This window comes from Cinclus cinclus, chromosome 1, assembly GCF_963662255.1.
Source record: "Cinclus cinclus chromosome 1, bCinCin1.1, whole genome shotgun sequence".
NCBI classification, from domain to species: Eukaryota; Metazoa; Chordata; class Aves; order Passeriformes; family Cinclidae; genus Cinclus; species Cinclus cinclus.
This window is the reverse complement of record NC_085046.1, coordinates 23,350,155-23,494,333: the sequence shown is the minus strand read 5'-3', so window position 1 is coordinate 23,494,333 and position 144,179 is coordinate 23,350,155. Positions and strand designations below refer to the sequence as shown.

At 38.9% G+C, this 144,179-nt stretch overlaps 1 protein-coding gene across 1 annotated transcript; it reads left to right on the top strand.

The window, feature by feature from the left end:
• The first annotated feature begins 66,309 nt into the window (after positions 1-66,309).
• Positions 66,310-132,895, top strand: CALCR (calcitonin receptor). The gene is made up of 12 exons (XM_062494938.1): positions 66,310-66,390; positions 75,922-76,075; positions 79,293-79,403; positions 87,340-87,452; positions 91,592-91,683; positions 96,577-96,703; positions 110,648-110,801; positions 115,830-115,890; positions 115,989-116,055; positions 118,403-118,621; positions 127,107-127,148; positions 132,674-132,895. The coding sequence occupies exons 1-12, from the start codon at positions 66,343-66,345 to the stop codon at positions 132,893-132,895; spliced, it is 1,410 nt and encodes a 469-aa protein (XP_062350922.1). The 5' UTR covers positions 66,310-66,342.
• Positions 132,896-144,179: the final 11,284 nt, after the last annotated feature.

Below are 144,179 nucleotides of genomic sequence, written 5' to 3'. Positions count from 1 at the left end.
ACTCGTAGTGAAGTGAAGGTGAACTCAAAAGCTCACCAATGAACTTCACTATATTTATAGTATAAAAATAAGCAAGTATAAGGAGGCAGGGAATTTTGTTTTAATCTGATGTACTGCTCAAAGGTCTGCAAAGCACAACACTCCCTGCGCTGTGAGTCAGTGGCACAGCTCAGCTGTTCAGAGTGCTTTGCTTTCTCACGGTGCTGCAGGTACCCCAGCTAATGAGGAAACACACTTAGCTTATATGATGGAAATCTCATTGCTGTTCCTGTTGGGTTTGATGGATGCTTTTCTCCCTGGTGTGGAAAGGGACTTGTTGGCTAGCAGTGACCTGTATTAGCAGGAAAATGGATAATTTCAAAACGGTAATCAACCAGAATGACTTTTCTGTTGTGCTCATTTCTAGCAGCTGGCAAGTATTTTTAAACTTACACTGATGAATTTACTGAATGTCAGAAAAATGGGATAAAAAATGTCAACATTTTTAGGGCATGGAGCTGGAATTCTTGCCCCTTTCAGACTATGACTAATGTGAGGAATTTTCCAAATCATAGAAATTAAAAAAACCTCAGTAGAAACACCAAAGAAAAAGATCCTTCCTACGTGATTGTTTTATTATGCTTTGGCTTTTTTTGGCTTCTCAAATTGACATCAGGAGTCGTCTGCAAAGGCCTCACTTCAATGGTGTTGATAGCTTGTTAGTAGTTTGCATGTTGTTTATTGCTATGGAACATTGTGAAGGTTATTTTGTAGGCTTATAATTGTTTATGTGTTTGTTAAGTCAATTGAAGCCTATGGCTTACAGTTCCTCAAAGTCTTAAAAAAACACTTAACACTATACCAGAGTCTCACATATGTAGAGGAAACCAACTGGGAAAAATGCATGAACATGCAAATTTCCAGGTTTTTTTCACAGGAGAATGAAAGAATATCAAGATGATCTGCAGGTATTTTTCCAAAGAGTAAAGTGGTCCTTTGTGTAACGTAGGTTGAGAAATGCTGCTATAAATTCCACAAATTTGTTTCTTGGACTAAGTGAAAAGGATCTTACAGTCTGGAGACTTATAGAATCATAGAATCACAGAAAGATTTGGGTTGGGAGGGACCTTAAAGATCATCTAGTTCCAAAACCAGTACCATGGGCAGGGACACCTTTCACTAGACCAAGTTGCTTAGAGCTCTATCCAACCTGGTCTTGAACACTTCCAGGGATGCGGCATCCACAACTTCTCTGGAAAACTTGCTCCAGTTCCTCACTCCCTTATCATTAATACAACTGCACAATGAAAATATTATATGTACTTCTGGTTGTGAACAACTGTAAACAGATTATTTTTATTCTCTTTAGAGAATGATTAAGTGCATGACTCCTATTACATTTTCTTGTTTTCTGCATCTCTTTGCATTACTACAGTGGATAGCCTGCAGCACCTCCCACTGCTTCTGCTGGCTGGGGTTGTCCCCCTTTTTGATGTGGGAGCTTCTTCTTGCTGACAGCTCAGATCTGAGTGTGAGGCATCTGTTACAATCAAAATTACATGGTGGTGAAGGCTGAGTGGAGCTCTGAACATGGCAAAGGTTCCTGGAAAACATGTCTAGCTGGACAAGGTTATTTAAAGGTATACCAATACTTTCCAAACTGTTGTCCATGGAGTACTGTGTGGCATTCTCATGGAACAAGCTGTCCTTGTTTCCAGCTGCTAAGTCACACTAAAATCACCCAAAAATATGTTAGTTTCCTGGTATTAGTTCTTTTCATGTAAGCAACTGATGTGGGGTAAAATGGGATTCTGAGAAGGAGCAGAAGTGGGTTTTGATATGGGAAACAGTGTTGTAATATAGATCTTGGATGTAAGAAATGAAGGAAAATGAGGTCTCTGAAGTCCTGTAGAAGAAGATAGTTTTTATTTCAGATTATACAGGGAAAGGGAAGATGTGTGCAGATTCTCTTTTAGTTAAAATTCTTTCATGGAAAATGTAGTAATTATTGTGGCATAAAAACCTGAAATCAAAAGTGCCTGCTTAATTTTGAAATCAAAAGTGCCTATGTGCAGAAGGAAGGCCTTGTTCAGCATACAAGCAGTAGCTGTTGTGGCTGCACTGCAGGAAGGGGAGTTCTTCCCCTGTTCTGCTGCAGTTTTGAGTTGTGTCAAGAGACCTGCTTGTATGCCACCATATTAATGCATGCAAATCTTGATTAATCAGTCACTGCAGCAATAAAAGTCAGACTGGTTCCTGATCAGAAGGGAAGTTCTGCTGTATTTCTGGCATCTGTTTTGGGCGTTGGGTTGTAATTGAGTCTTAATTAATAACAAGCTGTTCACATCAAAATCTCCATTAGAAACAATGTGGATATTATTGCATCACTTTGCAGTTGTGTTCAAATGATACACAGCAGTACAAAAAGTACTCCTTTAGTAAAACTTGTAGAAATTATAACTATCCTCTTGAAGTCAGCCTTTCTGAAAACTTCTGTCAGTCGAAGTTTGGACCTTCCTGCTTATGTGAAAGGGGCTACATTTTCTTATGTACCCAAGGGAACTGCTCTGTGTCTTGTCATAAAGGTGTTTTTAAATTGGCTGGTAAGTCTTGAACCCTAGTGCTCCTTTGCTGACCAAGAGTGCGGACCAGTTCAGGTCTTGCACCAGATCATCCTGACTAGAGGCTCTGGTGCAACTCAAACAAAACCAGCTTTCTTTCCATTTCAAAAAGACAATGTTTTCAGAAAGGAAGGGATGTGTGAAAACACGCTGCCTTCCATATGACCAATTGGTCCCTAATTTGAGGGTCAGTCTGTGTAACACTATCCCTTTCTAGCCTGTCATGCCTGCCTATATATTCATGTAGATGCCTACACAAATAGTTCCTCTTCATTCTATGGACTCCTAATCTCCATGTGTAGTTCATATTTTGTGGACTCCAGTCTCTCCCTTCTAGCCTGCTTTTCCTTTATTCTTTTATTTATTAGCTCCATTGTAAAGCATTGTGTTGCATCTATACTGCATTCTATTCCTGTGATAGTAAGCATTTCAACTCCACAATATTTGTTGGTTACAGCAGTCTAATTACAGATTAAATTGACATGAACTTCTTAGGATAAATTTTAATAAAATCACAAAAATATGCTTAGAATGTTTCAGTGGTGCTTTTTTGTAACCTGTGCCCTCACACTTACTCATGTCACGACTCTGATGATAATTTTTACCAAAAAACACAAACCAAAACAATAAAATCAGACAAAAATTTTGTGGTGACTATTTTCACACATGGATTTTTGAGTGACTTCTTTTCTGAAAATGTTACTGCAAAGTTATTCATTAACCATATTTCTGCACTTTACTTACACAGGATGTCCTTGGCCTTGAAAAATATGATTTTGTTATTAATGTAAGGTGGTAAGTGGAAGCCTGATCATATCCTAGCTTACAATAAGTACAATTAGAATGAGAACAATTCATATCACCCAAAACTTCATTTTGATGGTGTATTAAAACCTAGTCTTAAATACAATTTATTGAAAATTTATTGAATTAATATTATGCAGTAAAATAATTAGGTGATAAGTAGTTCAGAATTTCAGATCAAGACTATATAAGCATGTTTAATGTTGAGATATAATGTTAGTTGTTAGTGTAATGGCTGTATAGAAAAACATCTCAAAATTCTCAATTTTATCTCAATATTTATGACACAGAGGAGCAGTGGTGTAGTTTGAGCAGTGGTGTAGTTTAAGCAGTTCTGTCTACAGCTATCTGAAGAAGCAATCATCACATTTAGGATTATAGCTTTACTTCCTGCTAGCTTGACAGAATTCCTCATTTTCAGTTTGATAATGAGAACAACTTTTTCCTTGGCAAACTCTGCTGGTTAAATTTATTTTGACTGTGATAGAGATTTCTCAGTAGTAGCATTTACACTCAGGTTTGGCTGAGTGTTTGACTGCAAACTAATTTTTTGAAAGTACATTAACAGAATATATTAATAGTTTCCTAAAATCCTATTACAGGATGAAAAGGAAAAATATAAGGAGAAAATAATACACAGGAGGTCAGAATTAATAAATTCAGAATACCTAATGCAGTCTGCTTTTAAGAAGATTCTCTAGAGACTGGTTAGCAAAATGTTTGACATTTTGTACTGAGGATAATACTATTGGAGTGTTAAGATGCCCTATAGCTTGTATTTCTCTAATGATTATTACTACTAGTATAAAGCTTGTGTCCCTTATAATTATCTTGGTGTTTATTATGTAAGTATATATGTTGCTCTGGCAAGAATACTAGAAGAGTCTGCAGGCATTGTGGAAGATTTGTATTGTACATAGTGGTAGCAATGAAATGAACGTATCTTCATAGTAAGAAGTACAAGACTTTAAATTTACCACAGTGAAAGAATTTTCTTTCCATTTTTTAAATGCATGGGTCATGAGCAGCACAGACAAAAAGGCTTCTGTGCAAGTTTTTGCTCATGTCCTTGTGAAACTGCAGAGCAAAAAAGTTACTTTGATGAATTTCATATGTCATAGAGTCCAATAAAAGTTGTTAATGACTGGCTAAATGTGTGTAGCTGTTTGTCTTCCTTATGACCTTTGTGTGCTTACATAGGCAGTGAATATACTGGATGCCAGCATATGTGATTGGGATTAAGAGTAACATGATTTAGATTTGACTTGCTTTATCACTTTACACAAATAATTTCATTACCTCAAGCCTGTCAGTTATTCCTTGTGGTGAAAGAAGACTTGTGACCATGTATTTAAAAGACTGTTGGAAGTTCTATGAGTAAAATTTCATCACCTCTGTCAATTTTGATGTCTTCTTGTCTGTCCTCCAAATGATCTGTTCATCTTTTTGTGGGAAAACTTTGCAGTACTCTTTCTGTACTACTTAATTATTTAATACTGGTATTGATATTATTAAAAAAGAAAAATAATTTGGTCTGAAAATATGAACCTTATTTGACTTTTCTGAACTGTCATAGGTATAATAGAAATAATAATTTTAAACAATGTATAGTATTACAATAGAATCAATCATTTTGAGGTGTGTTAATTTCCATTTTTTGTTTCATCTGAGGAAGAAGAAAAATGGGGTTATAAAGATGTTCAACAAGTGATTCCTGCTGTGGAAATTTTTGTTCATTTAAAATACAACCAGAAGTTTATAGAGAATAAAAAGTTCAAAAGCATCCAAAATAAGAAATATTAGGCAGATACAAGGCATCTTAATTGAATCTGTAATGATTTTTAATCATTTGTTGAATGGTATTAATTAGCTGACAGAGGAAAATGTGGATGGGGAAATGCAGACTCATCTCACATGAGACTATAGGCAGCTACAGAAAATCATCTAAGGAATCAGACAAAAGTATGTTGTCTCAGTTTAACAGCAGAAATAATAAGATGATTCCTTTCCCCCATGTGTTCCCACAAAAAAATACCAACAGAAAACAAACAAACAAACAAACAAAACAAACAAAACAAAAAAAAAGGCAAAAAACCCCTTTTCCTAACACTTCAATGAAATAAGTATTTTCCTTTGGCTACAAATTTGAATACAGATTCAAGACTTGTCATTCTAGCATACATCTAGTCTTTTGTGGGTAACTGCCTTTACATGGCAGAAGAATCCTGAAAGATTGGAATTAAGGCTCCTAGTCAACATGCTGTACTTAAACAAGCCGCTCATTTGGCTTTACCCTCATTAGTGACTGACCCAGGTTATACATACCACACTCCAGTGGCTTTCTGACACCATGACAACATTGCAAACTTGAATGGTATTTATACAGTTCTCTCCAATAAGTAACTCAGAGTTTTAAGGCTTTGTAAGAGTGTGTGTATCTCAGGCCACATTCCCAACCACAGCAATATCACCGTAATTCAAAACTCTTGGAGGAGCCTCTGGCACACTCTTCTCCTCAGCTGATTTAGAGCTCTCCCAAGGATTGCTGGACAAAGTTTGGGAGCTGGCATGGGCCTGGGATGTGAACAACAGTCAGCTGGGATGTGGATACCCTGTTTTCAAAGAGAAGACAGTTGAATTGCATGTTTGGGGGTTATTGCATGCCTTACTGCCAGAGAACAGTTTGGGCATGTTTGGATGGGTACTATAAATGCAGTCTCAGTGTCTTGAATGTGCTACATTTTTTATTGTGCTCATTCCAAAGTTTTGGTAATAATTTTCTATTTCTATAAGCTGTATTTTAGAAAATAACAACTAATATTGTTTTACAACATGTGTGCGTAAATTCATCATTTAAATGCATCTTGCTAATATTAATCTGAAGTCAGTCTTAAGCATCCCATGAAATATGGCAGTTTATGATTCCAAATCAAGGACTACACTGAAAGTATTTTTGTCATAAGCTTAGGAAAGGCAGACTTTTCCATGCTGGAATAATTCATACTCTGGAATCTTACAAAAAACATTGCATTTAGTGGGAATCCATTTCACTCATAAGGCAATGATAATGAGGATCCATTTATCTTCTCTGTGTCCATATAGATGCCTGCCTTCAGAGAGAATGAGGGCATGGTGTGACAGGGAGCCTGACCTGCCACTTATGGTTTCTCATGTGTAGACTCCAATCCTTCCCAGCCTGGCTATTAGGCCCAGAGGCTACACAGAACTCAGCGATTTTATGCAGAAAGAAAATCTGACCCGATTGTTCAGGAACTAAAAACCTTTAATAACAAACAGCAAGCCAAACAGTTTGTACTGAATGAACCAGGAAAGATGGAACAGGAAGGCTCGATCCATGCACCAGGCCAAATGGGCAAAAACACATGTTAGGGCATGGCAGGGGTATTCATAAACTTGGAGGAGAGGAGGAATTAAGGAGGAGTTTAGGGAGGGGTCCAATAAAGATGGGCGATTAGGAATATTAAAATTATTGCAGAAAAAAGGAACCAATGATAACAAGGGAAGCAGAGAACTTTCTGGCAATGATCAACATACTGGAACTGGAGGATTCTGGGGGTCATTTTTTACTCACTACTACTGAAGGCTTTTCTCCGTGGCATTAAGCCATGATCCTCTGCACTTTTATTGGAGCTAAATCCAGCACTCATGTTCTGTATTCTAAAGAGGAATGACTTGTGCACACCAGAGACATGAGAACAAAGAATTTTTCCCTAAATCAAAATGGTTTTCTGCAAATATTTATGCTAAATAAACATTCGGTCAGGCATACTGGTGGACCAGGGTGGACCAGGACTCCCAATAGCCAAGACCCTAAGAAAGCCACATGCTCCAGGGCTTTCCCAACCTCCTGCTGCAGAACTCAGAGGCTTGACAGGTTCTGTCTCCATAGGCTGGAACCTGAAAGGCGTAGAAATGAGGGATCTGTGGCCAGTTGTGGAGGAATGGCTGGGAGTAGCCACAGGGCTGTGAGTGGGGAGCCAGGGTGGCCGTGCGGGTGCCCTGGCAGCTGCTGGGGAAAGCAAGGTGGGAGATCAGCAAGCGTGAAAGTACCAGGAATGTTCATTTCACTGAGCAGCTGCTGCACGCAGTGAGGTTATTTCCTGGAGGAAGTTTCTTGTGCTGGGATTGTCAGAACGAAATATTTTCTCAGTTTCCAGTTCGTGGGAAATTAAAAAAGGGATTTGTTGTTTGATTCGGAGTAAAATCAAATAACCTTTCCTGCTTCCCACCAAAATTTTTTCACAAATCAGAAATGCTACTCTTCAGCCAACTTCAGTCGACAAACAGAGCACCGGGAGAATGTGCTTTATTCATGCTATTACTGAGATCTGATTTTGCAGACCAATGCAAGATTGTAAAAGTAAATTTGTTCATAGATAAGCTACCCATTGTAATACTAACCTTCTAAATCAGCTGGTAGTTCCTACATTTAATCAGTTTTTTCATCTTTACATACAGTTATAAAACTCAACTCTGAAGCTAATGCAGAAGTACTGGTCAGAATTCATCCTGAAGTTTTTAGAATGCCAAATTAACATTTGGATTACAGAGCCCAACACTTTTCCTTGAATGTTTAGAACATTAAAACACAACTCAAGCTGTAGATTTTAAATGTCAGTACTCAGAATAATATCTAAATCACACAAAACCCAAGCAAAGGAAACATCTAGATAATGGAGGCTTGCTTTCATCTTGTGACAGAAAACATAATAATGTTTTTTTTTTAGGGAGAAACTGTAGGTGTGGAACAAGTTCCCTCAATCTATGTGGCATCTAAGTAGGATCCTCTTCAGAGTTCCTGAAATGCTTTTCTGACAACATTTGCAGAACTCACCTGTGCCAGTTATAAATTTTTATAGTTTACTACTCAGAAATAATTTTTAAACTTGTGCTCATTTCCTTGGCCTTCACCATCCCTGGTTCAATGTGTTGGCCAGGAAAACAGCCATTCCCAGTAGTGGGGACTTACTGGGTATTTATCAGTTTGCTGTAGATACTTGAGACAAGGGATCTTTTAAAATAGGAAGGTGTGTCACCATCTGCTGAATTTATGGTCTAGTTTACAGAGATTATGAGCCAATATAGTCCCTTGTAGGGAATTTTTCATTTATTTCTTGAGGTCCTGTGTCAGGACAGTACTGTCACAGTTGCAAGACAAACAGCTCTTGGCAAGAGGCATTTTCTGCTTACAGTGGACTGCACAATTGTACGTTAGTGTGGAGAAACCAGCCAGCACAGCCCTGTCTCTGCCAGAAACTGGATGGTAAATAAAGCTCACCTGTGTGAATGTTCAGCTGTAGTGAGATGGGTAGTTTGTCAGCAGACTTTTTAATTCATTCTGACTGGGTTGTGGGGGATGCCAGCACACTTAGGAAAGGCAAATTCATGTCCTTAGTGCTGCAGTTCACTCTGCCTGCACTCCCTGGGGGCATGGCTGCAGGCAGATGAGCTCTAGTTGGTGTTGGCACTTCTGAGAGAGCTTAGTTCTGGTTTTCCTAGATCCCAAAGTTCTTACTGAGCAGGGTCTCTTTGTGCAAGTGCCACTGGTTTCAGACAGAATGTGGTGCTATTAGTTTAACCAGGGAAACTGGTAAAATCTGGCTTGAAGTTGTTACTGAAGCCAGCCTTTGGTCCTTTGCTTGTTTTACTTGGGTGTAGTCTCTGATCTGTTAGGGAAAAGAGCATAAAACTTAATCCCTTTCTTCCAAAAGTAAAGAGACAAAAGATTTTTCTGTGTGTGTGTGTCACTTGGTAGCAGGAAGCAGTCAATCATCACCATCCAGAGGGAGGTAATTAAAGATTCTTACACATCCTCAGAGTCATGCCTCCCAAAATGACAGTAATAACACAAAACTGAGACATTTGTGAACTCATCTTTGCAGTTTCCTGGTATATTTCAGAAGATTTTCTCAATTATATTTTTTATGTGATATAGAATTGATTTTATCAGAGAATATGAGAATACATCTTTAAATACACTACTGGGTTTGAGACTGAAGCATTGTCAGAAAATTATTACCTCAGCAGTGCTTGCACAGCTATCTACTACCATGTGATATATGAATGTTTCCACAGAAATGAATGACTGGATTTTTCTAAAAACAATGTAAAATTCCTGGTTACATAATGAACAACAGGAAAAATGTTAATTCTCCATAGAAGATTCTTTTTTTACACAAAACACTGACATGGACAGTTCAGAAAATTACTTTTTTCCAGTTTCAGGTGCTTTCCTCATTCCTTCCTTCTCCATAGGGATATTCCTCTCTTTCCTAATTTGGTTTTCAAGGTCACTATTGAAAACAGTTGTTTTCTTCAGGGAACTAGTAGATATTCCATCTTTTCCTAAAACTCTTTGACTTGCCTTTAAGAAATGTTAGAGAAAACCCTGTCTCTCTCCTGGCAATATCCTATGAAAGCTGAAATCTCTTTAGGCTTTTGAACTCATATCGAAGTTATGTTCAGACATAAGGGGTCATTCTTAGTCTATTGAACCTCAGCCCTGACAGGACAGAGGCTTCATGGCTGATTCAACTCTCACTGATGCCAGCAGAAAAAAGTCCATTCAAATTCTTACATAGCAACTCCATGACATCAGGAGATGACAGGTGCTACAACTCATGTGCAGATTTAATACAACAGCTGCTTCAAAAATGAATGTGTACTAATATCTAATAAACTGCCTTTTAAATTTTTTTTTCTCAAGTTGTAATGCTAGAAGTGCGGGCACTTTTGTTTAGGAGATTTTTCATCGAAAATATTTGCCAACTGCTTTAAAAATCAATGTGCAATTATCTCAACAAAATGGTTCTAAAATGTGTTCATTTTTGAGAGACTTGCTTCTTGACACAAGTCTATAAAGAAGATGATTTTGAAAGGCCAACATCTTGATTTTAAAAAATAAGAAAAAAGAAAAAAAAACCCCAAAATATTTCATTGCAACACAAAACTGAAGTTTTTTAAATTGTTTGTTGGGAAAAAATAGCATTTGTGCACTTGGTCAAGAAGAAACAAATAGTTTTATTTAATAATGAGAAACATTCATTAAAAAAATACCAAAACACTGCATTTGTGTGTCTTTTAATCCCTTCCTAGACTTCCAAATAAAGTCAGCTTCCTAATTTTGTTTGTGAAAGGTCATTGAGAAATCACAAGAAAAAGATAAAGAGGAATGATTATTATGGAAGAAACTTAATTGCAGGTGCATAGTGTATCCAAAGTTGTTTTGGTGGAGAACACTTTAGGAGTATACCACCCAAGTACTTCCAACTCAGGTTTCTGTGTTTATTATACTAGCAAAATACTGTAGTCATGGAAAGACATAAAACCCTTGGGATAATTCCATGTACACATTAGAAATTCTGGTGTAATTCTTAGCAAAATTTATTTTGGGGATTATAACTCTGGAGTGTTTTTAATTGCAGTCCTAAGAGTGGCTCAAAAGCTAGAGCTAGTTATAACTTCTACATCGTAAGGGCAGATCCTTCAATGCTCATTGAGAAAAATTGCTTGTTGGTTTCAATGGGAATTTAGCCTCATCTATAAGCACTGCAAAGTCAGGCCCTAGAGAGCCCCACTTCATAAATCAATTATAATTAATTCATCAAAAACAAAAAGCTAATTCTGATTCAGTTTAGAACACTCAATCTCATTTCAAATCATTGGTTACCTAATCATGAAGGAAATTAAAATATTGTTAGAATTAATCATGTGTGACTCAGCAGTCCAAAAGACCTTCAGCTAACAGATCGAGTTAAAACTTTCCACTGATGCAATGTATTAAACAAACATAACTGGGGATTTTGTTAGATCAGAGAATTGTTTGTGTATAAGGTGTTTTGAGGTAAGTCTAGTTTGAGATTATTGATTATGCATGATGAAGGGAAAGCATTTCTGATAAAGAATGTGGTTATCTGAGGAAAGAAAATGCAACTTAAGGTGAAAATCCTACGTTTCCACTTGGAAGCTGTATTGACAGCAGAAGTAAAAACAACAGTATGTGTCACACCAGTACTATTATAAAAGTGATGGAGAAGCTGACTTTGCTTTGTAAATGAACTTTGCTAATTAAAAAAAAAAAAAAAAAAAAGATTTTTAGATGATGTTTAACACAGGAGCTTTATTTATTCCGGAGAGGGAACTGGTTATACTGCTTTGGGTCATAGTACCTGGGGACTTTAAAGCAGTGGTTGGTGCAGATGTGCTCAGATAGGAGCCTGTTGGGCTGCTTGTCCTTAAATAGCTTTGGCCTCATTCCAGAAAAAAATAGACAGAAGCACTATTTTGTGGTCCTATCTGTAAACATGGCAAGAATTCAAACACATGGGAGCTTGTGTCAGCTTTTCTTTTTTTCCCCTGCAATAATTCTCCATGAGCTTTCAGAAGTCAGAATCAACCTGTTTACAAAACACATCACAGCTGTGTAAATAAAATATCTTCCTCTACCAATTATATAGGCGTCAGGACAAAATGCAGTGCTGCTGAATTCCAGTTATACTACTGCTGAACCTCTGATTGCAGCATAACTGTAAACAAGAAAATAAAATACCTAATGGGAAATGGGGGACAAAGAAGGTTTGGAATGGTAATTTTTGCTTTTCCTCTTTTAAGTATGCAGCCATTCTAATGCACTGGGAATGAATCTTATGTCTAATCTTTAGAATTCCTTTAGAATTCCTTTAGAATTCCTTTAGAATTAATTCAGGAGATAATGCTTTAATCATATTTTGATGTTCATATCTCACTGAAGAGAGTAGTATTTGTTCTTCCTTTCACACTGATGCTGAATTGCATAGCTCGCTAAAAGAGAAGCAAGATAGTGACATCATGTCTAAACTCCAAATTTACTGCACAGTAGTTTGGGTATTCAAACATAATAAGAAAGAAATGTGCTTCAAATTTGCAATTACTAAAACTACTGCCCTTGTGGGTTGCTCTGTTTTCTTTCATTGCTCATTATGGTTACATTCTATTGACTGCACATAATTAATTTTCTAGGATAAATAAGATAATAAAGCCTTCCTATGAGTGTATATTTTCTTAATTAATTAAGTTGATTTGACTAGTTGGCTTTAGTTTCTTTGGTATCAGTAAAAAACAGAAACCTCAAAAAGTGTCCAGGCAATAAAGGTTCTGTGCATTTCTGTATGTCCATTATTAAATAGTTTTCATGGGTAGTATCAGAAGCCTCTGATATTTTTCTTTTCCCACACCTGGGAAGTACCAGTCAGCTAAACACTCTTTCTGAGAGCTGTGGTAGATTTCTTAGCATAATTTGATACCTGTCTAGAACTATGATCTTCATCCTTCAGCTGGTGAGGTCTCATTTCTTTTTGAGGTTGAGTGGTCCCATTATTCCTGAAGAAGTACCAGCTGTAATCTGAAAGCTACTGAAGTTAGAGAAAAGATTCCTGCTGACATCAGTAGACTTTGAATCAGGTTTGAGCAGCTCCAGCATAAAGCCAAAGAACAACTTTCCATATATGTTAGAAAACTGCTTACAAAGCATAAAAACCCGTTTTGCAATTGTTAAAATGCCCATGATTTGGTGAACTTTTGTTGTTCATGACTTCGGATTGCAAGCTGGCTGTTTAGTTTAAAAGGACACTGAAGGTTTTCCTGAATTAATTGCGAGCTTTAAAGTCGCTGAAACAAGTAATTTGTCCATGATTACTTTAATGCAAAGTAGTGATTTTACCCAAAATAACTATGTGGTTGGGGAAAAAAAAAAAAAAGAGATTGATCCTCTGCCACAACTTGTTTTTAGAAAAATTTATCATAAAACTTGAATTACTCTGATAAGTTGTGTTACACTCCAGCGAATGCTGTGGGCCACCTTGTGTGAGCAAATATTATTTCTGTGAGTAATGGCTGCAAAGACCAAGCCATCTGTCAACAACTGACTTCTTTGTACTTCTTACTGCTTCAGTTGCCTTACTCTGGTAGCTAAATGAGATGCTATAATTAGGAGCCCACCAACACTGTATTCATTTTAGAGGTCGAGTTCTGAACACACTTTTCTGACAAATCTCCCAGTACTGTCTGTAGGAATGTTATTTATGTCAGGATTATGTTCCTTACTTGACTGTTAATTTCTTGGCTGTGCTGCACAGCTTGATAATAGGGGAAATCATAAAATAAAGATGTACTAGTTCTGTGACTAAACTCTGTAATGCATGTGAAAATTGTTTTTATGTTTCTTTTTATAATTACATCTGGTATTTCAGTTTTCTCTTCCAGCCTCCACATTCCTCCATCCACAGCCTCCTTTATTTCTTCCTGATACTGGCACAAATATTGATTTGATCACTTTCCAACATATTTCTAGAAAAGTTCTCTGTAATTTATAGCTGACCCTGACAGGATTGCTGAAAATAGACAACTGATGTATATCTATATCGCTGTGTTGACATTCATTCTCGTTTATGTTTGCAGAGGATACAGGTGTAGATCTGTGTTTTCTTTTTGTCTAAACAAACAGATAAGTAAGGTATCTTTTAAATACCTTAAGAAGAACAGCAATTACAGCTGTTTTTTGCACCAGTTATGTTTGGCAGCTATAGGAATTGTTAGCTTCTCTAAAAAGCCTCAATTTTTTATCTTTGCTTCTGACACACAACAAACCTATACTTCCATTTCCTGCATCTATTGCAGCAACAGACCTGTCAGTTCTTGTACTGCTATCTGTGTCTATCTTAGTGCATAATAGGGTACAACAGGAGCAAAGCAGCGCAAAGCAGCTTATGCTTATGTTTATCACATATTCATTATGCACATGTGAATATTTTACTCCAGCCTAGGATTACTGTGGTTCCTCAACCAAAACTTGATCACCAAGTCTGGCAGCAGGCAGAGAACAGCAAGATAGAGAGGTGGCATTAAACAGTGGGACTGGGAGGAGAAGGCTCCTAGAGGGAAATTGCTCCCTCATGTAGTTTTGTTGTTTGTTTGTTTGTTTTGGGATGTTATTTTGCACTGAATGGAGAGTGGGCCAGAGCTTCTTGCTGTTCCAAGAGCCCCTGGGGTAGCAGACAAGGCCTGAGCACAGTAGAGGTGTCCCGACAAGTGTTTGCTGTGACTCCACTCCTACCCCTGACTGCCTGTCTGCACTGAGGAACAGCAGAGGTCATGTTCTGTAGAGACTCTGCATCAGCCTGGGCTGGCTCTCCCTGGTCCCCAGGCAATCAGCTGTCTGATATTCTCCCAGTGCACAAGCTTTCCTCCATTCCCATACCTATGAGTGCTGAGTGGCACAAGGCTCTGTCTGGGACTCAAGCTGAGCTGTGGTAGGGCATTGCTGCTTGCACAGCTGGACAGTCACTGGCACACAGCTTGACACTTGTACAGGCTGGGACTAGGAGGGGAGCTTCTGATGTGGTTGGCTGTCACATCAAGGAGTTCACCCACAACTCATAACCACAGGCATTTATTAAAGTACAACAGCCTTTGTAACAATCATCTCCTCTCAGTCATGATCCAAGTGTCAGAAACATCATGTTACTCTCATTCCACTACAATGACCTGCACAGAAACAGAGTACTGGCCTGAACTGGACTCTGGAACACTGACACAGATTTGCTTTGCGAAAGCACTATAAGCAAGCCAGAGAGATGCTCCTGTTTCTGATTTTGAAGTGTTCTGTGGGATGCATGGACAGGATCCCAGAAAGGCTGAAGAGTGTGCTTGGAGATAGGTTATCCTGTATCCCAGAGCAGAGACAGCCAAATGGACAGCACAATCCATGACACCAGGACACCAATCCAAGCTCTCCAGAGCGTGCATACTCCTGCTGTGCTGCCCCAAAAGGGTGGTTGTTGCCCTTACTCTTCAAGAATGATTTTCATGCTTTCTCATCAGTCCTCTTCACTCATCAGTCATGATGCAGCCCTCTCGTGATGAGACTGCCAGTGCTAGGCTGCTCCTGAGGAAACCTTCAGTTCTTTCATGACTCAGTATAATTTGCACCTTCTGGAATTTTGCACCTCACCATTGCAAAACAGATAAAAGTCAGTAGTAAAAGACCAGAAAGGGTGGATAGACAACTGACATAGGGAAGTTAAATAAGGGTTCCAAGCTAGGATTAGAGAAGATGAAGGGGGAAGGAGTGCAAGAGAATCAAAGAGTCAAGGGCTGACTATTGATGATAAATATGGCAGCAGATACATAGCATTAGGTTCATTTTATAGGTCCCAAAAAACCTCGGATTGTGACAGAAACACTTTGGGGTTTAGGAATTTTTTCATGTTCATGCATGTGGGGTAGAACTTCATGACAATATAGCCCACTTTGGACTGGCCCTTTAGTTCTTCTTTTGAGCAGGCATGCTTTTCATTTACACTTCAGAGCACAACCTCTGGAATAGTTTTCTCCCAGATGTAGAAGCCAAACATCTCCACTGGCAAAACTGACATGCACAAAATAGAAATATTGAAGTCATCTCTTTCAGAGCTCCTTTGCTCTAAACCAAGATATTATACAGATAGGGCCAGTAAGTCCCTTTGAAAATTGCTTTTTCATGCTGTTGCAGTGGATATCTTTTTTTTTTTCTCTTTTTTAAAAATACTTTTTTCAATTCTCCTATGGATTCTTCAATGTATTTTTCTATATATTTTCCCAGTCACCCAGTATCCCTGCCTGCTCTTCTTTACACACTAGCTCTCCCTCTCCTTCTCCCTTCTGTTTTTTCTTTTTATAAACTTTGTCTTCCAGAGCAACAAACCCATTCTGGAAGTTTTAATTCTTTTTCATTCCTTCTCCACGCCTTCCTCATGATGGTGTTCAGACATTCTCATCAAGTATTCTTTGCTGAACCTCCTTCCCTTCGTCCATCCTGTCCTCAGGTCTTGCCTGAATTCCATCCTGATTTCCAGCTGCATCTCTAGCGCTCAGGAACTTTTTTCCCTGTGGGTCCTCTCATGCAACACTTGATACATAAATAGCTTCTAACAAGTACCCACTTGATAGCAAAGTACATCCTGCAGCTTCTGCATTCAACCATTTGCAATTCTTTGGTCTCATCTGCTGTTACCTTAACTGACATTATCTTTTCTTCCCTGTCTCTGTCTTTGAAAGAAAAGAACATAAGTCAGAGACAAGTCTTTACTGTCCTCTGTTTAAGGGATTCCTATGTTCAGTATCTGCTTGCTGTTGTAAAACTTTTGTGTAGAATAGCCTAGCTCCCTCGGTTAGAACCATTAACTAACTGCTTGCTGGCTGTGTTCAGATAGTGCAACATTTTAGTCTTGTTTTTTAAATAATTTACCTGTAAGGTCTTGTTTGTGCTTGCAACACACAACTCTCAGAGTGCTCTGCAAACTGGATCCATAGCATGCACCCTGCAGTCTGCAGCTGAACAAGCCATGAGGACGGTTCTTTCACCACAAACAAGTCCAGTGCAGACTCTCCTGATGACGCTGTTGTGTCATGTGGATATTTTTATTGAATCCTTGTGTGGTTGTAATACTGGTTGAAGGAGCTGTCTCAGGGCAAAATTGTGAAGATGCTATTTTGGATTGCTGGTCTTACTTCTTTTTCATAGATAAATAATAGAAGTAACATCACACTAAAGAAAGTACCAATTCTGTTCATGTGGTCAACAGTGGATTTTTTTCATTTTGAAGGGAGTAACAAAAAACTTGAAATTTTTTTTTACTTTTATTTCCTGGATGTCATTATAACTAACAGATTTGCATTGAGAAAAAGACTTGGTTTTTCTTTTTCCCAGATACTGATTTTTAGGTGACACAAATGTTCTACATAAATACATGTGCTAATATTAGCAAGTTTTATTACTTAAAGAAATGCCAGGATTACTACAAAAACACACTTCGGTTCTTCCAAACCACCCTCGACATATTTAAGTTTGATAAATTGTGTTAGTGGTTTAAAATTCATGTTTTGTGGTATGGGAATACAACTAATTTTCTTCAGGAAAATGAGAAAATTAAGTCTTCTCCTCTGAGACTTCCTTAGTTATAACATGGTTGTGATGATATTCACCCTTTAATAATGCATATAATTTATTTCAACATAACTGTGATGGCTGAGAGATCCAAGCTGACAATTCACAACTCATCAACTTAATTAGCACTTCTAGTCATCTTTGTGACAATGAATAGTTCAGATGAGTCTTGGAACAATAAGGTAATTTTAATTCAAAGTGCATGACCCAAAAGAAACCAGAAGAATGCTGATTTTTTTCAGTAAGGCTTGAAAAATTATTTTGTAAAACTTTTGCTTTACAGGAACCAGGAGTTGTTGAACCACAGAATCACAGCTGAGTTGAGGTTGGAGATATAAGAAGGTCTCCAGTCCAACATATTTAAACTTGAAGTCATATCAGCTAGGAGAACAAACCAGTTTTCTTGTGGCTTTCTTCAGCTGAGTCTTGAAAATTTGGAAGGATGGAAGCTGTAAAACCTCTCTAGAAAACCATGAGTGACTGTCCTTATAGTGAAAAAGTTTTTCTTATATCCTGTCAGAAATTTTTAGTTTCAGTTTATGTTCATTGTCTCTTGTCCTCCTACAGTCTTGGGGGCTCTCTGCTGAACTCACTTCATTTTATTAACACTGCATTTTTTTGGAGAACCCGAAACTGTAGGCAGTGTTCCAGATGTGACCTAACAAGTGCCAAGTAGACAGTGATAGTCAGGTCCCTTGAATCTTCTGCCAGTGCTTAGCACAGCCCAGGATCCTGTTGTCCATCTTGGCTGCCAGAGCATGCTGCTGGTTCATGCTGGCTCATCTTGCTGTCTGTCAAGATTCCCAGGTGTAGAACTTTGCACAGATTATCGTAAGATTTCATAATGTTCCTTTGTCAGCCTGTTCCTCCAGCCTGTCTGTGTCCCTCTGCATGACAGGCCTGCCCTTAAGTCTGTTCTTGCCAATTTGGTATCATCTGCAAGTTTGATGGAACTGTACTCAATCACCTCCTCCAGGTCACTGGGCAAGGTGTTGGACAGGCCAGCTCCTGGTCGAGAGCCATGCCCCAGTGCACTTGTTGCAGCCTTCTAGTAGCCTGTGAGCCATTGACTGCCAACCTCCAAGCCTGGCTGTCCCAGCAGGCTTTTACCCATCCATCTGTCCCCTTATCCAGGCTATAAAGTTCCAGTTTGGTTACTAGAGACAGCATGGAAAAAGGATTGATTATGAAAAGCTGCACTTAAAAATAATGTTGTAGGATGAGCAGTCTTCTTAGGGCTAGGTTCAGTCAAACCACTGAATGTGAGAATGTGCAGGCAGGAATTGCTTCCCAGTGGGCATATAGAATTGGGATGCTTTCTTTAGGTTTAGATTCCAGTTCTCTCTTTTTTTCTCGCCTGTCATTCAAGAATTGATTGTGGCTACTCTTTAAAATGCTAGAATTCCTCAAAATTTCTGTATCATTACTGCATTGCAAAGGGTCCAGGCTTTTTGCTGTCCTCTCCTTGTAAAGGTTTGTGGTTGTGGTATTGCAATATGTGTGTCATATCACGCATTTGGGGTTGGTGGTAACAGTAAAGGTGCACTCCAGGTCTGATTCTGAGACTGGATTCTCATGCAGAGAAGAACACAAGAATCAAAGGTGAACTTCCATGCCTACAACATGGGGGACAGTGAAAAAAAGTCATAATTTTTAATCTGTGCATATTTTCTGTTTTACACTTTTGGGCGGTCCATATAAATTAGGATTGTATAGAAGGTAGAAACATAGCAACTATGTAGGATTCTAGAATAGCCAAATAGGTGACCTCACTACTAAGCACTCCACACAGTGGCATACTCCTATAGGATGAATATAGAGTATGCCACTCCAAAACAGTCTACAGGCTAAGCAAATGGGTATTTAGATTTCCCTATGGAAAAAAAAGGGGGATTGAATAGTTTTTTTCCTGTTTCTCTTTCCCATAAAATTACATATTTATTCCTGCCCTGCCTACTGAAAATTGCTTTGGGCCTGAACTGCAATGTCATCTGCACCAAAACAGTCTCAAAGATAGCATTAGTTGGTGTGGGTCAAAATCATGCCAGAGCACATTCAAACAGATAAAAGGAAGGATAGTTGCAAACTTGTTGCTTGCACCATGCCCTGGTATTATTTTAATTGAAAATGTAGATATGTTTGCAGTGGATTCTGACAGAGGAATTGTTAATTTTTAAGGTTTAGCCCTGAGAAAGTTTTAGGTATGTCGGAATTTGTAATGCACATATAAATATGAAATTTAGGTACTTCTTGGAAAGGCCATTTTTTATGTGCCTCCCAAAAAAAGTATTTAAATTACAACTGGATCCTTATTTGTTTATCTAAATCCTTTTCTGACACTTCCCTTACTGTCTAGTTCTTTTTCCCCAGTATGAGTAGCAGTAGAGACAGGGAAAGGGTGCTTGTTAACAGCATCAGATTTAAAATCAGAGGAAGTTTTTCACCTCAGCTGGATGAGCTTTTGATAAGGACCTTGCTCGCAGTTTATTTTTCCCACTGCTTCAGTCTTTTGTGGTAGTGGATCTTTATGAACCTGAGCATGGAAAAGCATTTACAGGTCTCAGCAAATAACAGATATATTTCTAAATTGCCAGTTGTCATTGATGAAACAAGATGACAAGACTTTGTATACAACAAACCTTACTGGGTAAAGGAAAATTAGATAAACATTTAAACCAACTGCCACAGAATAAAAGCCTCTGCCAGACAGGACTCTGGAAACCACAAAATCTGGCAAATGTCCACTTACCAAGCCTTGGATTAGGCTGCCCAGAGTGGAATCTCCATCCCTGGAAGTGCTCATTTGCCACGTGGATGTGGCACTTGGTGACATCTTTAATGGTGAACACAGCAGTGGTGGGTTAATGGTTGGACTCAGTCTTCTTAGATATCATTTCCAGCCTTAATGATTACATTATTCTACCTTTGTAAATGTGTTGTTTGTTTATTATATGTTTTGGGTTTTTTGACAAGTGTGTGTCTTTCCATCAGTTATAGGTTAAAGATACACATATCTCAAAGAATATGCATAGTGGCTAAAATGTGATTTTGTGAAGATTGATGAAAGATGTGAAGTGCTAAACCATAAGATGAAACAAAACTTGATTCGTGTTTTCTGTGCTTCCAAAGCCAAACATTTTATCATTACAAAATTCCATAAAACATTGCCAATAAGAATAATGCTCATAGAAGATTAGGACAGCAGGACAACAGATTGTTTTTCTGTATTTCATCCTTCCTAAATTTTGTTAGATTAAATAGTTGCCAATAATAATTACAGATTGTTTTTGTGGATACAACAAATTACTTATTTTTAAGAGTTTTAATACTGTTCAAAATGCTGCAGTTACTGTGAAGCATCATTGGGCTTCTTTCTACCTGCCTGCCCCTCAGGATTTTAAGAAATGACAATTAAGTACATTATGCCTAGAAGAACAAAATTTTTCTTTCTTTCAAAAAAATCTTTAATTGACCCTTTCTATGATCTTTTGGTGCCAGACATTCCCTAATGCCTGATCACTGAGAATTAATTAACACCACAAAAAAATCTCCCTGTATATGCTAGCCAGTGGCAAACATTCTATTATTCATCTGGTTTATTCTAGCTCAGATATTGTGTATAACCTTCTAAAGCATCCACACAACTGAAGAACTTGGTAACTGTCTGCCACCTCTGGAGACAGAAAATTATTTCTCATTTATTTTAGAACAGTATAAGTCATCATGTTTTAGTCCTTGTCAGTCCATTTGAGTCCTTTGCTCGATCACTCACCTTCATGATTGTAGGTATAGGTTCATCATGAGAACAGGATTCAAATGCTTTCAACCCTTAGGAACTGGCACAAAATAGTGCCATACTTGTGTTATTGGGAATTTAAAATAATAAAACAAATGCAGATACTTAAAAGAAACAGTCCTGTAAATTAGGAGTAAAACTGCCATGTGTGTATGTACTAGCTTATCCTAAGTATAACAGAGTTAGTTAATTGCATTCTGCTTACTGATTTTGAGAGGTAGAAACTTGATATTTTGGTAGACATAATGTAAGATGCTACTGCTACTAAGGGAAAGTCTCACAATCTGTTGCATTTATCCATCATTTACCAAAGGACAATGAAGATAAACAAAAGATTATGTCATCTCTGTGCATTCAGCCATCACAAAGATGCTCTGCTACAGTTGTCATCCCAATAAGGAAGAGAAAGAAAATGCACAGCACCACTGGTAGTGCAACTACCTGCTCCTGAAAGGGACTTGCACAGCAGTGCCATCTCCTCCTTCCAACATGTGGGATGGAGCTGACTGTGACGTTGATCCGGAAAACTAGAACCCGGTCAGTTGTCTGAGCTGCCTCTCCCAACAGACCTGTGCTTTTATGGGACCCTCTATAACCATAGTGATACATCCACTTTCTTTAACTATTTACTTTTCTCTTATTAAACTTTTAGAGATGATATTTTAAACTTCCAGTTTTGTTTCTCCATGGAGTTGTCAGCATTATCCCAATATATTATTGTAACAATATTTCCTTTCATTGTCAGACCCTTTGTATAACAGAGTGAATATTTCAGTAATTTTGTAAGATATTTTCTAATGAAGTTGCTTGTTATTCTAGTGATTTTATCTCATATCAATTTTGGGATTTGCTTTTCATTAAGGATAAAGTCTCCTAAATTTTAAGATAACTGATGTCATCCCTTAGTCACCACCTAAAGGCACCTTTCATGTAATATCTGAACTGCTTACCAAAGAACTGAAAATATGCAGTGTATGAAGCTGAATGTAAAACTACAATGAAAATGGAAGTTATGAACAGAACCACATTAAATATCCAGTGAATGTAGGAAAACAGCCATTTCCTTGTCTGAATCAGAAGTATTGATGGGGGAGGGATGTTGTGGTGCCCATTAGCCTCATTCCTATTGTCCAGGTGTAATTCTACATCTGGTTACAATACTGCAGTGGCCTCTCCTACCATATCTTAGTGAAGAGACACAAATGGCCATTTCTTCTTTAGGAAGATGGCTCAATTGGTATTGCATACAATCGGCCAAAAGCAAATGACTTTCAGCTTGCAGCCACAAAGGTGTCCATTTAAATGGGTTATATGCAGCTACAAGGCAAGAGCGTGGTTGAACAGAAGATAAATTTAAAACCAGCATTTTTTTAAATAAAACCAGTAGGTACTAGATAAGCCAGTGGATAGATTTGCATATGTTGGCATTATAAGTGGGGGTGTGGCACCATTTTTTCTTATTAGGTTTTACCTGATGTGTAAAATTACATGGTAAATGTAAAACCTGAAAGGGTGATCTGTGTTCCCTTACTGCCTGTCATAAAAATCTTCTACCCCACAGAAGCTAGTCTAAGACCTAAATGGCTGAAGTAGCCTCCTTTTATGAAGAAGCAGAAGTGGCAACAACTCTGCAGTTTGGAGAGGAGAAAGCCATGGGGATGTGCTTCAGGTTTACAAAATCATGAAGGTGGTAATGAGATAAATGCATGCCAGAGTCTTATTCACCATGTCCCACCAGACTGGAAATAGGGAGCTGTAGTTTTGAACAGATAAAAGCAACTGATGGACCAGTGCAAGTTCACTGTTGCCACAGGAGTCTGTGAAGAGCAGAGTATTGGAGGGTTTTCCAAAAGGGCTGGACAAATGAACAGACTTCAAGATGATAGACACTGTTGGGAAATCAGACAGGGATGAGGAGATCTGCTTGAAACAGCCCTACTGAAGTAACTATGGACTGGGTGGAAGGGAGAAAGAAATAAGTTAGAGCTGAGCTAAATGGACTGTCACTGTGACCCCAGAGGCCATTTCTTGTGGTCTAATGTCCACTTCCAGGTTTTTACCTATGTCTTATTTCATGATATCTGTGAGTAATGAGTTTCCCTATCCAGTCAGAAATACCTCTTACACAGTCTGTCACTGACTCACCTCTCAGATACTGTCATCATCTCTTCTCTCATGAGCAAATACCTCTCTCTTCCTATTACTGCAGAATAGTAAAAGATTTTCTATAAAGACACCAGGGTACCTATGTGAGTGCTTTCTAAATGTGCAGGTGGATTGCTTTTTCTAGTGCAACCAGATCTTCCCATTGGAAGGCTATGCAGATTGTTTCTTTTCCTGTAATTTGTGGACTACAGAAATCTAATCTATTTCCCATATTTCAAAACACTGATGAATCTTTCCTATATGCCGACATCTTTTTCCATATCTCTTGAGACAGCTTTCTCAGATTTTATGTTACTCTCTTCTGGACATTAAATTGTCCCCAACTTTATTAAAAAGCTGATTTCAAACGTGTTCAAAATGGGACATTATACTCCATAGACAACCTCAAATGAGGTTGAAGGAGGTGAGGAGGAAGTTTGAATTTTAAAAAGTGAGACAATATTATGCTCTGGAGAGAGCCACACAATATTGATATGCCTCACTTTGCTGACAGGAAACATTTTGTACCAAGTCCTTAAATCTTATTTTTCAGCTGTGTCTGCATCCATCTTATAGTGCTGTCATATAGACCATGTTTCCCAGCTTTTTTTTGTGAGAAAGTTCTGGGGAGTGTGTTAGAAAAATCATGTTCGAATCACACCAATGGCAGTCTCCATGGTTAGATAACCTGGCATGAAATTAGTCTGGCTTGATACAATTTCTTCTTGGCATCTCACAAGGATTGTTTCTTAGCAGTGTATTATTTACTAATAGTCATAAATTGTTTGTCTTCTATCACAGCTCAGTATCATTTTGTATATTGAAGTTAGGCTGAGTTGTTTAATTTCTCCAATATAATCTCATTTCCCTTTATTATGACTGGCTCATCCATCATCTTCAGGGGTATCAGCCATGTGCCTGTATCCCTCTGGAAGCTCAGCCTCCTCAGGCTCACAGTCTTTTTTCCTTCACTCATGGGATTCTTCTCACCTGCACTTTGCTAAAAGTTGTTTGACAATCCCATATCTCGGGCATTATCGGTTAGTCAGCCTCTCTTTCTACTTCTAAATTACCCTGGTGTATCTCACTAATGCAGCAGCCACTTGTTGTTAGGGAAAACCCTTAATTCTCTTTGCGGGACCACCTCACATCGTTGGGAGTAGCCCCTGGTGAATAACCACTCCCAGTTGTTCTATGATTTTTATTGACCTCAGCAGTGGTCAGTGTTGAGACAGATGGCTGGAGATCTTCCTTTTACTCCATTCTCCCTCTGTATTGACTCATTTCTCTTATCATATAGCTAAGTTTCCTTGCACAGATATATTTTCCTTTGCATGTTTTCTTACTTTGCTGGAAAAAAGGTCTCTGGAATATTATCATAGTACACATAATGGTTAATGACAGAGGATTTAACGAATCAGTCTACAAGGTAAAAACAAAATATGGTTGTGGTAACTTTCTTAATATTTTAGTTCTGATTGTTTCATAGTGAAAAAAAACCAAAATACAAATAAAATGCAAATTCAAAACAGACATATTGATTAATTGCTCCAGAGTGTGTTAAAAAAAACCACCGCTAACTGTAATACATCTCTCTTTCCTGAAAATAATATATACCTTGAGTTTTTTCAGAATTCTTCTAGATTCCAATACCTAGTTGCTCTGAATAAAGCAAACTATCCTCCTAACATAGGACCGTAGGTCTATAAATCAGTTCAGTGAGCTATGACATGACATTGCAAAGTTTGTATATAATTTAAGAAAATCAGCTCCTAACAGTAATAAAATATCTCACTGAAATACACAAATTTAGTAATATTCCTCAGAAAAAAAATATTTTCTTATTGTTTTTCCTTCTTGTGGCATTTATGCTTAATCTTGTTTCCTATCTATACTTTTGCTTCCGATAATTATTGTGACAATCATTAAAGTAAACTTTCCTTTTAAAATCTATCAATCACTGCTAACATTTTTTCTATGTTTATGGCACTTTGCAGTTCTGGAAGCACAATCTTTCCATCCTCTGCTAAATGGAACAAAGATGGCAAAAAATATTGTGCTTCACTGTTCTAAATAAAATAGTTGTTTACTTTTTTTTTAAAAGAGCAAATTCATCTCCCACAAAGAGATAAAATAAATGATGATTCTGTATCTTTTCAAGTGTTGCAAAAATCAGAATATGATATTGGTTAGATTTGTTTCTATCACAGCTGTCTCTTCTAACAGTCATTTAGACATAGAACAAATTTCCAATTATTTACTATTGCAGGCTATTCTAAATTCATTTATTTTGAGTTAAAAGCACAGCAGACAGAACTGAAATGGTGATGGTAGTTTGAACAATTAATTTTCTGCAGTGGAACAGTGTTTTCATTCTTCAGTATCCCTTCTCTGCTTTTCAATACTAATATTAAAAAGTAAAGCCGCTCATTTACTCCTCAAGAGTTTTTTTATTCCCTTAAAAGTTATTTTAAAAATTTTCAAACCTCTAATAACACTGTTCTAGTTTGCTTTAAAAAAAAGTTATTATTCATGTGATCTAAGAAACAGTTGGATGAAACGTCTTTGTAGGCATGTCTTAAACATTTTTCATGAAGCATTTCTCTGTTAAGAAAATTTTACATCATTGGAATCAATATATTAATGGAAATATATTTTCTTGATAGACTTATTTGGGAGTTTTCAAGCATGCCAAAGTTTCAATCACTCTCATTCTTTAAATTTGTGGGTGTGTGTGGACAATGACAGGTTTGGGTTGGCCAATCCAAATTTCAGTATTATCTTTTGTGAAAAATTATTTCTCTTTATGGAAATTGAGAAGAACACTATTTGTGTAATTAAAAAAAAATACCGAGCTGGAAAGATCCTTGAACACTTGAATTTATTACTCATCTCAGAGTTTTGCAGTTCAAAAGCAAATCTATTCCAGAAGTTTTTGCTTTGTTTATTTTGGTTTTATCTGAGAAATATATTCCTTTTTTCCTGGTAATAGAGAAGCATAGAGTAGTTTTTAAATTCCTATATATAGAGCAATTGCAAATGGCATGCAAATTTGCTACAGAATAAAAGTGGCATTGTTGACAAATTATTTTAATGCACTGTCATGGCAGTACTAAGAAGGCTTCTTTCAGACTCCACAACAAATTAATGAGGAAAAATGTGGAATGCCTCTGACTCACTAATACGGGGAATTTTTCAAAATTAGCTAAGGCAATTCTTGCTGGTTTTAAGACAGTGCTTTTGTCAGGATTTCCATTTTCAATCAGATATGTGTTTCTGAGTTCTACATACATGACTGATATTCATCAGCTGCCTACATTTGTAGTCCAAAGACTGAATCACTCCGAATCAGAAATAAACCCTGATCTAAGTTGTAATTATTTGCATGGAGAGACTTTTGGATTCTCACTTCTGCTTCCCTGGGGGTGCCTGCCAAAAGAGAACAGTTCTCATTCCCAGTCAATTCTCTGTGGAGGGCATCAGGAATGGCTGCAATGAGTCATTCACCAGTGTCACTACCAAGAACAGCAGTGGAAATTATCAGTGCTGGTTCGGTCTGTGCTCCTGTTGTGCCGTACCTAGCACTAAGCTCCCCTGCCTGACTGCAGGTGAAATGCTAGTCTAGTCTGACTCTTCATTTATCTTGTCTTTCCAGCAGAGGAGTTGAAACAGAACATTCCATGGCATGTGCTGAAGCAGCAGCCACATTTCTGGAGGATGGGGTTTTTAGTAAAAGTAGAGACTGGAAATGTGAAAAGGGTTTCTACTGCTGCAAGCCAGACAGAGGTAATGGAAACTGAGTTGTGCCTGTGTCTACTTGATGAGCCATTCTTTTCCAGCTTTCTTCTGAGGCAGACTCTCAGCAGTGATGGAACTGTTAGGAATTGAGAGCTACATCCCCAGGCCAGCTGAGAAGGGCACCAGACAGGATTCAAAATAGATCTTCCAGGCTCTTTGTAGTTCCTGTTACAGAAGGGTTATATCTGTCATATCTGGGGTCCAGTCTGTAGAACACTTCAGCTAGGCAGTGTAGTTAGTATCTTTCCCACATTTCCTGAAATACAGGCCAGTCATTTAAAAATTCTTTTCTTTTGTCAGTGTAATAAAAATCTGTGTTACCTGAAGACATATATGATTTTATCCTAAATGTTAGCACACAGAAAATCAGGGTATGAGGTCATAGTCCATAGAAAATAAGACTTTAAAAAATATTTGAAGCTGACCTGAGGAAAAAAAAGGGACATCAAAAGAGCTAACCCCTTGTAGTGGAATGATGAAAACTTTTTTTCCTGGGTTTTGTGGGTTTTTTGGAGGAACAGTGGCTTACTATCATGATCTCTTAGCAAATGGTGGAGAAAAACCATGATTTTTTATAAAAGAGGACAAAATCTCTCATTTCCCATTTTATTCAGCCCAAACTAATTAGCAGTTTTGCATGAAGTTTCGGAGAACCAAAATTCATATTAGTGAATTTTTGATTTGTGATTGATATTGTGCAATTTTAGCAAATTTATTTTCAGCTAAAATTCACTTTCTATTCTCCACCCAAATCCTTTGGCCATGAACTCAGTATTTATCACAAGAGAAGTAAATTACAGTGCTTTCCGCTCACACTAATGAACAAATTCTAAATCAGTGTTCTATTTCAGAAATGTAAAAGATTCATAATATTTTATTTTAGCAGAGTCTTTGGCCAGTCCACTCAGCAGCATTCCTCCCTTTTCCTGTATGTCATGCTGTTGAGCAGCATTCTGGTCTCAGTTTCCCATGCTAAAATGAGAAGTTTAAAATTCTTTTAAATTTTTTCCATTCCTTTCTACTGAAAACAGGAAATATGTTTTGGATTGCTTGGGGGGGAATGCCAAGGACTTAGTGCAATTTGTCAATTTCAAGATGGTCATGTTAGTCCTGAGAAGCAGAAATGTTTACAAGAACTGCAAAATTTCAATAGGAAGATACCAGTGAATAACTAAACAGCAAGTGTGTGGGCCAGGTTTGTTTTTCTCTTTGGCTGCGTGAGCAGTGATGCACTCCTCACTGCTGGAGATGGGATGTGTGCCACAGCTTGTGAGCCCTTCCCTTCCCTTCCCTTCCCCTTCCCTTCCCTTCCCTTCCCTTCCCTTCCCTTCCCTTCCCTTCCCTTCCCTTCCCTTCCCTTCCCTTCCCTTCCCTTCCCTTCCCTTCCCTTCCCTTCCCTTCCCTTCCCTTCCCTTCCCTTCCCTTCCCTTCCCTTCCCTTCCCTTCCCTTCCCTTCCCTTCCCTTCCCTTCCCTTCCCTTCCCTTCCCTTCCCTTCCCACCTGGACTGGAGGTCAGCTGGCACCTGTGGAGGTGCAAGTCTTGAAAGCAAAGCATGCGAGGAGAGGAGAGGAGAGGAGAGGAGAGGAGAGGAGAGGAGAGGAGAGGAGAGGAGAGGAGAGGAGAGGAGAGGAGAGGAGAGGAGAGGAGAGGAGAGGAGAGGAGAGGAGAGGAGAGGAGAGGAGAGGAGAGGAGAGGAGAGGAGAGGAGAGGAGAGGAGAGGAGAGGAGAGGAGAGGAGAGGAGAGGAGAGGAGAGGAGAGGAGAGGAGAGGAGAGGAGAGGAGAGGAGAGGAGAGGAAAATGAAATTTGGCTAAAAAGAGCTCCTTGAGCTCTCTAGTGGTGTAATCATTTGTGCTCCTCCAAATTCTGCATGTGATAGAAATTACAGTTTTCTCCTTGAGAATTCACTCTTGTGATCTGCAAGTAGAAGATATTAAGTCCATTTCCTTTACTTTTGTCCTCTCTTCCATGTGTGATCTCACTAATTTAGTATCAATATTTGCTTCAGTTTAAGTAAGTTTGAAGTTTAATGGACTTCATGGCTCTCCTTTCCCTTTAAGTGCTCTCACAGCAACATAGAATCATGCAAATCTGTGCAAGTATCTTGTCAACAACCATTCAGCCTCCTGAAGTGTGTTAGCCATTTCCAAATTTACATTTATTACAGTGATATGGGCACTAAGGATATCAAACTACAAATAAAATTGGTGTGAGAAATCTAGTTAAAAGGAAGGTTTCTTCTTCAGTTAGTTTTAGTACAAAAAAAAGGAAATACTTGTATCTAGGCATAAAGTGACCTGAAACCTGCCGATTTCCTTTTTAATACATACTCCTTTCCATATAAATGTGTAATTGTGATTACAAGTCCCGTAGTCAGGCCTCTGTGCAGAACTTTATCATTTGGTAATAGAAATAAAAAGAAAGCAATATTAAAACAGAAATAAAAAATATTCTATAGCATGCAGCATTTACTGAACACTTCCTAATTCCTTGTCTGTCTCAGTAATCAGCTTTCCATCAAATCCTGAGGAAATATCTAAGGTGAAGTAGTGTATAGAAGACTCTTGGTTTCAGTAGTTTGATAAAAAGAGTATACCAGAAAATAGGTGGATTATTTTCTCTGTAGGAGAAGAACTAGATGTTAATGTATTATAGGATTGCTCTACAAACTGAAACTCAGAGCTTGCCTCTCCTTAATAAGAGGATATGAAAAACCTGAATCAAGATTTGTACTTAAATGATGTGCATAGAGCTTTTTCTGTTTTGTTGTGTTTCATCACAAATTGAAAATGCAAATATTTAGTTTGAAACTTTAAATATGGAAGATGAAGGTCAAGTGCTCATCTTATGCCATGGTTCATATTTGAAAGGAAATTAGAGCTTAAGTGACTTGCTTATAATTTCAGCAGAAACTTGCTACACTTTGAGCATCAAATTCTAACTTTTTATTAATGCTTCTCTGATAATTTTTGAAAAAAAATGATTTTATCTGATTTTATCTATCATTTTATTGATTTTATCTATCATTTAGCTATTGTCCACAAATGTGATATTTTAAACTGTTGATAAGGACTAAAGAGAGGCGTTTGGAGAAAAACTATTCTCTGTCTGTGCACACCTGCACCCCAGAGCTGCAGCTGGCATCTCCACAGGCTCACCATTGCTTTGTGCACTATGTGCTTCTATCTAGAAAATAAGGGTTTGAGGTGAAATGAAACTGTGAAAGCAAAATGGTTGCCAGTATTCTTCTGAGAAAGTGATAAAGGATCTGAGGGATCAATTAAAGATCAGTATGAAGGTATTCTCTTGAAGCTGCAGTTGTTGCCACTTTTCATGCTAGTTACTACCACTGCTGTCAGGTGAATGAGTAACTACCTAACACAGAGAAATCCTGCCTTGAATTTCAAACCTCTGACAGGAATCTAGGAGTCTATGAGAGACAATGCTGAGTTTCCACTAGTTTAAAAGCTGGCTTACATTTAGGTAATATCAACAGTGTGCATGTCTGCTAGTTAAGCAGGTATAATATGTAACTGTAATACTTAAGATGCATGCAGAGAGGAGTGATGAAGAGTGATGACAGCTGAGCAGAATGCTGCTTTATGTGGATATTAAATATTTCCTATTTCTAAATTAAGTCATCTGTCATCTCCTCTACTTATCTATTAATTGGTGCTTAAAAGTCCTCATGTTGTATGTGCAAAGAAAAGTATGCAGAGTAAATGTCATAAGAACCTAAAGTGCACAGCAGATAATGAAGAGTTCCAAAATATGTAACAATGGCCCAATTCATGGTCAATGGTCCTGTTAAAATTTGTCTCTCATTGGCTTCAGTTTAGGAAAACATGAAAAATGCAGGCCTAAATCTGACTTCCTTAAATTATCTCTGGCTTCACTGATTATGATGAGACTTCAGTGCACACTCAGATTTACATATGTATATATTCTTCTGAATAGTTTTCCTGAAAAGGACTATTGGTCACAGTACGTAGAAACTGACTTTGTGAAACCAGCATCTATAATCCATTATTTCCTATAAATTATGCCAATTCATAAAAGACTTTATCTTGCAATGAGAAATGTTTGCAGATAGATTTCTTTGTAGCCAATAGTTGGTGAATTAACAAGGTAAGAAGAAGACTTGAGCTCACATTTTGACTGCAAGTGTGGTGTGGCTGCTGGAATATGTAAATGGCTTCATATATCTGCTTTTACATTAGTCAGTAGTCAACAAGGGGCTCTATCTGCTTCATGGCTGTTGTCACACTGTGAAGACGTGTTCACTTCCCCAAACTGCATTTCAATCTGTGGCATAACTGCTTTGAATCAGTTACACAGGGATGGATGCTGGCCTCAGAATGAGTGAGCATGAAAACTGGGGCCTATTATAATTTGCAGGCTTTCACTGACTTCATTGGATATAGAAAAATGACCATAGTGCAAAAAACACCAAGGTTTAGGACTTTAGGACAGTCTGTCTTTTCACAGCCTTCCTGTGTGATATCTGACAGATAAAAAGAGAAAGTTGTGTTCTTGAAGATGAAACATTACACCATATTTTTGGGCTGAAATAACAGATGTGCTGGCTATGGAGAGTTTGAAGATGACTTTGGCAGGGAGCATAGCACAAAGGGCTGATGACATGACACAACATACAGTTCTACTTCAGACCCTGTCTTGCCACATGAACATCCAGAGAAACAAGCAGTTTCTCAGGGTTTCTTCAGAGTGTTGAGCACATAGAATGTCACAAACAGCACTCTTGGAAAGTGACAGGTTGCCTGTCTTTAGCCTGTGACTGAATATGGCCAGAAAAGTTGCAGTCTTGTTCCAGAGGCTTCCTCACCTATGCCCATAATCCCAGGAATCTTTCTTGGCAAGGAATAGTCATGGCAGTGGAGCTGGGGTTTCATAGGAGGGCAATTATCACCTTTTCTCTGCAGAGCAGGGGATGAAGACAAACTGTTGTCTGGGTTGGTGTACCCACCAAACTGTGGGTGATCCCAGTGTTGTGCAGAGCCTGTGCAGCTCAGGAACTCAGTTTTTGCCCAATTTGAACAGGCAGCCAAGGGTGAGAGCACTGCCATGGAACCTACAGGGACATGTCTGCTGTGCTCAGGCCTCATAGCTGCCCCAGGGCTCTTGGAGCAGCAGGAAGCTCTGGCAACTCTTCATTCAATGCACACAAAAATTCAACAAGTGGGAACAACTTCCCTCTAGGAGCCTGTTCCTTCCACTCTCACTGTTTAGCATGAACTTTTTACCCTTCTGGTTTTTACCACTCCAATGCCTGAGGCTGCTCTTTCTCTCCTGGCTGCCACAGAGACAGCAGCTCACAACATACAGAGTCCCTGGGGCACAGCAAGCTGCTGGTAGCTGCCCATTGCCCACTCCTGCTGTGGGGATGAGGGAGAGAAAGTTGCCCTCCTGGAGCCCAGCTCCTCCTGCCCTTCATACCAGCTGGCTCTGGCAAGAGCAGTGGACCCCACCCTGCCTGAGCTGCATCCTGGATAACCTGGGGTCTGTTCAGCAATGGCTGCAAACAACCAGTGGAGGAATGCAGTGTCGTCCATCAGACGCTCAAGGATACATCGGGTTCCTTTTCTCTCTTTCTGATGGACAGTTGGGTCAAAGGAGCTGCACTTCCCCTTTTCCTTGCTTCAGCATGTTGTGTCCATGATGCTGCAGGTATTCAAAAGGGTATGGACCAGGAAGCCATGCTGGAGCCTCACAGCTGAGGACGTGCTACAGAGGGAAGAGAAGAGGGGAACAGAACATGAAAGTTGTGCTTGAGAAGCACCCAAACACAGCAGGCAGCAGCCCTGTCTGCCTCAGAAGATCTTCAAAGGTGGTGGAAATGACAACTTTCTGTGAATGCCCTTTGGCCTTGGTGTTGGGACAGTAGTAAGTGGTTTCCAGGAGGAAGAAGCTTGGCAGGGTGCCGAGGGGAGCTGCAGTAAGCTTTGGTGATGGCTCTGGGCCCACACCAAGCTGTTGTTCATCCTCAAGTCAGTGCAGGAGGACAACAGAGGACAGGCAGTGGCTTTGAGTCCTCCACTGCTTGCTGCAGACCTCCAGGTGTTGTGACTGCTCTTTGTGACAGCCCATGGTGGTCAGGTTGCTTTGGTGTGACCTTTAGTATGTCCTGTTTTTACTGTTGGGCTATGTTACTTCCTACAATGCATACACTTGGACTTCTTACCTAATCGTCTTTCACTTTTGATTTTAATATCTCTAACACTCATCTCTTCCATTTCATAAGTTACAGGCACATTCCTTTCCTCTTCCATCCAACTTCTCTTCTTTAATCAAGTTTTCCTATTGGCTTCAACAGTTTTGCAATAAACATCCACAGTTGGAGAGGGAGCAACCTTGCTTTCAGAACACACTGATTTTTATCTCCAGTTGTGCTATAAGATCCCATTCTTGGCCTCTGTCTGTACCTTCTCCTGTGCAGTGTGGGGCACTGGTGCCTGTAGAACCCATTAATCTCTGGTGCAAACTCACTGGTGCCACACATTCTGTTCACCTGCTGCAGCAGGGCTTGAGCTTCCTACTGCTAAGGCCATTCCTCCAGTCTCAGGCTCAGGGACACCCTGGGCTTTCTGTGTAGCTGGAGAAGTGGAATGGTGTGTCTGCTTTGAGGAGCTGAATCCTGCTCCTAGGACTCCAACTTAACAGAAGTATCCTTCTGCTGCTTCCAGCTCTGCAGATGGTATGCACTCCATAGCTTCTGATTATACTGTCAGTAATATATGCATAACTGATAGAAAAATAGATTCTGGAGGATGGTAGGTCTTATTATTCTTTGGATTTGTTTATAGTAAATACCTCTCTCATTCCTAGAATAATTTCTGTCATATTTAGTACTAAAATTACAGACTAAGTGGTGCAGCAAAGTATTTCTATGACATTCAAAAATAACAGGGTAATAGACTCAAAAGTCTAAATATACTGAGCTGCAATATGTTCCAGCAATTCAGTCCTTTAAATATGCCTATTGCAGTAGGACCGAATTGGGCTGTGATGGGAGTAGAAAAAGGATGAATGTTGTATCAGTGTATGGTGAAAGATAGACTCGTAGCAGAGGGGTTGATTTGACCCGTGAAGATGAAGACCTATTTCCCTGCTCTGCTACAGATTACAAGTGCAAACTCAGACAAAGCAATGTAAAATACCATTGACTTTAGTGGCCTAAGTTAGAAGGGCTAGTTCTGGAAAAAAAAGAATGTAGCACTTCAAAGCAGGAACAGCCAGATACATTGCTTCTACTTCACCTATTTGTAACTATTCTGAGGGCTCTCATCCACCCCTTTTCCCGTGAAACCTCATCTTAACCTGCTGCTGAGACACTTCTCTTCCTTTTTTCAGGGGTCTTTAGGTGCAGGGAAAGAGGTCTCAAGAGGCAGGATGTTTTCAAAATAGGGACCTTAGTGCTGAACTCGAAGGCACAGATCAATAGCTGTTGAAAACTCAGCTTACTGCTATATTGTGCTGCTATTATCCCTCTTCACAGATTGCCACTAAGTCCCCAAGAGTGTCAAAAGAAGGATAACATACTAAGCAAACCTCATTTTAGTTCTTTTACATCATTCCCCTATCTGCTCTAATACTCTTCTTGGGAGTAGGCTTAGTCATATTAACCTGGACTTTTTTTGGAAACCAACCTCAAAGAAAATGTTTGCAGGTCTTTGCAGGCACAAGGAAATGTTTGTAATGCTGTTAGCGATTACTTTTTATGAGATTATTCTCTGAAATAGGTGACTCAGAACTTGTGTTGTCCATAGTTTTGGGACAAGACATGAATTCTAATTTCTTATGAGTTAGCCTGAATTCATGAAGGGAAGAAAACTCTTGTCTGGCAGAGTTACAAAGAGACACACACACACACACGCACACACACACGCACACACGCACACACACACTCATACTCTCTCAGGAGCTGGTCTTCAGAGTGGAAAAAGTCTCTCAAACTGTGTTCACAGGCATTGTCAGGGAGGGCTCTCTCTCTGTGAACCACTCTGTCTTTCTCTGCGTTTGGAGGGAGGTACTCTTTCTGTCAAATACATATCAGCTAGCTAAATTTACTCTGATGCTGTGTCTCAGTATGAAATCCTCTGTAAAGGCTATGATTTCTTCTTCAAAATGAGACCTGCCACACTTCCATTTTCTGTATACCTTTTGATTACAAATGAAAGGAAGTTAAGGAAAATAATCCAAGCAAATTTGTCAGCTCTGTAGCTTGAAATAATTCTATGCACACCCAGACTGATAAAAGTTGTAACTAAACATTTAATTTCATTCCATCTAGCCTCTCCATCCTTCAAGCCTCCCAAGGCAGCAGAGTAAATACAAAGGCAGCATGGATAACACTGTTCCAAGCAGCTGTGAAATGAGTCTGGTGTGTATAGTATTAAACAATTCAAATGACCAGAACTGAATATTCCTGTTGTGTTGCAAGCATCCAGTGGGCTGTGAGCTGTGGTGGTTTTATCATGCTCTTCATTTATTTCCACTTGTGTAACCTGAGGCCTGTGCAAGCCTTGGCATTCTCTTGAAAAAGGTTCTGTACCAGTTTGCATTGCAGTTATCATGGTGAGGCTGTGGCCCTAATTTTGAAACCCCATGCCATTAAAGCAGTGAAGATTAATAAGCCAGTAGTATTCCTGTCCTGCTCCTGTTTCTTTACTTCCTGAACCAAAAGCAGTCATGAGCTAAATGTCTTTATCATTCAGGCAGATAAAAAAAATGGAAATTTAATAGAATTATAAGCTATTTCCAGAAATAGAGCAATTAATTTATGTTTTGATTATTTTTCTGTTCTGTAGACACATGAAGCTCATAAAATCAGAAAAGTGGAGTCAATCTTTGGGGATAAGGCAGGCTCTATTTAATTTTGCTTTATAGTCAAATATTTCAAGGTTCTCAAGGGATTGCTAGTTCACATTCTTATTGTGCTTGTTTCTGAGGGTACAATAAGAGGATTGGGGAAGCAAAGTCAGCTTTAGAGGCAGCAAAAAAATTGAATGCCTCCTTCCCTTCACTGATTACCTTACCTTGATGGGCAAGTCCAGCTATCCAGGTCTCTGCCTGGGAGGAACAGCCCCAGAGACCCTGGAAAAGCCCAGTGGCAAGGATGAGTGAAGGAGACAGTCCTGGTCATAGGCTAGAGTGAAAAAGAGCTGTTTGACTGAGGAAGAGTTCATGTAAAATTACCTTCTCACATAATGGGATACAAATATTTCAATGGCTGCTTTTATCCCTCTGAGCTGTACTCCTAGGAATTAAACAATTCCTCCATTTTTCAGAGATGACTGGTGGGCATCACCACCATCACCATTTCAAAGATACATGTGGACACACCAGGCCCAAGTTCAGTATTTTCCTAACTAGATGATTAGTAGCCAAGACTGCATGAAATAAGTAGGTGTGTAATCATGCAGTTTATGCACAGAAATATACAATCCATTTTTCTGGAAGTGCTTAGGTTTTTAAATTTTTTTTTGACATTTCATGGGATTGTCAGTAGTCATCGCCTTCACGTGATTAGTCCAACAACAGATTAATTATTCCCTGCCAAAACAACACAAAAATACTACTTATGCATTCTTAGGAGCACTCTGAATATCCATGTGAAAAATCTTGTACTTCTTTGGGCCCTCTTATTTCTCATGCTTTCCCTTTTTAGATTTTGCTTATGGATATAATTATTAAAATTGGCTCTGAAAAACCAGCAGGAGATTAGCTGCATATTTGAGTGGTATTATTCAATGAAGATCAATTTACTAATTTTTAAATTAATTTTCTTTAGTGCTTCCAACCATTTGGAGAGGATCCATTATTATAAATGATTTAATCAAAGTACTGTATTATGAATGCCATATTTAATTAGCAAAGATATCAGGTAAACTTTTATAGTATTTCATTATAATTATAAATCTACATATAGTTATATTAAAACTAGGAAGTCAGTAATCAGTACAGTGCTGCAGCAATCCACGATGTGTATCTGTTCTTATAAAAGATGTAATTTGAATTTATTTACGGTTTGAAGTTCTCAGATAACATAGATTAGTGAGGAACTGCAGGCATTTGGACCAACAAAAATTTTTGCATGTTATATGTTAAGGATTGAAATATTGGGGAAAAAAGAAATGGAAACAAGATTCTTTAAAATAAAATTTAAATTTAATTTGATTACGTTCACCAGTAGTAATTAATAATGACCAATGTCATGGTGACAAAGATTTCAACTACAAAGCAGTACTAACCACAGCTCAGAAACAGTCATGAGAAAGGTGAAACCCACAACTGAAAACACCACTCCAACTAACTTTTGCAATCTCCACAACTGTTCATGTTCATAATATGAAGTAGATTGAAAAATGCTTGCAGCTTTGAGGCCTAAAAACACTCTTGGTTAAATTTTATTCATCCTTTATGAATTTTGTGGAACTACTTCTGTGTTCTACTTCATTGAATAAAGATTGGACTTTGTCACACAGTCTTCTTCATCAGAGTACAAAGTGGCACATGAACAACTATTTGCAAGTAATCAAAATGCAAAAGCCAGACTAGGACCTCATTATAGAATTTGTTCTGCTCAAAAGAGAAGCCCAGCATATTCCTGAAGAACTGATATGACTAAGAAGTTTTACCTTCCAGGCTCCAGTTCGGGCACAGGTTAGTCTATGATTTCAAGAACTCAGAAATAGAGATGGTGTTGCCCACCACAGCTCAGTCCCACATGCAAATGAATGAGTACAAGGGTTTTCTGTTACTGTCTGTTCAGTTAGGAAGTGCTGCTGTTGAGTAGCATAACATATGTTCTTTTGTTTACATCAAAACAAATATACCCAAAGCTAGACTGAACCAGGGGCTCCTGGGAGAAAACTTGACTGAATCTTGAAATGTAGTGACTGATTCCAGAATGGATATTGCAGTTCTCTGGAGTACAGCTGTCAGTTAGTTGTGTTTGCCTTTCACTCTTTGCAACTTCTTGACATAAATGAAATTTCTGAAAGGTAAAGGTTGAACTTCAAAAGAAAACTAAAGACTAAGAAAAATGAAAGAGGGTGAGAACTGACTTACTGATTCTTGGTATGGTAGCTCAGCTTCACACATTCTTATTAGCAAACAAGAAACGAATTGATGTGTATCTTATTGGGTTCCTGTAATTCTCCTGAGATAAGGCCAGTTACAGATGAAAATATACTGGTGAGTTTATGTGCTAGAGAGTTTTAGTCTAATGTTTCACCTAATTAAATCCTAACAGGATAAAAGAAAAGCACTGCTCCCTAGAGATAGAGGTGGGTGCATACTGCTAATATCTATGTATACTACACACCACTGACTGCAAGACAAGGCTCAAAGTAGCTGGGTGGAAGTTCTGATAAAGCTGCCTTCTCTCTGGATATTTGAAAAGACTTTCATATATCTATGATCAAATGATTGTCTCACATTGCTTGTCATAACCTCCACCATCCCAAACTCAGTGAAGAAGGACTGATTGAAGGGATTAAATAATTCTTTGAAATTAAGTAAAGGATATATGTAGATGCCACACAAATATTCTCCAGATGACAACAATTAAAATGAGCAAGACATTTATTGTGAGCCTACTTTTGGGTATTCCTTCTCAAGACGTATCTTGAGAGATTTTCACTTGAACTCCTGAAAGACATCATGTTGTTCTGTGTCATGCATGGCTCCCCATGCATCTGTGGGGAAAACTGGGAATGCAGAACCAGATTTCACTGAAGAATACTAAGGTGATTTCCATATCTTGAGGGCAAATATCAAGTATTGGAGCCTAATTCTGTGGCAAGAGAGGAACTAAGACTGTTGATGGCTTGAGTCACTGTCGTGTCTGCTCCCTGCTAACAGGGGCTCACACCAGGTCTGCCTTGCAAAATCTTGTTCTGTGAAGCCTTGCACATTCATCCATACACATTCTTCACATAACAGGCAACCCTTCCACGTGGATTATGAGTAATACCTGTGTAAAAATGATGTCCTTGAAATTGTAATGATGTTAGAGCAACACAGTACTCTGGTCATACTCATTTGCCAGTGAGGGCAAGCATCAGTTATAAACACATAAAACAAGAATTTGAGGTTTGCCCTGCATTTTGTAGCAGTTTTTAACACAATGCATATCTGTATATCACAGAATCCTATCTGTGACTCAAATTTTAGAGGTATGTAATTATAGAGATGAGCAGCATGCTGCAAATCAATACAGATACATGTCAAGCAGTACATAAATGTTACCATACAGTACATAGATTTTTACCACAAGTTAGCAGCACAGTCTTTACTTCTGCTCTTGATCTGATCTGACAGAGTGAAAAGAGCTGTTCGCAAACCATTCACATATTCACAGATAGATCTCACAAGTGTAATTGAAAGAATGTGCTATAATCAATGCCATGCACTTGCACCTGTCAACCATGAGATGAAAGTAAATTTGAAGGCTGCCAATATTTTTATGTACAACTATTTGCCCAGACACCGTGATATGTTTTGCTGTCTTATATCCTCTTCATCTGCAGCAAAGAGAGCTAGAAACCACTATTTTCATTAAAACAGAACATTCAGGCAAGGCTGCCTACATGTTCAGGCTGACTAAAGAATGAGTTCATTGGTCACAGTTTATTGTGAAACACAGAGAGGGGCCACTTGAGTCTCAAGTAAAAATAGCGGTATTAAAAGGCAATTTATGTCTTAGATTTTTTTTCTTTAATGTTTAGCTTTCTAAATTTCATGAAATATAATCAGAAATAGCTTGCTTATTTTTTTTATGTTACATCAACTGTGATCTCAGTTGACTGAGATGGAGTTGGAAATTAACAGAAGGTAATGGCAATTTATTTTTTCAGGTGTTTTCAGGATCTGTTGAAGTTCAACATTACTGTTATGCTTTTCAAAGCTTCCATTCTTACAAGGCAGTTTAAGAAGGGAACAACAGCAAGAAAGGTTCATAAGAAAGCATGTTTTTCTAATATATATTTTTAAATTGTTTGTCAAACTTTGCTTTTCTGTCCTTGAAAATTCAGACAGCATCTTTCTAGTATTCAAGTGCCATATTCTAGAAACTGAATCATATCCAAAGCCCATACTTCCATAATGGAGCTGTCTGTAATAAACTGTTTCCTCAAAAATTGCTAGCAAACCTTTCCAAGCTGTAAGCCTTTCCCAATAAAGACTGTCACAAGAAGGAAGTGTATAGGAACAAAACACCAGTCCTGGAGTCAGTCTTGAAAGCAGTTCTCTCTTGCACTTGATGCTGGTTTAGTATATCAAGTCGCTCTGTTGTTGGACCTCACATTCCACACCTGAAAAATTGATGTAGAATGTTTTGCTGCTTTGTCCAAAACTAAAATGTGAACCATGCCTAGAAAAGTAACACTAAATTTTATGGCTTATGATATGCACCTTAGTCTCATGTGAGTGTAGCAGCTTCTGTGTGCCATGAGAAGGCTGGTGCCATGGGGCCCCCACTGAAACTCCTTCAGCTCCCATTTCCACCCTAGGAATGACTGGAGAGACCTCAGGCAAATGGCTCCAAAATTTCCTCACAAATGGAGAGCTGTAAATTGTTCCTGTATTTATCCCAGAGGAAGGCAGAGATGTCTTTGAAATTGACTTTGATCAGCCATTTTCACCCTTTTGCACATCTTGACCTTCTTGAGAAACGTAATGCCATCAATACCATGGTGCCCCTTTTCCATGTTGCACATCCCAGGGTGTTGCTAATGCATTGTTGCTGAAAACAGACATATCTCTGAAAAGAGGGATAAACTGTCACGAAACATACAACATATAACTGCTATGTAATGAGTCTCTCACCATTAAATAATAAAGAAGTACATTGACAAGTCATGCATTTTTTTATATTTATGTGAATTAGCTGTAAAATACTGGCATAATAGACCTTGCTAATGAATACTGAGAAATTTGGGCTGCTGCTTGTTTATTAGACCTTCCTTCCTGCAACACTCCTAAAAATGTACTTGTAATAGAATTTGTTTCCACTAAGAAGATAGTAGGCCAGGTAAAAGGAATGAATAATATCTCAGCTCAAAATTCTTCACAAGGATTTTGGACACCTTTGCTAGAAAAGCAGCTTCTGTGCTGTAGAGTCTTAAAAAAAACAAACTGGAATTTTTACTGTAAATAAGAAATTTTTTGCTAAACCCTTTGAAAACAGTCTGAAGGCACAGTGAAATTTTTTTTCACATGTGATCTACAGGGAGATCATTTGAGGGATTTAATATTAAACTGCTACAATTTATTTTTTGTTTTCTGAAAAACTGTGTATACATAAGGATGTGAATGTATTTCTAGTCTGAATCAGACGTAACTGGCAATAACCCATTCTGTTATTTCTAATGTTGCTTGGGGTTTTTGTATCAAACTGTTTTTTCTGATTCATAATTTTGAGGGACTGTGCCAATTATTGAAATAAAAGCATGCAGCAAAGTATACATTTCAATGCTGTTCTTATATGGATAACTTAATCAGGTTCAGAACAGACTATTTGCAAAAAAAAAAGAAAAGGGTAGAAAGACTGCACATCTTTGCTAAGCATAGGAGATTTTAAGGTTCTAATTTAAGTCAGGGTAGAATGAGCATAAGTCTCTTACTGAACATGTACTAAACACAGGTCTTTGCCAGTCCTCATTGCTGCAGCTCTCACTGTTTCTGTGAGTTATAAAGTATTATTGAACTAATTTAGAGAGTTTGATTCTCATGACTGTAGGACTGTAGCATAGAAAGGCCAAATATGAGCCCCCAAATGAGGGTAATGTGATTCTCTTTTCAAACAAAATCTGTTCCACTCATTCACACTGGTGTAGCACATATTCACAAAGACACCAGATATGCATACCTGAGTCATGTCTTCAGCACACAGACACCACATTGTGCCCAGTTTGTCTGTCCAGGCTTTCCTGATGTTGCTTGAAGGATAAGGGATGGAAGTTATTGATCCTTCTCCTTTCTGATTCTTAGCTTGGAAATCCTCAGCACTATGTGTACACTGCTTTTCGTACAATTATATGGGTCTCTTGTGGCTCCTACTGTGTCACTGTCTTCTCACTGCCATCTCCAAATGCACCGAGTCTTTGCTTCAGACTGCTTGTGGGCTGCCTTTGTTTTAGTACATCCCTTCTGTCTGTCCTTTGTTTCCTTGGTGTTGAGTACCCTGAGAAAATTCACATAAATGACTTGGAACCTTGGTGACTGCTGCACCTCTCCTGGAAGTGCTTCTATGCCTAGATATTCCCAATCATTCTCCATTCAAGAGACCTTACTATTTCTATGACAGATGATTCTTCAGTCCATCCTGAAAGGTTCTCAGGCTGCATTGCTGTGCAGTGGAGAACAATGAGCTGTAGGCAGGTTGCTGGCTCTGGAGCTCACATTCAATGTAGCAACAACATTTAAATTCAAAAGAACAATAATGATTCAAATTAAGAGAAAGAAAAATTAAGTAATCAGATGCCTTGCCTTCCCCAGTTGCCCATGATAAGGATTTTCTCTTTCTGATTCATCTAACAGTATCACAGTCCCAGGAGACAGCAATTAAGGACGGCAGGTAGTAGGAAGTAAACACCACTGGAGTGACCTGCTGAATTTGTCTCTGTTGCATTAATAGGGAAATTATATATAACCTCACATGACTGTATTTCTAACCGTGCAGGTGACACCAGTTTTTGGGCTATTCTGTTGGGGCTTTTTTTTAATACTTATGGCACGAGACTCGAGGGCAGTCTCCCCGACCAACCTCTAAAGGTCCCCTGATATCAGGGCTAAGGTGGCAAAATGAAGAACGGGTCCACACCACAACTCTGCAACTAAATACTTTAATAACCATAAAAGAAAATGCGGGACGAGGCCCAAAACACGTGCACACACTATAAGAGCTAAGGGTAGAAGACAAGGCTGAGGGAAAAATCCACGGTATTTATAAGGGATGATGAGAGGTGGGTCCAGGGTGAGAATCCAATGGGTAAAGGGAAAAGTGGAGCAAGGGAAGAGTAATACAGGGCAGGAGCCAACAAGGTAGGATGGGTGGAACAATGCGGTGAACATAAACCAATGGGGGAACAAGGATACAAGAACTTTCCAGAACTGGGAGGAGAAAAGGGATGACATAACTGGGAACAGAGGAACCAATAGGAAATGACGGTTATAAAGCTTTACCATGAACAGTTTTAAAACCTTTGACAACTTTCTTAGGAACTGTTATAAACTTAAACAAATGCCCTCCAAGGTCTGGGGCCAAGGGGCAACACGCCAAAAACACTGGTCTGGCTTTGGATGTCAGCCAGCTCGATTCCCACACTATTCTTTTGGACTGAGTCTTGGACAAGCTCTAGTGTGATGTCATCATAATTTTTGATTTGCAAATATTGGTGTGGAATGTACTAAAGTACCCTAAAGTATCAAGGAAGGGCAATACTTGCAGTGCTTGTTTCTTTTGTTCCTCAGTAGAAGATGTCTTGCAGTTTCACATAAAGCATGATATAATGTTCATGGAACCAATGGAGAAATGCATTGATTATGTAAAAACCAGGCATTCAAATGTATTAACTTTTATCACCCTAAAATAAAGATTTAAAAGGGAATGTGAATGAATCATGTACTACAAGTACCTGTTGGACTTGTTGAGTATGAAATTGAGGATGAGTGTACAGCCCAGATACCACCTGAAAGCTATAATGTTATGAAAAGACCAGACTTGTCCAGTGTCATTCAGAGAGGGACATTCAATATTCCTTGGCCCATCTCTGCTATCAGGCATCCTTTGCAGAGTGAAGATGCTGAGGAGGAAAGTACATGTTCTCATCATATTCTAAAAAGATTGGGCACAAACTTATTAGCATAATAATCTCAGCATAGTTTTTTGTGTTCTAAATCTTAAATTGCTAGTAAGTATCAACATACGAGAACATAACAGATAGCAAAACAAAAGAATACTTTCCTTTTTTTTACAATACTTTGCTTTTCCTCAGGGAGAAATGTATGCCTTGCCACCTGCACTTCAGATAAAGCAGCAGCTTTCTTTATTTGCTTACTACTGCAATTTGAATCACTAGTGATATCAGGCTAGTTCTAAGAAGGGCTTTTATTGAAGGGAATTGTGCTCCTTCTAATATCTGATTAGTCTGAATTTCTGAAGCACCGAAAGAAAAGGAATGCTGCCGTGATGCTACTTGTTTTCATGCTGAGCTGACCTTTATCTCTTAAATGGTGGCATTGAAGACAATGTGTCTTCTTGGCAAGTAAAAGCCTCTTTAATATGAGTCACAGTGACACAATTCAGCCTGAGGGTCAGGTTTATTATGCTGATTAATCATCTTCATTAAGAATTAGGTTACATCTGCACACATTTCTGGGCAAGGACAAAATCAGTGGTCTCACAGAGGGAGAACCTTCGGGATGCAGTAGTGACTCAGACAAACCATACCTGCCAGTCTAATTTTCTTGCTCTTGAGAAGGAATTTTTTGCAGCCCTGAACATGAGTGGGTTTTTTCCCTCATCTTGGTCAGGACATTGCTGCTGAAAATCTCTAGCTGGGTCTCCAAGTTCCACACTCACCTCTTTTAAAAGGAAAATATTTAAATGTGCATTTTCTGCCTGTGTCTGAGCAATGATGTACCAACACCACCAGCACGACAAAAGTAGAGCTCTAGATTTTCAGAGGTAGCATTAAAAATTAAAGCAAATGAAAAAAAACCAAACATTTTAAACAGCATGGGATATAAGAATCATAGTCATATTAGAGCCTCATACGTCTGCCAAAATCAAGCGGTGCCACGTAGATTTTCCTGCCACTGAGATAATGGAGCCTGTTGTGAGAGCCAACTAATTTGCATTGAACTGCTGCTACTAATTTCTCGGGTATTCTATTTGCCAAGGTTTTGCTTGCTATGAAACCAGTGTACTGACCTCCTGTTAGGAATTCCAGTGCCAATTGTATCCCTGTCTACTGTGCAATATAGCAGTAAGGAATGGGTAAAATAAAATCACCATTATTTTATGAGTAGGTAAATTCCTGGGCACTTGACATCAAAATTATTTGGAATAGGATACACACCATAGCTATAATACAAGATGTTTAACTAGCATGATTTATGTTTTTATTCTGAGAAAAAATTGGTTAAGCCACTTCCTTTCTTGGCCAGAAAAATCCTCCAGTGTATAATGAGTGGGTTACAAATGCTTAACATTTCCAGGGGAATGCAGAAACTGGTCTGGGAAATAGCAGCTCCATGTACAGTTTTGTTTCAGAGTTTGTATTTAAACCCCAAGGAAGATTTCTGATGACTACTCATTGTAAGTTCATTAATCATAGAATTGTAAAATAGTTTTGTTTGGAATGGACCTTAAAGATCACCCAGTTCCACCGTCCCTTTAGTCAGGGATATGACTAAACCAGGTTGCTCAGAGCCCCATCTAACCCAGCCTTGAACACTTCCAGGGATGGGTCAACCTGAACATGTATATTCTTAGTGAAATTAGGGTTTAATTAAGAGACCGTAAATTGTGTACCTTATCCTGGCTGTTTTTCTCTTGAGTTTATAAAGTGGATGTCTGCAGTTACGCTTACTTATAGTAAAGGATGAGGATCTGTCCTGTTGAATTTTAAATTGTTCATGTTCTGTGTCTCCAAGGCAAGGATTTCATGTGGAACTGAAGGACTGACTCTTTGTTAAAGGTTATGGCATTGATTTGTTTAGAAAGGCTTTGGCATTGAACTGTGTAGTTTCTGAAGAGTATAATTTGGTTGGACAGATATACTGACACAAAACTGAATAAAGCACATTAGTGTATTTCATAAACCCACTGAAGCAAGATTTCTGTGGTGGTGATTCACTTTAGCCTGGACGTACAGAAAATACAGTTCTCTGATTGACTACTGAATAATTACATTTATAAATAAATTGAGATCCTGACAGATGAATTAGAAAACAATGTTCGTAAGAAAGAGCCTAAGAAAACCATAATGTTTTTAGTAACTCTCTTCAGGTCTCTTTGATCTGCTGCCAGAAGGAAGTCTTCTCTGTCTCGGTCTGGGTCCTATGGGTGTGAGAGGCACACCATCCCAGTTGCAGTGGCACCAATCCACATGGTGATCAGCCCAGAGTTGCCTCTCTGTTTGCATTCACTTTCATGGCATGGGCAGCACACTTTTGCTCTCTTTATACAGCTCTTTTCTGGGACTGCTTGTTATGGGAAGAAGCACTGGTAAGCTGCTTCCATACAGGCATGTATTAATACCATACACAGCTGCTCAGCCCCAGTGCTGGCTCCTGACTTCTCCATCACATGATGCAGCAAGAAACCAGATCAGGAGGCAATTTTCTAGATGAGGAAGAGAAGATATTTTGGGTTGGTCCATAAAAGTACTGGATTATCCTCTTGTCCTCGAGGCCCCTTACAAGGTGTGTCCTGTTTTCCTCCATGTATAAAGTGATGTAGGTGACCTGGGCCATTATTTCTCTTTCCAGAAGTAGGAAGGACTGCACATTAGGAATTGAGTCATTCTCATATAGTCCACACAAGGAGACAAAACAATTTGTATCAGCACTAGTAATTCATATTTTGCTGCACTGGCTCAGATCTGTTTCCACTACTCTGGTGGCTTGTCTGCACCTTTTACCAGCAGTAGTCATTTCAGAGGAAGCAGTGGTTACTATCCTCTAGGAAAACAGTTGAATTGGAACAGAGGCATGCAGAAAGATATGTGCTGACTTTGTTCATATTGTGTCCAGAAAGACAAGAGTCTTGCTGATGCCTGTGCCTTGCTCTGCAACTTGTACCAGAACCTCTGTATGCACAATGAAAACTGGATCCTTTCCTCTAGGATTAGCCCCCAAATCTCTTTTCAGAGTCATTCCCTGTGCCTTTCTTAGTCTTATCAAACAAAAATAGGGGTTTTTTATCGTGTGAGACTAAATCAAATAAGACCAGAATATTCACCACTTCTAAAGAGTATACTGGAATATTATTTCAAGGAGGGATAGAAAACAGGTTTTGCAACTCCTTATGTTGCATAAAATATAGAAATGTTACTTGTAACAAATGTCTAGTTAATTAAAATATTATTATTTAATGATAATTTTAATATTCTTTTGTCTTAGTTTTAGGTTTATTGTCAAAATTCATGATTGTACCCGGTCCCTTATTTCTGAACAAATGTCCTTGTAAACATACAAAAATTACCACCTTTCCCAATATAATTCCTTTCTCAGTCAAAACCTCCAGCTAGCACTGTGCCCCAATATCCTACCCTGAAGTAGCCTATTACTTTCCACCTGTAGAGAGAATTGTGAAAACTTTAAGGCTGTTGCATTATGAAGGCTATGCATGGTTTGCATGCTCCATCGCAAGACTGCAAATTCCTTTCAATTTTCATTGTAGCTCAGATAATGAAGGAGATACTGTTCTCGATTTTTTTAATGAAAAATCTATTAACACTTCTCCACAGAGTACAGAAAGCTGCAATTTGAGTCTTACGCTGACAAATATTACCTTGCTTCTGTTCTGTGCACACTTACAAAGGGGGTTACACTTGTCTTGACAATAATTTCTAAATCTGTAGATGTCAAAGACACTGGAGACCTTAACTGTTTCCCCTCATTCTGACAAAATAAATGAGAATTAAATGTTTGAGTGTTAATTTGCACAGTACTAGCCAAGAACATTTGCTGTGCTTGAGAAAGTATGAAGTTGCCCACGTAGCTCTTTCCAGAACACAGAAAATTTTACACCAAGGATCTAGTTCCTTCTTTATACCTTTTGTTCTCTAAGCATATAAAGGATGGTATACAGATATACAGATATACAGGATATACAGATCTTACACGACACATATAGACAGAAGGAAAGGTGAGAAAACACTGTAGAAAACATGAATTGACAAGGAAGTCCGCAGATACCATTATGACTTTCGTTTTTTAAGTTTACTTTCCTTGGGTGTACATGTTCATGATACCAGTATGGCACACTACTGGAGTAGCCTATTTTTAGATTTTTTTTAAAAAATGTGTGCATAACTTGATCTTTGGGGAAGAGAGGATGGCATATTCTTTGGTGTGAAATATCTGTCAACCACAGTGGAGAAGGCATTCTCCTGTCAGCATTCAGAACTTCAAAGAACTATTTTGTGCTTGAATCCTGTGTATTTTCTGCAAGAATGCAATTTTTGTAATAATTGCACAAGAGCTGCCTGAAGTATTTTTGTGCATCACAAAGCAAATGTTTATCTCTGGAAGTCCCTAAATAGTATTATAAAGATGCAAATTTCAATGATTTAATTCCTCAAATCTGTTTAGTGACCAGAGTCTCTAGGCAGACTGCTGTACATAACCAAGGTGTAGATCTCTGTCTGACTGTCTTTGCCAGGCTTTTTTTTTTTTTTTTGAAAGTGAAGTTGCTGTCAGGTTCACTTCAAGTATTAAAACAATACTTTGCTTCTATTTTCAATGGAATATAAAATTCTTGCATAGTTTCAATAAAAAATAAAAATAAAAAAATTTCTGACAGAAGGTAGAAATGATAATCCAAACATATTAATTTAGAAAGCTCAGGTGAAATTTCTTTAACTACCAGTACCAATAGTGTGTTTGATGCTATTATCTGATGAAACTTTATCAGTAGAAAATTGCATTAATTTTTACACTAGCTCATTCCCATTTTAGTATTTTTTTTCAATCTTAAAGCTTTTTAGGGAAGTTTTTCCATCATACTTTGCTAATTTACCGTCCAGTGCAACGTCCTGTTCAAGTCATAGAAAATAAAGTGGGAAAAAGTACTTAATTTGTATCCCGGAATACAAAAGGATACCACTTATCTTTTGTGCTGGCATTAGAAATCGTGACTGTTCTTTTTGGCATTACAGTGTCACAATCCACAGGCTTTTTCATTCTGTCTCCTCAGAACAGGAATTTTTTTCCATGTCTAACTTTGGTGACCTGCCAATCAATGAGCTTGGCTTCTGTAACAAAATTTCAAGAAATATCCCAATATTCATATAGACTCAGAACATGCATCCCTGGAGACCGCTTGACCCCATGATTTTAGCAAATTGTGGAATTTAAAATCTCTTTTGGCTTTAGAACATGTGTTGGCTTTTGTTGGAACTTCAGGTTGTGCAGCCTATGGAAGGAAATTGGAGCTGGAGAGCAAACTTATGTCACAGTGTGGCAGTAACAAGTCTGTACAATTCAACAAGATTTTGTCGAATTTTATAATACTTGTAATTAAGCAGGGCAGTGAACTTATTCCCGAGTCTTCATTATTACATTTGGTTTGAGCAAGGCATGGTTGTTTGTGTGAAAAGTGCTGTGTGCCCCAGCTCAGAATTGCAATTACCAGGGAGGATGTTTGAGTTAGAAATCCATGATGAGCAAAGAGATTTCTCTTTTTGTCAGCTTTGCTCTCTGCAGGAGACTGCCCTTCTCTTTGCAGCACCCTTCTTTATCTCTGTCTGTTTCAAACTTCTTTTCATTGAAATCAATACCAAATGTTGAATTTGTTTGAAGAGTACTATTGGCCCAAAATAAGGCCAAAGTTAAATCAGAAAAAAATATTGCTTAGAACTTCAGAATTGATAGTAATTTAACAGTTGTTACATTTAATTTGCTTTTGTGGACCAGATGTTTATTCCCATTCAATCAGCCATATTATTAATGATTTAGTACTGGAATTAAGCCTTGAAACCACACTCAAAAATTAAGCTACTTAAAAATAATTTTCATTCAAAAATCAGTTTAATTTATTACATTGATTCATGTGAAAAATAAATAGAACAGTGATTTCTCCCAGAAAATTTTGCCTATTTCAAATATTTCAGGTCTCACAATTTGTATTTCACTGTCTCAAATTGTCATTTGTTATAAATGCTGCAATCCAGTGCTTAAAGCCCCACACTGAAGAACCTGATGTTAAAATGAAGTTGCCAAACAATCTTTCCCAAAACTGCTACTTCTACAATTAAAATCTCATATGAGATATTTATTTAGCTATGGACATCTGCTTGAACCACTGACCTCTATCCTGGCACAAGAATTCCCAGTGAGAATTCCTGTTGTACCCAGTGCTGACATCATCACTTCTTTTTACTATGGTTAAGTCTTGTGCAAAAAGAAAGATACAGACTTGCTGCCTGAAAAGTCACAGTCATGATCTTCCAAAAAATCAAGTACTACAAAATTAGCATTTTTTCCAAGGAACTGTCACTGCAACTATTGGAAAAGGGACCCCATGTTAAATAAGCATGGAATGCTGGTGTTTTTTCCTAAGAAGGATCTATGCATTGCTGAGTATCCAGCACCAAGACCAGCTCCAAAGCAATATCATCCCTTTAATGTCTTTGCTTTGAAAATAAGGGTGAAATGCAAATGCAGTATAATGACAGTTAAAATTGCAGCACTAAATGTAGGTTATTGATTTTCAACACATCCAAACAGAAGGGTTTTTTTAAAATTCCAAGGTCTCTTAATAGACAAAGGGGGGTTTACACTCTTTTGTATATCTGCTGGTAACTCCTTAACTATCTCACCAGAGCAGAGCAATTTGACAGTTTTCCAGTCAACAGCTATGGAGAGAAATTAAAATAAGGTGCATCTGGTAGAAACAAGAAACAGACCTTTTAAGTAACTTTTAGCCATTACTTATAGTGTAATGAAAAGACTGTTACTGCTTTGTTGTAAAAGATATAAAAAATTCCTAATCTTCCAAGTAGAATCTTTATTTTCATCTAAGCTTTCTTCATGTTTTAATCAGCAGCATTTGATCACACAGAAACAAACATTTTCTAGTCTTTCAGGTAGGAGATATTAGTCAAGATTTGCTTGATATATATGGTACTCATAGCTCAAGTGAGAACCTGAATTACATAAAATGAAAAATACAATATAGAAAAAGCTCATTTTTTTAAATGAACTCAAAGTATTAATTTTGTTATCGCACATGACTAGTACTTTCCTTGGAAGTGAGGGACTGAAATATGATTGCCTAGGGTCAGAGTTCAGAGTTTTGGCACTGTCCTAACACACTTGGGTCTTTCCCCAGGAGCTCTTTTGTACAAGCAGAATCCCCAAATGCACTGCCTTTCCATACCAAGTCAAAACACAGAGGATTTATTTCATGTGCATATTTCAGAGTGTTTTTTGTTAAATGTCCTTCAGAATAGTATTGAAGTTCTTTCACCCAGGTACACAGACCACTGACCACTGTCAAGCCACTCTTGACCCATTGAGAACAAAGAATTTAAGAAGGGAGGTGTCCCATCCAGCAGTAGAAGAGAGCAGCCCACAACATGCACATCCATTGACATCAGGTAAGGGGCACCAGATGTCATCAGAAGCCACAACACTTCCTGCCAAACTGTTTGGGATGTAGATGGCTTTCTGCTGCTGATGTGCTACTTTGCCTCCAGAAGGTCTGTGGATGCATAGATCAAAAGGGATAGCATTTTCACACAGCACCCCTGTGTGTTATGCCTGCATCTCTTGAAATATGAACACTATAAACCTGGTAAATGCTGTGTATTCCTCTTGAACACAGGAATATTGGCAGTGCCAGGATAAAAGTCTGTGTTGCATACTTTGGCAGAATCAGACTGAGGTGTTGGTTCAGTATGTGTTATCAGACTAAGGAATGGGTTCAGTATCTGTTAGCAGAAGTCCTGGTAGTAGCTGGGACCTAGTTTCAAGAGCTCCAAGCATCTGTCTTCCTATCATCATTTTGCATGACTTATGCATCTGCATTTCCCTATGGAAGTCAACATGTTGGCTTTAGCCCAATCCTTTCTGATTAGGTAAAAGCAGCTCTTGGCAAGGATTCTACTTTATGTTTGAAGTCCTCTCCTGAATTCTGCAGTTTGTCAGACAGAATGGAATAAATGTTTTGTCTTTTATGCTGCCTTTCATGTCAAAGGTAATGTTCATATTTTGGTCCATGCACAGATTTTTTTTTCCACATACATTCTACTTTTCCTGGCAGAACTCAAGAAAATGAAGCCAGGTTTGTCCTGCTAATGATCAAAGACCAAGTAAATGATCTAGTTTATCTAGTTACAGATATCAAAACTTTTGAGACAAAATCTACATGCCACTGAGAAAAGTGATTCCAAGAGCAGGATTCAGGATCTGCCCATTAGCTTAAGTGCCTTTGGAGTGTTGTACCAAAATATGTTTTTTACTGGACATAGATCAGATAGCACAAGAAGGAAATGGTATAAAAACATATTATGCGAGTCAGGAAATTAGTTCATTATTTGATTTTTTTCCCATTATTCTAATTCAAATATTGAGTAAGCAAGCCAATCTAGCAGAATTATTCAATAGACATGAAAGGCTGGGCAAGAGTTAATGTAAAAATTCAAGGAGGAATTGTTTTTAGGAGCAGGATGATTTTTCGCGTCTTGTCCCATTACTATCAGTGTGATTACAGGAAACTGATGAAGAAATAATTGTCATAATTATAACACTTCAGCAAAATCCATACATTTGATTCTTGTCATTGGCCACTCCCCATATTTTGATGATACTGCAGTAAAAGTGGAGTTTCATGCATTTGATGCTGCCCAAGAGCCACAAAAAGTGAAACTTTGTTATTTTATACTAGTTGCAGTAAATTAAAATTTACATAAAGATATTCAGCAGGATGTACTCAATCCCCTGTCCAGCAGCTCCTCTGTCTGCATGGCAATGTGTAAGTGCATGCTGGTGGTGGGATGCATTGGACCTCCACATGCAGCTTACTGGGGGGAGCATTTCTGAAGCTGTGCCTAAACAAGGCTGACCCAGATGGATGTGCAGGCTGAGTCATTCTTTGCTTAGCAGCTGTTTGAACTGTACGATGTGAATGCATTTAATCCATCTTGTAGTGGTTCTTTCAGAACTCACTTTCCAAAGAAGCTTTTGTCGAGTTGTTGATTTGCTTGTTTTTAGTGGTTTGTTTGTCTTGGATTTGGGGATATTTTTTGCTTGGTTTTTTGCTATTGGTATTTTTTTCTCTTTCTTTTGAAGTGTTTTCAGAGGGATTGTGGGACTCATGATTGATTGCAACTGAACCTGGATTACCAACTCTTTTCATTAAGAGGGAAAGCTGAATGGGTTTGTCATGGTGTGATCCCTGGAGCAGAAATAAATAACCAGAGCTCCAGAAACCTATCCTAATTCTATAACAAAGGGCTGGGGATTTTATGGACGTAATACAGCCAGCTAGATAGGATGTAAAGCTTCAAGGTAAATTCCATATGGATGTTTTACTGAGACAATATAAGAAGCAGTTAACGCAATATTCACTGAAAGTAAATGAAATTAATATTGCACCTGATTTTCCATTCTATGCTGTGGAACTCCGTGCTATCATTATACAATTATGATTATATTTAAAGAGGATGGAAATAGTATCTTCTGGAAAAATTATGCAAGGGGAAAAGGAAATAAAAGATAGTGGGAAAATGCTAAATGTAGGGAAGGGAACTGACTATAAGGTCTGCAAGAAGAAGTTTTAGGATATACAGGCACAGTAAAGCGTGTTCTGCTATTTGTGTCTTTGCTGTGAACTGTACTATTAAACTTTACTCTTAATTTCACAGTGATGTCTTCTTCAATTAAAGAATTCCTTTTTCTTTTCCTTATAGATATGAGAAACACATATTCAAATGAGATTATTGCATGAGGCTACAAAAATGGTATTTTCTTGCACATACTAGTAAAAATGAATTAATAAGAACCCCCAATAATTAAAATACAAAGGATATTTTTATCTTAATAAAGAAAAAATATACGGATGTTGTTTGCAGTCCACAAATAAAATACATGGCTTTTGCATTGCATTTTTCCTTGTGTTTGTGCAATGTGTGAGCTATGTGATACATAAAACCAGATTTGTCTCTTAAGAAACCAGAGCTGGGCTTCTTGCTTCCTTGGTGAAACACTAAGTACAGTGCAGAAGATTAAAAATGCAGACATAGCTAAAAATAAGATAGTTTTTAGATATTATAATATTGTTTAAGAAAAGAAATATTCCTTAGGTGCCTTTTAATTTGGTGGTATCTGAAAAACATACTTAATTGAAAGGTCAAGTGCTTCATCAGGATGAACACTTGGTGAGCTTTGGGCAAAAGCTCCAAGTTACTAATAAGCAAATAAAAGCCTGAGATCTTTCTAGATCCAGAAGGCCAAATAAACTCTAGAGATCTCATAATCTCTATAGATCTCACAATAGCCAGACTGTGTTAAATTCCCTACATCATGATATTTTGTCCATCTCTGCAGAAGCTTACACACACACCCATAGACACAGACACACCTGGATTTAACGAGACAGTCAGGATGACAAGGTCAGCTGTAGCTGCTGCTGAAAAGACTGTTCTGACTTCTTTCCAGAACCATCAGAAATCTTTTCTGAATCTCAGTACTCATCCAAATATGCTTCCCTTTTGTCCTCTATCTCCTGTATACTTTCCATATGAAAGTTCTTTGTCTGGCAATGTAATTTATGGAAGAGACTGTCCATTATTTTTCCACATGAAGCTTTAGATCATTGATGGATATTTGAAGTTTTTAACATCACAGAAAGTCTAAAATTTCAACTCTTTTAATTTACTGCCAGTGAAATAAATACTAAAGTTGGCAACCTATGGTGTAACAGGAAAAATCTTGCTGAGAATTACAGACTACTTTCAGGGGTTTATTTTGAAAAGTTTTACAAACAGGCTGCTACATTGGAGGCATTTATTTTCTTGCTTAAATTTATAATTTGTGATCCAGATTATCCTTTGTCTGTGCAGCTGGATTTGATAGGAAGATTTGGGGAAACGCTAAGTCTAGCTATTACATAAGCATCCAAGTTCCAGCTCTATATGCTAAACTAAGAACAGCCCCCTGGCACCTGCATGGGTCTGGAATGCGCTCAGAGAGGAAAATTGACTCTAAGTTTTCAGCTGACTTGAAACTTGGAGCCTTGTCTTTAGTGACTTCAGATGTCATCCTGGGGTTGGTTCTGAATTCTTTGGGTACTGGAGCCAGAAATTCATTTCATCTGCCCCAGCAAAGTAAAACCCTGCTAAAGACAGGCTTCAGCCAGTGTATATCAAGACTTTACCAAAAGCAAACCTTGGCGTAAGGAAGCATTTGGAGTTAGTTTTGGCCTCCTTAAGAAATACATTATAAGTGATTGTAATTGGATTTTAACTGATTTGCTTGAGAATTGCAGTGGCCCCAGAGGCTTCCAGTCCTAGCAGTGGAGCAAGTGGAAGTCAGACCACATGATGCTTTACCCCCAGCCTGTCTTACTGGCCCTGGCTAACAAGATGCTTTCACCTGGCTTTGCTCCCCACTGGTGCCTTGTCCAGCACAAAATTAGGCTACACGTTATTTGTCTGACTAGAATATCATATACAAAATAACACATGAAAAGAGAACAAAATCAGATAAATGAACTTGAAAATAGTAACAGTGACATCGAATGGGACAGTGACATTGCCAAGAGGCCAATTAAAAAAAAGATCAGTATATCATTTAATGGGCTCTGAGGAGCCAAAGTAAGTGACAAGAAATCATTCCCATGTTATGCCATTTTCCTTTTCAAGGTGTGTAGGTTAGCTTCCCAGTGCTGCCTCAGACCTCCACTCAACATATGTAATGGAAAAAGAAAAAGCCAGGGCTCACAGAAGGGCAGTTCTGCTGAAGGCAATGAGAACCTTGACACTTTGGAGGATCTGGCTCTGATCTTACCCCCTGCATAATGGACAGCAAAAGAAAAATGACAGCCCATAATCTGTGAGACTGAGCCTAAACCCTCATTGTTGTCCTCAGAATGCAGGATAGGAAGAGATCTGTAATAAATGCAGCTTAATACAAGCAGAGTTTCACTGGAACTTCTCAAGAATTTATTCGTGATAGTTCATCTTGGCAGAAAGATGCAAAGATTTACAGATCCAAAGATTCTGCTCTGCTCTTCCTGGCTGGGAAGGTTGTGGTGAAAGAGCTTGTTTCTCCTTTGTACTGGCTTTCTCATGCTTCACCATTTTTCTTGGTTTTGGGGGGTTTTTTTGAAATATTATATCTGCTACTGGTCTGCCAGATAATAAAGCTTTTTCCGTGGACCTGAGTACTTGGGTTCCAATGAAACCTCTATGATAAATGGTTGGTCATTCATAACCACATGTATTTAGACCTGTAGATGGTATTGCTGAGACTCTGAACCCTGCAAGTGGTTATGAAAATTCTTCTACTTATTAATATTTATAAGCAGAAGAAGAGGTCACCAGAACTTCTGTTTGCATGGCTGGCAGCTGATGTCCCTGAAAGGTCATCGTTAATATTGGTAGTGAGTAATGACCAACCTTTCAGCTCACAAGGCACATTCACATGTTTCACCATCTATTTTAGCCATCTGCTGGTCTTGTTTTCCTGCAAATGCATTTTATATACACATATATATACACACACATAAAATTTAAAAACTTTTCTAGGAGCATATGTGTGAGTTACCCCAGTAATGACTTGTCTCACTGTTCAGCTGATTCCCATTCCCTCATCTGTATTCCTTGCTAATCCCCTCTAATTTACAGATAGGAAGAGTAACCAGGAAGAAAACAGCAACCTTCTCTGTGCAGGTCTTGGCAAAGACCCATTTTACCCTTTATTTTAACCTAAGACTGTGAACTTCACCTGCCTAGTTATCTTTGAAAGTACATCTCCTCATGTATGTTAGTCTGGAAGCCTTCCACAGAATTTTTAGTTGCTAATAGCTATCTCTTGGGAAAGTGTCAGTGCTTTACTGTATGTAAATCGCCCTGTAGAACTTCTGAAATGAATGTGTAATGCCTGAGGGAGAAATGTGTAGATTTTGCCCTAACTGAAACTGGAAATGTATACAGTTACATTCAATTTAACCTTTTATAGTAATGGTGCCATAATTCCTGACAGGGACAACACAATATACAAGCACTACAGCCGTGATATGCAAATAATCAGCAATAACTGATGCAGATAATCTTATTTTTACTGATTTACCAATTTTTCCTTATATCCCCATCAACCACTACACAACATTTTATCTTTATTCATCTTTAGATTAGATGTAAAAATATTATAAAATGCAGTGACACCTTTGGGTCAATTTTCTACTCATTGTAGGGTAGGCATGATACAGAAGTATCAGTGTTGCAGTAGATATAATAATTTAAACCAAGATGTATCAGCAGATGTAAAAATTCTTCAGGTAAGCAACTGGTGTATCTTTAAGAGTTCGTTTGGACCTCAGACAGACAAAGCCTTCCCCAAATGCTGTCACAAGAGGGTTTGAATGTCCCAAAACTTGTCTCCTATTACAGAATTTAAAATACCCTCATAATACCTTAGATACTACACTTAGAGATCAACCGTGATATGCCCTGACTTCAAATCAAAATCAAGATTTTGATTCATTATTAACAAAACTGCTATAAAATTAGAACCAGACTCAAGAAAAATGCAGTATTTCCACACAGGTTCATATTTCTTGAGGCAGAGTTGAAACCTACATCCAGCTGTAGCAAGGGCTATTCTGCCAAGTGGGATCAAATGCTTTAAATGGATCTCATGTGCATTTGATTTAAAGTAATCTATTCACAGGATTTTTCACACTTTATATAACTTATATAGAAACATATAATAAGAACTTATAATATTTTCCTTGACTTTTTGCCCACCCCATAATATACTCACTTGCTTCAAATAATTTATAGGAATGTATGCTTATGATAAAAAAAAAAAGACCAGTGGGAATTTTCCTGGTGAAGGATTAAATGGAAAACTGAGAGAGAACTGGCTGAAAATAAATATTAAATAAGTATTTTTCTTTGCAGTATGCAACAACTTTTGCTACAACCAAAAGAAAAAGTTTTTAACAAAAAACTTAATGTATGAAATCAAGAACATATTGACCAAAACAAATATTGATCCAAGAGGGAAAACTGTCATGTGTGAGGTTACATTTATCCACTTATTTGAGGATTTGTCCAGTGTGATACAGAAAGAATTTGGTAATGGGAAAAATTACCTTACATTCACTTCTGATCCTGCAATTATTCTTGCTTCTCCCTAGCTTTTTATGTGCTCTTCCAAAGTCCATAAAAGTCTGCATTGTCATTATATTCTTGCTCCACTGAAATCAAGTATTCATTAGAGTATTTTAAAACACATTGACAAGCATGTTTGGTATGTAAAGTCTCAGCTGTATGCACAGTACAGCTGGGATGCTGTTCCAGCTTAAGTCATAAGGCAAACATGGATATGACTTTTTCCTTAACTCAAAAGTTTTGACTGAATCAGTGTAGTATGTTTCAGTTTCTTTAGCAGTGTTTATTTAGCTCTACCCTCACAATTCCTCTTTTAAATTGCACTAATATTATTAATCTTACCCACAAAGGTTATTTTGCAGGTGATAAGGACTCTGGAAGCTGTATTCCCTGTTAAAATATTTTATATAGAGAAAATAATTCTAAATGTCTGTTTTATTTTTTCAGGCTATGCAAAAGATTTTAGCCTGACATAAATGTATGCAATTCTTTTGAAACCTTTGTTTTATAGCAGGGTAGTATTCATCACAAGTTTTTGGCTGTGTCTAAGCTGCATTTTTCTCCAAAATCAGACAATGGCATATTTTCTTATAGCACGGCTGCAAAATCCTCCAAAAATTGCAAGCACTTTTGAAAAGATGTTTCACAGCTGGGCCTAAAAGGCTAAAATTATACTGTGCTACTGTGTGACATGCTAAACCAGAGATTTATAATGACGTAGCAAAATGGCAAGGAAGTGTTCTGCTCTGAGGAATGTTCAGTAATGAACTAGGCATTCCTGCAGTGTGGTTGCTTTCATCTGCCCACTATTCCAGCACTCAGAATAGCTGAAATGCTCTGCTATAGATTTTATTCCTCTGCTTTGCTACACAGCTTTCTGGGGTTTTTTTCTGCTTCTTTGTTCCATGAATTGGAAATATTTGACTTTAACATGGTAACATTTCCTGGCACTTAGCAAGTTTTCAAAATATTGCTGAAAGCAGAGCTAGTAAAATCCCGAGTATTGCTTTAGAACTGTAAGGTTGACATTTAATTTCAGTATTTACAATCAAATTTGTTTGTAAAAACTAAAAAAAAAATTAAAGCTTTTACCATCAAGTATGAACATTGTGACATGGCAATTGTGTCCTGGGCTGCATCCAAAGCAACGTGGCAAGTAAATCAAGGGAGGGGATTCTGCCCCTCTGCTTGCCTTACCTTTAAATATCATCTAGTTAAAAACTCCTCTGCCATTGGCAGGGACACCTTCCACTAGCCCAAACCACTCTATGATACTTTGATGGATGCTGAGAGCCTGATGTAATTCTTATGTGAGCAATCATTGTTTTGTAACAGTGAGATTATTTCAAGAGAGTATCCTTTGAATAGTGATAGAAGGCAATGAACTCATTTTCCAGAGTCACAGTGTGATCCACTCTCTGTACTGCATTGTGGCTGAAGAGGAAGTGTAATTGCATGTGTTGTTTTTTCTTTCACTGCAAAAGCATAAAAGTCGCTTTTATTTTAATTTCAGTTCCACAAAAGCTTAAATTGATCTATGCAGAAGCAGATGTGCTGTTATTATATTACCATCTCCTCTGTCTCTACACCCCTTCCTTTAACTACTCTTTGTATCGCCAGAGCCTGTGGTGCAGAGGCATAAAACCCTGTCCCTCAGGCACTATTTCTGGGTAAAACAGAATGATATTGCCAAATTCAGAGAAATGCAACAAGGTACAGAAGGTCCTGTAGATGCCAAACTCCAGAAGTGCTTGGTATGCAATTCTTCACATAATGCTGCTAATATTTTGGGCTGAAATACCTCACAGAAGACATTTGTGGAAGACTAAAACTAAGTTTTTTGAAACTAATAACACAGTCTGATTTGTGTAAGTATTCCAGACTTTGTCTGCCAACAAATCCACTGAAATACTTTCTAGTCTCTTCCTGAATTTTTCTTTGCTTTTACTTGCAACCTCATAAAACCCCTTGTTCAACAGCCAAGAGGGTCATTAGAAATGAATTCGCAATAAGCTCTGAAGAACTAGGAGTTGTTTTGGCTACTGGGGTTTTTTTGGCTACTAATAAGCAGTAGGCATCACCCTCAATTTGCAGTCATTAGAGGATGCAGAAATGCTATACCCATCCAAACCTACATGTAATACAGATGGGATTTGTGTCAGTGTCAGCCACATACCACACACTCCACTCCTAAGTTATGTTCTTGCAGGTAAAGGAATCAATTCCTCTAACTCCTTTGATGCTTTACTATCTTTTGTTTCATAAAATGTTCAGCCTTTCCTGAAAATCTTCTGGATAATTTGGCTTGTATATGTTAAAATCCTAGATAAATAATTCTTATTCAAGGCATATTTCTTGGCTTTTTTTTTTTTTTTTTTGGCTCTTTGAAAGTATACTTGTCTCTGTTGTGTTACCCAGTCTAAGAACCACCATCTTCAGTTTCCTTGCTGGTGTTTATGATCACATCAGCTGCTCAGATATGTAATGTGGGGGCTTAGAAAACTTTGTGATTGCCTTAAAAGTAGACACGGACAAGTTTGTAGCTACTTTCCTTCTATTTTTGTCTGGTTTATTGGAAAGGATTCAATTAAAGGAAAACATAAGGTAAAATAACCCCTTTTTGTTGACTGGTTTTAAATAGAAAAATAAAGTATGAAGCGTTGCAGCTCCCATGTAATCCAAATGAATCGATAAAGCAGAATTATTTGGTCATTTGCTCTGTATAATTCTGAAATTGCCTATTTCAAATTGCCTATTTGTCATGCTTGATAGTTTCAGTTTGTTAACATAGAACACACTCCAGACGCAGTTCACAATCAGGCAAGCTAATGGAAACTGTGATCTGTTACAATAACTACTGAGTAGTCATCACACAATTTAGCATTTAGGTCTCCAAGACCCGCAAAATGAGTGAGATAAGCAGCAAGCTTATCAGCAAGCTTGCAACTGCAATTTTAATGTTTCAATGTCTTTATGTGCCTGACACCAGAAACTGAGAATTTGGAATTTTTATTTCTCAGGAGATTTCCATATGAAAAAGAAGTTTAAACAAAACATCAAGGTACTGTACAAAGGTAAACCACAGGGAGTACAGGAGTAGAAGACATCTGCCTTGCCTCATCTCCCTGGACATCAGGCTAGATGCTGCAAGGAGACCTGTCTCTCTGCCTGGGACTGATGGTCTGATGGTCCCCAGTTTTCTGGCATGCGAGAAATAACTGAGAAGTGGTCACCATTTCTATTGGAAATGCCAGGAGATCCTGGTGCCACTTAAACCATTTCAAGACTATTGAAGGTAATGGACGGAGAATGTGCTGGGAAATAGGAGGGAGTGCTTCTACTCCCATCTCAGGCATGGGGATTAAATTCCTGGCATTTCCTGTGCCTGATGAGGTTATAACCATGACTCTGGTCTGCACAAGACCTGGGATTGTAGAAGGGTGATGTATGGCTCACTCCTGGCCCAAAGCAGTAGCCAAAATTAGGAACCCAGGGATAAAATGTTTCATTGGGAGTGAGGGGATAATTTTAATACTTCCCTCAAAACCATCTGCATGTTTGGCTACACAGACAGACCTGCAACCTCCTCCCTGGATCCAAGCACCTTAAACACTCAGCAGCAGGATCTGCTGGCTTGCCTGTGCCATGCTCAGTGGTGTGTGCCCAGCATTTCCCAGGCCAGTGTTAAATGCAGGCAGGCAGGTTGGTGCCTCCTGTGCTGAGTGGCGAGGCACTCCTCAGGAGGGTCTGCAAGCCTTATCTAGGTAAGAAAAGTAGAGGCCTTGTGGTCTGAGGTGTGTACCCAGCTAGTCACACTGAGAAAGCTGCATGGGGTGGAAAGGAAGCTCTCAAAGGAACTTGCAGCCTAGTAGGGAGGTTGCAAATGAAGTTTCAAAGTTTCTGAATATAATAGACACACTGAGAAAGAGATTTTTGCATCACACTTCTGTGCTTAGCCACAGCTCCTCAAATTCCTGTTTTAAACACCATTTTTAAAAGCATTTCTTTATCCAAAGGTATGTCAGCAGTATTGTGGAAGATGGCACTGCAGATTTATCAGAGCAGATTAATTAATTTTTTTTCCAGCCTTTCTTTCTTTCTTTCTTTCTTTCTTTCTTTCTTTCTTTCTTTCTTTCTTTCTTTCTTTCTTTCTTTCTTTCTTTCTTTCTTTTTCTTTCTTTCTTTTTCTTTCTTTCTTTCTTTCTTTCTTTCTTTCTTTCTTTCTTTCTTTCTTTCTTTCTTTCTTTCTTTCTCTTTCTTTCTTTCTTTCTTTCTTTCTTTCTTTCTTTCTTTCTTTCTCTTTCTTTCTTTCTTTCTTTCTTTCTTTCTTTCTTTCTTTCTTTCTTTCTTTCTCTTTCTTTCTTTCTTTCTTTCTTTCTTTCTTTCTTTCTTTCTTTCTTTCTTTCTTTCTTTCTTTCTCTTTATATTGTTTCTTCAGAAGCTGGCACAGAATTGTTTCTCTACTGCCTTCTTTAAAATCTTACTCTTACACCCTTCTTTCTAACTAAATTTTACTTCCCTTGCTGGCCTTGTGCAAATGGCTGTGCAGGGAGGGTTGCCCCATCTTCTGGAAAACCCAAGGGTAATTGTAATTGAATTGAACCAGTTCAGCACAGTACTTCACCTGTAGACATCTGGACAGGGAGAAAAGAGATGTCATTACTGAGCAGGATGCTCTGTTCATCCTCACATAAGTTTCAGGTATAATCCCAAGGTGTCAATGGTATTACTATTATAGCTGAAGCAGGAGGAATACCTTAGTATATAATGAGTTACATAAATGCTACATTTTCAAAGAAAGAAAGAACAATATTCTAGTTTAAATAGCAGTCAGGGACATCATAAGTAACTATTACAAGCTACAGGGGTTAAAGAATTAATATAATCATGGAAAAGTACTGGGCTTTAGCAACGTTCTTATGATTAAACCCTAAATATGGGTATTATAAAACTGGAATGAATGAAGCATGTTATACTAACTTAACATTGAGTAAGGACATCATTGGACTTAGAGAAAGAGGCTAAATATTATAGGAACAGGAATCAGCATAGAACCTAAAACCTACTTGGAAATTTCAGCAAATGAAACAAATTTTGGTGTAATTTTAAACTGTATTACATTGCCATAGTAATCATTCTTATACAAGCTCTGGTGATCCCAAGAAATATCAGTACATTATCTATAATTCCTGTTGTTTATGGAAATAAACGCAATCTCAGGAAAAACTCATGCATACCTTAAAACATCTGCACTACCTATTCTTAAAAAAGCTTGAAATATTACTGTTTCTCCATCTGTAATTAAAAAAAAATAATTAAAACCCCCATTTAAATCTATTTTAAAATTGTGTAGCTGAAAATAAATTTCCTGTCCTCTTCATAATGTGGCCCTATAGTGTGGCTGAGGAGTTAGCACAAGTCAGGTGGTCCTGAGCAGCCAGAAGAAGGCATTTCTGTCATGCCATTGACCAGCATTGTATTTGTATGTACCTTTTAATTTCAATGAGATTGTCATCCTTCACCCAGCTCTGATGCCAGCCTAAGTGTGCTGTAGTGCTATGGGCCAGTCTTATGGTTAAACTAGAAAAAAACTCTTCTTACTCAGGGGCTTTATGGCTTGATAGTTAAATTATTGTTCAACAATTCTTGAAAGTTTTGCCACTGGAAAAGGCTTCTGTGAAAAGGACAAAAAAGGTCCTGAATTTTGTCTGGCATGTCAGCCATTCCTGTGGTTACAGCTGGCTAAAAGAAAAATCACTAGAAATAACTAGACTAGCTAAGATTCAGCATGGGAAATAGTTCTTATTCATTTACTCACATGTAACATCATATGGTGCAGTCTTTTTAGTTAACACAGGGAAAAATAATGTTAAATATTTTACAGATTGCTTTTTTATTAATTAGGAGAGACAGGAGCAAGAAACATTTTAAATAGCTCTTTCAGTATGTCATAACAAATGTTCACAAAATCTCATGAGGATAAGATTTACCTGCATCTACAGCTGTAACCCCACATGGTGCTGCAGGCACTCTTGGCACAAAGTGCAGGAAAAGCAGACATATAGCAGGTAAATTCAGCTGATGTTGATTTTGCCTATGCTTTCTAGGTCACACTATTGTGTTAACCTCTCTGCCATTGGTAGAAACTGTTGAGTATTTTAAAGCTGTTGACAGTTTGTAAGGCAAAGAACTCTCTTTGCCTACTTGATAGAAAATCCCTACAGATGCAGCAGAAGGGATGAGGCCAACAAGAATAGAGGCACCCACCAGAGTGGCTTTACAGCACGCTGCAGAACACTTTGCAGTATAACACTTTGCATGAGCACCATACTCGTGCTTGTACATCTGCTCACTGTACAGCTGTCCAAGAGCCATTGTTTATATGTTCTTCATTAATCTTTATCGTCAGTTTGAACCAGTACAGACTCCAGGGAAGAGCCTCAAAAGTATGCAGACAATTCCAGGCATTTTTTTCTCTGATCTAGATGTCTAGTTTTTGTTTCATTTGAGTTGTATACCACAAATAGTCAAATGCAAGTTTGTGGCTCACAAATATAACTACATACTATTTCTCTATCATTTGCATGTTGCATTACCTCTGTCACAGCAGAATGGTTCTGGGAAGATTCAGACAGTAAGACTACTTTCTATTAGAGACGAATCCTCTGAGCCCTCTTTGCCATCACTTTTTTGTTTTAGGCAATCTCAGTGATACATGACTGCAATGATCCCACTGGATCACACGTGCTACATTGAAGTGGAAGGGCCACACCTGTATTATATTATGCATTTCTGCTTTAGATGAGGACAATATTTCATTTCCTCTGTGAAAATGGGTGCCTTTCCAGACTATTTAAAGTTGAGAAAAGCTGTTATAATGCTGTTGCTGAGACAAATGTTACATAAGTCATTGTGTTATTCACTGCGTGTCAACTAGACTAAGAACCCAAGTCTCTGTGCCTTTTTCCCATTAAATTCATGGGTTTCAAATGTGTAGGGTGCTCACAGGATTGTTTGTCCAGGCAGAAAACCCCTAACTACTAGTTTTTAAGCTGTCTGAAAAATGAAGGTGTGTGAGTGCTCACTGTGTTGCTGTGACTGAAGGTGATCACAGCCCCATGTCCTGTGTTGCTCAGCACATACAGCACCAGCGGAATGTGAGATGCCAGAAGGCACAATGTGTTTTGACAAAAGCTGCATTTCTCACTTTAATTCAGAAATTACATTTTTATAAAACTTGAAATGATGTATTACTGCAGAGGGCTTTGCTTGTTTGAACTCCCACAATTGTGAAGCAATAAAATTACACCTGGTAGCCCCTGGGTATTTTTGCCGGATAGGTCGGATAAGTGTTGATGTAGGAAAAACACAGAAAAACAAAAAGTTGCTGATCCAGTTCCCTTCAAACCTGTGGAGTCGTGTTCATGCTCTGCAACCCCAGAACTCTGTGCTGAAGCAGTCCTGCTCAGTGGCCTGAGGCTCACACTGCTGTGTCTTTCACAGCCCAGCCATCAAGCTGCATTATGGAGCATGTAATCCCACAGTGCTGTTCCCAGTTTCTCTTTCCCTGACACATGTGCTTATTCACCTAGCTAGAGATTGCTCAAACTCTGGTTTTCCCTAACCCCATAAACATGTCTTTTGAGCTGCTATTACATTTATTTGCATACTGGATCTTTCTGGGTTTTGCAAGTCAGGTTTAAAATATCTGGATTGTTCATAGGTCTGCTCTATAGCAGGCTAGCTCTATATCAGGTTAGAAGTTGCTGAAAAAGGACATCACCAAGGTAGGCTCAGCTGGCAAAGACACAGGGCTTAACTAGGATCTGCTGCTGGTGACCCAGTAACATGGAGCTGTGCCCCACATCATCTGTACTCACCACCAGAGATTCACAGAGGAGACTAAATTTAAAACACACCAGCCTTCAATTAGATCAAAATTGAGCACATGTAAGGCAGTCTAAACAACCATGTCCACAGAGTCCAGTCTAAGTTTAAAAATATGTTCATACACAGATAAGAAAATTATCATAAGAAGAAAAGTCCAATAATGCTTTTATTTTTGTTTGTTTCATTCCCAGAAGGATCATCCACAACGTGTCTCTCCAAGAAGACTCCACAATGAAAAAAACAACCCAAAGTTGCTTCTTACTCATCATCCTTCTAACTGTAAGTACAAGAAAACTGAACTGCTCATGAGAACTGTCATATTTAAACTTGTGGTGATGTTGACAGAAATGAGCACGAAGTTATACTTTTTACATTGCACAGGTGAATGAAAGAGTTTCCTTACTAATAAATTTCAAAAGAAGATTAATAACATTATCTAATAAATGTCTGAACTTGAAAGCATTGTTTCTTGGTGAGACAGAACTGCAAGTCAGAAGAAGGTTATGCATACGATTTTTCATTTCTGTGTTTTACAGGTTACAACTTATCATGGGAACCTGTGTGTTTGAAAACTGCCCTTAATGTTGTTCTGTGAGACAAACTGACTTAAGTAGTGATGGATTTTCACTGTTTATAGTTAATCTGCTATTAGAAAAGCAACTGAAATTAAAAATAATCACATAAATCTATTTATTAATTCAAATGTTATTTTTAGCTGTTTCATATCAACATTACATTTATTTTAATGTCTACAACATGGTTGAGTAATTATGGTTCTAAACATAGAGTAAATTCATTTCTGCCTGACTAAATACCTCTCAGATAAATTGAATCATTTTACTGATCTCTACTCTTGAAACATCAAATTATTAGCAATCATCATAAAACCATAGACATTACAGACAGTCAGAATTGAGAATACTGCTCAAAGCCTAAGTTACAGAATGATCAACATATGTCTGAATGATGCTACTGGGAGCAAGCACCTCACTACCCTGGTGCAGTACAAGTCATTTTCATGATATCTGCAACCTTATTCCCCATCTAACTCTAGCTCTGTGCTCCTGAAGAAAGCTTTCTTCCTCTTCTTGTTCTTCTTCTTGTGTTTTGTTGGTTAGCTCCTCTGCCCCTCTGCTTTTCATCTTCACTTTTAACATGTGAATGTGAAATATCTCTGTGCATCTCCTCATCAAATCCCATGTGGTAGAGGCAGAAGAAACTCACATGTTGTAGAAAATATGTTGGAGATCTTAAGCAGGTGCTCTACCTGTTTTACTCATTGGGTTGTACCTCTCCTTTCAGCGTAGCAGAGTTTGTCCACAGTGCTGTTTGGCACTTAAATTTACACAGATAAAAAAGGAAGGGAAAGTAGAGAAAAGTACGAGAATAATGGATAGAAGGAGGTAAAAATGAAACAATTAAATAAGGTCATGGAGATTCCAGGAGAATAGCAAAGAACACATTACTTTGATAAACTACTGAATTCATGGTACAGGATTAGGATCCTCCATCAGAGGAGCTGAAGAGATGGAGAAAGAATTGAAAAGAGTTAATACATTTCTGCTAACTTGGTCTCAAGGAATTTGTTAATGATTATTTTACAATTAGAATTAGTTAATGATTTGAGGAATCATCTCCGTGCTTGAGAGAAGTCTTCTACCCTGAAGTATACTGGAGTGTTCTGGCATTTGTGACCATTTGGGTTGGCTATTCTACCTGTCCTACAAGGGTGCACGTGACAATGCACTGGCTGTGAAATCACCCATGGTCAGAGATGTCTGTAACAAAGAGCCTGAGAGAGACCAGCTTCCTTCTGGTTTGAATCCCATCTGATCTGCCAGCTTGTTAGGGGTCTTGACAAAGAACAGCAATTTTTCCTATAAAAAACCAATGCTAAATGAAGAAGCAGATCCAGCTTATTTTGCTCCCAGTCAAGTGACAGGACTGTAAATATTCTGATAATTAAAAATGTGAACAGCACTTCTGAGCATTTGAGGTGGTTTGTCCTACAGCATGGGTTTGTAGGTCAGCCCTGAAAGACTCATCCTTGACCTGTTGTTCCCAAATCTTTTAAATCTCTCACCCATGATAGCATGTGTGCAGTGTTAGTTCTGTGCTCATTCCTGCAGCATTCCAGGGCTAGGATTTCTTTAAAAACACTTCAGTGAGATCTGCATTCATTTTAAATATCTTTACACCAAAGGGCACTTCGTATTCTGACCTCAATGGAAAATTTAACTCACATTTTCATTCTTCCAATCTCTATGTGTCTTCTTTCCCTACTGCAGTGGGCATACTGTGCTCTACTTTGACATCTCTTAGGTTAATTTCCCTTTCAGTAGGAAAGAAGCCATAGTCACAGAAGCAGACCATGAACAAAATTTGTTTTCTTCATGAAACTTATCCAGAATACTTCTGTAAGATCAAATATAAGAAATATTTTGCCTCAGTCATTTTTCAAAAAATTCCCCACCTGTAGATGGTAGAAGCCATTCATTTTTTGGATTTTATTTATGGTTTGTAATGAGTAAAGGGTGTCTCTCTTTCAAAAAGGCTGTTCCTACTCTGTTGGTTCTTCAAATCACTCCTATGTTCCAAGAACTGTGAGACATGTCAGCCACTGTCTGAGGCTGAGGAAAATATAGTAATTAAGGTGATTTGTGACACAGACAGGAGTGATCTCCCATGCCTCTCCTCTACCCACCCTGCAAGACACCCTTCTTTGAAAATTTTGATGGTTTTCTCTCATGCTCTTATTTGTGACCTGCACTCCCAGTTGGTCACTGTGAGCTCTTACAAAGCAACACAACCCTTTGAGGCTTTTCTCCTCTGGGCTCCAGGCTCTCTGCTTGTACTGTTGGACCCACTGTATGTGCTGGTGGTTTCCCTCTGGTAGTCACCCCTATTGAGTAGGGGAGACTTTTATCTGAAATCTCTTTTCTTAGTGTAGCTGTGATTCCCTAACACAATCTGTGATTCCCTAACACAATCTCAGAGCTGTAGATTGTCCTCCATGCCCTCTATGCAGTGTTAGTGCTTTGCAGAAGATTTCCTCAGATCCTTTTTGCATCTCTCCTTCAATTTTTTGTCACAGACCTTACTTACTTGGTGTGCATAGACACTTCCTCCCCACCACCTCCTTTAGACTTTTCACCAAGGAGTTTTGGTACCATCTTTATGCACATTATTTTTTCACATAGACTAAATAGCACTTCTATGTACAGATCCATAATAACTCATCTTTGCCAAAAAAACCCCAAAAACCTGAAGCGTCAGTTGTTCCAAAACCTAATTTAGAAATAAAACAAACTCCTTATTGTCTTCCTCTTTGATGGATTCCCTTGCTTTTGGATGGACAATAATGCATCACCATATGGTCCTCTACTATACAAAGGGAATTTCATTAGAAAATTTAATTGTTCATTTTATCATAGTTCACTTTATACCTATGCTTTCTAGTTTTTGCAATTATTGAGAGTCACAGAACATGACTGAGATTTGTTTCCTCAAGTACGTGAGCCCTGGTATGCAATTAGTTCATGTCCTCAGTGCACATTTACCTTCATAAGAACAATGGAGCATCAGCACTGTGTGCCCAGCAGCATCAGACTGCTGAGAATGAGGAAGAAGAAGAAGGTTTAGGTCTCTTTCCTGTGAGACCAAACAATTTTTCAGGACATTGGCAGAAGAGATTTGTATTCTCTGCTTTATTTTGTCAAGTAAGAACTGTGCCTACAAATGGCCTTGGAAATGAGGATTGATGAAGTAGTTTTTCCCAAATGCTCTAATGTTGTGTCCTGAGCCAACCACAACATGCATAGTAAGGACTAAAAGGATGCTGCAGCTGAAGGCCACACTATTTTCATTTAGGCCCACTAGACCAGTATTGTATTTTAAAATAAATTCACTCTGACCAAAAAACAAATTGTGCACATTCACTAAGTCCAAATCTGTTAAATTGTTATCAAGCCTTAATCACAAAGATATGCAGAGTCTGGTACTGCTTTCCAACTCCTGAAAGACTTGTGAATAATTCCTGTCCACAAAACATTGAAAATTAATTATATTAAAACCTAAATGTAATTTTCATTAACTGCACAAACTGGCATATTTTGGAACTCAGTTGTGGTAGGGTAGGTTCAAGCCTCCAGAACCCATTAGTCAATCACCACTGTGATGGTGGAGCTGCCTATGATGCACCTGTTTGATCCTCACAGCTGGGAGGGAAACACACACTGGTGGAGTGGTGTGGCCACAAACTGCTCTGGGCTCCTGCTCCTGCTCAGCTCAGTGGCTCTCACTGTGCATCTCTGAAACCCATGCCTGTGCAGGTACTGTGAGAACAAGCCTTTTCCTTCTTAGACACCATCTCTTCCAGCATCTGGTCCAGAGCAGATCTCCCATGAGCGAGAAGAGCTGCTGAAGGTCTCCTTTGTCTTGCCTCTTCTGAGCCTTCAGCTGCCTGGCACCTCTGGCAGCCCAGGGTCTTCCCCAGCCTTGGATGTTGAGATGCCCCTGGGTCTCATCACTCTAAACCATGCCTTTGGAAGCTGCTGTTCTGCATACACACTTCCCTGTGTAACTGTTTATGGGTTGCTTCATGCTGTATGTATGTGCACTCACGTGTTCTGAACCTGGTCTCACACAAGGGAAGCTCTGGAAAGCAAGCTTCTCATATTTTAAGGTGGTAAGGATTAGTGTGAGAATTTGAGACTCAAGCTGCTCATAATTTCCCAAGAAATAAGAATGCTGTATTCTGTTCTATTCACCCAGTTTCAGGGATGATCAGGACATTTTGAGTACATCTTTTCTTTTTTTGAAAAACAAGGCTGTTGCTATGCAGCTGATTGCAGTAAAGAGGCTTCTCACAAGAGGATAATCAGGGCTGCAAGAAAATACCCATGAAATATTCTGGATTAGCCTACAGTTTTCATCAGGCTAAAATGAAAGTAAAGCTTCTCCATGTAAGCAGATCTTGTGGAAATAGAAAAGAACTGTAAGATTTGTGTGTTGCTTTTCATTACAATAACCTTGTCCTCATCTACTGCGCCTGATAATCTCATGCTTGTTTAAGCAGCTGACAAATTCTGCCATGTTAGTCATATGGCATCTCACTGAGATAATTACCATCCTGCTCTAACAGAGGTAGAGTATGGGAAAATTCTAACATTCAGTGATTAAGTAAGATATATCATGTTGTAGTATTTCCCCAAAGAAATTGCCTGCCGATTCCTAACACACTTGTGATGGATAGAAATTATTATGTTTACTGAATACTGTATGCTAATGGCCTTCCTAAGGTATCACAGTTGTTTGCTTGTCTGTCCCAACACTAGCAGTTGTGAATAGTTCAAACATAATCAAAGTATGAGAGGGGCTGCACACCTCATCTAAATCATGCTGAGCTCTTGCTCTGAGATGTGATATATTGAAGAACAGGAGTTCAGTGATCCACAGAGAGATAACTTCACACAGCAGTTTTAAAAGATTTATACCAAGTGAATGTTTGAGCTGTTGAAATCAATAACAAACAATTAGAGCATCCAGAATTTCTACTAGTCTGAGCTCACCAATAATTGTTGCTAAATTACTATATTTAGTGGAAGGAGGGAAAAAATTAAAAAAAGACAGCTACAAATGCCTTCTTTTCCTAAATGTCATATACAGTTACTGTTAGTGTCTTGAAAGCTCCTTGATGGCAGAAGAAAAGTATTTGGGGGTGTTTGTTCATCATGTCCAATATTTTGTGGGGGAAAAAGTGAAATAATTTTATGCTGGATTTTCTGGATTTCTGGATTCTCCCTTGCAGAAACAGCACAGTCTTGCACAGGTTAACAGCAGTTTCTCTTACAGAAACCAGGGCTCGGTTTGTTCATTCCTGTATAGTTTAATAATGAAGCCAAATTGCTTTCTCAGAATCCTTTATTCATTCTAGGTACAAAGTGAACTTCAGCATTCCCAACAGCCTGTCATTTCTTTTTGTAATGATAATTCACTTTCTTATGTCAGTCATTTGTCACGTGGTGGCTTGGTGGTCGTATGTATGACGTCATTTACTTGGACTTTTAGGAGTGACATCATATGTACGGCTGCTAAACTGCTGCATGGGACATCACTTAAACTGTTTTCTTCTGAAGAATTCAGTGCATTTTCAAGCAATGATCATATTGATTATTGTGAAATATTTATTTTTCCTTAATAAAGAATGTTTATAAATGAATGAGCCATTCCTTTATTGTATAAACATCATATATATTTCCATCTGAAGTATCTGATGAATGGATGGGAAGGCTTTCTACTGTGCAGTAATGGACTCAGAACATTTAAAATTTGTTCCACATTTTGAAGGTTCAATATTTGTAGGTAGTTGCCAGGCAAAGATTAACTGACCTTGGCTTTTTTGTGATACAAATGTGTCATTTCAGTCCTAATTTCTAAAATACATTGACATAACAATTAGTTATATTTGTAGCATAGTAACAGAGGTGAGTCAAAATTAATAATTCCATGAGAGCTCATACAAACACTGATACACAGATATTCATGGGATGTTCCCAGCCTCTCCCATTAATGTGATACACACTAAGCTTTCCCTCCCATGTAGCCATACCCATGCTCCTGCTATTTCTTAAAAGAGAGTAATGACTCAGAGATATCTTCCTGCCCAATTTGTGTTTTTCTGACTCCTACAGTAAGGAGTGTGGAAGACTAAAACAAATAATAACATCTGACATCACAAACTGCATCAAAATTCTTGTCTGTTTGAACTGCAGGTATACAAAGGTTGGATCATCAGCCCACTGACTTTGGGAGGTCAGGCTTTAAGTTCTGGGGGATGAACATGGGATTCTCTTGTGCATGGTAAAAAGCCAGCATTTCAAACAGGGATATGACTTCTCTACCTCCAGCAAGCCACAAAATTAATATTTCATTTATCTGCTGAAGTGGTAATCTGATTTTAAGGCAGAAGAAAATTGTGTTCAAGCTTCCAAGGCCAGCTTTTCAAATCTAGGCAAACAAAAATGAGGAATAGCAATCAGTGGAAAGAGTAGATTTAAAGGGCATATCACAGATGAAAATCCCAGTGACATACCTATGTATAACCCCTTAATTTGATTACACACAAAAGCTATCCAATTACCTAAAAAGTGCCTGGAAAGATTTTTGGGCAATTAGTTTGAAAATCTGTGTCATTGTGTTTAGTAGAAAGAAAAAGGGAAAAAAAAGAAATTTTAAGTATTTTTTTTTAAATCACTAAAGAGACCATTATAAATCTAGTGTTATTATTCCTACTTTCATCCAAACTTGCTTTCATTTTACTGGAAGCCATTAAGTGATTTCCACTGATGAGTTTTAGCGACACAAGTCATCCATATTTTTAATTGGTCTGACTGAATTCCTGGCCTAAATGTAGGCAGTAGAAATTTTGCTGGCAATTTCAGCTGCTCCCCAATTGCCTTGTGCAGGGGCAGTAGAATGGGCCTCCTGGTTACATGGCTGAGCACTCTTACATAATTTTGTACACAACCCAAGACATTTAATCTATCCACCACCACAGGTAGTCTCTACCTCCAAGTATCAAAATACTCTCCTTAAACTGTACCAAATAAGAGCTGACTTCTTCAGGAATTGCACACTTCAAGTAATGAAACTATCTATAAGAGTAAGTGTCCAAATTGTGTTTCACCCCTCAAAACCATCATTCATCACATTGATCTAATTCCAAAACTGTCCCAGAACCACAGAGAAATTATCAAAGACGTTGCCACAGAAGTCCTCCTAGCTTCCTGTGACAAAACTGTTATTCCTGTCTTGAATAAAAACAGCTTGGAACTGAGGAATTATTCAAAATAAGAATGGAAAAAATTAACATGCAGTATGTACTAATCACTTCAGAGAAGCACCAAAGCCTGTGTCAGGGACATGAAGGGCTGAGACAAAGCTGAGGTTGTCTGAAGAACCTCATTTGCACTTTCTTGTGCTGGATTTAGGATTTTGCTTGGCTGGTTTTTAAATGATTCTTGGGGACTCCAGCTGCTCCCCTTAGTCTTTTTTAAAATTAAGGGATCTGTGACGTTTTGCTTTGCTTCTGTAGTTCCTGTTCTGACTTTCAAGAGACTTCATTTTTCACTTGGAAGGCCAGATGTAATATTCCATAAGGCTTCATTGTCCAAGTATATCTTTGGGGGGGGGGGAGGTGGGAGGGGGTGTTGTGTGTGATGTATGCATACATCTAAAATTTATACAAAATTATCTCTGCCAGAAAATATTACCATCTTATTCCTTCTATTTTATTTCAAGCACCTACTTAAGTACAACAAGACTGACTGCCTCCATATCCTCCAGTTAGCAGCCATATACAGTTGAAAATGTCTGTGTCAAAAGAGTGAGATGAGATTGAGATTAGAAAAACATAATTGATTTGATATGAGTAAAAAAAGAGATTAAACTGATGTGGTTTGTCATGGAAGTATCAGGCTAAAAGTAATGTTTCTTTCTTCTTTCAATTAAGTCAAACACACTGTGGTTTTGCCGTGTATTTTACCAAGGTGTTTTAGTGTGAAAATGGGAGTAAAAGGTAACGTATTGATGGAATACAATTAGCTGTGATGTGAAATAAAAAAGGGGCAGCAAAATGTAAGAAGTAAACTGATATTTGAACTTTCAAACTTGTTATGTTTTCAGTTCAAACAACTTCAAATTCATGCCTAAATATCTCTGTATTAGCATTTGCTGCTAAAAAGGTCAAGTCTGTGTGTTCATGAGAGTCCTAGATTTTGAAACAGCCTGCAAATGAATCTGAGTGTGTTTGTGGTGCCTTTAGTACCATTTAGTATAGGGGAAAATAGAGGGTCCTGCTAGGAAAGTGCTACAACAATGTTGCTTTTGAGTGGGGAAACAGAGAAATTAATCTTTTACTATCACCTTGAAGCAGAGAAGATTCATGACACAGGACTGAGGCAGAACAGAGCAAACCAAAGCTCCACACTTTTATCTTCACCCATGGACTTTGTCTGTACAAGGGAGAGAAGGAAGGAGGGATGAATGGATGGATGGATGGATGGATGGATGGATGGATGGATGGATGGATGGATGGATGGATGGATGGATGGATGGATGGATGGATGGCAGGCAAAAGAATGTAACTGACCTCTCCAGCTGAGATCTTTCCCTTCTAGAGGCAAAGATCCTTTCCTTTAACATGCAGACAGCTCAGAATGGGATAATTCAGAAGATGCCACTAGATCAAAGAGGACCTTGCTATTTAGACTATCAAATTTATGGAGTCTGCTTAGGTACTTAACTAGGAGCTAAGGTCAGGTACCAAGGTTTAAACCCTACCCTGTGCTTCTATGACCTTAACAGTTGCAGAAGCTCAAAGCAGGTGACATAAAACATGAAATAATCAGTTCAAAGCAAAGGCTGTGGCACTGAGGTATTTGGTCTGCACTGTCTAGAGTTAAATCAGCACAAGTGAGCAGAAATACAAGGGTGTAACTTTGGGAAGACAGAAAATTCTCTTGGAGCACTAAATTAAATGAAAATGTTTTGAAGACTTTATCAAGTATTTAATGACCTCTTAACCAAGAAAAATGGCTTGGTTAAAATCTTATGTTTTCACGAGGTAAACAAAATTCAGAATTTACTTTGTAAGTAGTATGAGGCCCATCATAATGATAAACATATGTATAAATAAAATGCCTTTTAAGAATGCATAATAAAAATTTCTGGTCCTCACTTTTTTTTTTTTTTTTAATTTAATCCTCTTTGTTTATTCAGTTGTACTAACAGCTTTTCCTTTCCATACAGAGAATTGTTCCAAGTCTTTCTTCTACTGTAAATTATACTGATCCTACATTAGAGCCTGTAGTAACTGAAAATTCAGTCATACGGCAGAAGATAATAGATTCGCAGTTCAAATGTTATGAGAGGATGAACAGAGCTCCTCCATACAAGAAAAAAGGTAAAAAGGGTTTTTTAAAAATCTATATTTTGCTATGTACAGTTCAATAACTATAAAGAAATATTTTCTTCTCTATACTAACCCATAGTCTTCCTCAGGGTTCAGTTTCCTTTCCACAAGCAGTAATCAAATTCACTTAGCATTCTCCTAAGTGCAAAGAAAGGAAAAAACCTGAAAGGAGCCCAGGGAATGAACAGCTCTTCCCTTCCCTGTCACCTACATTTCTTTCTGGCTCAATGTTTTGTAGCTTAAATCTCTTTTGTTCTTGCTTGGGGAATAGCATTTTCCTGAACCTCTCAGCAAGCTCACACCTGATTGTGAATTTTAAATATAAATGGTGTTCTGTTTGCTCCACTCACCGTTTCAATATTTTGCCATTTGTGTATTGACTGCTGGGTATCATGCTCTGTACCAGCACAAGTTCCATGTATTCTATATTCAGCAGCAACAATAAGAAAAAGAGATTTGCAAAACACTGAGATTTCTAAAATAGGTCTATAAAACATCTTTACTGAATATGAGGCATATATGAGGATTAATAAGAAGGAAAATGATAAATAATAGTGGTGCTGCATTTGCATAATATAAAGTAGCAATTCTGTTTGGGACTGAGAATTCTGATCACTTTTTCTCTCAGAAGATAGAATGAAGATACAAGGAGCTTGAGAAAAAAATATCACAGGTAGTGTGAAACTCATGCAAGTAAACAACAGATACTGAGGACACTTTTCAAAGAGAAAATATATTTTAAACAATTAACAAAAACACCCAACCTAATAGTGGTGTTTGAGGCAATGTGGGATTTTTTGTAATAAAAGAACAAAGACATCTACAGCTCTTTATCTTAAAAATTTTACTGGGCTCTATAAGACTCAAAGAAGAGTTAGATGTTAAGATAATTAGATCTTGATGCAGGACTATTTGCAAATGAATATAGAGATTCCCACTGCTTAAAACAGGTTTTAATTCAGGTGAATAATGGGGAATACCCACAAGGAGTTAAACAGGGTTATTGGATAGAAGGAATGATGTTTCAGGCATAAATAAGCCTTTTAGTTGCTGGACTTGCAGGGGGAATAACTTTCTTGTTAGATGACTTTTTTAGTCTCCAGCTCTATAAACACCTAATTTTTGCATCCATTGGCAGTAACCACTGAATTCACCTTTCTTTTGCACTTTGCTTGTGTGGTAAGTTGCAAAGGGCGGATTTTCCAGCATGAGGTGGGAATTAATATGTATCAAGGCATGAATTCCTAGTAGTGTGCTCAAGAGCAGTGTTGTCACAGGAGAACAGCAGGGAAGTGCCTGCATTCCTTCAGCTGGCAGCCAGGTTTAAGTGATGCCATTGGGGGCTGTCAGTTCACAGCAACACACTCTTAATTTGTTTATAACTCAGAATAAAGATAACGGGTGACTACAGAATGGTGCCAGCACCAATGAAGTTGTGTTCTGAACTGAAGACATAATAAAATGAGGAGCTCAGGCACATGGAAACACATGGTCACCCCTCCAGAACAGCACAGTATATATATGTGTGTGTGTATATATATATATACATAGATAGATAGATAGAAATGTGTGCATATATATATATATATATATTCTGATAATTACCCTGGAAGACAATCCCATGATGCACAGATTGACCTATGTGATTATTTTTCTTTATCAGGCCAGGCAAAAGATTTAAAGTTTTAAAACTAGATATTCCTTCCAACTCCATTTGGCACTACTTTTCAAAAACAAGCTCAAGTTGCAATAATTTTCTACTCTTTTTTTCTTTGATATTACAAAAATATTCCTAAAAATTATTCAGATAAATTTCAAAGATACAGAAGTACATGACAATGCCTGAAGGAAAGATAACAAATTGCTGATATGATGATTGGTTAACTAAGTGAACAAGTAACATTTGCACATTTAAATTGATAACTGAAAATATATGTGCTATATAAATATATAAACAACTAAAATATATTTTATAAATATATAAAATCTAAGCTAATTAAGTAAAAGTGTACATGAAATTTTTTTTCTGAACAATTATCTAATCTTGAAAAAATTAATTTTGAAATGTTTATACTTTTTATTTTCAGTCGTCAACTACTTGACTTACAAACAGTTACTGGTGTAAATTGGAACAATTCAGATGTCTTTTAACAGCTTTCTTGCTTCAGTAAGGAAGTTTATCTGTTGATAGTTTCAAAAGCTCTAGAAGAAACTAACTACCCATATGTTAATAACTTTCAGTGGTTATTAAGTGCATTCTATTACAATTTTTTTCAAAAACAGCATCCATTTTAATACTTCCTCAGACCCAGAGTAAAAAAAAAAGCTAATATGTATCTTCTCATTCTACTTCACTTTAACCTGATGGTCTTGGTGATAAATACTTTTTCCCCAACATAAACTGGTTTTGAATGGAAAATAACCAGTAAGTGTAGGGGGGTTTAATGTGTTTCTTGTATAAACCCACAATGAGTCATATTATATGTTACAGCAAGCACCCTTAGAGCACAATTTCTGAGGACCATGGCATGTACAATCTGTGTAATGGGGATCAGCAATGAGCTGTGTTCTGCCTCCAGCATTGCTGAGCTTGGGGGCTGGGAACATCCCAGAGCTTCACCAGCACCACGCTCCCAGAAGGGGCATGACAAGGACAGGATCACAGCATGCCTGCCTAGACAACATCAGCAGGCAGAATCTGCCTGTAACAGATCAGTCTTGCACCTTCTTCATTGGAATTGTAACATCAGCAAGCTCTGGTGTTGAACAGCTTTACAGGGACCTGTCTCTGCAAATGTTTCTTTTAGCTGGGATGTCTCCGCAAATGCTTCCTAGCTTTACATTTTGAGCACTTGATTTTCAGACCTACAGAGCAGAAAAAGGTGAAATGAAAAGTGGGTCTTTGGGTACCACTAATGCTAAGACCTGAGAGGAAGAGGAATAAGAAGAGAAATTTGTAGGATTGGGCCCTACATTCAAAGTTCAGTTTGACTGTAACTTTCTGGTAAAATGAACACTACTAACATCAGGTCAGCAAAAACCTTGTAGAGCCTGAATGCCACTCTAAGTGTAACAATAACAAAAGAGTATATTACTAAAAGAAAACTTCATGGCTGCAGGCAGCAATATTCCTTGAGAGACTAGAACAGAGCAGCTCAGGAGGGACTTTTTTGTGGCATTAACTCTTTCAACCCTCTTAAATGTCCAGGTCTGTTCTGCAACCGAACATGGGATGGCTGGTTGTGCTGGGATGACACACCTGCTGGAAGGCTCACTGCTCAGAATTGTCCGGATTATTTTCCAGATTTCGATCCAACTGGTACAGTATTTCTTTTTATCATTTTATCTTCCAAAGGATGTCTTCAGAACATTTGCACCATTGAATGGATGTGTTCAATCCAGTGGCATTTTTGCAGCACTGTGAAATCTCAGAAAGCCTGGTTGAAACTAAAACGCATCAAGTTTTGGGTTCTGTAATTTATATATTTTCATTTTTAAAATATTTTATATGCATTTGAATTTCCATAAATACAACTCATGGATTTATGGAACCTAGTTTATTAAAATGCCAGCTTCTGAATTACAACATCAAAATATTTTTAGCACCTCACTCTAAGTTTTTATAATGAAGAGAAGTGCTTATGTGCTTTAAATATGTATAAGTATGTTGTTCATTTTTTTATTGCAAAATATAAATTTATGAAATAAGAGGACATAACATTCTTTCAGTCTCTGAGTTTCAGTTCTCAGCTGAATTCTTCATACAAATACTAGAAGCAGACTGAGAGAAGTAAATGAATAATGTTTAAAAGAAAAAATGAAAAATCAATGGAAGTATTTCCAAATAGATATGAGGAAATATTAGACACAAGTTTAACTCTGCAAAGAGTACAGTTTCAAGAGAGACAGTTTTGCTCAGGATATGTTGCTTATAGGTGGTGCTTGATGCCACGGTGTGCTAAATTCCACATAGTCACAATGCACCAATTGCAGTTAAAATTTGTGAAAGAAACATTTGAGAGGGAGGGTGCATAAATCTGAAAATTTTCAAAAAGCTTATCCCAAAATGCATGAGCCCAAATGAAGGAAACAGACTATTACATAGCTATGAGTTAATTATCCAGCACCATCAGCTGAAATTGCTGATTTTCTTTAGCTTATTGCTTATTTAGAAACTGTTGAGTTTCCAGGTTGGATCAAATCCTGTATACATTTTGCTGAATCCCACTTACAGCCAGATTGATTGTTATTTCTGTTCTTCGTAAATCAAGCTGTCTGTAATTACAGAATTCACACAGAACGTAGCAAATTTCCAAGGTGAGACCCAGTCTTTGTTGAAGGAACACCCCTCTTTCTGGTGGAGGTAGGCATTAAACAGGATGGATTGAAGGAAATCTGTTTGCTCAGGAATATTGTGTTTGGAAAGTGAGCTCATGTGGCAAGGTCACTACCCACTTTCTGTGGAAACACCCTAAGACCAACCTAACAAACCCTTATAGCAATTTACACCCCTGAGACAGAATAATGAGCACCAAATCGCAAGGTCTTGTCTTTTATGCCCTTTCTTCACAAGACTTGACCTCTTTTCTGTGCAGTGTCATGGTTTTCAAGAAGTCTTGGAGCAGGTTCATGCTCACAGCTCATCACTGGAGCACCGGGGGACAACAGATTGAGAAGCTGAAACCTTCAGCTGCAGGATTGCCTATCACTCAGATATCCCTCTCTGTGGACCATTCTTCAACCATTAGACTGTTTTCACAAAATATTCCTAAGGATTCCAAAAGAGCATTTTAGGAGAATTGGCCAAACTTGGTTCAGTTCCCAGACAGAAGTGCCCACATTCAGGAGAGAGCCTGAGGCTCTGGATCCTGAGGATGCACAACGTTTTTCCTTCCTAGCATACATGTTAGGAGTGCCTCTAGGATGTGGTCTGTACCTTCTGCTTCAGACCCCATTTTACTTATGATATCCTTCCCACACAGCAACAGTCCTCTTTATGAGTAGGAAGATTTACTACAAGTATCTTCCTTTCCCTGCTTCCATGGTTTTCAAGGAAGAAAAAAAAAAAATATGTGGCACTAACGGTCCTAATTTTTGTACACTCCATGCAATGCTCAGCTTGTACCTTTAGCAGGTGGGTGTTGGGCAGCCTTGTGATCACAGAAGTTTCCTCATGACTAAAGGTCCTCATCCTTCATAGATGGGGGTGATTTCAGAGCCACTCTCCTACTAGCTCCCCAGCCACCTATTCTCAGCTTTTCATCTTGTCTGTCTCCAGTGACTTGTTCTGGACTAATTGCTCTGCTACAACAGCACTCTTCAAAGTAACACTTGAAGCCATCCATGGAGAGGCATCTCACTCCACTTACTAATGCTTATTAATGCCAAGACCTGTGGCTCGTTCACTGATTGCAAATCACTCCTTAATGTATAAATGCTTGTCATGAAGTCTGGCCCACAATGTGTGCATAATCCAGCACTCTTTCTGGCAAGATTTAAAAGTTGAAATCGGGGAATTTTTTAGTATTCCTGTTTTCTGTACACAGCCGTAGGAAGAAAAGCCTCCTCCAGTAATTAATTTCCTACTGTTCTCTCTGCTGTCCCCTTTAGGAACAATACCTGTGTTCTTCTGGACACAGTGTTTTCCTCTGGCACATTTCTCCTCGTCAGTACGTCTGTCTGCCTCTTTGCCTGCATCCTGGTCAGTCAACCCCGTTTCCCAGTTTTGGCAGCAGCTCCTGGTTGAGCCAGAGCTGTTTTCCTAGAATAGCTGTTGAGTAACCCAGCAAGTGTTACAGACGTGGCATCAAACCAGTGGGTAGTCAGCCTATGCTTTTCAGGTGGCTGGTTGTCACATAGAGGCTTAATAAAGTAGGAGGGAGACAAGAAATATTGTGGTTGCCTACGAGTCTGTCAACTGTTAATGAAAGTGGCTGCCACTAACAGGTGGCCAAAAGCAGAGAATGAACTGTCCTGAGAAGTCTGACAGGTTTTGTGTCACAACTCATTATTTCCTTTGGTACCTCATTCATGTTTAACAAAATACAGCCAGCTTTTCTGCTGAGACACAGAAACTTCATCCTAAAAAATAGCAGTTTTCCAAGATGAAAACTGTAGTGACTGTCAGATTTCCTCCCCATTGAATCTCTGACCTCAGTAAATATTTTAGGCATGCAAGTAACCCCATGGATTTCTGAAACAAGTATTTCATGCTGTGTTGTTTTGGGCTGCACCAAGATCTGCAGAACCACTATGTATTAGCTAATTGATGGTTGTGCCACTTCATTAAGAGGCCGTGTAATAAAATAACAACTTTCCTCTATATTTTTGCTCTGATACTTACATCATTCATCATTGGAAAAATGACACATTACTGTCAGCATAGTACCAAATCCTCCTCCCATCTGTATCTGTGGGTGCCAAATACCAGCCCTCTGTGTCTGATCCCCAACAACATTCAGTACTGATGCCAAGAATAAATTGATAGAGTATGTTAGAAAGTAAACAAGGTGAAGTCATATTCTGAAGAAAAGAACACAGAAACAAAGTGAAGGAGAACATGCTCAGTGCTCTGGTTATTTTCTGTCTGACAACTTCACAGTTAGCTACCAAGTGTAGTTCCACTTATTTCACTGAACTTAGATCAGTTCATACTAGACAGGAATCTGTGCTCTGAAAGAAGCAATCTCTTTCTTGCAGTGCACATCATGCACAGTGTGATAATGCATAAAAACAAATCAATTTGCTTGGAAAACATAACAAGACCTACTGCTTTAATGCCAGTGACAGCAGGAAATTCATTGTCTCATCCACTTCTGGCTGTGAAGCTCCGAGCAGGGCTATTTTGTATGTTCCTGTTCAGGCAGCTATTCAGGCAACATGGAATTCTCTTGAATTTTATTTTATATTCATATTTTAGATAGGTTAATCTTTGCCATAACCTGTCTGAAATGGTTCCAGGTCACACTGAAATAGGTAGGAGTTCAGTTTTTGAGGAATGCAGTATATAATCCATGCTGGCAATATTCTTATTAATGGAAGAAAATAAAGTACATTGTAGATATAATGGCTTTCTAGCAGGGCAGGTTGGCTGAGGGCAGAAGGAGGAGCTGAGCCTTGTCCTGTGCCACCTGTGAGCTGTTGGGTTTGTGGCAGGGAAATCTTATATTGCCCACCTCACTGTCCCTGTACAGTGCATTTAGTCAGGATTATTTTGGTGCAGTCATACAGCAAGGGAACCAAATGTGGAAGTTTTTCTGTGGCAGACACCCCTTTTCATCTCAGTTTCTCTTTACTTTTTGGCAGAAAGCAGTGTTTAAGATCAGTATCCACCCTACTTTGTGAACCAAAGATGCATTTAGCAAAACTCCCCTCAGTTGTGTGCTTTGTTGGATTTCTGTCTTTAGCTCCCTTTTGCAAGCTATTACTCATAACACTTCATGTAGTTCCTGGAGCAGAGTTTCTAGAAGTGCAATTTGGAAGCAAATCCGTATGCATCCATAAGCAATTAGATGATGATTAATCAGATGATGATTAATATGTTGTTGCTTCTTACAACTGAAGAACATGCAAGTACAGCCTTGCCTTCCTGCTCTGACACTGGGAGAGCCCTTCTCTTGCTGCCACAAAATCTAAATTCTGGCTGAATTTAACTAAAACAGACATCTTTGTATTCCTGCTGGTCCTGTTCTCTTGTCCTAAAGTGATATAATTTAGACAATTATAAAACAGACAAATCTGAACTCTTTGTCCAGCTTCTTCTTTTCTTCTTACCCTTCTGTGTATTTCTGTCCTGCTCCTTATCAAGTTTGACAGCTGTGTTCTAAAAATCAATTCCTATCCCCATATTGCCCAATAAGACTCTTATACAGATTCTAGTTCTGCCGACTAAGACACTCTGAAGACAGTAATAATCCTTCATTTACTAGGACACTGAAATTGATGTTTTCTAGGATCTCCATTGCTTTGTATGAGATTATTTTTTATTTTTTAAAAAGTTCCTTCCAGAATATTTTACCAAAGATGTAAATAAATCAGATGTGCAACATCACCTATTCTTTCATCTGCAAAACTAAGGACTGCACAGGTCTATCCAAACAATGGCAAAGAATCCAGTGTCTGGTATGTGCTGAGCATGACTGCAACAGGAGATAACTTCTTTCTTCTTCTATCTTATAATTCAGCAATAAACTAAAAACTGATGTTGGCTCCTTTAACTTGTGCTAGCTATAGCTCCAGTCTAATTGTGAAAAGCCTGATTGATAGAGGTATCATGTTGTTCCAGAGATATTAAGATATTTGTTACATATAGATGACTGAGGGATTTCTAATGAGCATCTGATTCATCAAAGCACTATTAGTAGCACAAACAATACTCATGCAAATAACTGCTTCTGGTTAATCTTTCAAGACACTTCACTGCTCCCACGAAACTTCCCTTGTGGATGAGATTGCTCTCATCCATTTTGCCCAGACAGCTCTTGAAGTGTCTCTCAACTGCAGAGATTCTGCACAGCTGCCTAGGAGTTATGCAACTTCAGGGTTCCTACAGTCAGGTGAGATCAGTCCGATGTGATGTCACTGTTCTTCCACTTTGAATGATGCAATGCCCAAGTGGTGTCCTACCCAAGCTGATAGGGTACAGACAGAGACTAAAAGATTAGTTTACACAGTATTTTAATAAATTATTTTAGTAATTTATTTATTAATAATCTCAAAGCCAAAACTTCCTTTTTGCCTTGCTAGCTTTGTCTTACCCATCTTTACATGTGTGTAATTCTTCAGACTTCATCATATTCTTTTGGTTAGCACAAAGAACCCCACCTGCTACTGGGCCATTCTAGAATAACTTGCAGTAGAACAGTGGTTGGATTGCAGATTTTTTTTCTGTATAAAAGAATAGATTTAGAAGATATGTTTGAGCCACTGTGATGGACAATAAAGAGTGCTTATTCCCCAGTTATGTATTCTCACATCACAGAAAGAAACCTATGGGACATCGGCACTTTCAGAGTAAGATCAGTTTTATAGTAGGATCTGTGTTTGTCTGGCTTTAAGGAAAACTATGAGGCAAAAGGTTTGCCTCTAACTTAAAGAGGCCACATTATACTCTGGCAGAGAGCCTACCTAGGCACTGTAGCACAGAGATGATGGATGACTTTGCCATATGTACTCTGTAGCAGATTAACAAAAGCCGTGCACTTTGCAGAGTGCATGGGACAATCAGTGCAACACTTGCACACTGTGTTCCATGGTAGCATAACCATTAATCTTTCATCTGTGACTGAAAACTTTTTCCAGCTCTCGATAGCATCTGGCAATGAGTAAAAAGGAACACTGCTACATGGGCAGTCTGAGATTATCTCTAAGCTGCAGCCATGTAAGGCTCAAATAACATGTACTGTTCATCCTGGTATTGCTGATGCATGTATTGATTTTTAACAAGTCCCCAAAACAACGATTTGAAATCCAAAATAATCTCAAAAATATGCTGTGTTCTGGAGGTTTATCTTCTTTTTTTTTTTTTTCTGCAAGGGCATTATATAAAGTGTATTTCTAGTCAGAGTAAAATAACAGTCTATTCTATCCTTACCTTACCCATATGATCAGTTCCTTTCTTTAGGCTTTAGGAATCTTAATCTTAGAAATTAATAGAACCATTAATCATCAGATGAAGAAAAGTAGGTGGGAATGTTAGCCACAAAAATTGAAAGTGTGTACGTAGAAATGCCTATGGGCTCTGTAAGGGTGTATTGAGTGGAAATGCTGATAATCTAAGTATAAAGCCAATAAAATTATAGAGCTAGAAAAGGCAAAGGAAATTCAAGATAGACTTTTCAGACTATTTTAAAAGTCAGACTTAAAAAACATGTTTTTCATAAGTCTCTGTGACACTATCTAAGAAAACGTCAAATAATTGTTCATTATTTTGTAAGTTTATGATCTTATCCGGTCTTTGTCACTTGGGCAAACATTCCAGTGACTCCCATGTGGCTAATGCTTGAGGGAAGGCCAAAGAAATGGGTCCAAAACTTGACTGGTGATTAGGAGTGACCATCTGCACCTCAGCATCCAGGTTGTCCCCAGCAGGAGTGTGAGCCTGACGGGGGGACACAGACACAGCACACACCTGCAGTTCCAGGCATCACAGAATCACACAGAAGCACAGAATCACAAGGTTGGAAGAAACCTCCAAGATCATCAAGTCCAACCCATGCCCTTACACCTCAGCTAGACTATGGCACCAAGTGCCACAACCAGTCTTTTTTTAAAATACATCCAGGGATGGTGACTCCACTACCTCCCCAGACAACGTATTCCAATACTTTATTATTCTTTCCATGAAAAACTTCTTCCTAATATCCAACCTATACCTCCCTTGGCACAGCTTGAGACTGTGTCCTCTGGCATCCTGCAGAGCCATGTGCTGCTGAAGCCCCACTGTGTCCCCAGCACAGGTAAAGGATGTGCAGAGGAGCACGAGCATGGAGCACAATCCATATAGCAGGGCTTTCGGGAAGGACGCCAGAGCCACCTGTGGTGAAGGAGCCAGCACCAGAGACGCCCGTGTAAAGGCCAAAGACACATCAGATTATTGAAACAGAGAACTCTGCAGCCATCTTAAATTAAACTGAACACGTGGGACAAGTGCCAAAATGTTTCTGAGGCTGCTTGTCTCTGTGCCTGTATTCTGTGCAGACCCTGAGGATGCTCTGGCTCTGCATGTCAGGATTCCACTGGTGAGGAGGTTGGGTGAGACTTTTCTACTCCTCTGCACAGGGAGAGCACTGCACTGGGGCTGTTGGCATCTCCAGCACCCAGCCTCTGCTTCTTACACCGCTGACTGCCCTTCATCTACACAGTATTTTTAACTCGTTGAACCCTGATACTTGAAACCCTGCACACTTCCTCCAGGTCTGGCATCACACCTGTAGTTATTTTCTCTTTCATAAACTTCTGTCAATAGCCTCTTTAAATGGATTATTATCAGCTAAATATTGCATATGAATCAAAGCTGAGATATATACCCTAGTGGGTGTAGTGCAAAAGGAGACAGCTAAACAAATTTACCACCAGATAAGTCTCAGAAAAAAACAGAACAACAAAACAGCAAAGATGTATATTAATTACACAGGTTGAAAATAATTTGGATTTTATTACGCAGACATTTTACTCCTAAAGAAATTATTTTAGGTGGGTTTTTAAATTCATAATATGCTTATGTTAAAATAACTTTTATTGCAATTTTTCATCAGAGAGGGCTTCAAAATATTGTGATGAAACTGGAAATTGGTTCCGCCATCCTGAGAGCAACCGAACTTGGTCCAACTACACCCTGTGCAACTCTTTCACCTCTGAAAAATTGAAGGTATGCTGAAGTTAAAGAGGCAGTGGTTGTTAGGCAATGTTTTGGGCTGGGCTAGCAATAATACATGTGAGAGAGACCAGAATAGCCCTATCTTTCAGCTTTATTTGTTGCACAAGACTTAAAGAACATTGTTCTTGTGATTTTAGCTTATCCAAATTATTTAACGAGTGCTCAGACCTCAATATTGGTGTGCTGTGGGATGGATAATTTAGTGTTAATTCATGTGACAAGAAGTATTTTTCAGATGCATTTTTAATTCCTGTGATTTTCCCAGATTGACCAACAGTTATAAAATAATCTTCTAGAGTCTCAATTTTGCTTTCTGTAGCAATAATTTTCCAAGATGTTGATGCCTTCTCTGCAGGGCTAGTAATATTAATGTAAGTCAAAATTAGTTTTCTTAAGCAAAGAATATTACCCTGTACTCACACTCCTTGAGAATAAATATTTATGAAGGGACCATTAATCCAGAAAATCTTTACAAGCATAAGCACATTTAACTTTGATTTCTACTGAAGAAATTGAAACTATTTATAATAATTAATTAAGCATTTGCCTCAATATTTCCAAAATCAAGGTGCTAAACTGAAAGACAAGTACTAAATCTAAAAGCACCAAAAGAAATAAGGAGACAGAAATCCAAGAAAAACCTTTAAAATTAAATTAGGGAAGCTCATAAAAATAAATATATTTCTCAAATGCAAGTGGAGCTCCAGGAAAATCTGATTACAGATTTGTGACAGAATAATTTGTGACTATTTGGAATAGTGGAAGGAAAATATTCAAGAAGTTATTTGATTTGGGGTTTGTGTTGGAGGACCTTTTCTTATGCAGCCAGAAAGCAGCATGCAGGTATATTTGGTATTAACTCAGCCCAAAGGGCCATGGAAAACTCTGTAGGATTAGACAGGAGGTGAATTCTAAGGGTTTTTGCAGCATGACAAACCATCATGTTAAAATGAGATTTACCTGTGTGACAAGGCAAGAACAATAGTGACAATATGACCTTACAGAGGCATTACGTGAAAGCACCATAAATATATATATTTTTCCAGATGTTGGCACATGAAAGGAGGCCAAAAATGTGGTTCTGTTACCTATTATCCATGCCTTCCAGATGAAGAATTTTGAACATTCACATACAGAACAGATAGAATACAAAAAAAAAAAATATATATGCACATCATGATTTTTCTGAAAAAAAGTTATTGGAAATGCAAAAAGAATATATCTTTACAGAAATGCCAAGTTAGATTATGACCTTTAAACCAAGTCTTCAGTAAACAGAAATGTGCTTTATTTGTAGACTATTTCCACTTACCTGAATGTAATATAATTAACTGAGTCAAAGGCATTACTCTTAGAGAATTCTTTTTCCTCAAGTGAAGAATTCTAGAGGAGCAAGGAAGAACATTTAAGTATTCTAAATCCAGGATAAAAAATCTGAACAAACAAAAAATGTAATGAATCATCCTGTTATGTAAGCCTTCTCTGTCAGAAGGACATGACAGGTGGCCAGTTCAAGGAATGCAGAAATTAGTAAAAGTGCTCATTATTTGTTTGAAGTTAACTGAAAATACCAATATGCTATACTTTTGAGACAGATCACTGAAAAAAATATATAGCCAGTTCTTGAAAATATAATGATAGACCATATGCATTGTTAGCTGGCATTTCAGTCCATTTTGATCTGTTATCATTGTTATATATGAAAGGTTTTTTAAGCATTTGGCATAGTAAATTTGCAGGATGCAATCAAAAAAGCAGTTGCTGATTCCCAAATACACAGTTACTTCAGCACTTGAGAACAGAAAGTTAGACTCAATAACCAAGAATCCTCCAGGGTGTACATAAACTTGCATGTAGCTATCTGGAGATCTTTCCTACTTCTAGCTATTTCAGGCTATAGGTTGTATAAAAGATAGGTAGAAAAAAATATTTTTGAACAAGTCATCTGTAAATTAAATCCAGACTTTAAGAATATATCCAATTAACATCATAAAAAACACAGCAATCATGCAGTGTGAAGTGTAACAAATGTCATATGTACGCAGGCAAATCTCTCCCACTGCTCTGTATTGGAGAAAGTTGTCTCATCTTCTCCACACTCAGGTCTGTCCTCTCTGGGATTGCTGGTGCTATCAGAACAGGTTATCAAGCATTTTTGCGCACTAACAATGCAGTGGTTAGTCTTTGTGAAGGAGAACTAGGAGGCCTAGGGTATTTTCAGTAAATATGTATCATTTTCCATAACTTGTTTAATAGTATTTACACTCAGATCATGTCTCTTCTATGTGGTCAGATCAGTATAAATGTGGCTCTGGTTTAAATCTGGATCAGGCCACCCCCTCCCCACCCCACCCCAGCTTAATGAATGCAGAAGCTTATTTGAAAGTTGTAAAATGTCTCGAGACCAAAATACATAAGATGAGCACCTTTACTAAGAGGAATGACTTTGCTTTCTGAATTGTGTTCGTATTTGTTCTCAAGGGAAAGTTTAAAATTACTTGGAAACACCAAAAATATGTGAGTATTAAAACTTCAGGCTACAAAAAGCAGTACTTCTAATTACTGAGAAGACAAAAATTGCTTGCTTATGCAGAGCAAAAGAAAAATTAATATAGAGCTGAAAAGAAAATAAACCCAGCAGAGGAGCTAAGACTTCTAGTCTTTTTTCCTGGATAGGCTGCTACTGTGTCCTTGCTTTCAGAAGGGAGGTAGTGGTGAAGCCTGGAGTGACATTCAGCCTCCTTCACTCACTCCTCTGACAGATGGCTGATGCTTAAGAGCTTGGCTGAGACCAAAGTGTGACATTTAAATACCTCAACGTTCTGAAGCCCGGGTGCTGTCCTGCAATTTTATTTTACAGCTGGCATAAAAAATATGGATCAGCCTCTCTTAGACTTCAATGCCATGAGACACAGTGAAAGCCCAATTATCTGTCCATGGGTACTGGATTCACAGCACTGTCAGACCACTGAGCTGCCCAGCACCAAGGCTCATACTAATGTGAACCAGAATTTGTCTCAAGATGTGCTGTTCTTGTGTGGTGCACATTGAGGATAATGTTCACCTCATCTGCTGCTTCCATGACAATGAAGGCCTTGGTCATAAGCCCCCTCTGACTTCTCCACTCCAAAAAGGAGAATCCCAGCCTTCCCAGCCACAGAAACTCATCCTCAGCTATTTTAATTGCCATTTTTCACCTTTCCTTGCTCTTCAATGTTCATGGGATATGGAGACTAGAAGCACACATGCATTTTAAGGTTAGTGCTGTAAATTTCAAACACATGTTGTTCTACACTCAGTGCCTTTTTTAATCATAATCAATATTTTGCTGGCTTTTTTGCTATCATTACACAGTAAGCCAAAGTTTCAGAGAATTGGCCTGGATGTCTCAAAGATCTCCTTCCTGAGTTTGGTTTCCAATCCTAAGTTAAGCGTGGTGTAGAGAGTATGTAGATCACTTGTCCTAGGTCTATTAGCCCATATTTTTTTTTCTGTATTAAAGCTCATATGGCATTTTCTTGTCCCCTCAGTTAAATGAGGCCTTTTGTGAGTGCCTCACTATTATCTAGAAGACCTAAGTATCACCTGGAAATTTAGAAGTTTCTTTGCATCAGGTCATTGATGAATACATTGAATAAAAACTCAGCCCTAATAGAGTCCTGAGGGCAAGTAACTACTGACTCATCTCCAAAAGTGACCATTCAGCTTTTGATCCTGGTTGTTTAAGCTACTTTTAACCCATAAAAGTTTTCTACCAATAATGCAGCAGCCTGTTTTATTAATTTCTTTTTAACATATGTGTGAAAACTTATCATGGATCTGTAGAAATCTGGATGTATATGTCTGCTGCACTCTCCTAGAGCTTGGGAAAGTTAGTGACAGTGTGAGCAGGGATCTCACCACTTACTTCAATATATCAGGAACAGATCTACCTATGTAAGAAACACTTATCTTCAGATCATGAGTCATGCTATTTAATAGATTGCTGCTATTAAAAATATATAGAAAAATACTGTTCTACAGGACAAAAAATACAAAGCGGGAGGTTGATTTTGTAAATTCTTCTTTAATGAGAAAACAAAGTACCTGCAAATTGTTCATGCTTGCCTTTTCTTTTTGTTAAATTGCAGATGGCATTCATACTTTATTATATGGCGATCGTCGGCCATGCTTTGTCTATAACGTCCCTGTTGATTTCCTTGGCAATTTTCTTCTATTTCAAGTAAGTGTTTCTTACACTCTCTCTTCTTTCCCTGAGGCATCTCAACTGCAGGAATTCTTGGAAAGTGTCATGGCAGTGAGAAGCAGCTCTTCTGAGTGGTTTTTTTATATAATCCTGATAAAGAAGTCTGAGCACAGGCTCCTCTCACCAATGGGATCTCTCCCAGTGGAGTGTAGCCAAGACCATGGTTTTATGTTTGTCAGGATTGATGTGAAAGTGTAGCCCATGGGGGAGTGGTGCAGCTGGGGTTGCAGTAAGGCCTTTCATTTACCTATTGCCTTAAGTTCCTCGAGGAGCATGTCCACAGCTTGCCAGGTGCTGTGACTGCATGGGGCAGTGACCGGGACCCCCAGGCTTCTGAAGAACAGGACTACCTGCACCTGAGGCTGAAGGACTGAGGTACTGACTTGAGTTGGTGCTTACAGGACTCAGCTCTAAGAGTGAATCTGGAACTAGTGTGCAGCCTGTTAGCCTCATTCAAAGGAAAAACAGAGATGTGCAGTATTAGAATTTGAAAGGAGACTAGACAGATATTCACTGAAAGCGCTACAGCTACTGTATGGCAGCTTAACTAGAGCACTTCAATCTTGTTCTTCAGTGAACCTGTCTACTGTCAATTAGATTCCTCTGCCTCAACTGTCATACAGGAAGAGTAGTAAAAGATCAGGCCCCCAACATCACCTCCACAAGAATAAGACTAGGAAATACAGGAAGATTAAATGGTTGGACTTTGCATAGATTATAAGATTCTGTAAGATTGCAAACTCCAAATATACAGGCTGTGAATTCTGGTAATTTCCAAAGAGGCAATTTGGTGAGTGCCTGTGATAACATGTCTTAGTCAGATACAGAAATAACTAGAAACTCTGCCGAATGAACTAATGAATTCCCTTCCCATTTAAGCAGATAAATAGTACAAAACCATAGCCACAGTAATGCTTTGAGAAAACTGGGGAGAGCACAGTTTTATCTGGTTTGGAACACCATACCCTGGTTTGAGTTCTTTGGGACAGTGAAGACAGGATCTGGTCAAATTAGGTGTGCTAAATGGAGCAGCAAGGTGACTCCTTGCAGCGAGCGAGGCAGGGTCAGCCTGCCTGACTCACTCTGAGTTCTGAGTCATGAACAACGCATGATCTTGGCTGGTCCCAGGCTGCACTGAAGGACTGGTCTTTGCAGCAGCCTTCCAGACAGTAACACACCTCCTCCTCTCCTTCCTCCTCCGCTTCTCTTTCCCCTTCCATGGCTAACTAAGCCATGACACAAAGGTTACAGGGAGAAGAGAGAAAGGAATTAAACCGAGGTGCTTCACAATGGGAGTACGAAGAGGAAACCAAACTACAGTCATGGGAAAGTGAGAGTGAAGCTATGTGGGAGCAGGGTTCATGTAACCTTCAGCTGTTTTCTATCATCTGGCTATGACAGCAATAGATATTTGACCTTCAGTTAAAGGGAAGCTGTCAATCAGCCAGTCCATCAGATAGCAAGAGATGATTTCAGGACTGTATAATAGCCTTTGACTTTAGAGGCAGCTTGCAGGGATTGCAGTTTCCCACATGTAAGTTTTTGCTGGCAGAGATTTATTTTCGGTTCACTTTTGGGTATCAAGATTCATAATAATCTGGCATCACAGATGTTGCAGTACTTTCAGAAGGGAATAACAAATCAGTAGTGATGAGCATCACTGAGCAATGCTAACCTAAAACAGGAAAAAGTAGAGTGTCTAACAGCTTCATGGATCATCACATTATTGCATGATTTCTATAATTGCAGAGTGACACCCCATTATCTTATTTAATAAAACACAAAAGAAGAGAGGTACTCCTAGCTTCAAATCACTTCCAATTGAATTATTAAAACAAATATATTTGTATAAAGACAGATGGAGAGTACAACAAATCTATATTTGCCAGAATAATAGATGTTGTGTTATGAATGCACCTGCACTCTAATTGCTGCCAAGGCTTTTAAAAGGAGTTGAAGGGTAATGGATAGAAGGACATTTTGTGAATTTTTGGGGGAGTTTTCCTCAGGGGCAAGGTAAAATTCATGAAAATAATTTGATAACTGAACAATGGGGGAGAAGAGGAAAATAGGTGTCTAGGCATGAAAATCAGTATTCTCAGTATTCATGCATGAGAAAAAGGACAGATTCACAGTTCTATGAGAAAAATATTCTAATTGTAATATAGAAGTAGAGATAGGAACTCTAAAGTAAGGGCAACTGCGAGTAGATAAGAGAACCTATCTTTGAAAAAGGAAATGTAGGAGACAGAATCAATGTGAAACAGAGGGGACCCATAGAACATCTAGGAGACTCTAAAACTCTGAAGAGACAGTGGATAGAGGCTTAAAGACACAAAAAGCTCACAAGTTGTAGACACGGATAACTGGCTCTAGTTACACCTTCTTGCATACTGATTTATCAGAATCACACAGAATCACAGAAGTTGGGTTAGAAGGGACCATCAAGGATCATCAAGTCCAACTCCTGGCCCTGCACAACACCATCCCTGAGAGTCACACCATGTGCCCAAGAGTGAAGCAGAGTAGGGAGAATACAGGAAGATGGTGGGGACAGTGCCAAGGAGCCTTCAAAAACATCACAAAGGAATAATTAATAGCACCAATAAGGCCAGGAGGAGAGCTAAAACAGGTAAGAGAAGAAGAAGATTGCAAACGATTGTCAAAACTAGCAGAAAGGATGAATTCAGACAGGGTTTTGTTCCACTTTCTCCTCTTGTTGTGGACCACATCAGGCAGGTGTCAATGCCATTGTGACAACAAATGCTGAAGGCCAAATTAGAAAGTGAGGATATGAAAATAGACACTAATGTTAAAGGTGGATCTTTAACATGAAAATTGCAATCAAGGAAAAGGGGAAATACTGAGGGGAAAGGAGGAGAAAGTAAAACTAAGAGAGGAAGGCAGGCAGGGAAAGGCAACGTGTACTGAACGACAGTCCAATTTAATAGATGAATAAGACTGCCAAAAGTCAAGTGGAGCAATGAGGAAGGACAGGAATGGGAGCTGAGACACATCTACCTGGATGAGATTATCACAAAGGACTCTGTACTGGAAGCCACATAGAAAGGCACCTGGAGAGACAAGGGTCTGCATTTCTGTGGCCAGGAGCTGGAGAGATTGTGCCCAGTAATAAGGAACTTCTTATTTCTTGGGAACAGAACTGATTTCACACCAGTCCTGTTCCCAGAGCTGCAAAAGAAATACAGACAATGATAAGCATGTCATAGAGTCCCAAAAAAAGTAATGTTAAGTGGCATAAGCAAATTATTGTGATGGAGTATGGGGAGAAGGGAAAGCCCAAAACTAAATAAATATTACCAGAGCTTAGGAACAGAAAAGGTACATCAGACTAGATTTGTGATGGGGACAAATACAGGTGAAATAAGCACAAAAACATAGCTCCAAAGAATGATCCATTTTTTCCAATACCATGTCCTACAGTGAATCAAACTGAAATTTCATTAATTAGATACCCTGTATCTAGTGCTTAATATTTGCCAATATCTGATGCTAAAGGAAGGCTGTGAAATCAGGGCCAAGTATACAGAGATACTCTCATTCCTAGCCACCAGGATCTACATGTCATGGACATCCTGAACCAAAGATGGTGACTTGATAAATAAGGAGGTCAAAAGAAGTTATAAGCATTGGTGGATGCTGATAACCATAACCCAAAAGATGAGCTCAAACTGAAGGAAGAATTCCATGCACTGACTTGGAAAGTAGGAGTAAGGAAAACAATAATGAATGGCAGGTTACCAAGGGGCTAAAGAAGGGAAATAAATCAATCAAGCAAGCAAAATAAGCAGAATAGAGTTCAATTGGCTAGATTAGCTCTCTTTTGAAGAGAGTGCATTCTGCATTGGCCTCCACATTCAGAGGAGAAGAAAGCCCCAGCCTGTGCTCCATTCCAGACTGCAAAAGACTCCTGCTGCTGAGCTTACCCCAGCAAGGTAGCAGTATTTCTTAGCTGTTCCTTACCTAGTAGTTTTGCCTTCTTGCTCTCAGTGATCACTGGACAGCACAGCATTATTGAACAGTTCCATGACTGCCTTTCTGCAATCACCCTCTGTCAGCCTGGTGCTATGGTCTGGGCATGGAGAGCTGCAGGGGCCTTTTTCTCTGCCTCAAGGTTCTATGAGGAGGTGACATGAGTATTTGGGTATGAATTAGAAATGGGAGATGGTTTAGGTGCAAAATTGCAGTCATGATTTGGTTTCACAAGAGTTCTGAAGTCTTATCTTGTAAAACTCTTCTACCCACTATAGTATAAATCCTACTCTCCCCAAAACCAGTGATTTTAAGAGTTTTCTTTTCCTCCTGAGCAGGAAAACAGCCTATTCTGGTTTGGGATCTCAGCTGGAGTTAGAAATATGTAGGGTACCAACCCAAATCCCCCTGCAATTTAAGGAGATTTCTGACCAAATTCCCATCCAGTCTCATGACTAATTCCTGAAGGAGAAAATAATTTTCATCTGAATATTTGAGACATTGAGTCTCCAGGGAACAGTTACTTATAAAGCAGTATTCCTGATATTCATTACTTGTATCATGCACATTGCAAAAATTCTCAGGTTTCTGCTTCACCACTTAATATCTCAATTACCATGAATTAAAGAAAGGCATCAGGAGCTAAGAATTTAGCTGGATAGGTCTTTACAACAGTCTAAAAAGCATGTGGTGCTAAACAGATGTAAAAACAAACCCAAAAATTTTTCAGAGGTTATGGCTACAATGCAAGTTATGTATTTTCCAATTACGCCTTGCCAAAAGACATTCTTGAGAGACTGTTGCCAGAAAGAGCTTGTTAAAGTGACATCACAGGAAAAATACTAATTTACACGACATGTGTTACATATTTTTCAGGAGCCTCAGCTGTCAAAGGATAACACTGCATAAGAATTTGTTTTTTTCCTATGTGCTGAACTCCATGTTTACAATTGCCCACCTCATTGCCGTCGTCCCTAACCCAGACCTTGTAAAAAGGGATCCTGTAAGTACTGCATGACTCCTCTGCATCCTAACACCCAAGTTACATCACTATGGCCATGCCAAAACCAAGAATTCCCATTCCTCAGCTAATGACAGCCATCTGGGAAAACACACAGAGGGTGCAGATTCTGAGAATTTCACTCAAACTTGCTCAGATCTTTCACCAAGCAATAAAAATCTTTGAATCTTGTACAAGCCCCAGACTTGCTCCAGCCAGCCCATACAAGTATGTGTCAGACCTCCACTGCTCCCAGTAATAACTACCTGATTCCCAGCAAAGCCCCTGAGGTGATAGATGCTTTGGTGACTGCCTGACCTTCTTCACAAGCACACACACTGGGGAGGGACAGGATGGCTTATTTCAATAAAACACACAAAAAGGCCTATTTGCTGCATTTTTAAACTCGGGAGGCAGTAAATCACATTCGTTACCTTCACTGCTCTTAGGTAGTGATACAAATTGTGCCAGCCCCTCAGCTGATAAATGTGTGTGACAGATCTCAGTCATCCAGCTCTGCTCCCTAGCCCATCAATCACATTATGCCCAGTCCTTACAGCAGCCCCAGCCAATGTGAAATTAGTGCAAACGTGGTAATCTCAAGTTTCATTTTAACACTGATCAGTTTGTAGTCTAATATGATCATTCGGTTATGATTCAACCATTTATCTGCCTCTAATTCCATGAAAGGAATTAAATATTAACACCTGATATTGTCTGATCACGTATGTCTCTTGAATGCGTGCTGATTAAGTAAGTTAATTAAAGCAGAAAATCTATAGCCTAAAGAAAACACCACCAGTCTCAGAGACCATCTGGAGATGAAAAAATAGAAGAGCAGAAGAATAATTTAAAAATCACACATTTTATTTCTCCTCATTGCATAGCATCATGAGTAGATAGCCTGCGCAAGAAATGCAATGAAAATATGCTTGATATTTGAAGATAAAAAGATGGCAGATGATATCAGGCACCTAAATTGAAGTAAAATCATTACCTCAGGTTTAAAAATGATACTTTCTGACAGAACAAATAAATTATCTGAAACAGTTTAAACTAAAAGTTGAAGGCATGGGAAGGAGCCTTGTGTTTCAAGATTTCATTTAAAAACTGTATCTAGTGCTTTTTGGTGTGATCTTAATTGGAAGTGAAGTCTTGACACCACTGAAGTCAATGACAGAGCTCTCAGAGGCTCCCATCAAGCCACGTAGCCACAGAACAGGCTCCAGCCAACTGAGCATCACCTGATGAGATCCCCAACCTCCACTGCTAAGGCACAAACATGATAAAAGTGACTCCAGTGGTTACCTTTGGGGGCTGTGGAACCCCAAAGCGGTGCAGAGGTTCATGTACCACTCTTGGCTCTCAGGTCTCTGCTCAGAATATGAAGAGGAGCCTAAATGCTCAATAGAGTCACAGAAATTACCCAAGCACTGTCCTGTTAAAAAAAAAAAAACCAAAAAAAAAACAAACCCTGGATGCAATTATTGGCTAAGTAGATGTTTTGATGAGCAAAACCCTTGTTTTGCAATTTCTTCTTCCAAACCCAATTTTGTGTCTTTAACTCAGCAGTGAAAGTCTGACTACAGACAAGGTACAAAATTTGGGCCCAAAAGTTCTGGGATCTCTCGTTTTTGTCCCACCATCATGTACGGATAGAGGGTACACTCGTTGCTTGATCTTGCCTCACATTCTAAATTTCCCACCTAGAAAACCAAAAACAGAATAAGAAGGAGGTGAGATGACCTGCTAATATGTTCAAAGTCTCTCAATCTTACTAAAAAGTTTGTGATTGGGAAGAGAAAATCAACAGACAGGAGCACATTTTTAACATACGATGAAATTACAGAAAATCTCTATATGAGTACGTGAAGATTTAGAGGATTTATGTTTAAAATGCTAAAAGCAATACAAAAAAATCCCATAATATTTTTATGCTGATGCCCAATAACCGAGCAAATGAAAGCTTTATGGCTTGGGTTTTTTCTACTCCTATTGCACCCCCTGTTTTAATAAGTCCATTTGAAGATTGCTGCTTCTGACTTCCTGTAGTTTGCTGCACTTATCCACTTTCTACATGCACATCTTTGGAGCTTCACAGGCTCATGTATGTGTGGCTCTCACCTTTAGTATACACAGAAACACTGAAATGTGTAGACTGAATTTCGAGCAATCATGGATACCACCCATGTAACAGCAATATACAGAGATTAAGTTGCTGGTATTTATTCTACAAAATAATAAATGTGTTTCCACCCCAATAGTTCCTGGGTTTTTTTTCAACCTAAAGTTTCACAGTAGTTTTTAAATGTGAAAATACTTTCAGTGATTCACAATTTATGAGGATATCAACAAATCCATATAATTTTGAAAGAAGAAAGACTGATCTCATAAACAACAAAGAGAAAAGCCAGGAGGATCAAGAGGCGAAATTCCTTCCTAACACCAAGACACCCCCATTCTCCCTGTGACCCAGGGAGAAACAGCATGAGACAATCCAAAGCATCAGTGGCATGAGGAGAGTCTTTACCACATCCTAACTCACACTGCTGCTAGGAGTTAAATCCTTTGATGATCATTCTGCTTGTATAAAATGGTAAGTCAAACCACTTTTATAATAATCTTAATTTATTTATTTACTTCATGTTTTCTGGTTATACAATTTTCTCTCTCTCTGTCTCTCCTTCTGTTGGATTTATCTGGATCTGAAACCACAGAAAAGAAAGATCTGAGTCCAGGTGGCCATACAAGAAATGAAGAAGCAATGGACAAGATTCAAAGACATTTAAACAAAAAGAAACAGGATACATGTACGAACACATTCTTACATATACTGAAAATTTTGACTGTTTTATCTGGGACTTCATTATTTAATAACTTCATTAATTATGCTATTGCTAGAACTGCATTTATAGGAAGAGGTACCATCTATCACCTTCCTAAACGAGACTGACAAACAGTAGAAGGGTGTTCTGTGGACAGCACATTATGTTCTCCACTAAAACCTCCAGAAATATAAATAAAACTCTTGCTGCTAAATCTCTCAATATAATCTTACACATCAGATCTGCATTTTTCATTTTCTGTATTCCACAGGTGCAGTAATTTTAGTACTCGGTACTGATGGGGGCAAAAAGAAGCTATAGCTAATGCCTGAAGGGGCAGCTTTGCCAATGGCAAACTGAGCAATTCATCAGCTCCATGGGCATCATATAAATATGCTTTTAGTTGGTGCTAATTTTGGTCGCAAATTAGTAATGTCTCAGTAATTAGAACCTCTTCCACAAAAGCTTTTAGAAATCTCACTCTATTTTTTTCTCTTGCACATTCTAGTAGAGATATCTCTTCTTTCTGCAGGTTCTTCTGTAGCGTCTTCACCTTATATGTGGTAGTTTCACCCTTCTTCTGTCATTGTATGGTGTGAAAGTTTGTGTTTTGACTGCAGTTTTATAGAGACCATAGCAAGGGCCAGTGCTCCACTAGTAGTTCCTACGAGCCCTATGGGGGTCTCATGCTTGGCCATGCTATGTCTGAGAATATGGATGCAGCTTCCATTCAGGCACACTCCAATCTCACTGCCAAGTCCCATCTCATTTCGATACATCTTCTTTAAGCCTTAATGTATAAACAATCTGTACACCCTCTTACATGGATCAGTAGCAGACCTAGTATGGAAGAACTCAAAGCAATCACTGTTTAATTACACACAGCATGATTTCATTTCCTCCTGGCAGCATCAGTAACTAACTCAGCCCTTGAACAGTTGAGGGGGGTGAGAGAATGGAGGCTGTTTTTCCCTCCCTGTGTAGATGTACATATATTTTAAATATCTTGAGCTAGTTTAGCACCCTAGTTGATGGTGCAACAGGCACTCTGTGTCTAGCAGGAGCATGTAGTCCCTTTCCCTTTGCAAGCATTTCACTAAGCTTGCTGACAATGTGGGCACGAGGTGGGATCACAAGGGGCACTTGGTTGCCTGTACTGCCCAAAACCCATCTCTTGGAACAAGCAAGCCTTCTAACCAGTAATATGCTTCCATATGGCATTATTAGGTAGACCAAGCAAGCACAAAGACTGGTGCCCACTAACATTAAAGTTTTTAAAGCAAAGCCATGGTAGTAGCAATACTAAAAATTCTAGCTTTCTTGTGGACAATAGAACACTATAAATAAACTCTCCATTAACAATAATTAAAGTGAAAACCATGACTACCCAATCATGATAGGTTTTCTCCCTACCACAGTTACAGCAAAGCAGTAGAAATAAAACAGCTCTGTGGACAGATGACAAGTGTAAAAGAATAGTTGCTCTGATTTATGGGGTTCCAATACTGATATTCCCCCGTTCCCAAAGCACAGAGAGGCAATGAAGACAATAAAGAAAAGGACATTCACAGCATTTCAGAAAGATTCTCAATTTGGGCATTTTGTACCATACAGATGTTATCTTCTCACCTCTTCTTGCTTTCATTTCCTGCTGGTCTAGCCTGGCAGAGCATGGGGGCTTTAAAATTTCTTTTAATCAAATGTGATGCTCACAAATTATACCAGTGAGGACAAATGGCAAAACTACTGCTCCATGTGACTTATTTTCCTTGGTTGCCCCAGCAGTTCCCCTCATGGAACAGACCTCCCTGGAAACAGTAAATGTGGAGATCCACAAAGGAAAGGGATCTCAACTCAATCTTCTGTGTTGTTTCATATAGTATACTTGGGGTAGAGCTTCAGGAGGTGCCATTCTTGTTAAATAATTTGAATTTTTTTTTAATATGACTGTTTCCACAACTTTCCTGTGGCTGAAAACAACTCTGAAGTCTTATCTTAATGCATCTGTTCCACCATCCTGCTTCAATTAGATTACTTATAGGAGCCTCAGCAGCCGGTTTAGCCACCAAGAGGTGACACAGAGGCTAGGCAATTGTGAAATCAATAGAATGAAAGTAAGAACAGGAAGATTTGGCCCTAATGTTGAAAGTTAGAGAGAATTTGCCCCCACTAAGAAGAATTTCTGAACTGAAGAAAGCACCATATCACACTGCTGAGGTTCACAGCTGAGGTGGCTTTGCCCACGAGGTGCAAGCACAGTTCTTGATGTCTGTGTTCAAGTTCACATGAACATGAGTTCACATGAGCACAGTTCATGTGTCTGTGGAGGGGTCATCACAGGAGGTGACAGGGAAAGGAAATTCACATTCTATCTATCTATGCCTTCATCCACAAAGAAAGGGAGGGGTAGCTTTTGTGTAGCCCAGTCTAAGGGTTTTCATATCAAGATCCTGTGGATGGCCTCTTATTTAGGAGCCTATTTCCTCCAGAAATGTGTTTCCAGAGAGGACCTTATAATGCAAAACATATTGTTGCCCAGAAGCTGAAGGCATCAAATCCCAGAGCTCATTCCCAGGTTTTCTGTCTGCATCTTTTCTGCTCAGGTGAGGTAGACCTGCACTCAAATACCCAGTACAAGTCCAAACTTCAGCTGTAAATATCTGCAAGAAGTCAGATTTAACCTGTCATTCTGCCTAGTCATTATGCATCTCTGGACCCTGAAGCTCTGCCATTGTGGCAGTGAGAAGTGAGCACTCCCAGCATAGTTTATCCCAAAACCAGTAGAATCTCACCATCCCAGTTCTTGCAGTCATCAGCTGCAGTTCTCTTATTTAGCCACAGTGGTCATTTGCTGCCATGAGGCTGTTGAAGCAAAGCACACACCAGATTTATGCAAAATGAGTTAATCCATTCCATATTTGCTGAAATTCATGACATGTCTCTCTCTAGAACTGCTGTTCAAGAAAGTTGTGCTTAATGTACCCTCAGATCTGAGCTGTAGCTGTCTCTGAAAGGCTACTCATCTTTCCACAGTATGGAACTGTGTCTGACTTAGATGCCTTACTGAGGCTTTTTTCATTTTTCCTTTTGGTCTTCCTAAGAGATGGGAGAGGTGACAAAGTGAAGATGATATAAAAATCTGGGATAGTACCTGAGTGACCATAAGTTTCTGCCAATTGTGCTGTTTCCAATGCATCTGAGAGACTGAAATTTAAATAGATGGTAATATGCCATTAGCCCCTAAAAACACAGGCATAGAAAAATGTCGAGCAGCCACTCCTTAAATGTCAGATCAACAAGAGCAGATGCTAACAGTTGCCTTTTTGTGGATTCTGCGTTACACTGTATGGACTTGGCAGACCCTAATGAACTTCTGTTTTACACAAGGCCTCCCACATTCATAGAACATTTAAGCAGCTCAGGTGTTGATATTTCTCTGTGAATATAAAGCAATTATGTCTAGAAACATTCAAAGTGTCTCTCCAAGTTTTCCTTGCAATATGCCTTTACAAGGCTCGACCTGAAATGTAAGAAATTTGAGTATGAACTGCCCAAAAATATTTTCCAAAATCCTTCAAAACTTGGATTCTTTGAAAAAGAATTCCCCTCAGAAGAACAGTATCATAATGCATCCAAAATACAATACTCTCCCTGACACCATGCTGCCACAGTTATTTTCCTCACTGGGATTTGTCTGATTAAATGGTAGTGCTTCCTGTAGAGGCAGCAGTGTCTCAGTCCAAGACAATTTACCTCACTCTAAAGCAGGTGGCTAAAACAGGTCAGGTGAATTAAATGCCGAATGCTCATTCCTCTCCAGGGACTACATCATCCTGCACATCTCTGCCATGAAGTCAGACATGCCCTTCAATGACTGCTGTGCAGAACAGCTGTATTGCCCATTCTCAGCCATGCCCCTGCTACCCTGTGTTTCTTGAAGGTGTCTAAGACCAAACAGACCTGAATCAGGAGAGAAAAAAAATGAAAGAACCTCAAAGTGCCTTTACAGATGACAGCCAAACATGTGGAATAAGGATATGGAAGAAGAAAAGGTAATGACTTTCAGCAGGAGTTAAATATTAAGAGGTTTGGATTAGTTACGTACATGACCTTTAAATTTAGTTGGCAGAATGAGCTATAGGCCAATACTAGGTCAGTTGTTTGGATAATTGAGCTCCTTTGCTAACCATCTCACCTCTGAGGGGCTTATGCTTGAATACACACAATTGACTGACCTTAGAATTTACTGGCATTCCCTTGGCCCAACATCCTTTGAAGGGTTGGCGGGTCTACCTAGCAGCAGGTCACTCCAGGAAAGGCACTGGAGCAGCATCTGAGTACATGTAGAGAATTAAAACACCCATAAACATCTAAGGTCAGCCATGTCTTACATTTGGACACCTGTTTTGCAGACACATACAGCTGACCTAGTCACCCCATGCTAAAGATAGACAAAGTTACATTCAGGGTACTATCCATCTGGTTTATTTTAGGTATATCATTTTGGATGAGGTAATTTTACTATAATCTCCACCATCTCTATCATTATCTTTTGATTACAGGAGAGACAGATTGGGTGTCTATATTTAGTATGACAAATCCCAGTTGTATCATTAGAAACTCTTGAAGCATTTAACTGAATCATGAGTGGATATATCCATGTCATCAAAGCTGTATCTGTACCTAGTCCCCAGGGAATGCTTTTGCAGGTCTAGATCCTAGACCTCAAACATAATGTAGGTGCACTTGGCTGTTAGATATACTCCATGCAAAATTAAACTACCCTGGCTCAGGGCTCAATGCCCAGAGCTCAGCTATGCCTGGATACAGACTTGAGTAACCTCTTCCTTGTCCTATCCTCCTGTGCCTGGTGGCCCTTGCTCAGGTGTCATGGTGGAAGACAGGTGCCTGGAATAACTGGAGCTCTTAACCCTTTATATCAGGGATTGCCTCCCTCCACTGGGAGAAGGTGGCACAGATCCTGTCTAAGTGAACAGCAAGTTGCACCATCTTGTTCTATTTTCTTACATGGCCCTGCCTTTGTTTTCTCTCCCTCTTTGCTGGCCTCTCTTCTCTCCTCCATCAGTCAGGCTCATACCCACAATGGTTTCCTGAAAAGCTGCTTCTCTCTGGCAACACCACTCAGAAACCAAGCTGATAAAACCCTTTGGGAATGGTGAGGCTGTTTTACTTTGCCTCACACCCCGTGTCACACCTGCCATGGTGAATCCTGCAGGTGAGCAGCCAGTGGCCACTGCACACTGAGACAGTGCCAGATGTGCTGTGAGAGCCCTGCTGGCCCTGCAGAGCTCAAAGCTGCAGTCCAGGGAGAACTCTTGCTACAACAGCCAGGACTCAAGTATGTGTAGATGTAGCCTTATTAATTCCTGTCCATAATGTGTAAGTCTGGGCTGGCTGCTTTGCTATAGCATAGACATGGAAACACGTGCTGCTAAGAATACCCCCTGTTGTTTAATTTCATGTTTTGCTGTCTTGTTACACAAAACCTAGGAGCCCTCTGAGAAAATGCATACATTTCATTCTGTAAATGGTTTAAAAATATATTAAAACATTAATCTTCTTCCAAGTCCCAGTATGCCAGGTTTCTGACTGGAACACATTTTAATGGATGACTCATTGCAGATACATTGTATAATGGTGTGATGTTCTGATAGCCAGTGATTTACAGCTACAATACTTAGTACAGTTTTGCTTTGGAAAATCCTTTTATTGCTTATTTGTGTAACATATGGATACTTGGAAGTTAGGAATATTTTTATGCAATAGTGTTCTAACAATCAGAAAAAACCCCACCATTTTTTAAGGCAGAGCAGTAATCCAACTTGAAGCTACTCTTTAAAAATGCTAAATTTAGAATGATTGAGAATATATTGTATTTCCTTCAAACTGAATTTTAAATAAACCATAGCTAGCCTCCATGGCAAGCTGCAATCTCTTTGAGGAGGGTCCTTTGCTGCCATGCACTGGGGAGGTTTCCCAGAGGTGAAGAGGAACTAGAAGAGTGAGGTCAAACATGTTTATTTCCCTTTAAACAAATAAGTGTACGGCTGTAGTGACAGCTCATATAGCTGGCTTGGTTTAAAATCAGTAACATTGGCTTGCCTGTTCTCAGCAACTTATTTGAAATATAAGTGGGGGGTATTTCCATGGATAATGAGCATTGGAGAAGAGATACTTCATTATGCACGCTGAGGAGCTTTCTGACACTTGCTTTTCCATAGGGCAGGCTCTCTGGAGTTGACAAGAATTGATGTAAAACACAGAGCTCCCAACCTGCCAACCTGAGTTCCTTAACCCAGGAAAGCACTGCAGGAATGGGCACACATGGGGATCTGTATGACTTTACTGTGCCAAAACAGAGTCAAGTCTTTTGCTCTGACTGAATTAGTAGGACAACCTCCTCAAACCATTAGCAGGTTTATTTCATATTAAATTTTGTTATTATAATTGAAAGTGGAGTTCTGTGGTTTATGTAGTTTAAGAGTTTTCTCTCGACTCGCCCCGAAGAGTAGTGATGGTAATTAATACTGCAGTTTGTTGTCCATAAGTTATAAACCAATAACCAAGGAGATGCTTAACAGAGAAATGACAAGCAGATGTGAAGAGAGGCTGCTGGATTAGCTGAGGAGAGCACTATGCCAATTACATTATTGTGCAACTGCAGGGTCCTGCATAGGCAGATGGACCTGTGGGACTCCTTTGGCAGGACTAGAACATTAACGGTGTTTATAACATGACAATATGCCCTGCAAAACATCATAGACACTGTTTCTATCTGTTTCTTGTAAAAGGAGAGTAAATTGTTTTATTTCTCCTCTGGGAAATGTTCCAGAATCCTTTTGAAGTGCTTTTGTTGCATACTGTAGCTGTGTTGTTTACAAGAGATCCATAACTGTCTGCAAGATTTGTAAGTGAGAAGGATATGACTGACTGTATTCCTACTGACCCCTTTTGGCCCTGAGTAATTATGCCACAATTTAAAGTCATTGCAGGTTGTTTTTATGACAAAGGAGAATTATAAATTCTGGACCCCTTTTTTCTTGGATGCTGTCCTGCAGATCTGTAAAGAACTTTTCTTGGTTTCTGTGCCCATGAATGCAATGCAAACACGTGGCCAGAGGCAGCCTCCTTGCTTCAGATTGAGTTTCTTTCCACATTGCATTCTGCCAAAAGCGGTTCATTCTCAGACATCCTTCCAAAATCACAAAAAAGCTGGTTTTTTATGTGGTTTCCTGACTTTGAGGGCTGGTAATTTTTTCCTGACAATTTTTTCACACTTCCCCTTGCTATAACCATCAATAGGACAGTGCAGGACAGTGCAGGACAGTGCTGTCTGTTTCCAGGCTGTCAAAAAGTGGAGCATTTGTTCAGGAGACAGGCACACCCACCTGAGCGACAGCTATGGGGCTGCACTAGAAAGGACCTGCTCTTTCCTCTCAGCATGTGCTGCTCATGAATTAAAACCCACTAGCTTCCACCACCTGCACACCTGCAGACTGAAAAGCACATGACTTTTAACTCCCTTTCACAGTGTGAAGGTGCTGCAATAATCCTTTCCTGGATTTCATTGTGCTGTATATTGTACAAGACACAACAAGGACACAGCTTCTGCCTCAAAGAGCTTACAACAAAAGTTTTGTCTTCAGCAGAAAATAAACTCCCTACACGTGCTTTTATCTCAAAGTTAACAGTCATAAAATCCTAGAGTCTTGGAATGGCTTGGTTGGAAGGGACTTTAAATATAATCTAATTCCAACAGCCCTGCCATGGGCAGAGACACCTTCCCTTAGACCATGTTGCTCAAAACCACACCCAACGTGGTCTTCAACTTTTCCAGGTATAGGGAGTCTACAACCTCTCTGGGCAATTTGTTCCACTGCCTCACCCCCCTCATAGTAAAAATATCAGTCTTCTTAAATTATAGGTATCAGCGTTTATAGATTATAGTAAAAATTTATAAATTACTGTAAAGAAAACAATCAGTTATCAAACATTGAAGAGGTGGGATATTTGCTTCTATATCATCTTGCAGTTATATTTTACTTGCTTCTGTAAGAATAAACACTAATAAACCTTACTATTTTCTCAATTAAGTTTAATATACACCAAGATGTTGGTTGCATTTCTCATGTTTTTTTTTTTACTGATCCAATTCTTATCAGTAAAAGGTTCTCTTTAACTGAAAAATCTGTTTTATTTGCTCTGACCAAATAAAAACAGTTTCTTTATTGTAGGAAAATATTCCATTGCATCACTTAGCCACAGCTGAAAAACGCTGCATTTGTTACCTCATCTAGAGCAGACTGATTTTTTTGTTTCCATTTTAATAATATGAATTTAACATCTTATCTCAATGCACCGTTGTGTTTAAACTCCTTGTAACAACTTTTTCAGATAAATTCTCAAATTAATGTGATGTGTATGAAAGTGCTATTCCTTTATTCTTTGCCAAGGGTTTTCTTACTTCTTTAACTTACTGCATCAGAAGTGATTACGTGCCTCAAGAGTCATGTGTTTCCTGCATGTCCATTGCCCTAAAGGATAAGTACAAGATTTCATTTTTGAAGCCACAAGACATAGTAAAGAATGTAGGGTTCACAAAAGAAAGAAAGAAACTTTGGAAAATTAAACAAATGGAGCTTAGCTCTGTGGCTGTCAGGGAATGTTTTTTCTATGTGTGCATTTGTTTGAGCTACAGATGCAAGTTCCAGCAAAGACTGACTTGGTTCTATTGGAAGGCATGTTCAGTCTCTGCTCAGAGGGCTGGTGATCAGTGCATACAGCTAGCAAAAAGAAGCAAGGATCCTCCATAGCCACCTTTCTTTCAGTTGGGCTGTATGATACAGGGAAAGAATCAAGTCAAAATCAAAGATTTGAGAAGTACCATGGATCTTATTGCAGAACTCACGTCATCTGTGCTCAGCTCCCCTCCACCTGGAAAGCTGAAGGGATGTTGCTCCTAGAGCCCAGGTGACTGGATGGAATACTGGGACAATTTGGCCCTGGCAAGAGCAGGACCAGCCCATGTGCAACATGCAGGCACTCTGAGTCCTTCCCACTAAAGCCATCAGGAAAATGATGCCTTGAGCCCTCAGGTGACCCCCCACCCTGACCTGCAGCTCCTCCTTGGAGACCACCACAAGGGAACACAGTGCTGGCCCAGCCCAAACCTCATTGTGATGGCTCAGGAAGTTTGCTTACATTATAGAGGCCAGGGTGGCTGGCTGATGGCAGGGAGGGTGCCACTTGAATCTGTGTGCAGACTGAGGGTAGCATCTGTCAGGCCAGGCAGCCATTGTAGGGATGGGTGAACAATAAGGGGAGAAGGGAGAAGGGAGAAGGGAGAAGGGAGAAGGGAGAAGGGAGAAGGGAGAAGGGAGAAGGGTAAGCCACCTACTAGGAGGTTTCATTGAGCGTGAGCTAGGAAACAAGGAAATAAACATATGACCGAGGCCTGTGAAAAACAGTCCAGGAATGATGTAAGAGCCTTAATGAACACTTTTGCCCACAGAAAAAGGAGAAAATACACCTTTCCTTATCATTTGTTTTGGTGGTGGTGGTGGTGGTATTGGTTGTGGGTTGGGTTGGGTTGGGTTCAGTATACAACCCTTTTGGACACACTTTTAAGAACTGTTCAGCCACAGTATGGAAAAAAAGAAGTAACTGTCTGTTTTGTCCTGTGTGGCAAGAAAAAAACATGAATTACCAGAAAATAAAAATCAGTTCTTCACACTAATCTTGTCAGAATCCTATAACCTAACCTATCCATAAACCTATATTTTGATGAACACCAACCTGCACTGCAAATATTGAAACAGAACTAAATACACATGTTTGAGCACTTGGGAATGTTCTTCATTCAACAGAATGGTTGTGGACTGGATGTGGACTGCAACGGAAGGTGGTGGATTGGATGATTGAGATTTTCTGATCCAAGGGGGCAGTCCAGACAAATGCAAAACATGCAGTCCCCTATCTGCTGAACTGCAAAAGGGTCTCTTGAAAGAGACAAGTGAATCCTAATGACATCTTGTACAGTGCAGGTAGTCAGCTTGGGAAACATCTGCAGAAGTTAAGGGAAAGAACCATTCTCCTGTGGCCACAGATGGTGACTTTGCTATCACTACTATGACCTCAGATTTCCAGGTAACATGTGGTGCTCCCCAGAAGCAGTGGGTTTCTGTGAGCACAGCAATCTCTGCCCACTCCACCTGGCCCTCTGGGTTGTGGTGACAAGGAAGTCCAGGTGGAGGACCTCACTGCCCTCCCTAAGAAGGCAAATGGACATGAGACCCATTCAGAAGAGGAGCAGCATTGTCCCTCACCAGCTGGCCAGCAGTAGTGGGCACAACATGGTCCCCTCCACCATCTGCCCACTACTACGCAGAAATTTGTAGCCACAACCTCTTGACAAAATCTGTGTCTCAAACCTTGTCTGAACCATGCATGGGATCCACATCACCAGCTCCATTTAGCTCCACATGTCAATCTGTTATTTCATCAAGCTGTCACCTCACAAAGCAGCTACGACAGAATCCCTGGTACCCAACGAAAAGAATCTCCGCTGCCACCAAAACTTGCACTTTCCAAAGGAATTTGTTCAGAGCTGGGGGCTGTTTAAAGCGTGAATTACTCTGACTTAGAGGAGAGACCTGAAAAAAGACTTAGAACGGTTTGACCAAAAGGAAGTCACCCAAATTGGAGTTCGATGTCACTCTTTTTCACAGCCCTCCTTGGACCTCTAGAACAAGTCACTTCTATTCTAAGAAAATCTCATCAGATTACTGGGTTTTGAAGGAAATTTTTGTTTTGTGGTACTATTTGGAGTTTTGTTATCATAATTCTCTTCTACTTTTTGAGGTCTTTATTTTATTTTAATTTAATTTAATTCATTTAGTTTAATTTAATTCCTTTAGTTAATCTCATTTATAAATGTTTAAAATCCTTCTCACTGGTAGGTGCTGAAAAAAAGCCCCCAAAAACAGAAAGAGCTGAGGATGTTTGTTCCCCTTTGCTTTCTTGTAGCAGTAACATTTATCTTTGCCTGCTTAAATGCAAAAATGCTGGTCAAGCGTATGACTTTCTCTCATTTATCTAACAGGTAAGCTGCAAAGTGCTGCAATTCTTTCATCAGTACATGCTGGGCTGCAACTACTTCTGGATGCTGTGCGAAGGCATTTATCTTCACACGCTGATCGTGGTGGCAGTGTTTGCTGAAGAGCAGCGTTTGCACTGGTATTACCTCTTGGGCTGGGGTATGTATGGTACCATTTGTAGCAAGATGGCCAGTACATTCAGATTTTGGAATTCTTCTAGCACTTATGTGCCACTTATGATCCAGTTTATATCACTGGATCATAGCTTAAGACTGAGTTCTTCGACTCTGAATTCGAGCGCATATAATTACATGGGCTTAGAAACTTAAAAAAAAAAACCAGCATGAAAATGTATTTTTTTTTCTGCTGCACCTTGGGATTTGCAGAAAGAAATGTTTAAGCTCTGCTAAGAAAAGCTGTGTGAGAAAATATATTTCTATTCAAGTATATGTTTTTTCTGAAAAAAAAAAAGTTTGTTTTTTGTCACGTATATGCAAAAACATGAATGTGTGACAGAACCCTTGAAGTATAATTTTCCTGGAATCAAGAGGAAAGATCAGTATCTGTGTCTCACAAAGTGAAGCAAACACAGCATACAAAAGGAACCAGATTTTCTCTGGAAGTGAATCCAGTATCAGATATATTTTGGCATATGTTTTTTTAAAGGAAAAAAATTTTATCTTACCTACTAAGTGGTTTTGCTGTCAGGACTGGTTTTGTCCAACAGCATGTGGTCACATGCATACTTCCAAAGAAACCATGACTAGGTCTGGTTCTTCATCTCCAAACATGCAATCTCTTCTGTTTTCACTAAGGCATGCCTCACCTTTTTAATGGGTTAGCAGCAGATATTTTTCCTTTGGACTATCTGGTCCAATAAAAGACCATATAAATGTAATCAGTATATTACAATGAAGAATCTTTTACATTTAAATGACTATTTTAAATCCAGTTCACATCAGTGTTGACAGAAAATCAATATCAAGACCTTTCTTTCCAATTTGGCAACCATGAATCTCCGGCCTCATTCCAATTTCTGGTAAGGCGGTTCCCCTATCTTGAAACCACTGGTGCAGCAAAGCAGCAAATAATGGACCTTTATCCATTGTCCTACTGCACAGGAATGTTCCTGCAATCCTGTCTGAAGAAGATACAATTTATTCTGTATTTGCCATACTCTTTGGTGAAGTTTTACTTTTCAAGATTATTTCATTTACAGCAGGAAAATAGAAAAATAGACCTATTGATTAAGCCAATAAAAATTAGGAATTTTTAGATTAGATTAATGGATAATTAGATAACTAGGTAATTAGAGGAAAATGACACAGGTCATTCTGATCTGAAGAAAATTAAAACGCTATCTTCAAACACAAGTTAAGCATCCAATATTTGATCCTAAATAGGCAGTAACAGCAAAGCTATTCCCTTTCTGTATTTTCATTTTAAAGTCTGATCATTTACTTTCCTCTTATGATATAAGGCTTAGTGGTCTCTGGATACCTATGCACCAAGAAAATTAACATGATTTTCTAATTTATATAGTTTGTAGTGCCAGGCATGTAATAATTTGTCTTTGGTGGGTTTTGCTTGTTTGCTGGGTTTTTCTTCATGAGAACTCCAGCATGCACTCTTTTTTCTTATGAGAATGGCATCTTTTCTAAGAAAAGACATACTTGTAATGCTTTTGGAATTGAAAGTATGGGAAATATTATCAGCTCTTAAATGAAGAAAATCTTCCTGAAGAGCCCTAAACCAAGTTAGAATTTCTGGACTTCACCAATCCAAATAGCTGAGTTCTCTTGGAGCAAGCAGCCATGCTATCACAAAAATCTCACAGCTCAGAATACTTGAATGTAAAAAGTCTCATAGGTCTGTGAAGCAGCAACCCAATGTGATGAGTAATTTTAAACATTTGCTTCCAGACAAGGCTTTTTCATGTCTTGCAGAACAAGGCTTCCCAAAATAGTGTCACTCCATATCCAATTATGCAAGAGGAGTATGGTCATAGACTGTTTTTTTGTTTTTTTTTCTGGTGACATTCAATTTAGGCAGCACAATTTAATGCACCTCTGACATCCAGACAACAATGAAAGCTATCATGCCAGCTGTAGTAGTGCTGAGAATGATACCAGCAGCATGGTGGGGAATTCAGTGAAGTTACCTGATACGACACACATCAGTATCTGCAGAGCTGCCCAAAATATAAAGAGGGTAGTGGTTGTGGTAATAGGGTGCTGATATCTTGAGAAAGAAAAAGTTATTAAAAATGGACATAACTCTTGACAATGGTGTCTGCAGCCTTTTTTATGAAATAAGATTAATATTTAAAAAAAATAGTAATGATTAGCACCTTCTAACTAAAGCAGAAATGTTATTAGTAGCAAAATGGTCTGATTACAACTATCTGGTGACCCCTTAAGTTTGCATGAATCATGGTAATTCCTCTGATTCCAGAAGGAGTAATAACACAGTCAAATTTTAAACGTCCATCTATGTTAATCAGTGGACAGAGATACATTTCTCCAAAGGGCAATGCAGAAGAACCAGAGCAGGCTGTCCTCTGAATTACAATTCAAGAGATCATGAGAAATGTCCAAGTTAAAATTCTCATTATTTTTTGCTATTGATAGTCCTTAAGCAAGAAGATATGGCCTACTTTATTTGGAACTTATATATACATACATCCACTCCTGACATTTGAAAAAAAGCTTTATAAGAAAAATAAAACTCTGAGCAAATATAAAAAATCTACAAAAGGTTTGAGGTGATTGAATGGCATCTGACGTGGGCAGATGTTTCAAGGCTGATGCCCTCAGTTGACCCCTTCTCTGGGAACTGCTGCTGGGGATGTCATTTCTTATTTGTTATTGTTTCACTGGGTCAGGAAATCACTACTATGCAGGGCAAGAAAACAGTATCAACTGCGTGCAACAATACAGTTCACTCTGGCTGCTTCAAGGCAGCTTGACATAAAAGTGAAAAGGGAATAATTTATTGGGCAGTGCTGAAACTGAGTAACTGAGTGCCTTCCAGATTGTACTGGGAATACTGACCTAATTTCCAGTTTGTGCTGTAAAGGACCTGACATGACCTAAAGGAATATGTCATATCTGGCCCTGGGATGGCTGGGGACCTTCACTGCTTTACCCACTGCTCACCATGTGTGGGTGGGACTCTTTAGTCATACATGTAACCACGACCCTGCAGTCTTTCATGCTCCACTTCTCCTTAAATCTCTGCTTTTTGGCCCTTTACAAGAGAAACATTTAGCCCTAGAAGAGCCCATCCAGCCTGCAGCTGGAAATCTGAGCTTTAGACAGTCATGAGCTTTTTAGCCTGTAACTAGCTAATGAAGACTTTCCATTGCATTCTTTTGAGCCAAATATCCCAGGGTAATGCATTTAGCAGAAGAAAAAAGCTCTTTTTACATCACGTGGCATGTTCTACTCGCAATACTCCAGGCCGCTTCAGTTTTCAGCTGAAGAAGTTTTGCTATTACAGAAAGGCCCCTTTAAAAACTGCATTTCAGTCAGTCAATAAAATTGGCCCAGACTTGTTCCATTTCCCAATCAAAACTATTTTCTCAACCTGTCAATCCTATGAGCTCACCCTGAGGTCATAAGCTCCTTTATTTTTATTCTGAGCTTTTTGTTGTTTTGCTGTGCATCATCACCCAAAATGGGAATTCTGCAGCCAGAGGCCAAGGCATCATTTTCTAAAAATATGTAAAGGAGAAGACAATCCAGTTTGATCTCCCACAACTGCATTGTCCTCCCAAGGTAAATTGCAATAAGAACTCCCTTTTTGGTGGGGTTTTGTTGTTGTTGTGGTTTGGGGGGTTTTTTTGGGTTTTTTTTGGCCGATTTTTTTGTTTTTGTCTTTTTTGTTTGTTTGGTTTGGTTTTTGTTTTGTTTTGTTTTTGTTTTTGTTTTAGCAGTAGAGTAAATAACTATTGCTCAAAGATTCCTGGAAACATAAGACTGTCTTATTTATGTACCTTTGGACCTTATTCTCACCCCCCACAATATGGCTAAGGATCCTCCATATTTTCTAAACATTTTTATTAAACCAGTAACAGGTTATAAAAACAGTAGCTATGTTCTTTTAATCCCTCTGTGATTAATCATGGTGTCAATGGGATATTTTCACACATTTTCACTTATTATTATAGAATATCCAAAGCTCAGTTGAAAGGTCTGTGGTTCATGGAGAACAGGCAGCAGTAGCACCAAAGGTGTGCACCAAACTCTCTGCACAGGACAGACAAGGCAGCAGATCATGTCCAGCTGTCTGTGTGTGCAAGGCTGTACAAACTGGGGTCAGCCCTGCAGTGCAGGCTCCCCTGTTGCAGGTTTCTAGCCCATTGGAGAGGGATATGACATTTAAACCAGCTGAAGGGAAATGAAAAGGAGTGGTCCAGACTGTCACTCTCAGTGAAATAAGAACTTGAACTTGCAGCTTTGTTGAGTGTGCTATGTTGCCAAGCCCAATGAAAATTTGCTCCCATCAGCTCCCTGTCAAAGCCTCCCTTGAGGTGTCACAAATAAGTCAGGACATGTGGATGTATGGTATTCACAGCTCTTCTCCCTGTTGCGATAAAGCTGCACTGAGTGGGCTTGGCTGCACAGACGCTGAGAACCTGCAGAAGATATCACAAATTCCCATCCCCTAAAACCTTCCTGGCTCCAAACACTTTCTCATGCCATTGGGTCCAAAAGAGAAACACTTCACTCTGTTTCTTATTGCTCCATAATCTGGCATGCGAGTCAATGTGCCCCTCTCTTGCTCAACAGTTATTTACATGATTTTTACAAGTGTCCCTGCTTTCCTGAGGGAGGACTCCTCTGAGAACAGAATGATCCCTACATCCTTCCCACACTTCCTGCTCACACCCTTCCCTGCAAAAGCCACAGCAGTGCAGGGGAGCCTGGCAGCAGCTTTGAGACACCCCAGGAGAGCATGATATGTGGGGTTTGCTTCTCCTTTTGGCCTGCCATGAATGTTAGTCCCTTTTGCACCTCACCATTGAGTCATTGCCAGGATCTGGGTGGATGGAATAAGTTCTTTCCTGAAAGATGTGATTTCACATGCATATGTTTTGCGAACAAGAGACTTACTAGTGTGTGACACACATGAAATTCAAGTTAAACAAATACCAAGACTGATCTGTAACTTTAATCATTTCAGGGTTCCCTTTAGTGCCAGCATCCATTCACGCAGTTGCAAGAGCCAGATACTTCAATGACAAGTGAGTAGCATGCTTTTGAGGGAACTTAACATTATTTAATTGTGCAGTATATTTTATTCAAGTTAATAACAAATGTTAATGCTGTATTTCTCCTCCAGCTGCTGGATGAGTGTTGACACACACTTGCTTTATATTGTTCATGGACCTGTAATGGCAGCTTTGTTGGTAAGAATATTGTTTGCTATTGTTTGATTATTATACAATTATTATTGTATAATAATTATTTTAGAAATGCTGCTAATCTCAACATAGAAGCCTCTGTACTTTGGTCAAAATGCAGAAGTAAGTAGAGGTTTTCTCTACTCAGTGTTACGAGGGACAGGTTCATAACACTATTTTCCAGTGGGACCTGAGACAAATACACATTTATATGACATCAATCATTTAACTGTGCCATAGTTTGGGTGAGCTGGTTGCTCAGCATGGGTTTTGCTCGTCACTGAGCTGGTATGGTCCAAAAGTGGGGAGCTAAAAGAATGCAGGGAAAGAACTGAACTGGGCTGTCTAAGTAGGAGGACGAGGTTCAAAGTGCAGCTTGGCAATGTGCATACATACAACATCTGGTATGCCAGCCATGCAGTTGAGCATGGTAACCCTGACCTTCCTGACAGGTGCAGAAAGGATTTTATTCAACCCAAGCCCCAAGCTAATCTAATTGTGTCACCCAAGATGAACTTGCATCTTTTTCCTCTTACTCACAAACACCTGCATGGACATATCTGCAATAATTGCCTCAGAGATCAAACAGTAGCACAGTGAGTACTGGGAAGACCTATGAAAAAAAACCATCTTTCCATATAATAGCTGAAAACACAAAAGATCTTTCTATCTTTTGTGGAGAAGCAGTCTTTAACAGCTATGTGAAATAGCTCATCCTTCTCTGCATTATAGGTAGTCTGTTGGTCCCATAGAACTATATTTATTGTAGATTTATTGGTTCAATCTTGACTGTTCCTGCTATTGTAGTGCAAATCACCATCTGAGAAAACCCATTTAACCTTTCCTGTTATCATAACGATCCCCATCTGTAAATCTTGGCCACAAAGAAAAAAAGAAGCAACTATTATGGGAAAAGACCAATCAATCTTTAGCTGTTTTCAAAATAGGACATTATAATTCCTGTATTGTGCTTATGTAATTTCCAGTCTTATTTTTCTTATGAAGATGTCAATGCCTACAGTATGTCCTGCTTGATTTGCTGCAAAAGTTCCCATAGTGGCAGACTGATTCAGAAGAGCTGAGGGGTTTTAACTTTGTAGTCTTTCTTTGACTTTTCACAGTTACTTTCAGAACATCTAAAAGTGAAGGTTATGCAGAGTGAGTGAAGTCAGAAGAGGATGGAGAATAAGGTTTATATTTAATGTTGAATGAGACCTCAGAAGTAATTTATTATTCTTCTTTTCAAGTACAGCACAAATGTAAAACAGTTGAAAGGCCTCCCAGCATAGTTTAGAAACAATGAAATGTTTTACCAGAGCTTGCTGATTCACTGTTCTGAAAAAAATCAACTGAAATTTATGGTATATAGATGTGAATTGAGCTCTTGAAATATCTATGGAAATTATACAACTTACATAATTATTTCAAGCAGGAAAAAAGGAAGTCTGTTAAGATCCCAAAGTGTCAGTGCCTGATTCTACTGTAGCAGAGTGGTAAAGAGTGATCTGGGTACACTGGAGACCAAGAGGGTCTGTGGTGCCAGGGATGTCCATAGGGTGACCACTGAGCTCATTATCAGCCTGGGTCTGCCCTCCCTCTTCCTGCAGGCTCACAGCACATCCCACAAGGAGCTCTCTGTGAAGCCAGGGTCAAGGGCAGTTACTCTATGCTGAGAACTGATTTCCAGAAATAAGTGAGGAGATGCTGAACTGCGTTATCACTGACCACAAGGGTCAGGGGCAAAATTTTCTGGTGTCTGGAATTTCTGGCCTGAGACAGTAACTCAGGGTAGAGTAGCACGGGGTCCCTGCAGTCTGGTGGAGGCAAGGGGTGGCCTCGGTTTTCCTCAAGAACAGCTTTACATCCCTGCCTGAAGCACTTGTCCATGGAGCACATTCCTTAGGGAAATTGTGTGCTTCCATAGGTCCCATGTGCCCAGGGACATGCTGGAATTTGTCTCACCTGGCAAAATAGCTTGGCAACTGTCAGACTCAGGACAGAGACATGGTTATTCTTAGGGGACAGTTTGTCCACCCCATTTAAACTTCCAGTATGAAAATAATATTTAGTGCTCCCTGGAAACCCTGAATTTGCCCACGTCAATGCATCCTAGAACTGACCCCTGCCTGCCTGAAGCATTCACGCAGGCTCCAAAGCACATAGAGTTGCTTAACAGATCTTTCCTGAAAATATTCAAGATATTTTCCAAGACCTGACTGCCAAGAGGCTGCCCATGATGAGATACAATAAAGCTGGAAAGTTATGCTTTACTGCCACTTATGCGCTTTGTATTTTTATTTTGAACATCTGTTTAATTTGAATGCTTTCACCTACAATAGCTTTGTTTTTGCAGGTCAATTTTTTCTTTTTGCTTAACATTGTTCGAGTTTTGGTAACAAAGCTGAAAGATACCCACCGTGCTGAGTCCAACATGTATATGAAGGCTGTCAGAGCCACTTTAATCCTGGTGCCCTTACTAGGAATTCAGTTTGTTATTATTCCCTGGAGACCAGAAAACCGACTTGCTGGAGAAATATATGATTACATCATGCATATACTAATGCATTACCAGGTATGTAGCAGCTTCAGTGTAGTTGAATTATTTGATGTTAAACTAATTTACTCAAAGATGCTGTTGCTAGGGGTTTTTCCCTGAAGCTGAAAATAACTGGGTTTTCAGTTCTTTTCCAACCATTTCACAGTCTTGCATTATCTGCATTTAAACAAGTAGCACCACTGTGTGAAGAACAGAGACAAGGTAGGGGGAAAACGTAATAAGTCACCAAAATTATCAGTTTACACTATTCCTAAACTATGGAGAGAAAACTGATTTCACAGAGGGCTTTTATGTTCCAGCACAACTTCTGTTCAAATGCTCAAATTGACTGGAACTAGTGCTGTGACCTTAATATTAAAATAAGTAGTATTTGCAAACTGTTGTTCAGAGGGAATGCCAAAACACAAGAGAAAAACCAGAGACAACTAAGCTGCATTTGGGAGTTAGAATTCCATTATTAGGCATATTCCTTTATCAGACTGACATTTTGATTTAAAAAATGTTCTGAAAATACAACATCATTTAGTAAGTCTAGTTTATTTTCTTTTGAAAACAAAGCAAGCCAAACCAAAATGAATTTAAATGCTGGGTTAACTGGTTGACTGACTGGAATATATCCAGTATTGACTAGGAAAGGCAGTTTTTCAATGCATTTGTGAGTAGTGGTCAACATGAGTGAATATGGTGACCTACTTCCTACTTCCATTCATATGGAAGGTAAGTGAAGAAATTATTTTAATGTTTTAATAAGAAGACAGCTTAAAAAATCAGTAGTGCTTTTTCCTTAAATGAAATTATAAATAAGGCTACCAAAATCTATGTATCCTCTCAGATTATATGTCCTGCTTATCATCCTTATCCCTTCAAAAAAAAGCACTGTGGGTGCTCCTGCTGCTGCATAAAAAAAATAGATAGAAATACTGATGTTATAGGTCTGCTTTTGAAATGTATGGCATCTTACATTACAGTTCTGCTTAAAAGGAATGACAGCTTCCTTTATTCTATTGTTGCCTGCATTGTTACTTTTTTCATTTACAAAATTTATAAAGGAATATCACCAAATTAATTTTTTGATGACAAATTATTTGATTACAGTTCTAACAAGTTAGGATAAGACAAAGTGTTACAATAATCACTTTACTCTTAAAATGTCTTATAAGTCCTGTGCAGTTTTTGGAGAATCGCAAAACCAGTTGTAATTGCCTTAATTTAAAATTCCAGTTGTGATCATTATGCAATAGAAAGTCACCAAACTGAGATTAAAATGGAGGCTGCACTGCTGAAGAGGGTTGGGTGAGGGAAGGATCCAAGGCAGGGAAGTTTCATCCCCGATGGATTTCTTCTGCTCACACGGAAGAGCTCCTGACACCTCTGAAGTATAATTTCAGTGTGCTTCCTGCTAGAATTTGGCCTTTTGGAAGGGCTGTGCAGTTGTCCTGCTGGCTGCAGCTGACTGCTTTTCCACTTAGACTGGATTTTTAACTGTAACCTAAAATAAACATTCTCAATCCTTTCCCTAGCATTTATGCATATTTAAGATCGATCGCCGGCTGTATAATCACTCCTCTGGTGCTCATTTTCTTCTAGGGCTGGTTCTGTAATTAGCAGATACTGTATTAGCTGGTGTGCTGGCTGTGTTTCCCCACCAGCTATTGCACTCCCATGACCCACAGCACAACCAGCCTGTGCAGGCACCAGCAACAGCCTGTGGGGTTTTGCAGCTCAGAATGTCAGTCGTGTACAAGCACACATCCTGGGAAAAATTACCAAACTTTTTTTGGTGTAAAATGTTGTACATTCTTCATTTCTGCAGTGGTTAAATGAGAAAATTTTATGCCTTTTCTCAAACAGAGAGACAGGTTTTCACAGTACATGGCTTCTTTAAATGAACATGAAGGATTGATGTGTTAGTTAATTCACGTACACAGAAATGGTGCAAACAAGTGCTGCAGTCCATTGTAAAACTCAGAGGACTGAAGATAAGAAAGAATTTCTTCACAAAAAAACCCATGTAATGTTATTTCTTTCAGAGACTGGTTTTTCTGGTTGAAAAACAACACACCAGTATTTTATTTTATTTTATTTTATTTTATTTTATTTTATTTTATTTTTTATTTTTTTAAATTTTATTTTATTTTATTTACCAGCAAGCTAGGTTTCCTCTGCCGAAGTCACTTCTGAATAACAGCAGAAGTCTGTTTTTTTTCTGTTCCACTCCTTTTGTGATGGTAACATCAATGCTCACCATTTTAAGCAGTGGTTTTTCAAATACAGCTGTATGAACAATTCATAAACACTGAATGCCTCCTGCATGTGTCTTTCACACAATAGACCAGATTGCTCTTAACAGATCTGAAGAACAGGTACATAAATGATAAAAAAATGGAAGGCTGGCTTTTGTGCTGCAAATGGGAATGCATATACTTTTCCAGACCAGCAAACTAACTTTCCATAAATCCTCTAAATGTAGAGGTTCATATCTCTTCTCACCATCACCAATATCAGCTCTTTAGACTCCAGAATGTTGAAATGAAAAGTCCACCAGGCAAGAGAGAGACATTTAAACTGTTACATTGTGGTTTAACCCCAGCTGGAGACTCAGCCCCACAGAACCACTCACTCCTTCCCTGCACTGGCTTGGAGGAGAAAACTGGAAGGGTAAAAGAGAAAACAGGGAAAACTCACGGGTTGAGATAAAGACAGTTTAGCAGATACAGCAAAAACCACATATGCAAGCAAAGCAAAATGATTAATTCTCACCTTCTCATGGCCAGGCAATTATTCAGCCATGCTAAGGGAAGTAGGGCTCCATCACACGTGGGATAGAAAAAAGAGCCAGCACTCTGAACATACTCCTTTTTCTTCTTCTTCTCCCACTTTATATGCTGATCATGATGCCATATGATCTGGCATATTCTTTGGATCAGCTGGGTTCAGCTGTCCTGCCTGTGTCCCCTCCCAACTCCTTGTGCACTACCAACCCACTCCAGGTGGTGTGAGATGAAAAGCAGCAAAGGCCTTGACTTTTGGAGGTCCTGCTCAGCCGTAGCTAAGACATCCCTGCATTATCAACACTGCCTCTAGCCCACATCCACAGCAGAACCCTCTACTTGCTACTATGAAGAAAATTAACTCTACCCCACACAAAACCAGCATACCTCCATTGGAATGATGTACATGGATTGGGAGGCTGTAGATGCATTGATGAGCACACTCAGGTATCTTATTTCACAGAGCTCCTAAATTAGGCACCATAAAGCAAATATTTGCACTCCACAAGAGCCAGTGAGTTGCAGATCTACCTCAAAGGACCTGCTTTTTAAAACTTGGTAGATGATGCTGGAAGCACATGGAAGATGCAAACTCAGGCTGTAAAGCATTAGGGTACTGGGTATGCCAGCTCCTTGCACACCTCTGGTGTGAGAACACATCTGTCAAAAGCTTGAAAACCCCATCATGCTGCCCAGGGAAGACAAAATGGTACACCTGGGCAAAGAGAATGCCTCCTGTGAAGGAATGGAGCAGCAACAGCTCTAGGTCCTGTATGTAGCTGCAATCAGGTCTCCATTCCGAGACAGAGTGACAGAGATGTGGCTTATGCTGCCCTGGCAGGGCCTCCTGCACCTCTTCTGGAGCTGGGGCTGGAGCTGATGCTTCCTTCATCCTTGGAACCACTGAAAATCTTTTGAGAAGTCCCAGGCTGCGAAAAGATTGTGGTGCTGTGCTTCTGTCAGAGGTTCTGCTATCAAGGATCACTAGCCCAGCTTCTGATTTCTGACATTGGTCCATAGCAAACACCTTGCAAGAAAAAAGGAGGAGTAGAAAATTAACTGCATGATGCATCAGTTAGTCCCACCTATAGACACAGTCCTCCCAGAGCTCTCAAACCAGCCCAGGGATGAATAAGCCTCAGCTTTCCAGCTCCCTACACCAGCTGTTCCATTCTATCTCCAGCACCTTCAAGCCAGGCTTTTAGAGGCTGCCATGCTACATAAAGTGGCACTGTCACTGTGCCAAAGAAGAGAGAGCCATAGAAGTCTGTGAGGGAGGAGTGGAGGAACAGCCCCTGAATCTGCAGCAATACACAAGCAGCCAGAGCTACTCTTCTCTATACCTTGGTGATGAGCTCTAAATGTATAAGCCTACCTCTAATGAGAAATTAAAATGCTATTTGGCATAAGGGCCTTGGTTTTTATTGGCAAATCAAAATGGTCTATTCTGCTGAACAGAAAATAGTCACTGCCTTCTTCTCCACAAGTGAGGTCCCTTGTGTGCCCTCAGCAGCTTCCAGGCAGCACCCTCAGGACTGCAGCACCCACCCTGCCAGGCAGGAGGACGCAGCTCAGAGGTGCCTGGTGTGGTACAAAGATATTTTGAATGTTTTAGGCCTGGGTTTGGACTGCATATATATCCACACTGCCTCCAAGTTTTAAATTCAGTTTTCTCTGCAGCCTTATACAGAACAAAATTAACCCATTTTAAAGTAGCCTGTTAAAAATAGTGATAAATTTCAATGTATTTTAGAAGGTGTTTATTCCATCTGTTTCTCAGTTTAAAAGGAAATAAATAATTTCTGTAATGCCAAACCAGGCAGAAATATTTTCTCCTTCTGTTCAAACTTAAGGCTATAGGACTGCTTTTTAACAACATAAGCACTTTTTCTTTATTTTCTGTATTTTTGTTCTCTTTGAATTATTAGTAGTTTAAAAACTTTTTAATATTTTGAGCCAATTAAGGTTAGGGAAAATGTTTTTTTTTTGTAAGCTGGATATAATAAAGTGACACTTTTATACGAAAATTTCATCAAAAATTACAGTAATGAAACCCCCATAGAGAGCAGGAGAAGAAGCAAAGCATGAGCTTTGGCAGGTATCTATCATTTTGCAGCAGGTGGGCTGCTGTCTTCAGCCCTCTCATGATAATTTCCCTACCTCAGTGGCAGCAAAAACTGCACAGGCACATTCTTTGCTTTGCTGATTTTTTTTCTTGTAACATAAGTTATCAATTCATAACCCAGTCATTTACCTATGAGATGCTGCATGAGTGTGCTGTGAATGAAGGTGGCAAGAAATGCCCTGCCGTTTTTCTCAAAGCTTTTTATTTTTGCCAAAATGAGAGGTGGGAATGGGATGTACTTCTATGAACAACCTTAGCCATGTCTTTCCCTTTTGTTTTTTCTGTCCATTCAGCTCCAGAAGTGAGAAGTGAATGGACAAAGTCCACATAGAGAATCAAAAGCTCAGTTTTATATTATGACCACCTGTACATTATCTTCTACCATCAATAATGAATATATAACCTTACTAAAATCTTAACAGCAACACAATTTATTGTTGATTAGGGCAGGAACTAGGGCCCTGGACATGGTCAGGAACAGCAGAAATAAGTATAGCTATTTTTTGTTGGGGTTATTTTTGTTTGTTTATTTATGGTTTTTTGGGTTTTTTTTTTTTTGGTTTGGTTTTGTTTAATAGAGACATAACTTAAATAAAAAATAAAGAGAGGTATGGAAAACGTATGTAAATTTGCAGTATCTGCATAGGTGTTTTTTATTTGTTTATTTTTAACCTGAGCAAATTACTCAAACTTTTCTTCAAGGCACTCGTGTTCTAGAAGAGTGAGATACAAATTAAATACCTGTCAAGCAAAGAATTTACTTAGACCAGTGGTCACTTAACCACTGGAAGAAACTCACTACAGTGTTGCTAAGGTATGTGAAGGTCTGAGAGCTGCTGTCTCTGGACAATCCCTATGGCATGATTCAGCTGAAAGCCACATTCATTTGTTCTTCATATAGTTTCAGAAATAAAGAATTTCAGATTAAGTCATTAAAAGCCCTCATCTTAAAATAAACATATTCTTCATTTCTGCTTTCAACACCACAGCCAAGGTTATCTAGCTGGGAGCAGACAATATATCACAGGTTAGTTTAACAACTCCACACAGCAGTAGAGAGATATAATTGACTTAGACATCTCATCCTCAGCAAGAATTGTATCCTGAGCAAAACCCAGTAGCAGTTAGAATTTGGAAGATACGTGTCAAAGAGATATGAGAAATAACCCATGGGCCTTAAATAATTAACCTGCATGTAGTCTGTCACATGTTTTAATAGATCCACTGTAGAACTATGGTCATCCCAAGCCCTCCTGGCTCCAGACAGACAAATCTGGTGTCTGCTACTGATAGCTCTGTAGCATTACAGCTGAAGATAATAATAGCCCTCTGAACAATGGGCAAAATTTGATGTATAAAAAGAAGAGATAGAAATAGAAAGAAATATAAATTAAATAGAAATAGATATAATAGAAAGATAGATGTCAGAGTCCAGAGGGTTGTAGCAGGTGGAAGAAGAGCAATGGGATATACATGGAACAGACTAGAGAAAATAATTTCTTCAGCCAGAACATGTACAGCATGCATGGTCTCAAATAACAAGAAGCCATGTGTACCTTCAGCTCACTCTAAACTAGAAGAGAAACTGAAAGGGGTATAAGGTATCACTCCACCTTCCTCTTTATCTTTTCTGTCAGAAGCTGACAGTAGAAAACATTAATTAAGGGAACTACATTCTTGAATAACAGAAAAGTAGAGCAATTGCAGGATGTAACAGAAGAATCCCAATACCATACAGGAACTGAAATAGAAAATGGCTTGACTTCAATCATTCAGATTCAGTTTCTGAACTGAGGTTCCCACAGTCCCCCTAAACACTCTCACTGAAGACCAAACTTGAAAAAAAATTCCCTGCTTCTTTCTGTGCCCCTGCTTCTTTTTCTCCCCCTGCTGTCTTCTGGTTTTCCATGCCTCATGTAGACTGTCCATTGAGCATCCCTGCTCCCAAAGGATATCAAGATCCATCTGGTTTGCCATGATGGCTGACTGCTGTTAGTGAAACCACATTTAGCATAATAGCAGACCCCTGCTGCAAGGGTGCACAATGCAGTTCAAGAGCAAAGGTTTTGCCCAGCTGTGCACATTTCTGCAGCACAGCACAAACAGCATCAGTACAGGCTGCGAGGAACTGGCACATTTTTCTACCCTTGCAAAAATTGTGATTTAGGAGTGTCCGGTCTGGAAAAGTCCTGCTTTAAAGTTGTAAGGTCTTGTTTGAATTTGTGGAGCCTCTCAGCCCAAAGATTGTGGACAAGCTATTGTGTATTGCTTACTGCATGCTAGGATTTGAGCTTTTTGAGAATACTCTCTGCTTTGCCAAAATATGAAAAGGAACTTTTTTTCTCACTGTGTCTACCCTTCATCCTCCTCCTACATGGTGTTTCATGTTGATATTTGAATTTATGTTAAATTACAAATTCTGCCGCAGAGAAATCTATTACAAAAAAATAATTGTCAATATTGAAATGGTCAGCACTTGTCCAAGCCACCCTGAGTATCTCTATATAAGCATTATTTTAAAAAACTTATTGTTTATCCTGTTTGTTGTGCAAAATATGCATCTGAGAGTTCAAGATATTTTGCCAAGCATTATCTACAGTTCAGCAGGTAATAATTTAAATGAAGATTTTATAGAAAAGATAGAGCTTTGAAGGTCTTCAAAGCAGCCCTTGGGAGCATAAGCTGCATTGCAGTTTTCCTCTCAATTTCACAAACTGCCATACATTTAGTTTCCAATAATTGCTTTAAGTAGTTTAAAATGAAGGCATTTGGCTCCCACTGATGCTATGCAATGCTATTTTAATAAAAGCCAGGTGCAGTTAGGACATGGACTTGTGTAACTACATAATCCTGAAAAGCAGGCTCTCTGTACAAGAATTTTCTCTCTTATTAATTTCACACTTTCCCATCTCATATTCCTGCCTTGGCCCTCTTTAATCTTATAGCAGTAGTGAAATGCTATCTGAACGACTGTGGTGATGATGAAATTAACTTAAAGCTATCTACAACCAAGCTGTGATGTGCAGTGTCTCTTTTTTTTTCTGCCTGCCTACCTTCTAACTCATATGCTGTGATGGGATTTTTTTCCTTTTTCTGGCCACTTACACCTCTTCTGATATCCTTTCCATCCACTGTGATGCCTAACATGCCAGTTCGCTTATCCTAACATACAGTTCAATTTAGAGCCTTCCTGGGACAGCTGGATTCTCTATTGACTGGGCAGCTACACTGATGAATGAGTGGCAACATATACGATAAAATTCCTCTACCATCTCTTCAGCAAAATCAGTGGGAGCGTGGCTCTCCTCTGTAATCAAAATACATACCTACCTTTTATTTTCCTTCTCTACATCTCTTATATATAAATAACTTCATAGCCATAACAGATAATCTATAAAATCTAGTAATATAGGGGGGGAATGGTAAAACATTATGAAAAGACTAAAAGTCCATTTAATAGAATACCAGTGAAAGATGGGGAGTGTCTGTGATGCAGAGGAAGTGGATTAATCTTTTCATCTTGTATCCATCAGGTCCAAATTTCCAAAATATTATTAAGTCTGTATATTCTGATCCCTAAACTCTTTTCTTTTCCTTCTCTTAGGGCTTACTTGTAGCTACCATATTCTGCTTCTTCAATGGTGAGGTAAGTACATGAAATGCAGAAAATGAGCAGAACCTGTAAAATAGTCATGCTGCTGTTCATTAATGCAGATGTGAAGTATGTTGCAGTAAAAACCTTGAAACCACACCAAGTTGTTTTTTCTCTCTACACACAATCAGTGGTGTGCATTTCTGACAGCTCTGTGCAGAGTGTGACTGGAATATCTCTGAGCAGATTAATCAGGTGAGTTACCATTACAAAGCAGATGGCACCTAATGATGTACAGGCATGACACTCTTGCCCTACTAACTACAGGTTTGACATGGAGGTTTAAGTAAAGGGGGAAAATGCTTTACTCCCCTTTCTGCCCCAGAGCAGCAGAAAGGACCACAGTACTCACTAAGAAGCAGAGAAGATATTCAGGGGTCTGCCTGAAGAATGCAGTGGGGAGCACAAGCCAGAGCCATGGCAAATCCATTTCTGGGAGCATTGTCAGAGGTGGAGAAGTGCAGTTACTTATGCTCCTTTGAGGATTAGCACTGGCCTTTTACAGTCAATGTTTCATGTGTAGCAATTGAGAAATAAAAACCCTTGAGGCAAAGATCTCTCCCATTCTCTTACAGCTGTATCATATATATGTATATACACCTACAGTGGCTTTTAGATCCACTTTACTATTTATTTTCTTTTGCAAAAAATAACGGGTTAAAATTTGTCAAGAATCATTTAAATTCCTGCAGGAAGCAATTTTCCAAAGATGGTTGGCAGAAAAAAGCTTTTTAAATACATCAAGGGCATTCAACTCTAGCAAAATAAAACACCATGTATCTTAGCAAAGCTGGGAAGTCTATTAAAAAGTTCATTTTCAATCCAGAGCAGATGAATTAGATACAGAACAAACTTTGTGATGCTAACACTCAGTAAGTCAACATAGCAAGATATTTGTGCTCCTGTTTATCCCTGTATATTATTAGAAACCAGCAAATTCCATATAATGGCATGACCACACTGATGTGTGGATAAAGACTGGAAGCAAGTTATCTTATTGATAAGGTGTTACTGGATGATTTGATAACTTTCAGGATATAAGAGAGTATTAAATTCCTCCACTACTTGTCGACATCTCTGTACATTTGCCTCTGGCTGGCTCCCTGTGTGAATGTACAGAGAAACTGAAGAATAAAACAGATGAGAGGGCTCAGATGCAGTTCTGTAGCATGGCTCCTCAGGAGGCATGAAAGACAATAGCAAAATGTGAGCAGCTAATCACATCAGAACCTAACATGAGATGAGAGCTGTAAAGATCATGCTACAGAAGTTCACAGTTTCACGCATCCAACTAAACAGAGTTGAAGACATGTACACCTCTTTTCCTAACACATTTCTGTCCCCAGTATCTGCAGGCTGCTATCACCTTTCTCCTTCTGCCTTACTGTCATCACTCTATAACATCCATGCCCTGGAAACAGAAAACTTCTGATAATCCCTAGTATGGAAGACCTACTGTGAAGAAAGTAGAGACCAGTCAGGCAGTTTTGGAAGCATCCTCTGCCTATAGCAGTGATTGCATGACTGTGTACCAGCAGCACTACAATGTCTCCTCACTGGCCTCCAAATAATGTGTTACCCCAAAACCTTGAACATCACTTTCTTCACTCTCCCCAGTGTCACCTCCATTTTTTTTCAAATTAGATTTTGCAAAACAAATTCCCTAAATGCTTTATAGCTTCAGCGCAAAAGGCTGATTCTCCATCTCTAATGAGAACACTCTAATTTGTCTAGATTAAAGGTTGTAGCAATGTTAAAAATTAAGATAAATGCACTGAAAATGCACTGAAAACATAAAGTATCTTAAAGTATATTCGTTCCTTAGTTTCATCAACTATCTCTAATTACAAGGTACTTTTGGCAATGCTACAATGTCAGAAGAGCATGTCAACCTTTACAATTCCAGGAATACAATTCTCAAGGTTTGCACCAAGGAATACATCTGAAGTATCTGGTTGCCAATATGCATGATTGATGATCCCTTGGTGGAGCAGCTGATCAGAAACATGGACCAATGTCAGGCAGTAAAAACAAATGACTGTGAGGATGCAGGTTGCTCAGACATGTTGAGAGTGATTTTATTGGTGCTTGGGTACCTTTCACCATTACACCCATTTTCAAAATCATTGCATCTGTTTCAGATTTGCAGACTATCAGTGGCAGGAGTGCTGAAAAAAAACCCTCTCATTATTTGCTTCTAGGAAATTTTATTTAGGAAAGTTTTTTTTAGAATTTCCCATTAAGGTGAGCAGTGTCAAAGATGACATCTCTCTAATACAAACTCAAAACAGTTTGGTGCTACTTGCAACAGCACATTACCCATAAACACCCAGCAAAGTTTATACACTTGAGTAGCTGGGCTGGGCTGGGCTGGGCCATGAGAGGAGGAAAAGATTGTGACCCATTCCTCCCATTTATTTCTGCAGTTACACAATATGTAGACATATAAGGCACAAAATCTGTAGAAAAAGATGAACACACTAATGCCAAGCTGGCATTAGGGCTTCCAAAAGGACTACTAATCTGAGTTTGACCAAGAAAATTGAGCTAACTTCCCCCAGTCCTGCTGTATACAGATGTACATAGATCAAAGGCAGTCTGGTCTTCAGTCATGATATAAGATTGTTCCCAAGGTGCTGCATACATCTGCTGCCATAGAGGCTGAAATTATTTCTCATGAGATAATTCAGCGTGGGGCAAGGAGATTAATTTTACTACTGCAGAAGCTTGGCTAATCTGGGATTTACTTTTTCCTACTGGAACATTTAAATTCAAGACTGAAATACATGAATCTTAGCCAGGACAAACAATGCTAAACTTAGAATTTCTTTACTGTGTTTTAAAGTGCATTCTTCACTATTGCTTCACTAACCTCTAGTACCATGAGCCCATCTATAGAAAGAAATCTAAAAATAATAATAGTAAGTTCTACCAATGTTGCATTCATCTGGAAAAACACATAAACAACGTAATTTTTTTACTTTTGAAATGAAAAATCTTTTACATTTTCATATAAAATCTTGGTGTCCAGCAGCGCTGTAGTTTCTCTGTCCAACAGCAACAGTTTTGTACAGATGATACGAAGTCTCTGCAATAGTCTGCTCACCAGACCACATTTTGAAGCCTGGGTTTGCTTCTAGACTGCAAGGCTGGACAACAGAATGGAAAGTCTATTTGGGTAAAAAACAGCCATGTATCTTAGGTGCCAATGAGGTGTGAATGGCTAATAGTGAACAGAAAAACCTTTGAAGTCTTTTTATCCAAAGAGTAAATAAACTTGAGATCTTCATTGCTTCAGTCTTTGCTTTCTTTTATCTGCCATCACAGTGGAGAGCATGGCAGGCATTGCCCTGCACTCCTGGTCCCCGGGTGCCTCCTCAGTCATTAATATATCATGGCTGTGCATGTGATTTTGAGTAATGCTGCTTACATATCTAAAATCCATGCCTGAATGGTTTTAGTTGGCTCTAAGTTATGATCATCTGAGATTCTTGGAATCATGGCAGAAAACTAGATTAGCAAGTTTTACTCAAATGCAGCAACTTGTACAATCCATTATCCATTTGTGGCCATATCCTTGTACAAATAAGCAGTTCAGAACAAAAAAAAAAGACCCTTTGACCTTGTGCTCTCACTGCTCTGTGGAGCCTTTTAGACCTGTATAATGGCACTTCTGATCATGAGCTGAACTGGAAGGGATGTCTGTTGTCTACCCACCGCACATACAGCGTAAGTGTCACTCGCTTTGAAGAAGACAATTTCAAGTTCCTCATGGCAGGCTCTGTAAGGCTCCAGGACATGGTTCTTCCCTCTCCAGTTAACCATGCTATCATCTCCAGACTTATGTTTGCTCTGATGAATTGTCAGACTCCAGTTCAGCTGAGGGCAGCTGGGGAGCTTATCAGGAACTTCTCCGTGCACAGCAGCTCTTCTCCCCATGTAAGAGCAATCACAGCCTCGGGGTCAGAGGGCTAGGAGAGGAACAGAAAGACTGTAAGAGCAGGCTCTTGCTGCCTTCACTAAAGATGCTAACACAAATCCAAATGGATGAAGTGCTGTGAAATGTAAACAGGGTCAGGCTGGGGCAGAGGTGAATGAAGGCCAGAAGTGCACAATGGCTGGTGACCAGGGCGTGGTGGGCAAGAGGTGGCTGCGGGCAGGCAGAGCTGCTGTGCACAGACAAGGTTTCTGCATTATCCTCCTTGTGTCTGCCCTGGATGCCACCACCCCAGTGAAGGGGAAGGCCACTGCCCTAGCACTTCTGAAGATTTCTTCTTCCATTCCCTCCTGGTAGCTTCTGGGGTGACAAAGCTACGAAATTAATACTGTAACATCAAAAGGCAATTTTAAAGTGACTGAAATCTTTACAAAGCTTAACTTGTGTAATATTTCTGTATCAAGTGCTTCCACTGCATTACTCTTTGACCCAGTAATTCTTTCTCAGTAATAAACTTGGGTGATAGTGTGATAAAACATCCCCACATGCAGCTATTTCACTTTAATTCTCAATACTGGCATAGTAAACCTTGCTCACAGCCCAAGTAATTAAAGTTCCATTGTGACCATTTGCCTTTCCTGTATTTGATATTCAATTAACCTCCACACAGCCATTTGGGTTTTTTTCTCTTTATGTGTTAGGAGAAGGTGAATAGCAATACATACTCCAAATGACAAACAGTGCCCACCTCAGCAGGAGCACAGAAACTTATAGACTGCAGTCATCACAGTGCCTCACTTGTACCTGCCTTCTTCTGGAGGAGAGGGTCATTTACACCAGATTATTGTGCCAAACTGCTGCTATTCTTGCTTTGTGCTGTTCAGAATCACTGATCTAAACAAAGAGAGCCAGGATTTGCCCACTTTCTGCTCATGTCACAGCACTATCAAGAGCTGTCATGCATGGACATGCAGCTGAAGAAGTTCTTAGTCTCTGGCAGTTTTAATAGTTTAAATCATTTCCTAGTACCATGTATAACACCACTCTCAATATAAATGTTGAATAAAACATTCTTAGCAGATGACTGTTCAAAGGTTGAAATCCTCTGCCATGCAGAGGGCTATGACCATTCTATATTTTGTGAGCACAGATGCTGTTCTTAAATTACCAGAACAAGATCCCTGTTTAGCTGTTCTGATCCTCTAACTCATTCTACAGAATTAGTCCTGGCAAGCTCATAAGGTGTACTTGCACTTTGCCATTGATGGCAAAGGCTCGTTACTCAAGGCTATTTCTTCAGTTATCAAAATGCATTAGGTATTTCAGGGGCAAGAATCCAGCTGCAGCATCAGCTTTCCTTTTCCTTTTCCTTTTCCTTTTCCTTTTCCTTTTCCTTTTCCTTTTCCTTTTCCTTTTCCTTTTCCTTTTCCTTTTCCTTTTCCTTTTCCTTTTCCTTTTCCTTTTCCTTTTCCTTTTTCTTTTCCTTTTCCTTTTCCTTTTCCTTTTCCTTTTCCTTTTCCTTTTCCTCTCCATCACAGGGGTTTATATCATGCCTCACCCTAGCTGTGTGTTTCTCTAACAGGTACAAGGAGCTCTGAAGAGGCAGTGGACACAGTACAAAACCCAGTGGGGCCAAAGGCGCCGAGAGCACTGTTCCACACGATCTACCTCCTACACTGCCACATCAATCACAGAGGTCCCTGTTTACCTGTACCATCATGACACCAACAATGAACAGTTACATGGAAGATACATAGAGGACTCTGAACTCGTTGCATTAAAATCTGGAGAGACATCTGCCTAGCTGAGCACCTACAGCCACTGCAAACATATCATTTCATATTCTGCTTGTGAAAAAACTGGGGAGAAGGGTGGGAGTGTGGAAATCCAAGATTCTGTGTCAGACTGCAGGCCCAGGCAGAAAGACATATTCTGTTCAAACCACATCAACCTCTGAAAGCAGTGATGTAGAGGGATTGTGATGCAGACCTGGAACAGCATTTCTTCCTGTGCACTGCAGCAGAGAGTGAACATGAGCCTGCCCACCAGGCTGTATAATCTCCACATCTCCTGATACCAGCTGTACAAAGTGACCATCTGACATTTGTAACAACCCCAGGTAGCCAATAGCAAATAGGAAAGAAAGAACCAGTATGTAGCAATTGGAAACTTTCAGCACTTTTTTGCTTTTGGTGCTTTTCCTTAACACTAGATTTTAAACCATCAACTTTCACAAAGTGTAACTTTGGAGTCCTTTATTTTTCCCTTTTAATGAGATTGATGACTGCTTAAAAGATTTCACACATTGCAAGACAAATCAAACATATGAGCAGCAGAAAGTCATTCCAAAGTATTGAAATCTTGATTCTTTCCAAAGAATGCCACAAAATATTACCATCCCCAAAGCATACCCCAAAATATTATCATCCCATTAGCAGGGGCATAAAGCAAATTAAGGTGAAATAGTCATTGCATACCAAGATCTCAAACAACCTCAGAGAAACAGATCAACTCTTTAGGCTTAATGACACAAGTCCTGAAGGCATCTCAAAATAGGTTTTGTTTAACAATACTGGTAGTTCAAGAATACTTATTTATAGAAAAAATTGTCACCCTATTACTCTGCCCAGAAAATCATCATTAGGACACAATTCTCTTGCTCTGAATAAACTGAGAATTTTTTTGGAACTATGGTTTTATTCAGTAGGCATTCTGAATTGAGTGCTAGATGCTTGACTGTGTTACAAATTTGTGATCATGGCAGTAAATGTTCCCTTGAAAGAAATCAGAAATCAATATCTTAGCACAAGAAACATCTACTTTTAGAATGTGATTGCTCTCCTGAGTTCCTAACCATTAGATAATCTTCCCAAAAACCTTTATGATCTCTTTCTGCTACAATTGAAATTAGCAGACAAATCCTTGTTAGCTTGGATGAGCAATGAACAACTCTCTTCAGTGTTCAGTAATGAGTTACACAATACAGTTCAGTGTAGACTTTAAAAACACAAGGCCATTTTCTCCACAGTGATATGAAACCATTTTTAAATATTGTATCCAGCCAGGCTGATTTTTCCTCCCCTGACAAAACCAGAATCTAAGCTTTACCCTCAATTTGTAGATTTTAAATGGAAGAAAAATGTACATGTCTATCTCCATGAGTCACCATCTCACTGGAAAAGTCCCTTCCAGGAATGAGTTCTTGAGGAAGAGCTGCAAAGCCAGCACTATGAGAAGGGACCAGATTTGTCCTATCCATACATGAGGCAATGCCTTGCAGGGAAGGAGGCTGCTCTGTTTTCACCACCAGCACACACACCAGCTGTGTACCACGACACATTGTGCCCAGAGTGAGGAGGCAGCTTCTGGCTCTGCCATTGTAGAACAAAAGAGGAGCTGGGGAACAAGAAGGAATTCTCTGCTGGCAGTGCAGATCATCACATGGTCAATCCAGGGGAGCACTTACAAGAAAATACCATTGTGTGTGTTTGTTCAAGCCACATGCCTATTTTTCAGACTTCAAGGAATGCAAAGACAGTTATTTTTTCAAACAACAGTATTTCTCATATTGCTATTTCTACTTTCACCAGTGAACAATAGGAAATGGAGGAGTCAGTTGTTAAAGACAATAAAGTGGCTCTGCTATAAATCTGTGTTATTCTGAATAGCTTTAGGGCACACTGCAGCTCCCAGGAGGGCTGCAGAAGGCATTCCTGTTTTCTTAAGACACAGATGAGATGCTTGTGAAAAAAATGCGCATAATATAGAGAGTTTAATAACAAACATGTTGGTTTTAATAATGTACATGTTTATAATGTGTAAGTGCAAGTTGTTTCACAGTCAGTTACGTTCATGTGGATGTACAAAATGGAAATGCTTTACCATTATATTGATTGTTTTCTTTCTTTGCTAATGATACTTTCTTGCTCTGTTTAGTAGAGTGCTCTGAAAAGTCAAATTCAGGATCTGAGGTTTAGGGTACTGTTTGCAGCTTCAGTGTGCTTGTATCAGTCTTAATGGAAGTTTTGATTTCAGTCAAGGGATGATGATTTCCAGACACAAAAAATTTGGTATAACATACACACTGAGTTTAGGGCTGTCATCACACTTGGTTTTTTGCAGGAAAGGCTGAGTTTTAAAGATACTTACTGAGTAATTTCTAATCAAAATATTTTCCAATGGGAAATGTTGTTTTTCTTCATCTCAAGATGGTTTGAAATGTCATCACTGCACACATAACATACATTTTATTCTCTGCTTTATAAATAGCACCATACACTAGTGACAGTAATATTGAGAATGCTGATACAATCTCAATAATTCCTATTATGACAGTAGGGTGGTTTAACTCTAATAGATTTCACAAGAATAGCAGAAACATATAATTTATGTATCAGTGTATCAAAAAGTACAGAATGAGCTGACACTTGAATCAGTGGATTCAAGGTTGTATTTTAAGAGGAAAGCAACCTCACATTTATCACAGTATCTATTTCCTCTCAAACATCACACCCAACACATGAAAACCCAGTTTAGTGAGCATTAGCTCTGGCAGAAGGTTTTGTGTGATTGCTCTGAGTCACTAAATCTATCACAAAGATAGATTTAGATGGATGCTGGTTGTTATTCTTTACGAGGTACAGACACACAGCACAAATTAAAATATTTGTTGTGGCATGAGATGTTGAAAGTAAGACTTGATTTTTATTTTATTTACTTAATAAATATATTTTATCTGAAATAAAACAGCAACAAAAGTAGAACAGACAATTTTCTCTGTATTAAAATTTTTAGCAACAACAATTGCTTAACTTTAAGTAAAACACTACAAAGTGCTCATGTAGCAAAATAACTCTGCTTTGGGATAAGAAAAACCAGGCAAATGTGGTGAATTTCTGTTCTCTTCTCCCATTCTTTGCCAGCCTCAAAAAACAAAATATGAGCAGACTTACAAAGATGGAAATCTGAAACACTGAAAATGTGAAGGTACCTACATTTCCACTTCTAGGAATTTAAAATGTTGGTGTGTCTTTGTAAAGCTAAATACTGCTCAAAATTTTGAGGATTTGTAACCTAAAAGTCATTTGCATTGGAACAGTAATTGACCCCAAGCCAGTGAGAATCTGCAGTGTGAACATGCCCTCTCTGCTCTCTACACAACTTTTTATGTACTTCCAGATGGATCCCAAATCTGTACTTAAGAACCCCTATACTAAGCATTCAGAGCATAACTGAGAAAATAAAGTAAATCTCAGCATCCCAAATGTAGATCAGTATGCTGCCCTCATCCTAATAAAGGACAGCTGTTTTAACCAGTGAACCCAGGTGCTGAGAAGGCTCCCATTGCTGAGCATGTTGTAGTGCTGCAGGAAAAGGAAGCATTGGGGTAAAATGACTAACCAGGTTGTGGTGTTGTGAGTCTCAGGAGGCACAAATTGGCACAGTCAGCACTGGGGATGATTTAGGCCTGGTTCAACTGCCTTGGCATAGGGACCATTTAGATGACCTGCTGAATCCCTGCCAAAACTTGTTTTCCGTGATTTCATAGAAGCAAAGATGGGTGCTGTGCTCTGCTGGGTCTGGAAGATATTTAACTCTCCTTATATTCCATTTAAAATTTTCTTCATAATCCAATTTCAGGACCTCACAAGTCTATCTTAAAAAGAAACAATTATCTTCAGCCAATTTTTGAAGGACACTGGCATTGATTTTAAGACTCTGGCCCCTTTTCTCTCCCTGCAAGCAAAAGCAGCTTTGAGAAGTGACCACACTACAGGAGCTTACTTGGTGCAATGTGTGCCCATGTGTGACTACATGCAACCCCCCCATCCCCAAGTGCTGGTGATGTTGATTTGCATAATATGGTCAGAGAGATGCAGCTCCTTCCCTCATATGCTTTGCATTTCTCTCCCCCTCAGTATCATTATCATAAGACATGTTTATTTCCCAGTCTCTGCTTTCTACACTTTTTCAGGAGAAACATTTTTCCTTTACAGTTTGCAACTTATGTTGACTTGCTCTTGGTCCAAGATGTACTCACCAAAATCAGACTGGAAAATGTGCATTCTGATCCAAACCAGATTATAGAATTCAGGTGCTTGGCCCACACCGTTTTTTAAAAACCATCCACCCACTGGAATTATGGAAATGGTAGATGCAGATATAAAACCAAGTTAAGGATGGAAGTCTGAGCAAACCAAATATCTTTAGAAGCAGAGTAACATCTTTTTTACTTCGGACAGAATACAGTTGTGTTATTTAAAAACATTTTGAAAAATAGAAAAAAATCTAAACAGATCTTGAGAAATTGAAAGTTATACAAAACTATAAACCAATCATCTGGAAAGCCTAGATAGCGTGCATACATATGGATATACATACAGTAAATTACTATAAGAGCTGTGTTCAGATAGAAAGTGACCCATCATCCCAAAACGCACAAAATCTAAGTTATGAGTGGGAGAGACTGCAGGTCAGAGAAGATTTGTAGCCTCCATTAAGTGTCTTTTTGCTTTGTGGGGACTCCATATGGAACACAGACAACCAGGGTCATCCATCATCCCACTCCCATTCCAAATGTGTTCATTATGGAAATGACTGGGACCAGAGACATTGTCTACACTGCATTTCTCAGCTTCATAAACGAGCACTGAGTTGATGAAAGGGGCTGACTGGGAGGTAAGCAGAAGCAATCTTTTTCCCAGCTGCATGCTAATGCTAGGTTATCTTTCTAGAATAACACTCACTGTTGTGGAGAAGGCTGACCTTAGATCAGGCAGCTCCTTGGTATGGAAAACCTTTGAATTTCACTTTGCCCTGGAAATACAACAGTAATTCTCACTGATTTCAGCAGTGTGGCTGACGGCAGGACTTCTCCCTCTCTAATTTTAGAGGTAATCTCATTATCAAGCAAACACTGAAAATGCTTGGTGTTAATACAGTACCTCCTGTATATTTGACAGTGAGATCCTGGTTCATCTGTATTATGCTACATATAGACTCCTCAAGGTTACAAGATATTATTTTTATATTTGCCTGGGTTTTTCTAGTAAAGGGTTTGATCTCTATTAACACTGTGTTTATATGTGTTACATGTATTTGACAAACTTCACCAATTGCTTGGCAACTAACATATTTTTTTATAGGCATAGTTTCTTATATGAAAGGCTTGGCATATAACAGGTTCCAGAAGATAAAAATAAAAAGAATGCAAAAGGCTCTCCTATGCTGACCGCATAGAAAAACCTGAGAGGTGGAAACCCTTTATATTCTATTCTCCTCTTATCTCCTACTTATTTCTTTAGTTTTTGAGTAAAGAGGGCAAACTTACCTCAGTCCAGATGGCAGCACAAGGCTGATCAGCACTATATTGTACCCATAGGAATTTCTGGGAGGTACACAAGGAGATATTCAGTTTTTCCCACTGACCATTGTAAGGACATTAACTTCTCCCACTGCGTATGCGTGTGCATGCAAGATACCTTTAGGTATATGTACCATCACAATTAATATCCCTCCTAAGGAGGGGGAGAGAGTTCTGCAGAATTTAAACAGTCTGTGGAATAAGATTCATGTGGAAAGAGACCATATCTCCAGTTCAGAGACAAAATTGCCAGTATAGGCTTCCACATGGAAAGAATTTACATAAAGTAGCTGCCTTTAAGGAGTGTCACTCTACAAATGGTCAGAGCTTAACAAGTTCAGGCCCACAACCTATGAAGAGGAAGTAGCTTAAGAAAAGGTTCTTCTTATTATATTATCCTACGGGGTTTTTTCTTTTATTATGTTTTGGCATATAGCAAATATTTAAATCCCAAGGACCCAGCCACCGTGCTCATTATTGCCTCTCCAGCAGCAGAAGGGAGGTGCTCCTCTGAAGAGGCTGCAGCTTTGAACTGGCAGCAATTTAGAGGCTTCATAAGAATTGTGGTGAGAGTGTATTCAACACAAAGCAGCCCTCAGTTTTGAGACTACAGAGATTATTTTCGTTTTAATCCTCTGTTGTAAAATTTCTTCCCAATGGGAGATTCCTTGGGAAGTCAGAGTTAGAAAGGATGTGGAAGGACAAGACATCACTCCAGATGTGCCATCACCTATACAGGTACTGACACATACATGATAAATAGTTTGTCACAACTTGTCAAGTTTGGTAAATGCAAAAAAAAAGAAAAAAATAGATCGTGTTTCTCCTTTCTAACTGTAGCCCTTGTAGAAGTAACTTGGTATCAATTTTTTTTCTATACCTCAGAATGTCATGAGCAAAGGGCTGTTTTTCAGACATTTGTTTTACATTACACAAGTACTAACTCTCTTCAGTGCAGAATGATGCATCAGTTACCAGCAATGCACTTCAACAAAAGAAATTAATCAGGACAAAGAAATAAAATAAATATATTTGATGCTATGCATATACAGTCATCACAAATTAGCAATATACCCTCAGTAATCAAAATACATACAATAAAATTTGGATATAATTCAAACAATTCCATGGGCACATAAGAAGTTTTCCCCTTTATTTTTTTTTTAATCCATGTTTACATAGAATATTACTCTATATTCATGGCAGGAAATTTTTATGCAATTAATTTTTATTGGATGATGCTTGAAATTCATGGTTTATGAAATTGAAAAACTTTGAAAACAGACTTCCCATTTTGGCAAATCTGAGGCAAATTCATAAGTCACAACAAATTCCTTGTCCATAATTGATATGAATGAAAAGACATTTGTAATTGAATTAACCCCTTCTTTATAAACAAGACAAGGAATTCATTGTCTGCTTTAGTTATTATTAGTTATTATTAGCTATTATTAGTTATTATTTAGTTATTATTTGCTACATAATGTATTTTTATGGCATAAAAAATACCCCAATTATTATCTACACCAGGATATGTGTATTTTTTATTGTAAACCACTTGTTCCTTTGCCTTGTGTGCTGTACATAAGCTGCACTTTGCAGTAATTCACCACGCATAGAAAACCTTCTTACAAAGAAATACTGACCAAAGATGTGAATGAAATGTCAACCTGACTGAAATCAAAAACATCAGCTGATTGAGTTCTGTGGTAACAAGGATTTCATCCTTTACAGATCCCGTTTTCCCAGTGTTAAAGGCTATGGATAGATCAGGGAAAGGGATGCTTGGTCGTGTGTCTGCAACAGCTATGTCATCCAGAGGGGCTGCAGGTGTGTTGGGGCTGCTGTTGTTTTCTCAGGCCATTTCCCCAAAGAGTTGTGGAGATTGATCAGAGAGCAAGGCTGGAGGAAACGATGCACAAGTTAAGCCTTACTCTAACATTTCCTTTCACAAGAGATACAGGAAAAAGTAGCTCTGGAAAGGGTATTCAGAGACCCTGGAAATCTTGGTCTGCTCCAAGGCAGACCAGTCAGGCAGTGCCTGGTGGGATCCATGCCAAATTGCCCTTTCCTAGTTTATTTTCTATGTTGCACAGAAATGGTTTAGGTGTGATTTCTTTGGTGTAGAACCGAACCTTTGGGAAATGTTGAGCTTGTGAGGGGGTTCTTTTTACAATTAAAGTCAGACCCATTTTAAAACTGTTGGAATGTCTTCTTCGATATTCTGATTTGAATGAATACCAAACCACTAGCTCTTAAACAGTTGGATTACCCTCACTCCCTCTAAAACTTTCTTAAAATCTCTGACAGATATGAGCTAGCAGAATAATAACATTAAAGAAAAACCTACTAAAACCAAGCAAAAACCTGTGGTTAAAGCACTGGACTGCATGGACTCAGCAGACATGTTTGGGTCATGTCCCTGCCAGAGACTTACTGCGTGGTCCTGAGAAAATTATTGTAAACCAGGTGCCAGACTCACTGAATCCACTGAAACTTCCACTGACAGATTTAGGAGCCCATACCCAAAATTGAGACCTTTCCTCCAAGCATGTTTTCTTTGGTGAAAATTCCCAACCTGTCGGACCATTTTATTGTAGATGCATCTAAACTGTCTCTAAGTCCTAACCAATATTCCCATAAAGGTCAGTGGGGAAAAGCTGTAACTCTATCCCTGCAAATAATATATTCCTGACTGACCTGAGTTTCTGCTTTCTGACAGGAGTTTTGTATCAAAATCTCCTCCTTTGCAATAGTGCCCAGTCATGAGCACTAATTAGTTTCTTCCCCATGGTTACTGAATTTTTTAAATACTTAAAACATTTTAAAGAGTTAGAAGGAAATATGTTCAACAATTTCTTCTGAAAGAGGCCTGTCTTAAGGGAACCCTTTAGTGTCCTGATGTAGAGACCACACACGTGCATATATTTATACACTCAGATATAATGCGAAATACCTACATAGACTGTGTACCTGTAGTTCCAGTCGTTTGACTGGGGTTTAAGTGATGCAATTTCAAATGTTGCCGGGCAGGGAGGTGATTCAGCTCCTATACCTATACTCATTTGCTTAAAAGTGGCTGCTGGGATGAGGCATAGCTGATATATTACACATAAGTAGCCTGGATATATTCCACATATTTTTAAATGTCCATGCAGTTGAGAGAGGTTAACGCTTCTCCATGAATAATGTCAATTTCCATATAAACGTTAAAAAAAGAAAAATTAAAAGAGCGTATCAAATGCATGTAACACATGGAGGATTATTTGCAGGCTTTGCTATGAACCTTTTGATATTCATTTTCTCCATTTCTGCTGTAAAATTGCCTCTTTCTGTTCAACAAGGCAATTTCTCCTGTGCCCACCACCAGTGACAAATTTACTGAGAAAGTTAAAATCTCCTTTGTGTCACGATGAACTGATGAACCCACCTCTGTTTATACAAGGGCAAAATGGACATAGGCAAGGCAGTCCTGCCCTTGAATGCCAGCAGCCCTCAGACACCAAAAGGCCTTTCCCAGACTGGTTCACTAATATCAAAAATATCAGCTCTTCAGCAGAATTTAATTTGGGCAGGGGTGTTTGTCAATCTTCCAGGATTTTTTTTTTTTTTTGCTCCTTCTGAAGCAATGTTTCACTTTAGATGAAGCACCACCAATTTAGAAATATAGTCAAACAACATTAGGCAATTCTACCCATATTGGACCCTGTGGTGTTCAAATGTGTGCTAAGAATATTCTCATTCAGCCAAGGCACAAAACCTTTCAGTGGTACTTCCCAAATATAGTTGCATTTGTTATTTTGTTCACTGCATTAAAAGCTGCTCAGGAGAGTCTGGACCATTGCTACCTGTCAGATTCATTGGGCTGGTAAATGTTTTTCACAGATAGATATTTTCTTGACATCAAGAAAGTATCCATTTAATGGAACCTTCTGTACCCAAACAATGTCTGCAGGGAAATAGGGGGATATGAAATAATTTTCATATTCCTTGCACAAATTACAGGATTCCACTAGCAGCAACACATCATCTGCCTTAGAAATAGGAAGTCTTCCTCATCTGGGGGACAAGGGCCCAAGAGAGACCTGAGTGTCTATCTTGGGAGTTATTTTAAGGACATTAGACAAAAAAGGTCAGGTCTGATAGACAAGTACCAAACTGTTGTCTTTGATAATATTGTGATAAAAAGTAATTGCTTGTTAGCAATATTCCATTTTCAGTGTGGGAAATCTCCTCCAAATCTTCAGACACTTTACTTCTGGAGGGGTGTTTATTTCTCCTCGTAGCAAAGCACTCATTGCCCATCAAAACAGATTTCATCCCCATGGATATTTTTCTATAATGTTGCTTGTAGTTCTGAGCTGAAATGCAGAATAATGGTGTGTGTGGATGCAATTTAAAAGAAACGGCCAAAAATGATTGCTCCATTTACAAATCGAAAACCACTCTGCTTCAAACAGAATTTTCTACGTTTCTCTGCTGTTCTCAGATATTGCTTTGAGATTCTTCTCTGCATGGCTCTTGAGTGTGAATGGATTTTGTAATGATAAAAAAATTCCTACCAAACATTTTTGCTCATATGACTTTCAAGGACATAGGTAAGGAATGGTTTGTGTTCAGACTGTATGACACTGACATTTAGAATGGACATTAAGTCTTTAACCTGTTTCAACAACAGAGAAAGCCTAGATATTCAAAGATGGTTTAGTACCATGGATTTCTAAATTTCATATAAGGATGCTCTCAATCTTAGAAAATTTTCCCTCTGCCTCTTGTAGGTCAAATATCTGTGCTCTTGGTTGTTCTATTAAGTATCACACAATTTCACAATGCCACATGGCACATCTTGGAAAGGTTATCAACATTTCATCAGAGTGCAGTCTCCAAACCAAGACTCTGATCCTAATGGTGTAGGAGCAAGGCAGTGAATACTTCTGCAAGCCTGAATTTAACTCCCCAAATAATCTGCCATAGCAAGAGGTATTCATAGTAGAGCCATATCTCTATTGTGACTGCAGCCACTGCCCACTGCCCCCAAATAGCCACCTTATTTCTCCTAAAACCTAAAATATTCCTTTCCATTAAAACCTTAAGGAATTGCCACTGTTTTGTGCTGGAAAGCCTCCATCTTTTTGCCATTCTTTGGCTAATTTGGCATGAAATGGATGGGACATCCTATCTCTGATGGAAAGTGTGGTTTTGTCCTTCACTGGCAAGAACCCCAGCAGTAAAAGTTTTGGTTAATGTCCATCAGCTGTCTTTAGGTTTGGAGTCCATCTCCACCATTTTTGTGTTGTGGGAGATCCAGAATAGACATGGACTAACAGCAATTTTCCTGGAGTTTTCTATTTTCTCAAAACTGAGTTTTGCTGGATGTAGCACCTTGGAAAATATATCTGAAATCAACAGTTTAGCCATTTTTGTTGCTCTTCAAAAAACACAGTTCATTGGATTCCTCAGGAAACATACCTGATTAGAGCCAAGTTTCAGTGTGGTCAAATTAGAAACAGCTGAAATATTAAACCTAAATTTCCAGGATGGAAACCACAGTAAGCAAAATTCAATGTTGCAATTGATACTAAGAAGAAACTGGGATTTAAATAGGAGTTACAATGGACTATGGTGGTAGAATATACACATTCTAGTTGCATTTTTGCACAGAATTCAAAATGCAAAATTCATGCCAGAATCACACTTTAGAAATTCTTCTTATAGAATAATTTTT

Coding starts and splice junctions, on each gene's coding strand:
- CALCR (XM_062494938.1), top strand. CDS start 66,343: ATGAAAAAAACAACCCAAAGTTGCTTCTTACTCATCATCCTTCTAACT. Junction 96,704..110,647: donor ACCTTGTAAAAAGGGATCCT/GTAAGTACTGCA, acceptor TTTATCTAACAG/GTAAGCTGCAAAGTGCTGCA. Junction 115,891..115,988: donor GCCAGATACTTCAATGACAA/GTGAGTAGCATG, acceptor TTTCTCCTCCAG/CTGCTGGATGAGTGTTGACA.